This window comes from Heloderma suspectum, chromosome 4 (genome assembly GCF_057233095.1).
Source record: "Heloderma suspectum isolate Gila_16-S chromosome 4, 16-S_ref, whole genome shotgun sequence".
NCBI classification, from domain to species: domain Eukaryota; kingdom Metazoa; phylum Chordata; class Lepidosauria; order Squamata; family Helodermatidae; genus Heloderma; species Heloderma suspectum.
Window position 1 is genome coordinate 260,413,370 of NC_139461.1, and position 144,179 is coordinate 260,557,548.

The window sequence follows — 144,179 nt, forward strand, 5'->3', positions numbered from 1 at the left end:
TAGGGATAAATGCCAAGTTCTGCACCTAGGAAAAAGTAACCAAATGCACATTTACAAGATGGGGGATACGTGGCTCAACCACACTACAAGCGACAAGGATCTTGGGATTGTTGTCAATCACAAGCTGAATATGAGCCAATAATGTGATGTGGCTGCAAAAAAGGCAAATGCTATTTTGGGCTGCATTCATAGAAGCCTAGCTTCCAAATCCTGGGAAGTACTAGTTCCCCTCTACTCAGCACTGGTTAGGCCTCATCTGGAGTACTGTGTCCAGTTCTGGGCACCACACTTTAAGAAGGATGCAGACAAACTGGAGAGGGTTCAGAGGAGGGCAACAAAGATGATCAGGGGACTGGAAACAAAGCCCTATGAAGAGAGACTGAAAGAACTGGGCATGTTTAGCCTTGAGAAGAGAAGACTGAGGGGAGATAGGATAGCACTCTTCAAGTACTTGAAAGGTTGTCACAGAGAAGAAGGCCAGGATCTCTTCTTGATCATCCCAGAGTGCAGGACACAGAATAATGGGCTCAAGTGACAGGAAGCCAGATTCCGGCTGAACATCAGGAAAAACTTCCTGACTGTAAGAGCAATATGACAATGGAACCAATTACCTAGGGAGGTGGTGGGCTCTCCCACACTGGAGGCCTTCAAGACGAGGCTGGACAGCCATTTGTCAGGGATGCTCTGACTTGGATTCCTGCATTGAGCAGGGGGTTGGACTCGATGGCCTTGTAGGCCCCTTCCAACCCTACTATTCTATGATTCTATGATTCTACTTCCAGGCAACAGCCAAGCAATTGTATGAATAAATGTATGTAAATGAGCAATGGGAAGGGGCTGATTCCTTCTCCAAGGAAAGGTAACAATGCTGTGTGATGTTTAGGACAGTTCTAGTCATCAGGAAGGCTCCTTGTAAAGGCACCTAAAAAGGATATTGTAGAGTTGGGAAAAGTACACAATAGGGTAACTAAAATAGTCAAGGAATGGTTATAACATCTGGGACTGTTTAACTTAGAAAAGGGACGAGTAATGGGAGACATGATAGAAAGTGGGTAAGAAGACATTTTTTCTCCCTCTCTCATAATACTAGAACCTGGGGTCATCCTGTGAAGCTGATTGGTGGGAGATCAGGACAGACAAAAGGAAGTACTTCTTCACGCAGCACATAGTCAAACTATGGAATTCACTTCCACAAGATGTAGTGATGGCCACCAATTTGGATGACTTTAAAAAGGGACTCCTGGAGGAGAAAGCTATCAATGGCTACTAGTCCTGATGTAGGTTCTGAAGTTAAACATGACGAATTAACAGCTATATCTACATCCAGTATCAGAGACAGTGAGCTTATGTACACCAGTTGCTGGGGAACATAGCAGTAGATCAGGGCGGGTGGTGAATGCCTCCCTTGAGGAGGGGGTGATGCCATCAGCCCTCAAGGAGGCAGTGATAAGACCGCTCTTAAAGAAGCCCTCCTTGGATCCTCAAGTTCTGAACAACTTTCGCCCAGTCTCAAATCTGCCATTTTGGGGCAAGGTGATTGAGCGGGTGGTGGCAGTGCAGTTGAAGGCACACTTGGAAGAAACTGATTATCTAGACCCATTTCAGTTGGGCTTCAGGCTTGGGCATGGGACAGAAACAGCCTTGGTCGCCTTGGTAGATGATATGAGGAGGGCTCTGGATAGGGGTGAATGCTCCTTCCTTGTTCTCCTCGACCTCTCAGCAGCTTTTGATACCGTTGACCACGGTATCCTCCTGGACCGCCTGGAGGGGTTGGGCATTGGAGACACCATATTGCGGTGCTTCTGGTCCTTCCTCTCTGGCAGGTACCAGAGGGTAGCACTGGGAGAGGAGGTTTCGGACCCGTGGCCACTCACTTGTGGGGTGCCACAGGGTTCCATCCTCTCCCCGATGCTATTTAACATCTATGTGAAGCCGCTGGGGGCTATCATCAGGAGGTTTGGGGTGCAGTGTCATCAATATGCGGATGACACGCAGCTCTACCTCTCATTCAAATCTTCACCAAGGTTGGCCGTAGAATCCCTGTCCAAATGTCTGGAGACGGTGAGTGGCTGGATGGGGAGGAATAGGCTAGAGCTGAACCCTGACAAGGCCGAGGTACTTTTGGTGGGAGACAAGAGGAGGCTAGGGGATGTTGATCTGGTGTTAAATGGGGTACGGCTACCCTTGAAAGACCAGGTCCACAGCCTGGGGGTCATTTTGGACTCCCAGCTGTCCATGGAGGCTCAGGTGTCAGCTGTGAGCCGGACAGCGCTGTATCAACTCCATCTGATACGGCGGCTGCGCCCCTTCCTTCCCGACCATCTGCTCCCATCAGTAGTGCATGCCCTGGTCTCCTCTCGTTTAGACTACTGTAATGCGCTCTACGTGGGGTTACCCTTCAAGACGGTTCGGAAGCTGCAGCTGGTACAGAATGCAGCGGCTCGCCTGATTAAAGGCAGCCGCCGGCGAGATCACATCACTACAGTGCTGAAGGAGTTGCACTGGTTACCAGTTGTTTTCCAGGCCAAATTCAAGGTGTTGGTTTTGACCTTTAAAACCCTATATGGTTCCGGCCCAGCCTATCTTAAGGAGCGCCTCCAGCAGCACCAGACAGGCCGCTTAACAAGATCAGCCTCGGATGGCCTTCTCTCTGTCCCATCAGCCAGGACAGCTAGACTGGTGGGAACGAGGGAGAGGGGCTTTTCTGTAGTGGCCCCCACTCTGTGGAACTCCCTCCCTAGGGAACTCCGTCATGCCCCCTCTTTAATGAGCTTCCATCGTGCATTAAAAACGTGGCTGTTCAGGCAGGCATTTGGGGTGGGTTAGGGTATTTTAGAAAATGTTTTTATTGTAGAATGTTATTGTTTTATTGTATGTTGTACATCGCCCAGAGTGGCTGGGTGACCAGCCAGATGGGCGATTAATAAATTAAATAATAAATAATAAATAAATAACATGGGCAGGAGGGTGCTCCTACATGTGGGTTTCCCACAGGCAGCTGGTTGACCACTGTGTGACCAGAATGCTGGACTAGATGGACCTTAGTGAGAACTAGCATGGCTTTTCTCATGTAGGGCAACAGGGAAGAGTGATTCTGTTGAATGTCTATGTTACAGTTTGCAAAGGAATGTCCCTTCTGTTGTGGTTGATGACATAAATTTCTGTGTTCATGAATGTACTAGCAAAATCACATGCCTTCCAGTGGTGAGGAGAACCCAAGCATTTTCAGTCCAGTTTTTAAACTCATTTCAAGACATCTGGGGCTGGAGAAGGGAAATAGCACAGCTGGAAATGAGAAAAACTTAAATTTTCATGCAGCCACTAGCTGGCAGGGTACATACAGGTATCTGTCACTGTAAGTAATTGAATGATCCTACACACACACACGCCAAAAACTAAAGGTCAAGGAGAAGAATTTGAGCCCACCTTTCTCCCTGATATGCTAGCCTTCTCTGTGTAGGAATGTTGTTTTTTGCCCCCATAGAAAATAATTCAGCTTTACGGCCTCAGTAGAAAACTAGACCTGTAATCCTATGTGTGCTTATTAGGGAGTCCATTCCACTGAATTTGGTGGAACTTACTTTCAAGTCAGCATACATGGGATTGCCCTTCATTGTGTTCTTGTTTTTCTTGATCTGTAATCCTCTCTGGTAGCCTTTCCAGATGAAGAACGGGGTATAAATGCTTTAAATACATAAATACAATATTGGCAGCCAATCTCAACTGTGCTATGATGCAGCTTCTTTAGGATACAATCCTATACATACTTATCTGGGAGTAACTCCTATTCAACTCAACAGAGCTTACATCTGAGTAGACATGAATATCATTGTACAGTTGATGCTGCACCTAGCACGGAACTTACTTGTAATTTTGACGATGTGTACATTCTAGAATCTAGATCAGCCTTCCCCAATGCGGTGCCCTTCAAATGCTTAAAATGTAAGTTAAAAACGTAAGAGCCATGCTGAATCAGACCAAAGGCCCTTCTAGTCCATTGTTCTGTTCCACAATGATCAACCAGGTGCCCATGGGAAGTCCACACCAGGCCATGAATGCAATAACATCCTTCCACTCCAGTTCTCCAGCAACTGGTCGCAAAGGCACAGTACCTCTGGTACCTGAGGTAATATATAGCCATCATTACTAGTAGCCATTGATGGACTAATCCTTCATGAATGTGTCTAATCCCCTTTCCATGTTGTCCACATTAGTGGGCATCACTACATCTTGTGATAGTGAATACTATAGTTTAATTCCACATAGTTTAACTCAGAAGTACACCCTATGATCTGTCTGTTCCAAACCACCCACCATTCAGCTGATGGGATGACCCCAGGTTATAGTATTATGAGAAAGGGAGAAAAGTGTCTATCTGCTTTATCCATACCATGCATAATTTTGTACACCTCTATCATGTCTCTCCTTACTGCCTTTTTCTAAGTTAAACAGTCCCAGACGTTGTAACCTTTCCTTGACCTTTTTAGTTGCTCTTTTTTGCACCTTTTCCAATTCTACAATATCCTTTCTAAGGTGCTTTCACAAAGAGCCTTCCTGATGGCTGGAACTGTCCAAAACATCACACAGAGTTATTACCTTTCCTTGGAGAAAGAATACGCCCCTGGCTATTGCTCATTTATATACATTTGTTCATATATCTCCTAGGCTGTTGCCTGGAAGTAGGGTGAATCCTGCACTATGGTTTAACTATGAGTTGTTAACCACAAGCAACCTAGGAAGATAACTCATGGTTTGTTGTTGGATTATGAACAGCCCACAGTTAAACCATAGTGCAGTGTTGCATGTAACAACAACCCATACTCAACATGTAGTCTGGGTTGTCATTGTGCAAGCCAGGCCAATATCACTTTTGAATGCTTAGGATTGTGGCTGTCTCATATCTGCCCCACTCTGAAAGCATATGTAACTCCTGCCTCAGGAGTTAGTCTGCATAACTTCAGTGCAAACAGCATAAGATGCTATGCAGACAGGGCCATCTCTACCATGAGACATATGGCTCCGGTGGTGGATTGGGGGGGATCATGCCCACACCCACATGGCTGCCTGTCCCTGCTGCCACCACCGCACCACTGTGTTCCACTAGCTGTGCCACTCCCCAGTTTCTGTCTTTGCTGCCACCCACCAGAAAGTGGTGCTCCCCAGAGCACCCATGCTTTCCTCTGAGGAAGGGGTCCTTCCTCAGAGCAAGGTGCTGAGATGGGCTGGCTCCAGAGAACAACTGCGTCATGGCTTTGTTTAAAAATTTAAAGTAAAATTTTACTGTGGCAAATGCTATTAATCTTTAAGCAGCATTGCGGCAAAGTGGTAGGGGTGCAGGCACTCTCTGGGGCCACCTCACCCACCGAGGAAGGACCCCTTCCCCAGAGCACAGCCCTGAGGGGTGAGGTGGCCCTGGAAAACCTAGGATCACCACCGCTACCACCGCTAAGACAACAGCAAACAAAAAAGGTCAAAGAGGGGCAAAGGAGGATCCACCTCAGGCAGTGCAGTATCTTGCACTGAGGCTTTGTACAGAACACACAGACCATGTGTCCAGAGTCCACATCCTACACTAGATGGCAAAACAAGGACAGATGAGTTAGGGGAGAGTTGGTGGCAGCCAATGTGTGCAGAGGGTATGTCTTGTGCGACTCAGAAGAATCCTTGCTGAAGAAGCCCATTTTACAGAAGGATGTAAAAAAAGAGCAAAGTGACTTCACCAATGAAAAGGAGATGCTCCAGCAACGAAATCAGCAAGGAGTCTAGAATGAGAGGAGGTAATAGCAAAGGAGACAGACAGCAGGGAAATATATCTGACGCAGGGCTATCAAGAGAAGGAACAATAAAGAGGCAGCTTACAGGAACGTGGTTCGCACCATCACCACAACCTACTGTGGTTTATTAGCCATAGTTGACTGTGGTGCTCATGAGCACCAGGTTCTCATTACATTTAAAGCCAGCAAGCGTGGGTTATTGAAGTGATGGACCAGCCACCCAGAACTAGGGATGGCGGAGAATTTCTCCCCGAATCTTTGGGAGGCCGAGCGCCGAGGCATTCGGCCCCCCGAAAGTGTTGGGGAAATTCTCCACCAGCCCCCCGCCCCCTCCCTTGATGGGACTTACCTTCAGCGAATGTCCCTCTTGGCGGTGGGTCCCGGCAGAGTTTCGGCGGGGGCGGCGGCCAGTCTCCCGACCAGCTGCTGCCGCCACCATTACAAAATAAAAAAGTAAAAAACAAAACAAAACACACACCCGTGATAGGCTATGTGACGATTTACGTAGCCTATCACGGCTACATTTCCAAAGTCAGCCGTGATAGGCTACGTAAATCGTCATGTAGCCTATCACGGGTGACTTTGGGGGGGGGGAAGCGTGTACGCAAATGGCGGCGGCTCATGGGCGCCGCCATTTGCGTTCCTTATTTGGGCATGTCTAGTCTACGTAAAGATTTACGAAGACTACGGCGAAAATAAGGGCAACGCAAATAGCATTCCCTTATTTTCGCCGTAGTCTACGTAAATCTTTACGTAGACTAGACGTGCCAAAATAAGGAACGCAAATGGCGGCGCCCATGGGCCGCCGCCATTTGCGTACGTGTTTTTTTTTTCCCAAAGTCACCCGTGATAGGCTACGTGACGATTAACGTAGCTATCACGGCTGACTTTGGAAATCTAGCCATGATAGGCTATGTTAATCATTACGTAGCCTATCATGGGGGTTTGTGTTTTTTTTACTTTTTCTTTCGCGGTCGAGGAGACAGGACGCTTCTCCCTGGCCTGAATTTCGGCCAGCCGAGGCGGGGCGCCTCCCCCCCTCGCCTGAACTTCAGGGGGAGAAGCGAAGCGCCTCCCCCCCACCGCGAATCACCCCTGCGAAAAGGTAAGTGACTTTCGTACATCCCTACCCAGAACCCATGGGCTGTTTTATGTTTGTGGGTGGCTTGTCAACAACCCACCCTCTCCAGGTTTGCATATAATGAGGAGCTACAGCATGCCCCTGAATATTCAAAATGGCTATGCTTGGAAGCCCTGTGGGGAAATTCACATACGGTGCTTCCTGTTACATGCAAACCAGGCCACAGACACACAGGGCCTGTTTGCAGGATCATGGGGGTGGGGGGAAGCCATGGTGGCTTATTTCCCCTGCCACGCATGCTGGGGGGATCTGCATAATTACCCTGACCAGCACAGCTTGCTGTGTCATGCGAACCCAGTGAGGGTGGCTTGTTGCTGTGGTTAACAAGCCACCCAGAACCCATGGGCTATTTTGGGGTTCTGGGGTGGCTTGTCAACCATGGCAACAAGCAACCTTCATCAGATTTGCATGACACAGCAAGCCGCACTGCAAATCCCCTGGCACATGACCAGCACACGTTGTGGGGAAAATAAACCACTGGGGCTTATTTCCCCCTCCATGATTGTGTGAACCTGGTCAATGTTTCAAGCACAGGATCTAGAAGGAAGCTGATGCAGAGATAGGGAACCACTGAAAGGACCTAAGGAGAAGAGTCTCATGGATTTAGCAACAAGAGGAAAATATGTTTTTTAACGGCAGTATTGACTACAGTACAGAGAAAATCAGGTGGGGGTTTATGGGGAGAGAAAAAGGTCACCAGTGAAGGTTTTGAATGAGAGAAACAGAGGTGGCCTCATCCATGTGTAGGTCCCACATTGCTGGGACATTTAAATGATCCAACCACACGGGCAGGACCAGTTTTGTGGGAAACACATGCAGTTGGGCCCTGCCCAAGCAGGTGGAGCATTTAAATGTGCAGGTGCATGGAAGCTGAGTTGTAGGTGAACACAATATACAAGAGTAGAATGTGTATATTGTTTTGGAGTGCATGAGTAAATTTTTAAGTTATCAAAAATCAAAAGGTGTTTTTTAAACAACAACTTAGATTTAAATAATATTTCACCAATACCTTTACATACCTTGATTTGACAAAAGTATGCCTGAGTATTCACACGAAGGGTGAGAGGGCTGGCACTGCAGCAACAGCCTCCGCTGTTTGCATGTTCTGATACACAGCTGAAACATGTGTGTGCTTCTACATGCACGGTCACCTCTCCTCATGATTGGAGACACAGCCTTGTAGGATTCCCACCCTATTCAAGGGAGAGGCACCCACACATGCAGGCACATTGCAGACGTATGTCAGAATGCATGTCAGATGGGAAGGATCTGCCTTCATGGCAATCCCCCCACCCCCAACATGCACACATACTACACACCCTGCCCTGAGCAAGTTCAGTCAATGTGCAGAGCCCCAGCCACACTTCTGAAAAGGTCTCAAATGTTTCTTGCTTCCATACATCTGTATGCAGGTTAGGATGGAATAGATTAGCAAGGAAACTGGTAAGGCAGGGAGCTGTTGACTGTTGCTTTTTTAGACTGTGAGATGACCAAAAAAGTGCAATTATGGCTGCACTGGACGTAACAATAAGATAGAATTGCTGAGAATTCTGGCTTCTTGTTCATGAGCAACATGTTTTTTGCTACCCTAACAAACCCTTGGTTTCAAAGTCTGAAGCCAGGGTTTGAAGTTGTTTTCCCATTTTGGGTTTGTTAGAGATGTGATGCGCTGGGGTCTGGGTTTGGATGTAATAGCAGCTTTTGTTTCTCTGTTAGTTTAGCTAGTCCTGCTGGTGGTAGAGGCAAAAGCAGGGGCAATCAGCCTGTGTGCAGTTCAGTTTATTCTTATATCTGAACATGGCCTCTGCATTATTAATAACCCTTTTACATGTCAAAATGCCTTTAACTGGGGTGGGTTGAGGAACAGAAGTTGATCCAGTCATGAGAAATAGCTCACATATTTTAAACAGCCAGTAAACAAACGGTTAAAATAAATTTGCACCCCTCAGACCAATTCTCACTCTACAGAAGTCCTACAAGGCAATGTAGGAGCATCCCTGGGATGTGTAGCTGAAGTCCAACTTACTCAACAGTCACACTGGATACTATACAAACGCTCAATGTAACTAAAAAGTTTCAATTTAAATTACAGAATCACTAGGTACCTACAAATTGGAATTAGGAGCCATAAGCCATCCATTCTTGGGAAGAAGTACAGCAGGAGGGCATTTTCTACCCCAGTGATTTAGGAAATGCAAGGTTTAAAGAATACTGTATCAGAGCTTGTAAAAGATGCCTTCTAGGAGGTGAAGGGGGAGGACAATAATGGAAAACTGCACTTGACCCAGAAAGAAAGGGAGAAATCAGACAGCAGAAATAGATTTCTACTATACAGAAAGCTGCCAGTGGAGCCAAGCACGATCATCATAATACTCGAGGCAGGGAATCAAATGGAGGGTGTGGTCACATCCTGTGTGGGTTGCTCCCACCCCTGGCAAGGACCCGAGGGGGGGTTAGCCTTTTCCTGTGTGTTGCCAACACCTGTTTAGCTTGCCCTGCCAATAAACACTTGTAGGGAACTGAATGGAATGTTGCCGGGGTAGTTCTTGATAGGACTTGAGCAGCAGGAAATATCCTGTAATGACGAACTCTCTCATCCTTCCTGTGGGCAATAGGGAGCATTCATCAGCAAACTTTATTCATATAGGATACATAACAGCTGCAACAACAGGTTTTACTCTTCTTTCATCCCCTTTTATTACAAAGTTCAAGTGGCCACCAAGATAGCCCTTCCAGATCTTAGTATCCTCTTAAACCTTCCCTTTTGGCAGATCACCACCAGATCCAATCAGAAATCAGCATAGCTAACAGTATAGCTAGAGATCCCAGGTACAGGATTTCTTCGACAGCAAAGGGTGTGAAGTTCTTTGCCTCTGATTGAATTAAAAATAGCGCAGTGGTCCTCCTGCATTTGAAAGAATCTTCATATCCACAAGAGAAAACGTCTTATTTGTCAAACACACAAGGTTGTGCTAGAATGTTATTGTGTGGAAAAGCAAATTAAAAGATACACAATAAATTGGGGCGAGATTTGGCAAAACCTGTACACATATGATATATGGGAATATATTTGTAAATATGGTAACTACTCTTTGCTACATGCTATTCTGAAAGAATTGTTTCTGAAATAAATAAATCCATTTACAAGAAAACGAAACAAAGACTTCATAAGAATGAGTACATCCGATACCAAGTGTTTAACTTGGAACTGTCAAAAGGATGGAACATCGCTACTTCAGTGGTGAACATGCATAGCAGCTATAGAAAAACAGTAAGTAGGATAAAATGTCATTTGATCCAGCAATTTTTTTATTAACTTCTAACAAAGATTTACCAACTGTGAGTTGATATCTTACATCAGCTTTCCACAGCCTGGTGCCCTCCAAGATGTGTTGGACTATAATTTGCATCATCTCCAGCCCAGCCACCATGGCCAATGGGAATGATGGGAGTTATAGTCCAACACATCTGGAGAGTACCAGGTTGGGTTGGGTTGGTTTCTGTTACTGGAGCTGTCCCTTCATGTGAAGGAGACCTTGTCCGTTACCTTGTCCTAGATAGCTAGGAGCAGCTTCTGCTGTGCTATTCCATCTCCCCCAAAGAGAGAATGGAGTATGGGCTCCATTCATGAAATGGCTGATGCTTATTTCGGGCCATTTCCGTTTGCATCTTCACAGTGTTATCCAACAGATCTGTTCCAACGGGTGAAGCGTTTATTACAGTCTGACCCTGAAAGGAAATTGGTCACACCCTTGACAATTTGTAACACATTTGCAAGACACCTTGAAGGTAAAATCGCCCGCCTCTAGTATGGATTTGGACTGCATGGTTAATGCAGTTCCAGCCATTGCCCCACTTGCTTCATTGCCCTCAGCTTGGAAGTAAACAAAGGAACTAGTCTGACTCTGCCAAGAAAGAGAGGGCATGATTGTGTCAATTGCCTGGTCAACTCCGTATCCCAGAGTGCCACCATGGTTCTGAGACATGAATCCTTAAGGATTCCTTGAAAACTACCACCAAAACAGAGTTCGCATCTGTGTCCATGGACTGCATCATAAAAACCACAGATCTAGTGCACCCTGGAACAAGAACATGGATCTGAGACACAGATCTTCATGGATCCTCTGGATTTTACATGGTGTCCCACCAAATCTAACACACTCACAGATCATATCCATATTCACATTGCAAATATCATTAATATAGTGCTTTCTGGTACTGCTTTGATGCAAAAGCATGGATCCTTGCCACAGATCCACATGGATATGGATGGTTTTTACACAGAATCTTGCAATTCCATTGTCAAATAAAAACTTGCATCTGTTCCACAACCTGCCCTGGAGAAATCATGCCACAGTGCAAAAGCCTGGATCGTCTTATGTTGAGTTGGATGACTTGCATTCTGCCATTTTAACCAGAAATTAGGGGGGTGCTACTGCTAGCGATGGAAAGCCCTGAGTGTGTGTGCATGTGCAGGGAGGAGGATGTCTGTGTGCATGTCTTGGGAGGTTAGGGGAGCCCCTTATTGAGCACGATGTTTTCTTCATCCTTCATTGGTTGCTTCAGCAAAAAGTCACGTTGACCCACAAAGTTTCTCTGCTTTCCTCAGAAGATATGAGCCTGAACTTTTCTGCTCCTGTCATCCATTTTAGTCCATCATAACTCCTCAGGAGCTTTCTGACTTCAGTGGTTTCTTGCATCTAGGAGGGCTGGATTAAGACAGTCCATTGATATACGTATGGCCTGTGATTGATGGTAGGTTTGAAAGAGTTTTATATAAAAAGTTGTAAGGATTTCTGAGGATCTGTGTCTTGGACCTATGTTTTTGCACCACAAAATGTTGCATCTATCACTTTTCCTGTGTAACCCATGAACACATATGTGAACTTTCATGTGACAGTAAACTCGGGAGGAGGTGGCTCCATGAGGATCTGTGCAGTTCAGACTTTTATGCAAACGTATCTTCTCTGACCCCTTCATGGATCACTGCCTTGTTGTGGCGAAGGGGCTTGCGTAACTCAGTGAAGCCATAAGCTATGCCATGCAGGGCCACCCAAGATGGACAGGTCATGGCAGAGAGTTCTGGCAAAATGTGGTCCACTGGAGAAGGAAATGGCAACCCACTCCAGTATTCTTGCCAAGAAACCCCATGGAACGTATCACAAGGCTAAAAGATATGACGCCGGAAGATGAGCCCCTCAGGTCGGAAGGTGTCCAATATACTACTGGGGGAGAGCAGAGGGAATTTCCAAGTAGCGCCAGAAAGAGTGAAGCAGCTGGGCCAAAGCCGAAAGGACACTCAGCTGTGGATGTGTCTGGTGGTGAAAAGAAAGTCCGATGCTGTAAAGAACAATATTGTTTAGGAACCTGGAATGTCAGATCAATGAATCAAGGGAAGCTGGAGGTGGTCAAACATGAGATGGCAAGATTGAAAATCGATACCTTGGGAATCAGCGAACTAAAATGGACATGCATGGGTGAATTTAATTCAGGTGACCATTATATCTACTACTGTGGGCAAGAATCCCTTAGAAGAAATGGAGTAGCACTCATAGTCAACAAAAGGGTGGGAAAAGCAGTACTGGGGTACAATCTCAAAAACAATAGAATGATCTCAGTACGAATCCAAGACAAACCATTCAACATCACAGTAATTCAAGTTTATGCCCCAACCACTGATGCCGAAGAAGCTGAGGTTGATCGGTTCTATGAAGACCTACAACACCTTCTAGAACTAACACCAAAAAAGATGTCCTCTTCATCATAGGGGATTGGAATGCTAAAGTAGGAAGTCAAGAAAGCACCGGGATAACAGGCAGGCATGGCCTTGGTGTACAAAATGAAGCAGGACAAAAGCTAATAGAGTTTTGCCAAGAGAACACGCTGATCATAGCAAACATTCTTTTCCAACAGCACAAGAGGTGACTCTAGACATGGACATCACCAGATGGTCAATATCGAAACCAGACTGATTATGTCCTTTGCAGCCAAAGATGGAGAAGCTCTATACAGTCAGTCAAAACAAGACCTGGAGCTGACTGTGGCTCAGATCATGAGCTTCTTGTGCAAAATTTCGGCTTCAACTGAAGAACGCAGGGCAAACCACTAAACCATTCAGGTATGACCTAAATCATATCCCTGATGAATATACAGTGGAGGTGAGGAATAGATTTAAGGGATCAGACCTGATAGGCAGAGTGCCTGAGGAACTATGGACGGAGGTCTGTAACATTGTTCAGGAGGCAGCAACTCAATCCATCCCAAAGAAAAAGAAATGCAAGAAAGCAAAGTGGCTGTCTGAGGAGGCTTTACAAGTAGCTGAGGAAAGAAGGGAAGCGAAAAGCAAGGGAGAAAGGGGAAGATATACCCAACTGAATGCAGAGTTCCAGAGAATATCAAGGAGAGTCAAGAAGGCCTTCTTAAATGAACAATGCAAAGAAATCGAGGAAAACAATAGAATGGGAAAGACTAGAGATCTTTTCAAGAAAATCGGAGATCTCAAGGGAACGTTTTGGGCAAAGACTGGCATGATAAAGGAAAAAGAAGGCAGGGACCTAAGAGAAGTAGATGAGATTAAGAAGAGGTGGAAAGAATACACAGAAGAACTATACAGGAAAGATCTTAATGTCCCTGATAGCCATGATAGTGCGGTCACTGAACTTGAGCCGAACATCCTAGAGAGTGAAGTCAAGTGAGCCTTAGGAAGCATTACTAACAACAAAGCTAGCGGAGATGACAGTATTCCAGCTGAGCTATTTAAAATCCTAAAAGATGATGCTGTTAAAGTGCTGCATTCAATATGCCAACAAATCTGGAACACTCAACAGTGGCCACAAGACTGGAAAAGGTCAGTTTACATTCCAATTCCAAAGAAGGGCAATGCCAAAGAGTGTTCAAACTACCGTACAATTGCACTCATTTCACATGCCAGCAAGGTTATGCTCAAAATCCTACAAGCTAGGCTTCAGCAGTATGCGAACCGAGAACTACCGGAAGTACAAGCTGGGTTTCGAAGAGGCAGATGAACTAGAGATCAAATTGCCGACATTAGCTGGATCATGGAGAAAGCAAGAGAATTCCAGAAAAACATCTATTTCTGCTTCATTGACTACGCTAAAGCCTTTGTGTGGATCACAACAAACTGTAGCAAATTCTTAAAAAAGATGGGAGTACCAGACCACCTTACCTGTCTCCTGAGAAACCTGTATGAGGGTCAAGAAGCAACAGTAAGAACCGGACATGGAACAACCGACTGGTTCAAAATTGGGAAAGGAATACGACAAGGCCGTATATTGTCACCGTGCTTATTTAATTTATATGCAGAGTACATAATGAGAAACGCTGGGTTGGATGAATCACAGGTCCTTGGGAGGAAAGCTATGGCAAACCTAGACAGCATAGTAAGAAGCAGAGACATCACCTTGCCGACAAAGATTCGTATAATCAAAGCTATGGTTTTCCCAGTAGCAACGTATGGCTGTGAGAGCTGGACTATAAGGAAGGTTGAGCGCCGAAGAATTGATGCTTTCGAACTGTGGTGCTGGAGAAGACTCTTACGAGTCCCCTGGACTGCAAGGAGGTCAAATCAGTCCATCCTAGAGGAAATCAACCCTGACTGCTCATTGGAAGGACAGATACTGAAGCTGAAGCTCAAATATTTTGGCCACCTAATGCGAAGAGAAAACTCCCTGGAAAAGACCCTGATGCTGGGAAAGATTGAAGGCAAAAGGAGAAGGGGACGGCAGAGGATGAGATGGCTAGATAGCATCACCGATGCAATGAATATGAACTTGAGCACACTCCGGGAGAGAGCGCAGGACAGGAAGGCCTGGCGTGCTATGGTCCACGGGGTCACGAAGAGTCGGACACGACTTAACAACAATCTTCTCTGAAAAAAGCCCTACTGATTCTGATAGAGTTAACCTTCAAGCTAGCTTGCCTGGGATCGCCGTTTTGCTTTAAATTCCTGTTTATTAGTTACGATTTGCATGTGAAAAGTGCCTTTCCTTCAAATAACCACAGGGGTCCAGCAACTGGAACGGGGTAGGGGGCGGGGGCGCTCGCTACGGCCCCGAGGAGGGGGCAGCGCAGGATAGGAGCACAGCGTGTAGCTCCTATCCCGCAGGGTGGGAATGCAGGACGGACGGCAGAGCAAACGGGTCTCCCAGAGCAACGCACCGCCATCGTTATCATCACCGTAGATGGGTAAAGTATAAGGCTAAAATCCTATTAATGTTTGCTCCAGGGCAGTAAAGCCGATTGAAAGCGATGGGCTTTGCTTCCGAATAAACACGGCTAGAATCACGCTGCAAAGCGCTTAAGGTTCCCGATTACCGAGGGCTGGTTCCCTTTCCACGGTCGCTGAAGATGGGTCGCCGCGCTCACGTGTTCGCCTACCTCAACCGTCTCCAGCATGGCGGGGCCCTCCAGATAATGTTGGACTTCAACTCCCATCAGCCCCAGCCAGCATGGCCAATGTCCAGGAATGCTGGGCGTTGTACCCCCAAACCTCGGGAAGGCACTAGGCCGAGGAAAGCTCAGCAAGCTCCGCCCCGCTCCTCGCCCCCTCACAGCGGCCCAGTCGACGACGTGCAGGTCCCTCCGCCCGCCCCTCACTGGCCGCCAGAGGCGCCTCTGCGGCCCCGCCCTCCTCCGAAGGCCCCTCGCGACGAGCCGCTCCGCCCTGGCGCGCGTGCGCAGAAATCAGCCAGGCGCGAGCTGCCTCCTCCACCTGGGCACGGTCTGCGCGGAGGCGGGCGGGGTGCGTATGCGGCCGAGCTGGTAGCGGCGCGGCCTGTCTGGGCCTTCGGGACGGGAGCGAGCGAGGACGGAGGAAGGATGCGGCGGAGCTCGGGGCCTGGCCGGGGGGCGCCGCCAATGCCTCCGCCGCTGCTGTTGCTGCTGCTGCTACAGGGGGCGGCTGGGGAGCCGTGCGCCGCCTCCTCGCCTTGCTCTTGCCGGCGAGGAGCGTTGGACTGTAGCCGCCTCCGTCTGCCCGGCCGGAGTTTGGAACCGGGCCTGCTCTCGCCGTGGCCTCCCAGCACCACCGCGCTGTGAGTACCGCTCACGACTGTCTCCACAGCGGGGCTGTGAGGCTTCACCTGGCTGGCTGTATCAGGGGAGGTGGGGGGGGTCTCCGCCCCGTCGACACGGCAGGTGGTGCTCACACTCCCCCAGTGGCAGAGTTGTTGTTCTTTACGATCATGGAGGGGAAAGGGTCTACCTGGGGGTTTTGTAGCCTGGGCTGGGGGCGAAAAGTGAGTGGTGAGGTTCTATATGTTGACGCTGAAGGGAAGGCCGAGATAGATGATCATATGGACCCTCAGTGCTTCTGCTGACGGTGCCGGGTCACAATATCTCAAAACAATGGGAGCCGTTTGGATGCCCTCTTCTCTTCCTCTGAAGAGCTCTCCTCTGACTCTTCAGTTAGTCAGTTGATTGTTGTGTTCACCAGACGGTGGGGGTCATGTGCGACTCCCTTGTTCGAAGGGTTCCAGACGGTGCTGGATCTACTTCAAGCATGCAGCAAAATAGTTTGCCTGCCGATTTGTGTTGTGTCATCTATAACTCCTTGGAACCTTTCACACAACCTCGTTGCAGTTGGTCTATATAAACAAAGTTATATGGCTCAAGGCCTTCCACAGTCCATATAACAGTCAGCAGGTGGGCAGGGGATGGCATTGATTGTCTGAAACTGGCCTTGGTGAATCAGTGGTATGTTCTGTTTACTTTTGCTGGATTAAAAATATTCTAAAACTAAGAGCACTTTCTGTAAAGTTTTGCATATTGGCCAAGCATCCATGGTAAGGGGTATATCCATCAATGTTACTTTAAGGTGATGTATTTCAAGGCTGCCAGACAGGGAAATGCTTGCAGTGTCATCAAGGGGTGTCTATGTGTGCCCTGAGAAATTCTGTATTATGCTTATTTGATCAGTAGCTGGATAAAGAACAGGAAGCAGAGAGTAGGAATAAATGGATAGTTTTCACAATGGAGGGAAGTAAGAAGTCTGGTCCCCCAAACCAGTGATTTTTAACTTGTTTGTTGATGATCTGGAGATAGTGGTTGACAACGATGTGACCAAATTTGTAGATGTAACCAAATTATTCAGGGTAGTAAAAACAAAAATTATGATCACCTCCAAAAGGGTCTGTCCGAACTGGGGGAATGGGCAAATGTCATTCAGTGTAAGTGCTGTACACTGGAGCAAAAAACCCCCTAACTTCACATAAAAGGAAGAGCCTTGCGGCACCTGAAAGACTAACAGATTTATTATTAGCTTTCATGGACCAGGTGGTCTGCAGTCCATGAAAGTTCATGCCATAATAATTCTTTTAGTCTTTAAGTTGTGACAGACTAACATGACTACCACTCTGGAAGTAACTGTACATAAACACTGTTGGAGTTTGTACTGGTGGAGACTGACCAGGAGTTAGTCTTGGAGTCATGGTGGGTAACTCAGTGAAAACATCAGTCCACAGTATGTGACAGCTGTGAAAAAGGTGAATTCCACATTGAGGATCATTAGGAAAGGGATTGAAAATAAAGTCAGTATTATAAGGCCTCTATACAAATCTGTGGTGCAACCACATTTGGAATACTGTGTACAGTTCTGGTCAGCAAACCTTAAAAAGGATATTGTAGAGCTGGAAAAGGTACAGAAAAAAGCTGCCAAAATAATTAGGGGCTGGAGCAACTCCCCAACGAGGATAGTTACAATGTTTGTTGCTTTTTTTTCTTTTTTCTTTTTTAAGAAATGAGGGGGGAACATGATATACATGTATAAAATTATGTATGCCTTGGAGAAAGTGGGCAAAGAGTTTTCTCTGTTTCTCACAAATACTAGAACCTGGACTCATCCAATGAAGCTAAATGGTGAGAGATTTAGGACATACAAGAGGAAGTACTTCTTTGCACAGCATGTGGTTTTGCAGTTCACATCCTCAAGTTGTGATGAAGGTTACCAACTTTAGATGGCTTTAAAAGGGCTTAGATGGATTCATGGAGGATAATGCTTTCAGTGGCTACTAGCCATGATGGCTATATGCTAACTCCAGGATCAGAGGCAGCATGCCTCTGAATACAGTTTCTAGGGAGTAGTGTGAGAGAAGGCTATTGCTCTGGTGTCTCATAGGTGTCTGGTTGGCCACTGTGGGAACAGTATGCTAGACTAGGTAGCCCTTCGGTTTGATCCATTGTGGATCAAATTGTATATATTGATATATTGTGGTTTTAATGTTCTGAATATTTTAAATTGTTTTATTGTGTGTTGCTTGGATTTAATTTTTGTGAACCGCCCAGAGAGCTTCGGCTATTGGGCTGTATAGAAATGAAATGAAATAAATAAATAATCCAGCGTGGCTAGCAGCCACTGAAGCTGGAGAGGGGACTAGATAGCTACTGTGGTATTCTCCACTGAGTAGACCACTATATCATTGACCTTTTCAGATATGTTCCTTTTGCCTGTTAGTTGGCTCACTGAAAATATTTGGACAGATATTAGTTAGTGGCATTTTAGATGTGGGATGTCTTAGAGAAAGCTATCAGTCTGTATTATGATTTCTTCTTTCCTTCTAAAATTTTTGGTAAAGTGTCTTGAGCTGTATATATATATGCGTTGTTCATTGGGTCCTTCCATTTCTGTGATTCTTAGTTCAACCTTTTTAAGAGTGTGGCTTTTGGTTTCTGAAAGGCAAATCTTAGGACAGTTCCTCATAGAAATATTTGACTTCGTTCCTTTTCAGAGTGTCCGTCTATACTGCAAACTTGTATGGTTCAGTTTTATGTCAGTTTAGCTGTCATGACCTCCTCCAACGAATCCCTGAGGTTGTAGTTTGGTGCAGGTATTACACATTTGTCTGTAAGAAGACTCCTTGCCCCCTCTTCTTAGAACTACAATTCCCAGTGTTCTTTGTGGAGGGGAATGGCTGTTAAAGATGTCTAGGATTGTAGTGTTGTCTTACATGGGGAGGATTTGGTGGGCGCATTTGTGTTATAAAGAAGCCATGTGGATGGCTAAAGGAATCCTATGCTGTGCTATCCAATTGTTGAATACATGGAATAACTAGTGTTTCCAAATTACATACAAGAGATGAGTACAACAGGGTAGGGTGTGCAGATTTACATATTTGTATTATGTTTCAAATCTATCGTGAAAGTAAGCTGTCAGTATTAGAATCCTTTCTGCAGGGTAGTTGTTGATTCTGTGTCAGATGATATTCTCTAGTCATTGGTCATGAGCCTAGGGCTGATTCTGACCTTTCCTCGTTGGCTTAATGCCAAGTACTTCAATTATGAGAGTACTTAACCTGCTTCCTAATAGTGTTACTTCTACTGCCACTGAGGAAGGCAATTGCTAATTAAGTGACTTCAGGTATCCTGGACATATTACTCAAGCCAGGGCGCTGTGATTTTTGTCATGTCTCTATAAACTTGGACAAGACAGCAGAGGGTGGACTAAAGTAGCCTTTAAAAAGTCTTGTGGCACTTTAAAGAGTAACAGATTTAATCTGGCAAAAGGTTTTGTAGACTTGAGCTTGCTTTGTCAAGATGCATGAAGTGTTCTCCTCAGTTGGCAGATGATATATACACACATGAGTAAAGAGAGAGAAAATTGTAAACAATGGGGTCTGTGACATTTCTGTGCAAAGCTCAAATGTATACAAGTTCAGATGTATATTATTTGCATAGAAATGTCAAAGATCTGTTGCATTTCATGCCCTTTTGGACCCACTGTTTATAATTTTTCTCCTCTATACCTGTGTGTATGCACAAGACAATTTGTTGTGTTTCCTTGCAGCAGACGAATGTGTCCCTCTAAATAAAAGATCTGTAACATTGTCTTTTCTAACAATATTTAATTTCCTTTTGTAGAAATGTCCTAAGTGCAAAAAAAAAGAAAGAAAAAGTTTAAGCCCTAATTACACTCCAATAAAGATAATGACTATGAAATGTATGTGATCATTTAGTGCAGTCTAATCTAAATCTACCATTTATTGATACTTCTGAATAGGATATCTTGCCCCATGATCCTATGCATGTTTACTTGAAGAAAACCTTGCTGAGTTCAGTGGAAATTGCTCCTATGAAAGAGTGTGTAGGATTGGAGCCAGAAGTGCACAGTATGAGAGAGATTTTTTGCTGCTTGCTTGAGTAAATCTGTTGAACAGCTGCTAGCTGCTCTTTTAACTTTAATTGAAAAAAATGTGTTGGCTTTTAAAGCTTTAGGAAAGTGCCATCATTGCTAATGGTTCCCACTCTCAGAAAATGCCACTAAGCATGGGCTTTATTTAATCAAGATAAGGGAGGTACGTCATGTGGCATCTAGCTTTTCAAATTGTGTAATGAATTTGAGACTTTGTTCTGTTGTGTAAGACTATATACTAAACAGCCCATAGGTGGAAATAAGTGGTTTAAGACTATACCTCCAGAAAAGATGCTGTGATACATGTAATCTGATACTTGGGGAATGAGGTAGTCTCATTAAATTGATACCACTTATCATTTAAAGTGATATTCTACCAATGCATTTCACTCAAAGGGTGCCCTGTTGAACAAATCAGGATTTACCTCAGGGTAAACATGCCTAGATTAGGCTGCATGTGTTGTAATACTCACAAGGACGTAGCTATTTTTATTTGCATGGTGGTTTTACTAGGATGTGAGCTGAAAAGTCACCTATGTGAATAGGTGAAACTTTTTTCACATCTTTGAAACTTTTTAGAGAGATCACATCTTGAATACCTGTACTCTTTAGAATATACCAATTTCAATTGTTAAATAGTTTTGACTTGTTTCTGTTTCTGTATCTAATCTTTTGTTTTAGTGTACATTTGTATATATCATTGAAACCTGTTGTTCAGTTGTTATATGGATGCTCTGAGATCCTCTGATTCTTGATTCATTTTTTAAAATAAAAAAACTGTTTCATATCTGAACATGCTTGTTCAATGATACCTCATTTTCAATAGCTGGCGGATTACTGTATTTCACGGTATACCTTAGCATCTTTAAAAACAATACCGTGAATGATTTTTTTTTTTTTTAAGTCATGGTTCAGACATTCATGGGTTTCAACTTCTGAACTAGTTAACAATAGGGATGTCTGTCATGGCTAAATCCAGCCATTTTAGGGCCCAACAGAACCTCCCCTCTCCCCGGCTCGGCTTGCCTTTGTGATCCGAGCCAGGGATCTGTTCCCCAAATCCAAGAACTTTATTGGGGGGGGGGGTTCCCCCACTGTAAACCCCGCTGTAAATAACATTTCTGCAAATTACAGCTGTAATTTGTGCAAGTTACTTCCACAATTTGTGCAAAGTACAACTGTACACTGTAAATTACAAGTGTAATTTGTGGAAATGGGGTTCACGGCGGGGTGGGGGAGAACTTCTTGCCCTGCCACTATGCAGCCTTCGCTATCTTCCTGCCCTTATTAGCCACCAGCCTGGAGAGCCCCCGTGCATCAGAAAGGTAAGATGATGGGCTCCCCAGGCTAGGGGCTGATGGTAGCAGGGAGAGAGGGAACAGTGGCGTGGCGGTGGGAGGATGAGAGGGGTTTACTATGGTGAAAGCTTGCTGAGCTCCACCCCCCAAATGGATTCCTCTGACATCACTAATTAACAATGGAACAAATTTGCAGGTTAGTGTGTGTAGGTTTACAGCCTCACATAGTAGCAGTGAGATACGTAAATTCAATTTGGGATGAAAAATGAACTGTTTTTAAAGTAAAACTGTCAGTGTCATAATTCTCTTAAGTAAAACTATAGTGCAGCCATATTTCATTTTTTTCTCTTCCCTTCACATCCTTTTTTCCTTGTGTGTCATGTATCCTTAGACTGTGATCTTGCAGTCAGGGAATGTTGTTTTACTGAGTGCATGTAGGCTGCTCGGGGAGCCTTTTTTGGCTGAAGACTAGGGGGAAAGGTTTTAAATAAATAAATAAATATTGTGTATAGTTCTGGTTGCCCCATTTCAAAACAAATACCACAGCTACTAAATGGCAACCAAAATGATCCAAGGATTGGAGGACCTTTCCTACTACAAAGGACTAATGTGTTTGTGGCCAAGATGAATGCGTGGGGGGAGGGCATTATAGAAGTTTGCTAATGTATTGATGATATGGAGAAACAGGACAGAGATGTTTCACTCCAGACCATTTATACACTTATAAAATGAGCAGCAGCATTTTCAGAAGAGACAAAGAAAGTACTGTTTTGCACATCCAGGGGCTGACAAATTTGTTCATTATGGTAAATACCCTACCTCACCCCCTTGTTCTTCATCTGACCTTTAAGCTAGGGAGGTGGAAATGGGGCTGTTCCTGCAGCCACATTGTGTTTCTGGGGTGCTCAGAGCATGATGTCAGCTTAGCATAATGTCAGAGACAAGACTCTGTCCCTCCCCAATGTTACCATGGGGTGCAGATTCATCATGACAGAAACTTTTAATGGCTACCAAGGCCAGCCAAATTGTTGTGCACATCATACAGTTAACTTGTGGAAGCTATACGATGTGGAAATGTTTATTAAAAATATTTATGTTCCATTCTTCCAGTGTATTTGCAGTGCTCAGGTGGCTTACAACTGTTTAAAAAACAATAACATCTGGTAGAAACTAAACTATTAACACCAACAGAAGTAAACAATGTAAAAAGAAGTGTAGTAGATTTATTAGTTTAAAATTAATTATTTTCCATGGGGTTTTATTAGTATTTTCTGTATAATCATTATGTTTTAAATTGTATGCCTAAAGAAATTTATTTATGAGGCATTTAATAAATAATAAAATAAGCCAACCTACAAAACAGAGAGGCAGCCACAAAGGAATCCTAAACCCAGCAGGTCAAGCATCTGCCGGAATTAAAATAAATAAATAAGCGAGGTAGAGAAAAGCAAGGAAAGAGATGGCTGAAGAGACCTTGTGAGACAGAAAAGAAAGGAAAGACAGGGCAAAAGAGATCTCCAAGGTAGAGAGTCCCACAATCTAGGCACAGCCACAGAGAAGGCCCTCTCCAACGTCCAAAGTAGTTGTTCCTTGGCCACCATTCAGACATCTAAGATCAGTGGATCTTAAGGAGTGGCAGGCTGGTATGGGAGTGATGGTTCATCGAGTATCATGAGTCCAAATTATTTAGGGCTTTAAAGTTATTTGCCAATACTCTGAATTGTGTCCAGAAGTGAATTGGCAACCAGTGCAGCTAGTGTAAAATACGTATAACATGCTCACATGGGCAAGCAAGTTAAGCAACTGTGTGAGTTTAGCAACAGGGCAAGGTAGCCAGGGCAGTCAGCTCTTTCCTCCCTATTCTGTACTCACAGTAAGTAACTGTAAATAACTAAATATAAATAATTTCCCCACCTTGTCATAGTAAACAACTTAAGTTTTCTAGGGAAAACTCACCCAAATAAAAAAAACAATTATCAAGGTAGGAAGCCAGCAGGGGCTATCCAGTGTATTGCACTGAATGCCACATGTACAACTATCTGCCTGCTGGACAGAAGTTGTGGGTGTGTGCTTGGTGTAATGTGCTCCTGGCTCTCAGGGAACAAGTTTGTTCCCTTGAGGCCAAGGTTGCTGACCTAGAGAGGCAGAGAGGTTGGTGGATGAGACCTTCGGGGACTTATTAGCTGTGTCTCACTCTCAGTGTGACAGCTCCTCTGCTGTCACGGAGAATGCAGGTCTCAAGGACGGAGGGTATCATTTTGAGGAAGAGGGAAATTATGTCTTAGAAGGGACTCATTCCTCAGAAGACAAATAAACACTCTCTCGTACCAAGGATGTGCCTCTAGGAGGAGGGGGGCTTGTGGTAGTGGAGGTTTGATCGTTAGACACATAGACAGCTGGGTTTGTGCTGGGTGTGTAGACCGCATGGTGAATTGCTTGCCTGGTGCAAAGGTTGCGGATATCACGCGATGTCTAGATAGCCTAGTAGTGCTGGGATGGAGTCAGTGGACATGATCCATGTTGGTACCAGCAATGTGGGAAAATGTAGTTGTGAGATCTTGGAAGCCAAATTTAGGTTGCTAAGTAGGAGGTTGAAATCAAGGACCACCAAGGTGGCTTTTTCTGAAATGCTACCTGTTCCACATGCAGGGCCAGCTAGACAGGCGAAGCTGAGGAGTCATAGAATCATAGGGTTGGAAGGGGCCTACAAGACCATCAAGTCCAACCCCCTGCTCAATGCAGGAATCCAAGTCAAAGCATCCCTGACAGATGGCTGTCCAGATTCATCTTGAATGCCTCCAGTGTGGGAGAGCCCACTATCTTCCTAGGTAATTGGTTCCACTGCCGTATTACTCTTAACGGTCAGGAAGAATCTGGCTTCCTGTAACTTGAGCCTGTTATTCCGTGTCCTGCACTCTGGGATGATCAAGAAGAGATCCTGGCCTTCCTCTCTGTGCCAACCTTTATCTCAATGTGTGGATGAGACACTGGTTTAGGGAGGAGGGATTCAGATTTGTTAGGCACTGGGGAACATTTTGGGATAAACTGGGCCCGTACAAGAGGGACAGACTCCACTTGAACCAAAATGGAACCAGACTGCTGGTGCTAAACATAAAAAGGGCAGCAGAGTAGCTTTTAACTAAATTCTGGGGGAAAGCTGACAGGAGCTGGGAAGCATCCAGTTCGGGTAAAATCATCCCAAAGGGATGAAGATGAAAATGTTTTTGATTGCCCAAATGTAGAAGGGGAGGAAATAGGCCAGGAGTACATGGTAGAACATAATAGCCAATCAAAGGGGCCAGCGTCCCATAGCAAAAGATGAACATGCCAGAGACATCTGGGGAGGGACACTGTGTGTAGGGGTTTCTATGCAAATGCTAGATGCCTCCAAGCCAAAATGGGAGAGTTCAAGTGCTTAGTTTTAAAGGAGAACTTTGATGTAGTGGGCATTACAGAAACCTGGTGGAACGGAGAGAACCAGTGGGATATGGTCATCTCTGGATATATATTTTGTAGGAAGGACAGGGAAGGGCGTACTCGAGGAGGTGTTGCCCTGTATGTCAAAGAGGGCATAGTGTCAAGCAGACTAGAACACCTAAAAGGGATAGGCTCTTACACAGAAGTGCTGTAGGTGACAATACCCGGCTCCAAAACTAATTTAGTGCTAGGAACATGCTGTTGTTCCCCAGACCAGAACGCTGAGAGTGACCTTGAGATGGAAAACAAAATCAGGCAGTTCTCCAAACAAGGAAATGTTCTAATAATGGGTGACTTCAATTACCCCCACATTGAATGTATAAATGCATATTCCACTCACGACAAAGAGGTTAAATTTCTCAGTGCCCTAAACAATTGTGCCCTAGAACAGGTTGTCATGAAACCGACCAGAGTGAAGGTGATCTTGGATTTAATCCTAAATGGTGTCATCCAGGACCTAGTACGAGATGCAAATGTTGTTGAACCAATTGGAAACAGTGGCCACAGTGCTAATCAGATTTAAACATATTTAAGTGCAAAATTGCCCCGTAAGTCCAACACAGTCACATTTGACTTCAAAAGAGGAAACGTCTCTTAAATGAGGGAACTGGTGAAAAGGAAACTAAAAGGGGGGAGTCAAGAGGATGAAATCCCTTCAAAATGCTTGGAGATTACTCAAAACCACAGTAATAGAAGGCCAGCTGAAATGTATACCATGGGTTAGGAAAAGTAGCACCAAGTCCAAGAGGATATGGTGCTCGTTAACCATGCTGGTTAACATTAAGCATTAAGGGAGCTATTAGAGAAATGAGAGTTTCCTCTCATGGAAATGGAAGTCTTGCCCAAGTGAGGAAAACAAAAGACAGCACAAGTGTGCACAAAGGCGATGCAAGCAGACAATAAGAGATGCAAAACAAAAACAAAAAAACATTTTGAAGAGCATAACGCTACCAATATCAAGGCCAACAATAAAGAATTCTTTAAATATATCAGAAGCAGAAAAACAGCTAGGGAGGCAGTTGGACCACTGGATGACAATGGAGTTAAAGGAGCACTGAAGGAGGACAAGGAGATTGCAGAGAAGCTGAATGAATTCTTTTAATCTGTCTTCATTGCAGAAGATATAGGACACATACCTGTGCCTGAACTGATGTTTTCAGGAAGGGAGTCTGAGGCAAATAGTGGTGACAAAAGATGACATTCTCAACCTTATTGATAAACTGAAAGCAAATAAATCACTGGGCCCAAATAGTATCCATCCTAGAGTTGTCAAAGAACTCAAATATGAAATTGCTGATCTTCTAACCAAAATATGTAGCATGTCCCTAAGATCAGCCTCTATACCAGAGGACTGGAAGATGCCCAATGTAACACCAGTTTTCAAAAAGGGATCCAGGAAATTGCAGGCTGGTTAACTTAACATCTGTTCCAGGTAAATTGGTTGAAGGCATTATTAAAGATAAAACTATTAAAGATAAAATAAAGGACAAGCCCTGCTGAAAAAGAATCAACACAGCTTCCAGAAATGCAAGTCCTATCCCACTAACCTTTTAGAGTTCTTTGAGAGAGTCAGTAAACATGTACACAGGAATGATCCGGTAGACATTGTTTACTTGGACTTCCAAAAGGCTTTTGACAAAGTCCTTCACCAAAGACTCCTGAGCAAACTTAGCAGTCGTGGAATAAGAGGCCAGGTCCTCTTATGAATCAGTAACTGGTTAAAGAACAGAAAGCAGAGAGTAGGAATAAGTGGCAAATTCTCCCATTGGAGGGAAATCAATAGAGAGGTCCCACAGCAATCTGTATTAGGACCAGTGCTTTTCAGTCTGTTCATAAATGATCTGGAATTAGGAGCAAGTAGTGAAGTGGCCAAGTTTGCATATGACAACAAATTATTTAGGGTGGTTAAAACAAAAAGGGATTGTGAAGAGCTCCAAAAGGATCTCTCCAAACTGGGAGAATGGGCATCTAAATAACAAATGCAGTTCAATGTAAGCAAGTGTAAAGGGATGCATGTTGGGGCAAAAAATCTCAAATTCAAGTATAGCCTGATGGGATCTGAGCTAGCGGTGACCAACCAGGAAAGAGATCTTGGGGTTGTTATGGACAGCTCAATGAAAATGTCAACCCAGTGTGTGGCCACTGTAAAAAAGGCAAACTCCATGTTAGGCATAATTAGGAAAGGAATTGAGAATAAAACTGCCAATATCATACTGCCCTTATACAAATCTATGGTGCAACCACACTTGGAATACTGTGTACAGTTCTGGTCACCACACCTAAAAAAAAGATATAGTAGAGCTGGAAAAAGTGCAGAAAAGGGCAACTATAATGATCAAGGGGCTGGAGCATCTCCCCTATGAGAGAAGGTTACAACAGCTGGGATTGTTTAGCCTGGAAAAAAGGAGGGTAAGGGGAGACTTGATAGAGGTGTACAAAGTTATGCACAGTGGGGAGAATGTGGATAGGGAGACACATTTCTCCTTCTCTCAAAATACTAGAACCCGGGGTCATCCCATGAAGCTGATTGATGGGAGATTCAGGACAGATAAAAGAAAGTGCTTCTTCACACAGCGCACAGTTAAACTATGGAATTCGCTACTATGTAGTGATGGCCACCAATTTGGCTGGCTTTAAAAGGGGGTTGGACAAATTCCTGGAGGAAAAGGCTATTAGTGGCTACTAGTCTTGATGGCTATGCGCCACCCAGTATCAGAGGCAGTGAGCCTATGTACACCAGTTGTTGGGAAACATGGGTGGGAGGGTGCTTTTGCACTCATGTCCTGCTTGTGGGTTCCTGGTCAACAGCTGGTTGGTCATTGTGTGAACAGAATGCTGGACTAGATGGACCCTTGGTCTGATTCAGCATTGCTCTTCTTATGTTAGTATGTACTAGTATCCTTGCTGCTACATTCTGGTCCAAGAGAAGTTTCTGGAGACTCTTCAAAGGTGGTTCCAATGTGTTACCGAATGTGTTCCTCTAGACATGTGTATAAGCCTGTACATGTTCTCAAGATAAGCATTCATTAAGGGGCCTTTTAATTTTGGCAATCAGACATCTGGCAGGAGAACCCCAGTGACTCACACAGATATACTAGCTTTTTCAAGAACAGGGAAATGTATTCAACATAATCAAGAATTTAAAATGTGCATTCATTAATCAGGGGAATTAGTTTGGTAGAGTGTTCATGAATCAAAACAAGCAACACATACATCAACTTGGAAGAACCTTCAGTGGATGCAGAAAGAACCAGATTGTGGGGAAAATTAGCTTCATTTTCTTGAAGGCTGAATCAGAGGGCTCCATTGCATAAAGCTAGGTTGTGGACAACAGTGAACAGTCTGGGCTAGTGTAGGACAGGCCAGTGAGGGTGAAGAGATCAAGAGGTGGATATTATGTAAGTCGGACTCCCTCCTCTTGGGAAGGAAAAAGAAAGGTTTGGGGGTGAGCTTGTAAAAGTGTAAAGATTTTGAGGGAGGAGTGTCCTAGCAAAGGGCGGCATGACCAGGCTAGGCCTGATCTGCAGTCATAGTAACAAAAGGGGATGGGGAAGGAGATTACCTAGAGCTCAGAACACATTCACTCTTATTGATAGCACATTGTGTGCTTTTTCCAAAGGACCACAGTTTGGCCAAATCTGCAAGAGGATCTGTCCAACATAGGTGGAGCTAAAGAGAAAACATGGGGGGGGGGCAAACAAAAGGGGTCCTGGGTGCAGTCCTTCTCACTAAGTGACCAGGGAAGGTTGCACTAGTTGGGTGGGGCTTCGACCAAATACAGTCCCAAACCAGCTAGAACTAGTGCACTCACACACCCATAGAAAAGAGGGTGCAGAGTAGGAGGCTACCATTTGTACAAGAACCTCCTGAAGATAGGGTAGAATTGTGAAGATACTTCTCACTCAGTCTGCGTGACTGGTTCCTGTAGCTGAAGTTTGGGGCGTATTGAAACTCCTGGGTCTCAGTGGTTGAAGGAAAACTGTCTGTTTTTAGAAAGAAGCTAAGCAGCCAGACAAGCAGGTGGTACTCCTTCTGACAGTGGGGTGGCAAGGAAACAAGTTGCTTTACAGTAGCGTGGACCCAGATGGTACTGGTCCAACAGCTACAAAGGGAAGCAATCTAGTGAGCTGGCACTGGAGATTTCAGGGAAGAGGAGCCTGACTGTTGTGGCCAGGCTTTGAGTGATTTCAGCAGCCTGGAACCGACCAAGGAAGCTGAGTGCTTGGACCTCTTACACTGTTTTAACAAAAATTTCAAAAGAACAAAAGAATGCCCTAGAAACAGGTGACTCCCAGATGTCCTCAATAGCTGTTCCATTTGGAAACAAAGGGATTGAGACAACTCCTTTCCAGAGCTGTCCCAAATGTAAAAAATGAGGGTGATGTTGAGATGGGTGCTGAACAAAGAGGGTGCTGAGCCTACAGCTATTTAAGGAGTAGGTTTTTTGTTAACAGTGGAAGGTTTTCAGTACATACCTGGATATTGGTTTATTCATGCATCAGGAAATCACTTCAGGCTGGCAAGTATATACATTATTACATTAGCATGTTGCTTATCTTAAGTCTATTGAATATTTGTAGTCCTGCTTAAGGTGGTATTGTTAGATTTGACCTTGTGTGCATGACTAGCAGAATCATTAAGCACGATCACGTCGCTGTCACTTTTCCCACCTTGGCATCAGCAAGAATTTCTCAATGTGACACCCTTTTGGGTTGCCAACTCCCTCAGGAGCCTACAGTGCCCGCCTTACCTCTAAGCATTCTTCTAACAAATGTGTAGAGCACATTCCAGTAATTGGAATGTGTGTGTCACCAGGGCCAGGTCAGATCTGCCCAAGAACAGAGGCCGTTAGCACCTAAGCTGGGCAAATATGAGCACAGTGACACAACACTCATAACATTTAGGTTGCATTTGTGTCAACTTCCCCAAATTAATTAATGTGAAGTGTGGAGATGGGCAAGAACTCTCAAAACGTATGAGTTGTCTGGGATGAAATTACTTCACACCTTGACAGTAAATAGTTCTTACTAGTATAGCCAAATGTTCATCTTGTCCTTTAAGAGTCACCTGCATAAAACTTAATTAAGTTTTAAAACATTCGTAATGTCAGTCCTGACCATAAACGCTACAGGCAGTTTACAATTTTGCAATTGCTTAATCCTAAACTGAGGAAATTCTCCCTCCTCCTTCATTTGTTGATTTAATAACTGATCTGAAACAAAGAAAGAGGTGGCAGGGATAGTATGACAGAAAAAAAAAGTGCAAGAGAAACCCCCACACCACCGAGCCTTTTCTTTCTCTCTCCATTATAGAAAGCTTAGCAGTTACATATGAAACTGCCTTATCTTGAGTTAGGCTATTGGTCCCTCTACCTGAGTATAATCTACTCTGACAGGGCAGGGGTCTTTCCCAGCCCTACCTGGAGATCTCAGGAATTGATCCTCTGCATGCAAAATATTTCAGTTAGCTGTCTTAAAAAGGTAGCCCTGCTAATGTAAAAGTGTTTATTCTGCCCATTGTTTCCTGAGCCAGGCTTAACAGTTGATTTGGAAGATGACAAGTTAAATGCCTAGTAAATTCGCTAGAGGGATGGGGGCAGAGAGCCCTGACATCTTTACCTTTCCAAAACATCCCTGGGCCTTTCCTCTCCCCACATCCTTCCAGGGACAGGGTGTTAAGGGCTGTCAAGGGCTCCTTGGAGGTCTCTCTCTGTCTAAACCAGTAGCCAAGTCCAGACACAGACAAAGGAATTTCTTTCAAAGATTTATTCTTCTTTTACAACTTAACAACTATACTGATTGCAACTAGATCTGAGCAGCACAGTAGCTATGCCCTAAGTTGGAACAGTTGGTCCCCGTTTGAAAGGGAATTACTGGCAGACCCCTGAACTTAAGGACTAGGGAGAGTCCCTCCCCTTTTCCCTTGGAGCCTCTGGGCGCAGCCGTTGTTTGCGCGCCAACCTGGCACTTCGCCTCCTTTCCGCGCCCTCCATCTGGCGCCGCTCTCTGCGTCTGCGTTGCGCGTCCACCAAGTCTGCTATCTGTGCTTGGTCACTCCCTGGACTGCTAACTAAACTAGGAATGTTGGTGGGAGGAATCTCCGTCAGCTGTTGGTCCTGGGAAATAGGAGCGCGCTCCTCTCCCAGGAGCGACTGCTCTTCCTCAGAATCAGAACTACTCTGGGATTCTATGGGCTCAGTGTCCACCCTGAAAAGGGCATGGCCTACTGCTTATAGGTCCAACAGCCACTGGCCGTAGAAGCTACTGCTACTACAGCATCTTATTCTCTCCACCTCTGCTCAGAATGAAACTTGGGGCCTATGGCGGGAGTCTTTGCCCTTCCAGGTTGGAATAGGGCAAAGTGTTACACTCTGTTTAAAGCATGAGTGAGTTGTTGGGGGAAGTTAGTGTGGGAGATACGGGGAAGTCAGTAGGTCTGCACACATGCACAGAGCCAAATTATTTTCTTCTCCTTCAGTTCCCTTCTGCATATCTGTGTATTATGGCCCTCTTAGGGTTCCTCTGAGTGGAAACCAGGCCACCCAGAGTTGTGCAGCAGGATTTCCCACCATCACTGCTACAACAGGGTCTTCGATTGTAGCTTTTTATTATTTATTTATTACATTTCTATACTGCCCAGTAGCTGAAGCTCTCTGGGTGGGTTTTCCCCATAAGAATGAATGGCAGCTGGTCACTTATGGATAAAAGTAAATATGTGTATTCTAAACCTGTATCCTCCCCCTGGTGTTCCCAGTTTCTTGAGGGAGACAGGTTTAATGTCGCCTTCAGCAGTCTTGCAAACTTCAGCCTCCATACTTTGTAATAGGAGCTGTTGAGCCCACTCCTGTCTGTGTAATCTGGCCTTCAGTTCTGTGTCTTTGTCATACTAGAGTCATACAGATATAATTCTTGTACATACCAGACAGAAGGCTTTTTCAAATGAGCATTGCTGGCTAAATGTAAAGTAAACTTAAACTGATCTTAACAAACTTTATGTTAACAGAGTTTGGTAATCTTCCAGTCTTCCAAGATGCTGCTCTTCCAAGGCAGAAAAACTTAACTTGTGAATGAGTCCAGTAGGGGAAAATTCGTGAATCGCCATTGAAGGGAGGCTACACTGATGGCATATTAGTCTTTCTAATCATAGTTATAATCTTTGATCAGTGTGTTACACACACAGTCTAATAACACCAATGATATTCATTTAAGTTGGTTTGTTTTTTTGTCTGGCCTTATAATTTGGGTAACTAAAAATGGTATCCAGGCACAGACAGAGAGACGGCACCAGTGCATGGTATCTTGCCATCTTTCTTCTACTGTGTGTGCTGAGGGCAGAGAGGAGATAAGCAGCAGCCTCTGTGGTCTGCCATGTTTCTCCGTCTGGAAGCACTTGCTGCTGCATTTGCATACTTTCTCCTGGCAGAACAGAGCAAGCATGGCAAGTGGCAGCAACTGCAGCTTTCCTTTGACTGAGTTGGGGCCAGAGGAGCGTGTGAGAGCATGCTAAGACTGGCAGCTGCCACAGTGGTTTGCTGTGTTTCCCTGCTTGACACAGCCCAACCAGCTGTACTAGCTACTGCATGAGCTTGCCTTCCTGGCAGAAAAAAGGGGGCGTGTAAAGCAGGAGGCAGGAGAAGAGGGATTAGTGACTGAAAATGGGAGATGCTTTCAAGACTAACTTGTTCTTATACATAGGACACAAGAAAGTTACGCTGAGAAGCACATCTTAGTTGTATCCATGCTGACTTGGATGCCATAGTTTATATAGATTCCACTGGATGTAACTTTGGCCTCTGCTTGTCCAGTTATAATGGATACTTTCCAAATTGTCATGCCTGAGGATATGGACAGGATCTTTAAAGAGGTGAAGTCTTCTACATGTGTGTTTGACCATTGCCTTCTTGGCTGATAAAAGCAGCCAGGGCCGAGCGGGTTAGGGTAGTGGTGAATGCCTCTCTACAACAAGTGTGATTCCGTCATGCCTAAAGAAAGTGGCAATGAGACCTTTGTTACAAAAGTCCTGCCTGAACCTCACCGTATTGGAAAATTTCCAGCCAGTCCCCAGTATTCCATCGTTGGGCAATGTGGTGGCACATGTGGTGGCATCTCAGCTCTAGGGGTTTCTGAATGAGGCATGTTATCTGGATCCATTTCAGTCTCCCTTCAGGCCTGGTTATGGGACTGCTATGCCAGGAACTGGACAGGGCAAGTGTGTTCCTGTTGGTTCTGCTGGACTCCTCAGCGACTTTTGATACCATTGACCATGGTATCTTTCCAGAACACCTGTCCAGGTGGGTTTGGAGTCCCTGTTTTAAAGTGGTTCTAATTCTTCTTGAAGGTGTTGTTGGAGGCTTATGGTGTCACTCAGGAGCCCATCTTGTCCCCCGTGCTATTTAACATATACATGAACTACTGTGGGAGGTTGTCTAGAGTTTTGAGGTACAATGCGATCATTATGCTGATGACACCCAGCTCTTTATCTCTCCTTTCTATCCAAATCCAAGAAAGCTGTTGAAGTTCTAGATAAGTGTATGGTGTCAGTAATCCAGATCAGACAGAATTGCTCCTGGTCAGTCGAAAGGTAGGTTAGAGAATAGAGATTCAACCTGTGTTGGATGGAGTTACATTCCCCTTGAAAACTCAGGTTCACACTTTGGGTGTACTCCATGATTTAGCCCTAAATCTGATTGGCTGATTTTGGTGATGCCCTGGAGTGTGTTTGCATAACTAAGGCTAAATTTATGTATTTATTACTGCCTTTCCACCAAAAATGGCATCAACTGCACCCATTCCTGGAGATGTCAGATTGGGCCACAGTAACACAGGCCTTAGTTACATCCTGTTTGGACTACGGTAATGTCCGCTACATGAGGCTGCCTTTGAAAACTATTTTGAAACTTCAGTTGGTCCAGAATGCTGCGGCCAGATTGTTGACCATGGCCGATTCTAGGGAGCATGTGATTCCCTTGTTACAACAGCTTCACTGACTACTGGTCCATTTCTGTGCACAATTTAAAGTTCTGTTATGAGCCCTGTACAACTTGGAACCAGCCTGTTTGAAAGACCATATGCTCCCATATGAGCCTGCATGGGCTTTAAGATCCTTGGATAGAGGCCCTTCTCTCAGTTCCACCACCGTCAGAGGCAGGAGAGTTCCTGGGTCCCTTAGTGGAAACCACTTTAAACCCCTTTGAGTGGAAAGATAGAGTAAAAAGGGAAAATAAAAACCCAAAGAAGTTATGTTGCCCGAGTTATCTCTGTGGGCAGCATAATGAGCAAACATCACAGCAACAATCTGCTTCATGAACAGTTTTGTCTGTCTAGCTCATGCAGTTGTGAAATGTGATAATTGTTTATATGTTGTTTGAGTAGTGTGTACTATTGTTGCAAGTTCTATGAAATTTCTTCTTACATGTAACTCACAACTCATGGTTACTGCATTGTTATTTAAAATACAATAAAATACAACATTTTGATAGTGATGGTTTGCAAAACACTTAACAAAAAATTTAAAACATGAAAAACAACTATTTGCAACAAAAATCAACAATTACAAAATCCAAGGAAAAAAGCAGACTTAAAATGGCAGAGTGGCAAAGCTCCAGAATTGTCAGGTCAGGTAAAATCACACAGAACAGGCACAATGAAGGAAAAAGGAGCATAGCAGCCTGATCTCAGAAGGGAGAATTCCTTTTGGAATTGGAACAAGGCCTGATAATCAAATCTTAATGTTGGGGATGGGGGGAGGGGGAGCGCAGGGAGCACATACAGAAGTATGTTACAACAGTGCTGTGCATCAGTGAGCTTGAGAGGTGTCAAGTACATCATAAGGAGCTATAACAGTTATACTTCTCTAACTTTTATAATTACATTATATGTGTATTAAATGGCATATTTCAAAAACTATTCTTATAGGTATGTGTACTTTATGTTGTGGGGAATTATTGATCCCAGTGACCTCTTTGAAACAATATTGTTTTACTGAAAAAGAAAAGTTCTCAAAGTCATAAAAAAATTAAATGTTGTCACACTTACCACTCCTCTGAGTGTTTTATTTTTGTTCTTTTCTTGAGGCACATTTGACACGACACCCCCCACCCCCACCCACTGGATTGAGACAATATTTTTTTTCTCTCGACAGAGGTTTAAGCAAGATTCCCTTGCATTAGTTTTTGTGTTACTAAGCAGGTAGTCTGGGTCAGTCTTAATACTGAATTGACAAAAGGAGAATTCTTCTTAATTGCTTTATAACTGCTTATTAGCATCATCTAAGTTAAGTGTGGCATATTCAGAAACAATTCTCTAACCAGACTAGGTTTGTTGTTGTTCAGTCGTTCAGTTGTGTCCGACTCTTCGTGACCCCATGGACCATAGCACGCCAGGCCTTCCTGTCCTGCGCTCTCTCCCGGAGCGTGCTCAAGTTCATATTCATTGCATCCGTGATGCTATCTAGCCATCTCATCCTCTGCTGTCCCCTTCTCCTTTTGCCTTCAGTCTTTCCCAGCATCAGGGTCTTTTCCAGGGAGTTTTCTCTTCGCATTAGGTGGCCAAAATATTGGAGCTTCAGCTTCATTATCTGTCCTTCCAATGAGCAGTCAGGGTTGATTTCCTTTAGGATGGACTGATTTGACCTCCTTGCAGTCCAGGGGACTCGTAAGAGTCTTCTCCATCACCACAGTTCGAAAGCATCAATTCTTCGGCGCTCAGCCTTCCTTATAGTCCAGCTCTCACAGCCATACATTACTACTGGGAAAACCATAGCTTTGATTAGACGGACCTTTGTCGGCAAGGTGATGTCTCTGCTTCTTACTATGCTGTCTAGGTTTGCCATAGCTTTCCTCCCAAGGAGCAAGCGTCTTTTAATTTCATGGCTACGGTCACCATCTGCGGTGATCTTGGAGCCCAAGAAAGTAAAATCTGTCACTGCTTCCATTTCTTCCCCTTCTATATGCCAGGAAGTGATAGGGCCAGATGACATGATCTTAGTTATTTTAATGTTGAGTTTCAAACCAGCTTTTGCACTCTCCTCTTTCACCCTCAACAAGAGGCTCTTGAGATCCTCTTCGCTTTCTGCCATTAGGGTGGTATTGTCTGCATATCGGAGATTGTTGATAATTCTCCCGGCAATCTTAATTCCGACCTCTGATTCATCCAACCTGGCATTTCTCATGATGTACTCTGCATATAAGTTAAATAAGCAGGGTAACAATATGCAGCCTTGTCGTACTCCTTTCCCAATTTTGAACCACTCGGTTGTTCCATGTCTGGTTCTTACTGTTGCTTCTTGACCCTCGTACAGGTTTCTCAGGAGACAGGTAAGGTGGTCTGGTACTCCCATCACTTTAAGAATTTGCCAGAGTTTGTTGTGATCCACACAATCAAAGGCTTTAGCGTAGTCAATGAAGCAGAAATAGACGTTTTTCTGGAATTCTCTTGCTTTCTCCATGATGCAGCAAATGTTGGCGATTTGATCTCTAGTTCCTCTGCCTCTTCTAAACCCAGCTTGTACTTCCGGTAGTTCTCGGTTCGCATACTGCTGAAGCCTAGCTTGTAGGATTTTGAGCATCACCTTGCTGGCATGTGAAATGAGCGCAATTGTGGGGTAGTTTGAACACTCTTTGGCGTTGCCCTTCTTTGGAATTGGAATGTAAACTGACCTTTTCCAGTCTTGTGGCCACTGTTGAGTGTTCCAGATTTGTTGGCATATTGAATGCAGCACTTTAACAGCATCATCTTTTAGGATTTTAAATAGCTCGGCTGGAATACTGTCATCTCCGCTAGCTTTGTTGTTAGTAATGCTTCCTAAGGCCCACTTGACTTCACTCTCTAGGATGTTCGGCTCAAGTTCAGTGACCGCACTATCATGGCTATCAGGGACATTCAGATCTTTCCTGTATAGTTCTTCTGTGTATTCTTGCCACCTCTTCTTAATCTCATCTGCTTCTGTTAGGTCCCTGCCTTCTTTGTCCTTTATCATGCCCGTCTTTGCACAAAACGTTCCCTTGAGATCTCTGATTTTCTTGAAGAGATCTCTAGTCTTTCCCATTCTGTTGTTTTCCTTGATTTCTTTGCATTGTTCATTTAAGAAGGCCTTCTTGTCTCTCCTTGCTATTCTCTGGAACTCTGCATTCAGTTGGGTATATCTTCCCCTTTCTCCCTTGCTTTTCGCTTCCCTTCTTTCGTGAGCTACTTGTAAAGCCTCATCAGACAGCCACTTGGCTTTCTTGCATTTCTTTTTCTTTGGGACGGATTTCGTTGCTGCCTCCTGAACAATGTTACGGACCTGCGTCCATAGTTCCTCAGGCACTCTGTCTATCAGGTCTAATCCCTGAAATCTATTCCTCACCTCCACTGTATATTCATCAGGGATATGATTTAGGTCATACCTGAACGGTTTAGTGGTTTTCCCGATGTTCTTCAATTTAAGCCGAAATTTGCAAGAAGCAGCTCATGATCTGAGCCACAGTCAGCTCCAGGTCTTGTTTTTACTGACTGTATGGAGCTTCTCCATCTTTGGCTGCAAAGGACATAATCAATCTGATTTCGATATTGACCATCTGGTGACGTCCATGTGTAGAGTCGCCTCTTGTGCTGTTGGAAAAGAGTGTTTGCTATGATCAGCATGTTCTCTTGGCAAAACTCTATTAGCTTTTGTCCTGCTTCATTTTGTACACCAAGGCCATGCCTGCCTGTTATCCCGGTGATTTCTTGACTTCCTACTTTAGCATTCCAATCCCCTATGATGAAGAGGACATCTTTTTTTGGTGTTAGTTCTAGAAGGTGTTGTAGGTCTTCATAGAACCGATCAACCTCAGCTTCTTCGGCCTCAGTGGTTGGGGCATAGACTTGAATTACTGTGATGTTGAATGGTTTGCCTTGGATTCGTACTGAGATCATTCTATCGTTTTTAAGATTGTACCCCAGTACTGTTTTTCCCACCCTTTTGTTGACTATGAGTGCTACTCCATTTCTTCTAAGGGATTCTTGCCCACAATAGTAGATATGATGGTCACTTAAATTAAATTCGCCCATGCCTGTCCATTTTAGTTCGCTGATCCCCAAGATGTCAATGTTCAATCTTGCCATCTCATGTTTGACCACCTCCAGCTTACCTTGATTCATTGATCTCACATTCCAGGTTCCTAAACAATATTGTTCTTTACAGCATCGGATTTTCTTTTCACCACCAGACACATCCACAGCTGAGTGTCCTTTCGGCTTTGGCCCAGCCGCTTCACTCTTTCTGGCGCTACTTGGAAATACCCTCTGCTCTTCCCCAGTAGCATATTGGACACCTTCCGACCTGAGGGGCTCATCTTCCGGCGTCATATCTTTTAGCCTTGTGATACGTTCCATGGGGTTTTCTTGGCAAGAATACTGGAGTGGTTTGCCATTTCCTTCTCCAGAGGACCACATTTTGTCAGAACTCTCTGCCATGACCTGTCCGTCTTGGGTGGCCCTGCACGGCATAGCTTATGGCTTCACTGAGTTACGCAAGCCCCTTCACCACAACAAGGCAGTGATCTATCATTAATTTCTAAGTGTCCAGACACGACCAAAACTGTTTGTATCTCAGACATTTTATCATTTGGAATCATCCTTGCTGCAAAAGTATGAGAATGTAAAAGGTAGCTTCAGAAGAAATGCAGTGTTTGACTTGTACTGTAAAATTCTTGGTATCAAGTTAGACCTTCCTTCCCACTTATAATGTGCTAAGTGATGCATAGCATTTGATGCATTTGCTCCCTGTGATAAACAATAGAAAGACAGTAAAGAAAACAAAGCTGAGACGAGTTTTGTTTTCAGCACACAAATAATGCTTTACTCTTTAGACATTTCTAACACTTAACAAACCTTTCAGATCTCTTCTAGGGTATGTGTAAGTTTAGGGTGGCAGGGGTTGTTGGAGGGGAAAGCAGCCCTCAAATAACAGTTGTTTCCCCTTCCAGAAACTCCTGCTGCCTGGGTTCAGATGACAGTGGCTGCCGGCATGGAACACAGGCCACTGTGGTGGTCATTTAAATAACCCACCATGGGCTGCAGTGATTGTGCGAACCCGATTAGTGTGTGCTAGGTGTGGGCACTCTTCTTTATGTTGACCATAGTAGCAAATAGCAAGTTACGTTATGCAAAATTGTCTTACTGTTCAGCTGAACGGTATAAACTAGGTTTCCTATTTTATAATTCTTCTCTAAACTAGACAAGAATTAGATGCCAGATGTCCCACAAGGTGATCAAGAGCATAAGTGCTGTGTTTGCCCATGTCATCTCTGCCCATTAGTTCATAACTTGCAGAACAGAATCCTAGGAGCTTTTTTGGCAGATTTTTTGGCGCAGTGTTGAAAGACACCCTAGGCTGGTATTTCATCAGGGCTGAAGTATTAATCATTCATGGCAAAGGAAAGTAGCAAGTTGGAACTCCCTGTGGGGATAGTTTTGCCCTAACAGCTGACACAAGCAAAGCTTCAGGCTGTGTAGTAGGCCATGAGAGACAAGCAAGGGGACCATTTCTAACAGCCTCTTTCATTGCTGCTTAAGACCACTGCTTGAAACAAGTCCAGTATCAAAATAAAATGTGCTTAGGTAGAACAAATATCTAGTAAGTAGTATCTGCAAAGTTAGATATAGGAAACAGGTAAACTTCCTAGGAACACCAAAAAAAAGAAAGAAAAGAAATCGTTCAGATAATTCTGTGATGTTAGATACATGGCAGGTACTGATATTGAAGAATTTGCCACAGAGCATACTTGGCTGTAGTGTCAGCTGAAACTACATTTTGTTCCTGTGGTAACACACAAATCCCTAGGTGGATGAAAGTGATTCCACTCTAAGGTACAAGGCCTGCCTTTCTCATACATTTGTCAGAGCCAAGAAAGCACAGTTATCCAGATGAAGAGCTTTATGCAAGCAAATTGTAAACAATTGGACTATGTAATTAATGCTGTGTAACGGGCTTTCTCAGACTTGTTCATAGTGCAAACTGCTCCTTAATAAGATTATCTGAAAGTCCTGCCCCATTTGCGGTTAAATAATATCTCTGTGGCAACTACAGCTATCTCTGTCTTGGAACACTGGTATCAGTCTGGAAATGATGAACTAATACTATACATCAGACAGGATTCTTTGCTGACACTGACTGTTAATATTAGAAACCTATTGTGTCAGTGTGACCTTGAAAGAGTAGACTTTTGACATCAGGCAGCTGTACCCATTAATCTGGTCTAGAGGATGCTGACAGAAGGGAATTGGCAAGGCAGTTTGAATTTCCCTATAGAGACAATCCTTGATTCCTTTTTACACTAAAATAGGTTGTGGTTTTTGGAAGGGTGCTGATCAAGTACGATAGGGAGCTTAAACCTTTTTCTTTTTACTTTTAGTGGTAATGGTAGAGTAGAGATGTGTTTTGGCTTCTGTGGAAGCTTTTCAAGTCTCCAGATTTCCTATAAAGCTAATTTGAGTCTTTGCTAGGTCTTTTGAGCTGTAAAGCTGAACCTAAAGGTGTGTGTGCGCGTGCGTGTGCAGGAGAGAGAGCTCCTTTTCTGCTGCTTCCTTCTGAAACAATCTGCATTCACAGTAATATTAATCTGGCACTGCGGAGCTGATGTTTTTCCTTCATTGCTTCAGAGACACATTCTAGTGTGACGAAGTCCCTAGTCATCTGGAGTGCTCTTTGCTTAGCGTGAAGCATGACGCAGAAGGAAAGGACAGCTTCTGTGGCAACTAAAAGCCAAAGAAGGAATGTGAAAATAAAAACCTCACTTTGCTGTTTGCTAATGCAGTGTGTTGCAGCATATTCTTGTAGGTGCCTCTGCAAACATTTTTAACTCAACCATTAATGTGCAATTAGAGCTTCAAGTGCGCTAACCTAATATTTGAAGATTAATGGTGATTTTAAGTTCCATCTTGGTTTTGACTGTCGAGAAAGAAAGATAATGCACATTCCAGTACTACTTTTTTTTTAAGTTTCAGAGCAAACCTCAAGAACATGCTGTGATTCTGCATACCTACACTGAATTATTTACTGTTTCATGGTACTGAACAGCACATTAACAGGACATCTGACTTCATGATACTGGTATTTTAATAATTCATTGCTTACTACAGTTGAATCCCTGTAGACTAGAATACATACTCCATTTTTGATGGTGATAAGCCTATTTCCTTTTCCTCTGCTGCACCTAGCATTTATTTTTTCCATAAATATTCTAATGACATTATGGTATTGGAAAAGTGAAGAGAAGGATGTTATTATTAGGCATATTCATAGAAACACATTCTAATATCCTAAAAGGAGATTTGGTCACTATGGGGACAAGTTTGTGCATCCTTAAATAAGTTCAATAAGTTCATTGAAGGAAATTTTCTCATCCGCTCCTTCCTCCTTCACCTGCTGAATTGTCTCCGTACTGGAGAGCCCCCCCCCCCCCCGACCATCCAGAGAGGCTTTTTGATGGGTGTGAGGTAAAGGAGAGGATGGGCAACTTTCATTGTGTGAACTTTTTTCACTTATCTTAGGAGCCAAGCCCTATATTAGGAGTACCTTTTGGAAGAGAGAAAGAATTATGCCTGGGACAGCTAGGTTGTATCAGAGCTTATCCAGAAACTTAAACAGGATGTGTTATCCCTTCAAGTGTAAAGTACTGTTATGACTTCATGCACAATTTTACATTTCCATTAGACAGTAACAAAATTTGAACCCCTTTCCTTTTGTTCTATATGGTATATAGAAATTATATATTAAAGCCTGTTCATGGTTTGATTTCTATGTACTATACAGAAATTATATATTAAAACCTGTTTATGACAAGGAAGAGGCATTCTCTTTAAAGTAATTTCCTAATTGTAATTTGCTTGCTTGTTTATATTTATTTTGCAACTTTTCATGAAATACCCATGGTTGCCCATTTGCTGTTGAGAGATGTAAGTAGACTTTCATAAATGCAACAGTACCCTTTTCTATATAGCTTTAACTGCTATTTATCATAGCACAGACATGTAATGAACATCTGCTTGATCTGGTAATCAGCTCTTGATATCCCCCCCGACCCCTTTCCAGGATAAATAACCTTTCATGCCAAGTGCCTCAGCTGATAAATTGGCTCTTGTTTGCCAGATTCACATCATGAAACTGTAACTGGTTGTAACTAATGACAAAGTGGAAGTGCACTTCAGATGGATTGCTTGATTAAAGAAAAATTAACCTGCAAAACTCATCCAGCTTTTGTTTCCATGTGAGCTGACTGGAAGTTCTTGTGCTTGTCTTGTAATGACTTCTGGAAGCTCTGACATGTTTGAAAAGTGGAGGGAAATTCCATCTGCTTGAATATGCATATCAATTTGTTCCTGACCAGTTAGTTATAGCTTTGTCTAACAAGGTGCTGTTCTTTTTGGTTCTGAATACTAAATAATATACATCCCTTTGTAGGGTCTCTACTTCCCCAAGGATTTCAGTGTCCATCTTCTTTTGTCTTTTGGGTGAAGCAGTTTCCAATAATATATTCAAAGTTGAAAATGGAAGAGGGCCTGCAGGCAAGTACTTGATGTCTGAATTAGACTGATGTACGTTGCTGTTGCAGCACATATAGCAGAATGTTCTTTGGAATGTCTACTTGAAGTTACTTCTGCTCGTGAAAATGTTGCTGGGAAAATAGTGCTAGGGCATATGTTTGGAATACTATATAACTCAGAATATGAAGTTGGTCATCCCAGAATTTGGCAGAAAGAGTAATAGGATAAATGATTTTGAGGAAATAAATGTTTACATATATTCTTGTCAATGAAATATGGAGTGCCATTTGATTGTCCGCTCAGCCACTTTGTAGTAACAGTCTTATTATATCTGAAAATTTGTAATAGCTCCTGGAGTCTCTTCTGTTTTGATTGCTCAGATCAGAAAATACATTTTGAAAAATCTGAAATATGGAGTTATATTTGCTCTTTTGTTTGTCACCTTGAATGAAGAACTACTGTTGGTGTAGCATCTCCATTTTAGCAAAGAATAAATATTGCATCTTAAAAGAAAGGCACTATAAAATTTAAGTCACTCTTGGAGTTATCAGTGAAATTCTAGTATCAGGGGTAAAGCTGTTTTAAAAAACCAGGGGAAAGTGGCTAATACCTCATTGATAGACAGGTGTGACTGGCTAGCTGAGGCAGAACTTTCTGTTTTTAATAGAGACATTGTTCAAGCATGCAAGCATCCATCAACAGTTTGCTCACTCTGACAAGATAAACTGCTCACCATCTCTGTTATCTGGACTGTTTCATAAACCTGCTCTAGGTGCCAGCTCTGCTCTCACATACTGTGCTTGAGCTGTCAGCACAAGCAGCCTGGGTTTCATCTCCTTCCTGGAGGAGAGCCAAAATGCATTAACAACGTAAAATAGAAGTCTGCTTTGATTATTGTGTGTTTGCTGCTGTTCTAGGAGCCCCAGTTATAGGCCCAATGTCTTTTTGTGTTAGTAATGAACAGAAAGATTATTCTTGCACTAACAAACAACAGTTTACACTCCCTTCCAAAGTTCAAGTTGGAGCCATCCATAAAAACATAAAAATGCTGTTCTCAAGGAATAACAGAAGGCTTCTTCCATCTTTTGTTCAGTTTCCAGAGCGATGGGTTTCCAGTGACATTACCACATTACTCAAGTTATACTTAATGCCTGCAATTTGGTGAATGTAAAGATTAATGTGAATATTGATAATCCTGGTGAATGTTGTGAATTTGTGAAAACTAAGTTACACCAGTGAGTGCCGAGTTGCCCTAAGTGTGATTGTTAGCATTCATTAATCTATATCCAAAAGGTAGGAGAAGATATATCTATTTTTGGAGAGTCAAAACATTCATCTGGTATTGTCAGTATTCACATGTAAATGGAAACACTCACCAAATTTTAGACATTTGCTGTAACACTCAATTCTAGCAATGGAAGATCTAGTAGAAAAGTGAGCATCTTTTCTGAAAGATTCCAAATAGCTGACAGGCTTCTTCTGATTTCAGAATGAATGTGGTTCATCAGATCGTTTTGGGGTCCACCAAAAGGCACAGGAACCTGATCATTTCTGCATTTTTATAGCTTTGAGAAAGTTTTGTCGTACAAAATTTTCATTGACAAATAGCTGGATTCCCCTTCCTTTCTAGCTTCCATATTCCAAAATTTACTTTCCCTTCATGATATTCATTGCTATTCCCATCAGCAGCCTTTCCATAATATAAAGGCTACAGCTTATTGATTTCCAGGAGCTTCCCAGTCCCTTCTTTTATTTCCAGTTCTTAAGTCTACATATAAACTATGTTAGAGGTCTGAGTCAAGACAAATGCATTAACTTTAGGGCAGAAACCTTCCTTTGGTATATTACATTTATCTGAGTAACACTTTTGTATAAGTTTACACATATTGTAAAATGTGATGTATAGAGTTGCCTGGATATGGAATGTGCACTAGTTTAGAATACAAAGTTAAACAAGCACAACTTGCTATAACAGAACTCTTTGTTCTGAATGGTTTAATAAAGTAGCTATGCACAATCTTAAGTGTGTTTCTGTCAGTTATGCATGATAGCTTCCTCTTTAACTCAAGACTAGTTCAGATGTTTAGTCCCTGACATTTTGTCACAGTGTTAGATTTAAAATAAGTTCTCAGCCATGTGAATTCTAGGAATACAGGCCTGGGACAACTTAGTCATTACAGAGACTGGACATTTGAATTGTCCCTCAGATTCTGTGTTTTTGTTTTGTTTTAAATGTATCTGTTGTTATTTAAGAAATCAAACACAGTCTGCAAAAACAAGAGTCTTTCCAATAGTTCATGTCCATAAATATTCCTATAAAACTGAGCCTTAGCCAACATAGCTAGTGGTGAGGGATGTTGAGAGTTGCAGTCCAACAGCATCTAGAGGGCCACGTGTTCCCTATCCCTGCAATAAACAACAGAGACTATTGTTGAATTAAGCTAACTTGAGCATGCAGCCCATTACTTTGATGTATAGTATCAGTCTGTTTGGCAGTTTCTGCTATCAGAACTTTGATCAGCGGCTTTCTAGTGCTGACCCCATACAATTCTTGTCAATGCATTCTGGAGTAATGGAACAGCTCTTCTTGGTGGGCTATCATCACAATTCTTCATAAGAGATATTTCTGGTTTCTGTAGTAATCTTGTCCCAATTATCTACTATTGAGCTTCAGTACCATTTGAATAGTATGGCACCTCCATCAAAGTTAATGCTCCACATATGGATTTTATCAATATTTCCAACACTGGCAGAGCAATCCTATGGGTGAGAGAGAGGGAAGAGTTGAGGCAGAGGAAGTACCTTTTCCAAAGCTCTGTCAGCTCAGACCAGAAAGGGGTGTGTGGCTTTCTTTCTTCTTTTTTTTTGACCTAGCTGTTTTAGCCCTCTCTCTCTCTCTCTCTCTCTGCAACAGCTCCAGTGGTGGCATACTTCTTCCCCCATTCTGGGTGAGGTGGATGCATGTTGAGGACATGGGAAGGCTCTGGATTCTGTGGATCCACAGCCTCTCCCAGCACACCCATGGAATGCCTGTGGAACACTTCCTTTTTGTGCTCCATAATGTTGGAATGGCACCAGCTGTGGAGGTTTACAAGAGGTGGGCCTCTCTCCCCACTTTCAAGGACCAAAAAATCCTATCGCCTCTAGGTACCTGTCCTACCAGATACCATAGAATTGCTGCCTTCAGGCATTTGCATTTTTAAATTGTATTTAGTCTTTCAGGAATGACATACCATTGAAAAAGTACTTTATACTTCGCTTGTCTCACACAAGCTGATACTGAAAAATGTCTCTCCCAAAACTCACATGACATATTTTAATTTTAAAGCCTGCTTCCACTGTAGTTTGCAAGACTCTGCTGATTTAATTTTGAAAGTATATTATATATGTGAGAGTATATATTCCTATCATTCCATCTTTCCCCCCAATTTTACGTATTTACAGTATGTTAAAAGTCTTAATTGACTAAAGGTGCAGTCCTATGGGGATAGTCGGCCACCTCTGAACTCGGAGGCGGCCAACTATCCAATGCAGTCTGGGTAGAGCACAGAGGGGATCTTCTCCTCTGTGCTTCGGCCACCTTGCATTTGCGACTAAATGGCCGATTTCAGCTGTCTAGCTGGGGCACAGCTAGACAGAGCAGGGGAGGGGAGTCCGGACGGCACATAGGAAACATAATAGCACTTCCGAGATCTTCTCCCCGCCCCCAGAAACACCCCCTTTTCACCCACTCCATGCTGCTCTTTCAAGCACAGAGCCAGGGACAAGCCTTGCTGCCTCCGAAGCGGCCGGGGAGGGAGTGGGGAGCCAGGTTTCTGGGAACCAAGGTCAGTTCCCAGAAACAAAAAAATCCTATGGCTGTCTAGGCATTGTCTAGCGACCATAGGATTGCAACCTAAGGTTTGCCAGTATATGGACTACAAGAAAGCCTTAATTGAATATATATTTTACTGGGGGAGGAGGAGGATTGCCCTCATCTCCTTAATTTAAATTCTTCCTAAGTGATAATCTGTTTAACTAAATCTTGACAAATTGTGTTCTTTTCCCATGGATGAGTTTCCTCAGACATCTAAATTCAATACCTCTTTTGAATAAAGCAACAGAGAATATGTTCTAGTTTACACTGAAAATCTATGCATGCCTACTCAGAAGTAAGTCCTGATGTTTTGGATTGGGGTTCCTCTCCAGAAGTGTGTTTAGGATTGAAACCTTGATTTGCTTCTATATTTATCCCAAGACTGTTACAATTGCTTTGTAACTGGTTTTTGCCTTTTGGCTTTTTAACCCATTGTAAAACTTCCAGAGGGAGTGTAATAAATGCTCTTTCAAGCTGATAACAAGCATCAGTTTTCTCCTTAGTAACTGATAGTCTTAGCAAATTAATTTGTGCTGCTTCCTTGTACCAAATCAGATGGGGGTATTCCATATCAGCTTTGAGTTGGCTTCTTGATAACAGATAGCTCTACCCTGATATATTTTGGATTCTGTTCTTTAAAGAAATCACACTGTTCAATCAATGGCATAAAAAGAACTAAGATTACATGCTTCAAATTATGCAGTGTAGGTTAGTTTATCCCACAGAATATCTTGTGACTGTCTATCATACATTGTAATCAGGGTATTTAAAGAGTAAGATGTGTATTTTACTCACTCTTTTACTTCATGTTCATAGTGAATTGGCAGTCTGAAGTGCTAGTTGTTAGTACAGAATCATGGGTGGTAGTTACACAGGGTTAGGTCACTTGGAGTAATGTTGCATATGTTGTGCAAGTCTAGTTTAAAAATCTACAGATGTGAGACTGTCTCTCCTGTGTAATATTCAGTTATACACAGTCAACTTACAAGTAGCTGTACTTTCATCGGGTGGTTTATAAGGTGAATTTTATACTGACTGAACTATTTAGAATAACCTTGTAATTTTCTCTTTTATCTGCAGAGACTTGAGTCATAACCATTTGTTATCTTCTAACTGGACCATTGATTCATCAGGTCAAATACTAGAAGAAGTGTAAGTTATTCTAGCTGTCTATATTGTTATGCACAAATGGATTTTATGGTCGCAGAGATAGTAATATAACATCTGGCGGTGATTAGCTGCTGTAATGTTTCAGAGGGACAGAACAGGCAGAAGGTCTTAGGAAAGGAGAAGTAGAAAATGTAAAGGCTAAGTAAAATGGGCACAAGCCTTTTGACAGTAGGATTGTCAGAGGAGGGGTTCTGGGAGGGAAAATAGGAAATTGCGTGGTCAGAGAAAAGAGACTTAAGAGGACTAGGTTGCTGATTGCATATTGAAAAGAGAAATTGGGGACCATCATGTCATGGACAGATATGGAGAGATACATTTCAGTAATTACAACTGAATCTTAAACCCCCAAAAAACTTCTGTGAATAAATATAAGGTTGTTAATATATTGGAACTCCTGTGATTCCAGGATGGATTAGCATAATCTTTGGCTGCAGCCTGCAGGCCTCTAATAATTATAAATACTTTAGCTTTGAGGTGGGCAATGTGGACTTCATAAGCTACAGCAGAATTGTATATATGTTTACTCAGAAGTAAACCCCCACTGTCTTCATTAAGCTTACTTCTATGTAAATATACATAAAATTGCAGCCTTAGAGTGCCACAGTGAATCAAAGCTAGTTGAGAATTTTCACTTCTGTTGCTTAATTTCTGGTTACTAAATTAGAGATGTAGCCATGCTCAGGTGATGCATGTTAATTTAGACTTGAAGATTCAGGAATAAAGGTTAATCCCAAATGCTTGCATGCTCAAGTCTCTCCAGAGAGAAGCAGAATTCCAGCAGTGCAGACATTATATTTATTAACATTTTGTAATCACATATATGTTGTCTTAATTCAAATAAAAATATTTTAACTTAATCCTGAAGTTCTTCATATAAGCTTTATGGTCAATATTCAGTGTGACACTACCAGGGAAATCCATCACGCCCACAAGCACTATTGGTGCTGCGCTGAAGACCGTTTACACTAGCACAACTTAATTTATGTTAGCAGTAGTGTTGCATTAGATACTTCCCCATATCTCTACTGTTCTTTGATATGGTATTTCACTGTTAGGAAAAATTTTCTAGTACTTCTAGCCCCTTCTTGCTAGCTGGAAATGAGTCCAGGATGACTAAAATCCCTGGTGTTTATAAATTAAGTAAAGCAGTTCTGTTCTTTGAATTGTTTGTCTTTTAAGACTTCTCTTATGAAATGCACATTTGAGGAACGTGCTAACTTTGTGTCTTGGAGGCATCGCAGGCTAAGCTGAAATGCTTGTAACAAGAATATTAATACAAGCAAAGTGTTTATTGGTCGCTTTTCTGACTTGTCTTTGTCACTTTTCAAAGTGCCAATAAAGAAATCTCTCTTTCAGAAAGATGAATTACAATGAGTTAATTGACATCCCCTACTTTGGTGAATTGACTTCTAACATCACACTACTCTCATTGTAAGTACATATTTACAGACTTTTGAAAACTGTTGAGCTTTGGCAATGCAGGAAAGCTATCCTGGTGGAGAAGTTAAAGGAAATGGAAGCATGCACTAATGCTTGAAAATAAAAGTTTTCATATGAATTACTAAACATCTAGTTGTGTTCTAAAAGACAAGTTAATAACAGGATAGTGTTGAGAATCTGGATTGCCCATCTAATTATTCTGGCTTGCTTTCCATCATGCTGTCTGGACAGTGGGCCATTCAGTCAATAGGGAAGCACGTTCTGGAACCATACTTCCCAAAAAACAAATGATAGTTCACAATCTCAACATAGCACTGATAGAATGATACCCAGCTTTTAACTAGTTGTTTAATGCAGATATAACAGGCATCAAAATAAACAACTTCTGTGTGTTGTTGGTCTAGTGAAGGTCCTTATATTGCTTTTCCTTCTGTTTTTAGAGTGCATAATATAATTCAAGAGATTGTCCCTGAACAGCTTCAGCTTTACATTTCCTTGGAGAATCTTGACCTCACCTCTAATTTCATCTCTGAAATCAAAGCCTCTTCATTCCCACGGATGCAGCTGAAGTACTTGTAAGTAGGAAGCAGCAGTGAACCTGTAGGGTTGAAAGCACACACTTTCATGTCTGTATATCCATTTATATCTAATGGTAAAAGGTGTGAAAGCTAGCATAGAGAGCTGTGTACCAAAATGCTTCTGTATTCCCTCATCACCTATTAGCAGGGAAGGCCATTGCCTTCCTGTGCTGCTGTGGGCTTCCCCCAATGCATGTGACTTGCTGTTGTTTGTAACAGGATGCTGGACTAGATAGACCCTTGGTCTGATCCAGCAAGCCTGCACCTTGTTCTTGATATTGATGTGAAATTATCACTGTGCAAATTGGCTGTGTTCAGATGTCACACTGAGCGATGGTTTCACAAGATGTGAATGAGTTTAGCCTCCTTCCAAGTTCACACATTTTCCTCTCCCCATTCTTCCTCCCACAAGCAGGAGTTTGGAAGCTTTCACTTCCACTTTTCGTCAGTCACAGCTTGTTGTGTCCAAACCAGCAACTGTGATTAACATCAGCTACGGTTAATTTAAAACAAGCCAGCTTCAGAAACCATAGTTTGAAGTTGTGTTATTTTAAACTGACCATAGTTAATATTAATCAGGTTGTTACTCCAGACAATACAACACAACCACAGTTAACTAAAAGCAGATTCAAACGTTTCCAAACTCTCAGCATATGGGAGGTAGAGGGTAAAGTGTGCAAGCTCAGAAGGAGGTGAAGCTTGTTCATGTGTTGCTAAAGTTTAGTGTGGCATCAAAATATGGACATTGTAGTAACAAGCTGGAAAGTAACAAGCTGTCTTCTCTTACCACCCCATACCTTCCTCAGGAATTGAAGGCTGATTTGGCTTCTCTTATGTGATCGTTCAAGCTGTTTACATTACCATGATGCCCAATGACAGTGATGCATATAAGGGGGAGAATCTAGGAGGCTGGGGATATGAAGTCACATACCTTTATGCTTGTGTCTGATTAGCTCTTACCACAGTCATGGCAGATCAGCGAATTAGGGCGCAATCCTATGAGGACAGTTGGCTGCCTTCAAACTCGGAGGCAACCGACTATCCATTGTAGGGTGAGCGGAGCACGGAGGGGATCTTCTACTCCGCGCTCCAGCTGCCCTGCATTTGCATCTAGATGGCTGATTTCAGCTGTCTTGCCAGGGTGCCTTGGAGTGGGGAGGGGAGGCTGGATGGCACATACGAAGCATCACAACAGTGCTTCTGCCCTCCCCACCCCCAGGAACACCCCCTTTTTGGTCACTCTGCACTGCTGTTATGAGCATGGAGCCAGGGACAAACCATGCCACCTATGAGGGGGAGGGAAGTTGGTTTTCTGGGAACTGACCTCAGAGTGCTGGCTCCGAGCTTAGTCCCCAGAAAATGAATAACCCTATGGGCATCTTGACACTGTGTAGAGGCTGTAGGATTACGCCCTAACCTGCGATAAGGTTTCTCCTTTCTGAAAATGAACTTCCTTGAGGCAAGGAATAGAAGCGCCGAACCAAAGTTTAATTGGCTCCTTTGAAGTTCTTGTGTAATTTGTCAAGCAGGATTTAATCTCTGAAGTTTTTTTTAAAAAACTCTGATTTTACAGGAATCTGAGCAACAACAGAATAACTACTCTGGAAGCAGGCTGTTTTGATAACTTATCCAGCTCCCTAATAGTTGTGAAACTAAACAGAAACAGAATAAGCATGATTCCTCCGAAGACCTTCAGACTGCCTCATGTACAGTTCTTGTAAGTGGTCATACCCCACCATCAGTTCATAATCTTCATTCTGAATATGTCAATCGCTGTCATAAATTCAAGCTTTATTGGGGTGATTAGTATTTCAAGTGCAGGGAGCAATGTTTCAGATAGCCAGGCTTGCTGTTAAATGCAGCCTTCCCACGCCACAGAAGTGTTACGTGCATAGGCTGATGTTAATTTTTTTTAATTGAATGCGCATTAAACAAAGGACCAGAAAGAATTTTTAGTTAAGAAGGCACTATGTTAATTATCCTATAATAGCATTGATGTTGCTTAGGTTCATAGAAACAGCTTCCAGTGAAGAAGCTCTGTTGGCCTTTTGCTGCAACTCCCCACCCCACCCCCCCGAGTCTTGTAACACCTTAAAGGTTAACTAATGTATTATGGCATAAGCTTTCCTGGATTACTGTCATAATAAATGTGTTATTCTTTTAAAGTGCTACATACTACTAGGAACTGCAGCTTTCAATCACGAGTTTGTCAATTGAGCAATTAAATCCATTGATTAAATGTATATATGTGTAAAAAACAATATTTATGAAGCAAGAAACATACTTTATTTCACCATTTCTGAACAGGTAGCCAACTTAGTTGCTGCAAAAACATCACAGAGTCTTGTGCCACCTTAAAGACTAACAAATTTATTACGGCATTCATAGACTACAGCCCAGTTCATCAGATGCATGAAGTGTTACCCTGAGTCCCAAAGTGAATATATACAAACACACACACACACACTGTAAAAAAAGATAATTATTGCTGTTCGTATTTTCTGCATTTCAGTTCCCTCCGACCTCACTCTTTACAATCTCCCCACTCCCACTCCCCTTGTGTGTATATATTTACTTGGAACACTTCATGCATCTGATGAACTGGGATGTAGTCCATGAAAGCTTTTGCCGTGACAAAGCTGCCAGTCTTTAAGGTGTCACAATATTTTTTGTTGAAATTTAGATGATGGCTATGTTTAGTAGCAGGCATCCTAGGCATCCAAACTAGATGTGACATTAAACGCATATTTGCTTTCAACATGCAGATTGTAAAAATTCCAAATAGCAGCTGTGGGGGTGTGATGTCTCTAATTATTGGTATGCTGCAGTTCTGATGAAAATTGCTCCTCCAAAATGTCTGTTTGCTTTGGGAAGAAATTTTCTATTGGTCATCACAGGATTTATGTTGCATGCTCTTAGAACAAAGTTCAGTACTATGTAGAGCGTCAATGTCACTTACATCTGACCTTTCAGTAGTATTTTTTTCTTAGAACAAAAAGCATAGAACAAATAATGGTTATACTTGATTTCAACCAACTAATGTTTAAAATACTATTATTTAGGGAACTTAAAAGAAACCGAATTAAAGTAATAGACAGCCTTACATTTCAAGGCTTGGATTCCTTAAAGTCATTAAAAATGCAGCGCAATGGGATTAGCAGGCTAATGGATGGTGCCTTCTTTGGACTGGATAATATGGAAGAACTGTAAGTACATGTTATGGTCTCTTCATTAGAGGTCTTGAATGATACAGTGCTTCAGGAACTGATGAAATTGTGTTGCATGATAAATATAGATAGGGTTCCCCTATTGTCCATCGAAGCTTATGGCTTGATGTCACACTTGGAAATTAACGAACCATATCTTTTCATTTTCATTGACTTGTTCTGATTGGCTTGTTCGCTTCTTCCCAGCTGACTTCCTTCCTTGAGCAAGTCAATACTGCTATTCTAGCAGTCCATACTGGCATTTCTTTATTTTAGAAAAGTAACTACACTAGCCGTCTGGCTGTAGTGCGCTAAGGTTGTAACAAGAATAGTCCTATTTACACCTTCTCCACACGCAGGGTAAACATGTGGAGTAATGGGAAACAGGACTGCTCTGCTGGCCCCATCCCTTCTATCACACATGTTGCTGATCCATACACTTTATACTTGCCAGGCATTCAGCAGAATGTCTGCAAAGGAGCACCTATGTGCATTCACCTACTTGCCCAGAGGCCCTCTTTGCATCACTCTGAATGTATGGATGTAGAGGAGGACAGGGCTTGCAGTGGGTTCCCACTTGTCTTTTCTTTCCACGCCTGCCTTACCATACCTACCTAAGTTGCTGTATTGGCCCCAGGAGTGTAGCCAAGTCATTTGTAGTGTAAGAGGGGCCCAGAGATCCATAATGCTTGCTTAAGTTCATTATTGGTGCAGTTCCCATGCTAGTAAGCCTCTGAGCATGTGCAGATGAGTCAGAAGGCCGATAGCAGCATTCCAGGTGCATTCCTTGCTAATGAGGAAAATCTTTATCTCTGATGTGCCTGAGAAGCAGAGTTTGTTTACCTTAAAGCTGCGGGTGGCTATGTTTGAGAACCAAACACTGCTAGCCTATGCAGGCAATGAACGCTAGGGGTGAGTGCTGCTGAAACGCTGCTTATTGCTAACCTGTAGAGTATAAGACCCATTGTACCCAGTGGCTTGTGGTTCAGAGAAGCTGTCTGATCCAACCATTGGGTATGCCTGTGTGCTGTAAGTTACTCAATAAAGTCTCCTTGTAAGCAAACCTTTGAGTCTGATGTATCACTATCTTGGCACTTCTAACCTAAGAGTTCAACGCCCATGGCCAGGGCAACATAGTTGTGTCCAAAACAGTTCTGTTAAAGTAGTCGCTACTTTTCTAACTTTTACAGGAAATGAGGCAGGAACATAGTGAATGGCTCAATTTATGACTGACTAAGGGTTTGAACTCCTAGGGCTGAGTACATTAGACCATACTGGCTCACTGGTTGTGCTAGAGAGTATAATTTATCAGCACATTTAATGCTTCATTCCCCATTGTATAACTTAAAGGTTTCCATAGAATGGCGGCAGGTCACATTCTGTAAAGGGTAGAGTAACAAATTGACTTGCTGAATTCTTCAGCTGGCTCTGCTTCTGGCTCACTAGGTTAGTTTCCCCAAGTCTCTTGCTTCCTACTTAACCATTTATTTCTTCTGCCCTCTAAATGCTTATGGCTTCTGTGTGCAAGGACTTGCATGTAGCTTTGTATTTGTAAGTGACTTTGCATTCCTCATCAGTAAAAGTGCTATATAAATGTATACTTCTTGTTTGAAACACACATAACATTTCCTTTTGTTTCTACAGAGAATTGGAACACAATAACCTGACAGAAGTAAACAAGGGCTGGCTGTACGGTTTGAGGACATTACAGCAGCTCTATGTCAGTCAGAATGCCATTAACAGGATTGGACCAGATGCATGGGAGTTCTGTCAAAGGCTTTCTGAACTGTAAGTGCTGGGATTTCTTTCACTGAAGTGTTTCCCTAATGTTAACTGGAGTAAAATCAGCAGCTATAATGTCTTTTCCCCTACCAAAGAAGATGCTTAATTTCTCTAACAAAATATTCTTAGAAATAAAATGGATTTGTGGTGTCACCACATTTGTCACCACATTTCTGTGTTCTTATTATTTAGATTTTTCTCCTTGTACTGTGTTTTATTTCAGAGATCTATCATACAACCAACTGACCCGCCTAGATGAGTTTGCTTTTGTTGGACTGAGTTTATTGGAGAGATTAAATCTGAGTGACAACAGAGTCAGTCACATTGCTGATGGTGTCTTTAAGGGACTTTCAATTCTACAAACTTTGTAAGTGCATAATGCAGAGACACTTCTGGCATTTGTCAGTGAAGGAAGCTAGCAGAAATGAAAACTTGAAATGTTCCAGAATGGATTTGTTATTGCTTATGGCATTAAAACACCCATTCTATCCCACTCTATAGATTCAGCCTGGCATTTTCCCAGTACTCAAACACCAATAATATAGAGTTACTAGGAAAAATCTTTTTCCCTCCCTGTTGGCAGAACAATTGCAATTTAGGGTGCTGTATAGAATATAGCTCTTGAATATCACACGTTCCTATTGGTTAATGCTTATTGCATCACTAATGATAAATAAAATTGTTCCTATCCTATTGTCTCCACCGTTTTGTAACTGTACCATAAACAACCCGAAGAGCTCCTGTGCAAGTATCCTCTTTGTAGGCTGAGTTCTCCCTGCCCAGGGCCACTGGCTGTGTGCGTGTGTAAATAAAGTAGAGGTTGGTGTTAAGCAGCACAACTGCAAAGCAACAAGGAGGCTGTGGATCCACTGTGGATGCAGTCAGTCTTAAGGTAAAATTTATAACATAGATAGAAAGACTAACAACGGATATATATATATATATATATATATATATATATAAATGTTTTGGCTTCCGCCCCCATCAGTAGCTGTGCTGTTAAAACACTACTGATCAGGGTGGAAGCCAAAATGTTTCGCTTAAAATATATATTTTTAATACTCTGTTGTTAGTCTTTCTGTCTTTCTTTTATATAGATATAGGTATTTACATACATACACAACGTGCAATCGTACATACATACAGGGGTCCACACATTATGTCTGGGCTTATTAGCCAAAATTATTTCTCCTAGCCAGCAAGAAGAGCCTCTGAACATATGCAGAGTCTCCTTCTCTTTCCACCCAGCGGTAGTAGTTACACCCAAAGAATGAAAGAGAAGGGCTAATAGCACCAATGGTGTTGTTCCCATGAGCAGTTTTCTGGCAGCCTAATTTAGCGGCTGCAGTGTTCTTGCTTGCCAAGATCAATGATGTTCTTACCCCAGGCCTCTTGGTGAGTAGGTTTGTTGGGTCAGCCCTGGTTAGAACTTGGATGGGAGACCTCCTGGAAATCAGGCTTCCTGCATTGAGCAGGGGGTTGGACTCAATGGTCTTGTAGGCCCCTTCCAACCCTATGATTCTATGATCTTCAATGATCTATACATGCACACACACAGAAATGCACATGCATTTCAACAAAGTCCGTTAGGTGTGGTGGGCTGGATACCATTGTCTCAGAAGTAACACTTGCAGGGTTAAATTGCTAAGGCTGAAAGTTAGTAGGAAATGGTTTGAATTGATCACCTGTTCTAAATTACCTGGTAATTTGTCAGTGCTTGAAGAGGTTTACTGTAAATTAAAATTATCAGATGCAGAAATGGAACCTGTATCCACAATAATCTCCAATACTGGTCAGGCCTCAGTGGCTTGCTGTTTTTAGCAAATTGGACACTTAAGAGAGAATTATGGACATGACAGGAATTTTGAGTCCAAAGCTGTTATGAAATTATGAAAAAAAAAAAACAAGTTGTGCTTGAAGACATGGCTAAATCATGACAGATTTTTTCAGTAGTAACATATAAGGAATGGTACAGCTACTTACTGTGATTAGTGAGAACAGGATGAAAAGTAGCAGGTGTAATTTAAAAGATGAAGGTGAAAGTTAAATATGGATAATTTTAAGAATATTTTGTGCAGTGTATTCAAGTGAGATCCAGGAAGGTAATTTCTGTGTAATTTAGAGCAGATGGCAAAATAATCACCCTGGAATTCTGCTGTATTCTTCAGACCTGACTATTTTTAATGTCTTGGATGGACAGGGAGTGAATCTTTGTAACTCCAACCTAGTTTGCCCAAATAGTCGCAGCCTTCAGAAAGACTTCTATAAGCAGTCATATTCTGTTAACCTTAATGCAACCCTTTAGCAAATCAGTTAAAACTAATTTTTTAGACTTAGCATGAAAAAGAGCAGCAGATTAATTAGTGTGTTTTGTTGGGATCTTAAGAGGCATCAGGCTGCTGACAGGCAGGCTTTTTGGTCAGGGTTGCTGGGTGTTCATCGTCAATGGGGTGAAAGTGATTAACAGGGCTCCAAGCGTATGTGTCTAACCAGGCATGGAGAACAAACTACACTGGCCTACACAATAAGAACCTACTCTGGTTTTCTGGGTTATTCAGAAGAACTTGTTCTAGTTCCAGGAATGTGGCAACTTCAACAGCCAGTAAAGTTCTTTAATGGATTGTTTTCTATTTTTATGATTTTATGATGATTTTCCATTGTTATGATTTTTAGAGACATGGTTGCAGGCAGAAAATTGGGACATATCTGGAATTAATAAGAACATGTAAACAATAGATTTGAAAGATTTGTCCTGTACTACTGATCTTAACTTTTCTCTGTAGTTCAATTCAGTTGATCTTGGAAGGCATAATTCAATACCACAGGACCTCTTGAGAGCATTTTAGTCTTGGATCCAGTCACTGAACCAGCTGTTGGCTATGCATTGGGCTCCACAGGCATTTATGCAGTTAATGCAACAATTCCTGAAAAGAGTGCAAACCTTAAGTGTTCTGTCACTGCATAGCACTGATGCATGAAAGAGAAGATATTATTTAAATGCTGTGATGTACACCATTGGATTGTACCAATTTGCAGAACTCCTGTATTTTAAAATGCTGTACGGATGGTTTTTATGTGCATTCTCATTGATAAAATGCTGCCTGAGCTCTAAATTCCTGTGTTCACTGAACTGTAAAAGTAAAGTGAGAATTGTTGCTGTGATCAATTTATGACCTGCCATGTAAAGGAAATGCACTGCTGAATCTATTAGACTGTAATGAAGCATCTTCAAAGCATCTTCTCTTCTCCCCTCTCCCCCACCCCGAGGAGCTTGCTGCATTGGTTTTAACAGCTGCCTTCTCTTCTGTGCTTGGGGTAGAAGTGCAATGCAAGGGTCAGACAGAAATCCCATTAGCACATAACAGGATTTCTGAGCAGACCCACCCGCACTACTTTCTGAAAATCTACTCTTTCATGTCTAGCAGTTCTTCACCCGACCTATGTATAATCTCTTAATATGCTAATGTTATTACAAGCTTCTCACTCCAGAAGATTAAGCAATGTACTAGCAACATCAACTCAGTTCACAAGTCTCTTCAGGACACTCCCCCAGTTTGTGTAAATGGCATATTGTATTCACTAGAGATTAACAGATGTTGCTCAGCTAGAGAAACAGTGCCACATGGCTTCAGAGTCCCAAGCGTGCTACTGACTTTCCATGACTTCTGCTTTATTTCTACCTTAGGCCTGTGTTCGTATATTAAAACAGCCAAAAATTGCTTTCACATGAAGGTGTCCTCCTATATTTTTAGGCCAGCTTATGCACTAACCAGGCACATACAGTCCCAATGAGGAGTGCTGTCATTTAGGAACAGCAGGTTTCACACAGGGAGCTGTAACATGAAGCAGCTTAACTTCCCAGTCTGGTAAAACCGCAGTGCGTTCCCTATGCAAGAAGGATGAGATTTATATTTCAAAAAGCACCATAAAGATGACAGGTCCTACAAAGCGGGGAGGGGGAAGTTATCTGATGTTGGGAGTTTGGCAAAAGAAAGTTCTCAGGCATGTTCTTTGGTATGTCTTTTTTTCTTTCAGAGACCTGCGAAATAATGAGATCTCCTGGGCCATAGAAGACTCAAATGAAGCATTTATAGGACTTGACAAACTCAATACATTGTAAGCCTTAGGAATTTACATGTCTGCCAGCACAGAAGTGAAGCCCACAGTATATGTTGCAGTCGAAGCTGAAAAATGTTTTTAGTAACACTTCATATCACGAGTTCATCAAGAAATGTTTGGGATTGGACGTTACAAATCTGAACTATTTTCCCCCCAAGCAATGGGTCCCTTAATATTTTTACGGATGTTCTTGTAAATGTGATACAAATCCATACCCACTCTCATCCCATGAGGAAAAGAAGTCAGAAATTGATTAATTCTTTAAAATTTTATAGTTTCAGGAGGCAAGGAGTCTCCCAGCTAACTTTTTAACAGGAAAGCGGAGATTTTGTAGTCTTGTAGACTACACAGTTAGGTTTTTCTTTTCTTTTTTCCATAAATTACTCTAAAGGTTTCTGACTCACTCAGTGTATGGGGAGAAAGTCCCTCAGTTCCTTCACCATGTGATGAGAAGTGACTAGGTAATTCTTTACCACAGGGAAGAACATGCAAGACACATTGGAATACAATGTGTTGCAGTGTGGGCTTCTAGCCAGAATGTCCACTGAGCCAGCCAGCCAGACTGACAGACCCACCACCTAGGAGGGCTCCCTGTCAGCAAAGGACCCCTGACACAGCATCACTCATTTACCTGGTTCCCTGATTTAATCATATCAATGAATATTTGTTTGACTTGCTTCAATATTAAGGTTTTCTTTGGGCTATGTTTTAGGATTCTACAAGGAAACCAGATTAAGTCAGTTACAAAGAGAGCATTTTTTGGTCTTCAGGCACTTGAATATCTGTAAGTATATCTTGCAGCATTTTCTCTGTAAGTTTTCTTTTGAAGTGTATGTTTTATTTTCAAAGGTGAAATTTGAAGTAAACTCATGCAGGCACACTTCTTTAATTTTGCAGAGATTTGAACAACAATGCAATAATGTCTATTCAAGAAGGTGCTTTTTCCCAGCCTCTTCTTAAAGATCTGTAAGTATCTAATCTACATATTTAATTTTCATAGAAATGTTATAAAATGTTTCAACTGGCACACACGTTTTACTTGTAAAATGCTGGTGAACTATAAAAAGACCTCAGTTTCATTTTTTCACATTTTATAGTAACCTTCTCTTAGCTATTTAGGACTTTTGACTATCTTCAGTTACCTTCTCTTTTCACCAGTTGCACACATTTGGTATTAAAGGCCTGTGATCTCCTGAACCAGCTGTCTAGACCAGAAGTGGGCAGAAAATAGATCTCCAGATGTTTTGGACTTCAGCTCCCACCATTCCTGACCATTGGCTATGCTGGCAGGGGGCTTCTGGGAGATGCAGTCCAAAACATCTGGAAATCTACCTTGTGCCCACTTCTGGTCTAGACCATAAAAGAATGTCCCTCTTCCAACAGAGCTTACAGCATCATTATCCCCTCTTGTAGTTGGTGTATAGTGGGGGGGTTTCCCCTCTTGCTTGCTCTTTGAGCGATTGTACTGTTTTTCAGTACAATCGTGCAAAGATATATGCTTTTTAAAAAGGCATATAGGATGGTGATCTTTTTGAGAAATTGTAGTCCCATTAGCATAAGCTGTGAAGAAAGAGAAATGTGAATTTGTTTAGAGGAGCATGATGCTAAAGCTAGTCAGAGTATAACTAGGATACATTACCAAACAGATCACGTATATAATGTTGAGATATTGGTGAAGGGTTAGAAATACTTTAGCAGGTATACGTAGGGGGAAAACCCTGCTTGGTGACTTCAAATAAGATGTCATTTGCTTACCTGACAGCTTTTTCTTGTGTCTTACATTTTCAGAGTTTTGAACACTAGCAGCTTACTGTGTGACTGCCAGTTGAAATGGCTGCATCAGTGGCTCACCCACAACCACTTAAGGGATGCTGTCAGTTTCATTTGTGCTCATCCTGAATCACTGGCTGGACAGAACATCCTCAGTGTGAAGCCTGAAGACTTTGTCTGTGGTTTGTGCTCTTATTGGCATTCATTTGTAAAATATGGTGGACACCCTTATCACTTCTGTTCTGGAAAGTAGTCATGTGTGTGAGTAGGGAGAGAGGATATGGCTTCACTGACTTGCCCATTGGATCCATTGGCTTAATTCAATTTTAATAATTATGTTGGCCCATAATGTTGTAAGAAACATTTATCATCCATCCACATTCCAGAGATTAGCCAGAACACATCTTCTGGTCTATTCAATGATACTTCTAGATCAGCATCTTGCTAGGACAATAGGATTCTGCACTGGAGTCATGAGAACCAGTCACTCTGGATCTTATGAGAAACCTGCTCCACACTGGATCCTTCAAAGTTCTTCCTCTCCCAAGATTTAAGCAACACTGCAGCCTCTTTTCTTTTTTTGTCTAACAGCACCTGTGTTATACTGTTAGAGCAAAGGTTTTAATTTGACATTCTTACTAATTGTATGAAATAAAGCTGTAGTTCTAAAATTTTTGAGGCCAGTGAATCTCCTTTAGACAGATAGAATCAGAGAATTCCAGCATCAAGAGGCTTTATCTCCATATTCCTTCCTTCCAGCAATCTTCAAACAGTTGCCTACACCCACTATGCATGACTTGCCAAAATAATCAGAAATAAAATAAATATATGTTGACATCTAAATTGTCATTAGGCAAGAGAATCAATATTGCCCAGGGCAGGGATGGAGTGATTTTTGAATGTAGATACTATTCAGATAGTTACCAAAAACTGGGATGAGGAAAGGCTGCATATAGTTAATCTCTAAAGAAGGTGCTTTTTTCCAAATAGGGGCTAAAGCTTTTCTTAAAATTAGATCTTACAACTGTGCCCCAACAATTCTTGAGCACATTTTATCGTGGTGAGATATAAGAACCCTGCCAAAATCCTTGCATGATCTTACGGTGTATCTCTTGCTGTTGTTCTTGCTCGAGACCTCCTAGTTTACAGCTTCATACCCCCACAGACAGTTCTAAAATGAAAGCTGAGATAGAAGTTTTGAGGAATTAGCAATGAGAGCAGCTGTCACCTACAGCACAAGCTGAACTGCGTTACAGTTTGCATCAGTATTTGTTATTTCTGTTACATGCTGAAAAAGGAAATCCAGCTAATCTTGATTTGTTTTTTCACAGATGACTTTCCCAAGCCACAGATCAGAACACATCCTGAGACTACCATTGCACTAAGAGGCACCAATGTCACACTGACTTGCAAGGCAGTGAGCAGCAGTGATTTGCCCATGTCTACCACCTGGAGAAAGGACAGTGAAATATTGTACGATGCCGACATAGAGAATTTTGTAAGGTACCAGCAACAAGATGGCGAAGTTCTGGAGTACACTACTGTCCTCCATGTTTTCAATGTGAACTTCACTGATGAAGGAAAATACCAGTGTATCATCTCCAATCACTTTGGGTCCAATTATTCCAACAAGGCCAAGTTGACTGTCAATGGTATGCAGCAGTGTTGACTTTTTTTCCCGTTTTAGTAAGAAATTAACTTTAAAAGCTTTGGAATTTAGTTTGTAAAAGCCTTTGCAGTGTTTGCTTAGCTTCCAAATGGAGAGGTATACCAGAAGTGTCCCCCTTTTTTTTAATCAATTATTCTGTAGAGGAGTTGAAGAAAGTAAATCTGGGATAGCTAGTACAGAAAACCTTTGTGAAGATCTTTTGGTTCCAAGAGTCCTCAGAGATGCCTTCTGGCCAGACTTAAAGAGCTGGCTAAATGGCAGCGTTTTTCCATAGAACATTTTTCAGTCTGGAAATGAAAAATGTTTGTACCAGCTGCAATCCATTTGCTTACCAGTTCATCAAGCCAAGATTGCCTTTCACAGACATCCTCAGAACCAGACCATGTCTAAGAAGCAGCTTCAACCACTTACTATGTAAGACAAATAAGCTTATCTTATTTACCAAGGGTGCACCCCACTTCAAATTAGGGCCAAACTTTTGTCACATAGTTTGCCCTTGTATGGTGGATTTTTCTTAAATAACCAGTGCAGGGAGGCCTAAGCCATCCATTGTGAATAGTAGGTGCAGGAGGAAGATTTCTGACTGGGGCTGTGATGGGGGCAAAGGCTTATAGCATTCCTCCCTACACCACAGTCCTGATCTGGGTCTCTCCTCCCACCTTCTCAGGTGCGAGCTATTTATCAACTACACAAGGGCAAACTGTTTGACAAATGATTGGCCCTTATTCTCTTGTATACTTGCCTTAACCAAATTACATCAGCCCAATGAGGTTGTCTAGGGTTTTAACTTATATTTGCCTGAATGAGGAGAACTCAGTCTGTTCTAATCAACATTAAGGGATGTTAGAGGGATTGAAGGACAGCTCTTGCAGGATGGCATATTCCAAAGATATGAGAAATTGGTGTATCTTTCTCCTCTGAAGAATCAACCAATTTGTGAAAAAGAGTGGACAGAACATCCCTCTTTCTCTTGAGATAGGAATTGGTGTTTAGGATAATTTTTAATAACTGTGTATGCTGGAAGCCTGGTAGCTTCAAATAAAAAGCTTGAAAAATGTACTAAAAGAGAAGAATTATGCCCTTTCTTAATAGAGGGAGTGTTACGAATTCTTTGGCTAGTATTGGGAAGTCTTACTTGCTAATCCTAATGTCTGTTCATTCAGAGCTGCCTTCTTTTGTGAAAACTCCTATGGATCTAACTATCCGAACTAGAGCCATGGCTAAACTGGAGTGTGCTGCAGAAGGCCATCCCCCACCTCAGATTTCCTGGCAGAAAGATGGAGGCACAGACTTCCCTGCAGCTCGTGAAAGACGGATGCATGTAATGCCAGAAGATGATGTCTTTTTCATAGCAAATGTGAAAATAGAAGATATGGGGATCTATAGCTGTATGGCTCAAAATGTGGCAGGAGGTATATCAGCTAATGCCACATTGACAGTGTTAGGTAAGCAAAGTAGTGAAGGCTACATGGGTGATTTGATTAAATGTTTTATTTATTCATTTCATTTCTATACCGCCCAATAGCCAAAGCTCTTTGGGCAGTTCACAAAATTAAAACCACAAAGTACAACATAAAACAATATAAAATATGAAAACTTAAAACTACAATATAAAAGTACAACCAGAATAAAACCTAGCAGCAATGCAGAGATTTAAAATACAGATTTAGAACAGCAGAGCTAAAAGACTAGCATGCTAAAATGCTGGGAAAATAAAAAAGTCTTCACCTGGCACCGAAAGGAGTACAATGTAGGCACCAGATAAACTTCTCTAGGGAGCTCATTCCACAGCTGGGGTGCCACAGCAGAAAAGGCCCACTTCCTGGTAGCCACCTGCCTCACTTCCTTTGGCAGGGGCTCCTGGAGAAGGACCCCTGAAGATGATGATAGAGTCTGGGCAGGTACATATGGGAGAAGGTGATCCTTCAGATAACCAGGCCCCAAGCTGTTTAGGCCTTTGAATATTAATACCAGCATTTTGAATCAGGCCGAGACATGGACTGGCAGCCAGTCCATCTGGAAAAGTACTGTCGGAATGTGATCTTGTTACCAGTCCCCGTTAACAATCTGACTGCCCTGTTTTGGACCAGCTGAAGTTTCCAGACCGTTTTCAAAGGCAGCTTCACATATAACTTCCTTCACAAAGGCAGTAATCCAGATGAGAGGTTATCAGAGCATGAATAACTGTAGCTAGGCTATCTTTGTCCAGGTGAGGGCATAGTTGGTATATCCATGTTCACACTGGGAATTGGAAGTAACTTTGAGCCTGCTTGAATGCCTTGATTCTGCATCTGAGCAAATTAAAGAAGTTAGATTTAGGACTTGTTGAATCTTTCTGATACTTTCCTAAAGTAGTTTGAGCTGATGCCAGTGGATGTAAGTGTGGCATCAAAAAAGGAAATAAGCAGGTTTTTATCCTTTTAGTTTGATTTACAATCTAGCAAGAAGCTGGTCTGGTATTTACCCCCCCCAAATGTTAGATACTTCTAAGGCAAACACTTCTAGAACATCTGCTTTCCGTATGGTTGCCTGCTGGTGACCCACTTTATTTTGGGTAATTTGAAAGATGTCTTGTTTTATTTGCCATCACTGCTGTGTTCTCTTGTGCTCCTTGTCTGGTTTTGAAGAGCAAAGCTACAGCTCCCATCTTTCCCATGAGGCAGTTATGTAGATGCACCATTATTTAATGGCTTTGACCAGAAAAATGACACAGGAAACAATGTTTTAGAGTCTGTTTTTATAGGGGGTGTTTATGAATGGTAAAAAACAAAGAATCCCGTTCCCTAAAATTACCTTGTCTTTAGGAAATTGAGAACACTTTTGGAGTTGGCTGTTCTCATAGCCCTATACTGCTAACTATGGCTCAAACTGAACTGTGGAGAAATTAAATACAAGATCTCCTAGCACTTTTGGGAAGATCTTTCCCAGAGAATAAAACATCCTGAAACACTGACTAAACTATCATTTTATTTGTCCATGACATATATTGCTGTCAGATCAGTCTTCAAAATCACAATCTGCATATATGTAGCAGTTACCATTATTCCATACAGTTGTCATTATAACTCTGTATTTAAGTATTTTTAAACTAACCTCTTCCTGTTTCCAGAAACACCGTCATTTGTGAGGCCCTTGGAAGATAGGACTGTAGCCCAAGGTGAAACAGCAGTGTTGCAATGCATTGCTAGTGGCAGCCCTGCCCCTCGTCTAAACTGGACCAAAGATGATGGGCCTTTGACAGTAACAGAACGGCATTTCTTTGCTGCTGCCAATCAACTCCTTATCATTGTAGATGCTGGATTAGAGGATGCTGGGAAATACACTTGCATTATGTCCAATATGCTTGGTACAGTGCGTGGCCATATCTACCTATATGTCATATCCTCACCAAACTGTGACTCTTCCCAAAGTGCCATTGGGATTGAAGAAGATGGCTGGACAACAGTTGGCATTGTGATAATCGTTGTGGTCTGCTGTGTTGTGGGTACCTCTCTGGTTTGGGTTATTGTTATCTATCATATGAGAAGGAAGAGTGAAGACTACAGCATCACTAGCACAGGTGGGGAACCTGCAAATCTAGTTTTGTTCCTTACTTAGTTATCATGAGTGTGTTTGCTTTGATAAGGAAAATGAAGTCATTCAGGCCAACATGACCAGAAGGAAATCCTCCTTTCACAGAAGCCCAGGTATGTGATCTTGTTGCCAGAATGTTCTCACTTTGTTTGGTAGATTGTCTGACATCTGATGGAGAGGTAATGCCAGAGCCTCTGAATAGTATATGAACATTAGCATAGATAAACGTTCCCCAACCTGGTGCCGTCCAGACACTTTGGACTTCTCATCCCCAGCCAGCATGGCCAATGGTCAGGAATGCTGGAATTTGTAGTCCAAAACATCTGGAGGGCACCAGCTTGGGGAAGGCTGGTATAGGCAATCCTGAGGGCTTTACCATATAAGCAACCAAATGAGCATAAGGCTGGAAAAGAGTTGTGGGGAGACTATTGCAAATCAGTGAATGAACATAAGCAAGACAGTGGGCATACAATAGAGTATGAGGTATTTGAGGGCTGTTTAATCCTCAAATAATCCCTGCCGCCCGGGTTCAGGCGACACGACAGATCATGGCAACCCCTGCCAGGGATTGAATATTCAAAGTGGCCACCGGCACATGCCGCAAATAAGCCATGATGGGCTGCAGTGATCATGTGAACCCAGTCAGAGACTGCTTGTTATGATCTTTCTCGGCTTTCAACTGAGGCCATAGTGTTTGGAGAACGAATTGCCACTGTAATTGGCAGTTCTTCAGAATATTTGTTTAGTATGGTTTGAGAAAGGGTTGTATTGCAGTGGGAGACTGTATCATTTTCGCAGTTCTAAAAGATAGTGGTAAATCAGCATTAGAAAAGAAGACTCTTAAGGAATTGCATTCTTCTAGGCACATGAGGCAATCTTTCTCTGAGAGCTTACTTTCCTTGGAGATCTACTTGAATCACCATCTTGACAGACATCCGATTGCTGGATAGCTTTGTTTCCATAGCGAAATTATAGTCTTATGTTGCTATTGTTATTCTCTTTCAGAGGAGGTAAATTTGCCTGCTGATATTCCCAGTTATTTATCTTCCCAAGGGACCCTGTCAGAGCCACAGGAAGGCTACAGTAATTCTGAAGCAGGAAGCAATCAGCAACTTATGCCGCCCTCCAATGGTTACGTACACAAAAGCACAGATGGTAAGCCCTGGATCTCTTGATTAGAGGTGGAGAAAGTAGCTCATGGTCCACAGCCAATTTCTGGTGGCCCACCAAGTGCTTGCTGGTTGCTAGGATTCTTGTAAAGAATGCTGGACTTGGTGGTGACTGCTCTGATGGAGCAAGCCACTTCTTAAGCAAAAGAGCATACTCGGAGCATTGCTGATCTGTGTTAAGCTATCCCAACTGTTGACAGATCCTGAGTTTGCACTTGTGCTTTGTCAATTTAAAAGATACTGGGAAGCCCATGGGGGTTCTAGTGGGGGGAAAGGGTAGACCACCCAAGACTGAAGTCAGCCCAGCCTTCCCTAGGCAAACCTTTTAGTGGAAACTCCAGTGCTATCACTCTGTTCCATTCTAACAGTACTATTATTACTTACCAGGCAGTAGAATCGGATGGTAGTATTGCAGATGAAAATTGTTTAATGTAGAATGGGATAGATTGCTATGTGCACCACCTAGACTTCTAATGCAGGCTGAAATAAATGTTATTGTCAAAGAGCCCTGTTCTTACAGTTTTCCATGTAAGGGAAGATTTCTGTACATTAGCTACCCAGTTAGCTAATAGATGATCTTCAAATGGGAAAAGTGTTGCAATGAAGCCTCCTAACAGGAGTCTCCAGTGCAGAATTCCAGTCAGCCAGCCATACCTTCTTCTAGGATACTACATTCCATCATTTTACCCCCAGCTCCTGATTTACTTCTCCAGCTGAAATTCAACGTTCTGTGGCTTCTGAGCATGCTCAGTCCTTGTTAGACTGGGTGGTTTTTTGGAGGGGGGTTGCCCTTTCAAGTTTTTGTTAAAGACCTTTTGTACTTCTGCACACTTCAAGGCTCCCCCAAGTATGATGTTTCTTCCTCTTGTTTCTCAGTGGCCCCGTTTTGGATCTCATCCTGTCAGCACTCACCACCTGAGTTTGCTGTTAGAGGAAATGATATTACATAGTGTCAGCTCCTGCCAGCTGACTGCAGCTTGTAGCGATCAATCACTGGCTGATAACAGGGTCGTAAACCTGTCCAAGGCTATGAGAGGGAAAAAGGAGGCTGAAGCGGGAAACTTTACCAGGGCAGTCAAATCCAAGGCAATGTGGCAAAGAGAAGTCCATTTTCCAGTCCGAAGTCCAAAACACAAGGGAACACTTGTGGTTCAGGTCTGGGGTCAAGGCTGAGATCTGGCATGTGATACTGACGTTTTCCAGCAGCCTTGCTCCTGCCTGCTTCCTGCTTTTAACTGCTGCATCCTGAAGCAGCTGCATACGCTCAGTCCTTTTTGCTTCCAAGAGCCTTTCTGTCTTAAACAGAGAGAGGCTCGCCTACGTTGTTCTCTTACATGTAGCCGCCTTTGCTCTGTGGGGGTCGGTGGCATTTCGCCCTCCGAATCCTCTGAGGGGGCTGCAGCCGGGCCTGGAACATCCACAGGAGGTGAGGGGGCTCGGGCTCCTTCTGCGCTGGTCCCTTACCCTGGGTCTGGAGCCTGCTATTCCCCTTCCTCCTCGGAGGAGTCTGAGGGAGGCATGACACATAGGAGCCAGTGATTAAAAAAAGACACTGGGTCAGTCTGCTGGGTCTAAAGAAGTCACCAACATGTGAGGGAGCCAAGCCATAAACCTTTCATTCCCTTAAAAACTGGCATCTTTCTCTACCCATAAAGACAGGGAAGGAGCATTGTTTCATTGATCAGAGCTGCACTACTTGCCTCCTGCTCTTGGCTACTTTTTATTCATGATCTCCTCCTCGTACCTCTGCTAGTTGTATAAACTGCTCTCATGTATCCTCCCCACCCTTTAGGCTGCAATCCTGTGCACACTTACCTGGGTGTAAGACTCATTGAAATCAGTGAGACATCCTTCTGAGTAAACATACATAGGATTGCACTGTTATCTTCTTTCTAAACTAAAATGTTCCAAAAGCATTAACCTTTCCACATAGGGTAGTTGCTCCAACCCCTTGATCATTCTGGTTGTTCTTTTCTCTACCTTTGCCTGTTCTTTGACATCCCTTTTGAGATGGTGGTACCAGAACTGTACACTGTATTCCAAATGCTATCACACCATAGAATTATATAGGGCATTATGATACTGGCATTTTTGTTTTGTTTTTCAAAGCCTGTCCTGATAACTCTTAACGTGGACTTCACCTTTTTCACTGCTTCTCCATACCAAGTTGTTGTCTTTATTGTTGTGCTATCCTCATGACCCCAGGATCTATCTTAGGTAGTCACAACTAACTCAAATACCATCAGTGTATATGTGAAGTTAGGATTTTCCCCCCCAGTGAGCTTCACTTTACAATTCTTTAATTAAACCTTATCTGACATTTTGTTACCCATTCACTGTTATGGAGAGATCCCTTTGGAGCGTCCCATTCTCCTTTTCTTTGTTTAATAACAAAGGTTCTTTTTCACCTTTCCACCCACCTTTGGATCCTCAAAGCAGCTAACAATAATAACATTCTATTAAAAACTCTTAAAATCCAACTCCAAATACACATAACCCTTGGTCTCCAAAGAGCTAGTGAAACAAAAAAGTATTTGCTTGCTTCCTGAAGGGCAAAATGGAGCCAGTTGTGCAGGTTTCAAAGGGGAGACCATTGTACAAGCTGGGTCCCACTGCTGAAAAGTCCTGGCTCCTTCTGGATGGTAACCTTTCATCAGCCAAGAAAAGGTACTCTGAATAAGGCAGCCTTGCTAAAGTTCATATGGGAGGTGGTGTGTTTTTTTAAGGTGCTCTGTTCCCAAGTCATTTAGGGCTTTTAAAGATCAATGCAATCAGTTTGAGTTTAGTCCAGAAACAAATTGGCAGACAGTACTGCTTTTTAAGCACTTTAAATGTAATCTGGTCTATGTGGCTAATACCAGCTTCAGCCCTATGGCTGAACTATGGAATTTGCTACCACAAAATGCAGTGGTGGCCACCAGTTTGGATGGCTTCAAAAGGGGATTAGACAAATTCCTGGAGGAGAAGGCTATCAATGACTACTACTCCTGATGGCTATATGCTACCTCCAGTATCAGAGGCAGTATGCCTATGTACACCAGTTGCTGAGGAACATGGGTGGGAGGGTACTGTTGCACTCATGTCTTGCTTGTGGGTCTTGCATCGACAGCTGGTTGGCCACTGTGTGAACAGAATGCTGGACGAGATGGACCCTTGGTCTGATCCAGCACAGCTCTTCCTATGTTGTTATGATTCCGACCCCCCCTCCCCCAAAAAACTCTTGCATATCAGCCCCTTTAGGGGAAATATGACCTCATACAGAATGGGCAAAACACCTTTTTCTTGGTTAGTGAGGTCTCCCATCATCATCAACTGTCTTTTCTGGATTGAGCTGGATTGAGTTTATTTGAGCTGCATTATTACGATTTGTGCATTTTGGCTGCCACCCTGACTTTGTTGTCCATTTTGAGATTACCACCAGGTTTTGGTCAGGAGGACAATTCTTATCCCAGTATTAGATTACTTTTTAGGTCTATTTCCACCCACAGTAATTCTGTGGAGGAGTTTATTCCGCTTACATTTCCTAGCTTATTAGGCTCTCTGCCCTCTCTGATACATAGAGCAGTACCACCCCCAATATTCCCTTTCCCTGCCTTCATTATATCCAGAGATAATTACACTTGGACGCTCCTAGCATTAACAAATAAGCACCTACTTACACGTTTTGTCCATCCCCAAATGTCCTTTTTGCCTGTAATTTTCAGTGTGCTTGTTGCCTGATGCATTTACACCATCATCCCTAAGGGATGAATCATCCCAGATGAGATACTATCAGCTTCTGCCAGATTTTCTCAGACATTTTAAAGCTGTTCTGTGACATATTTTTGATGTTAAGTTGTGCTGTTCTTATTGTTCTTCAGCAAACATTTTCAGTGCAAAATCGGTGTGTATGCAGGAGGTGAAATGTTCCCTAAAAATTTCCAGTGTTTTTCTCATGCCTGCTCACTGGATTCACAGCTCCGCTCAGCTGATGCTCCAGCATAATTTGTTCTCCTTAATTGCTATGTCTTAGTCCTGAAACGATGATTCCAGTGAACTGAACATCATATTGCATATGTACAGATGACATAATACTGCTAAGTTAAACTGCAAAATTAACTTGAAGTGAGGGCAGGAATATTGCCCTCCTCTAAATGCATCTAGCGATGCTGCAAACAATTCAACCCCTGTTTCCCCCTCCCCCAGCCCCGTACAAGTGTTAAGTGGAAAGCAATGTAGCTCCATTACAGTTCAATTGGTGCCAGTCTCTTTTTTGCAAATTCAACTTCTCCCATTGCTTAACAAATCTCCCAGCACTACCAAGTCATTATGCTTTCAGACCCCACAACTTTTACTGTCTAGCTGGTCTTGTGTGGAACAGAGTGCTTACCTTGGAGGTCATGAACTTCAGCATCTAACCTAGCAAGCTGATGTGGGCTCTAGGACCTCATGACGATGAGAGTAGTATCCAGTGTTAGTCCTACATAGAGTAGACCCATTGAAATGAATGAGTCATTTCAGTGGGTCTACTTTACATAGGACTAACATTTGATACTATCTTACATTTCCTGTTGTTGTGGGTTCCAAAATGTACCATGATTACTGACTCTTCCCCTGCACTATAAACCAAACCACATAGCATGGGATGTCTGCAACTTTGCAAGTCATTGTGTGGTCAGTGCATCCTTCACAAACCTTTCTCTCCATGTTCCTAATTATTAAATCTTCCAAAGTCAGGATCCTTCTACCACCACCCTACCCCCAAAGGCATGTCTTTGGCATGAGAAGGTATCAGTTTACTACCCATCAAAATAAGTTCCTTCTAATTAAAGGATTGTTTTCATATACCTCCATATGATGCCCTCCTATCCTGAGACTGCCATTTTATGTAACAGCAGAGGGGCTACCAGCATTGGTGTGGGACCTCACTACTACATCCCTGAAAGTCTCATTTATGTATCTGTCTGCTTCTGTCAGCTTTTAAAAGTTAGCCTCAAGGGAACCAATTCCTTCCCAAAGAACCTGGAGCTCATTGTGCCAACTACATACCCACCACTTCTGCCTAGCTGGCAAACAGTCGTACACATGACTCCTCTCTGCTTCCTACCATCCACCACCCACCCACCCCAAACACTTGCTAGCTTGATAGCTTGATGACTTTTTTCATCATACTAAGCAGTGCAGTTACTTTTGCTTTTAAAATTTACTGCGTTGATGGGAAGGTTTTTACTTTCTTGGCCTCCTCTCCCTGTTCCTGAATTCATATAGGTGGCTAACTCAATGAGCCTGGTACCTTTTTCTTGATGCTTTGTCACTGGGGCTGTGGCACTTTGTTGCTAGGAGTTCCTCATGCATGAAGAATTTCAAACATACATGCACAGCTCCCAGTTTCAGCCAACTGACCCATAGAAGGACTGTCATCTGTGCAAGCTACCATTTCATCACCAGCACATCTGTGCAAGCTACCATTTCATCACCAGTGCTTGTATTTCTGCAGCCTGCAAGGGCCAATAGTGATGGGGGTCATGTCACAGCATCCTAACTTGCCACTATTCTTCTTCCACTAGGTGGCACAGCACCATTGGTGATCTGCTCAGATTGCTATGACAATGCCAACATCTATTCCAGAACCAGAGAGTATTGTCCTTACACATACATCACTGAAGATGACCCACTTGATCAAACGTTGTCCAGCCTAATGGTGCAGATGTCCAAAGAGCCCTATCCAGTGTGCCCACAGCACGAAGCCACCACTCTGGATAGTCTGTCAGGTGACAGAGACATGTCTGTCTTCCTTAACAGTCAAGATCGACTGCATGAGAGGAAATCGTGCTCTCAGCCGTGCAACAGTGGTAAGAGCTGTATTATCATCCTGCTCTTATCACATAATGTTAAAATGATTCCATTTTCATCTGAACAAAGAGTTATGCTTTATCATAGAACATCTGACAGTGGCTAACTACTAAATGGCTGCACTACAAAATGCCCTTTGAGAAACCCTGTCTTCAACATGGTACAGAGTAAAGGAAAACAGATGTTTCTATATAAAGCAATATTTTACCTGTATTGTTGAAGTCTAGTCTCCAAGGCCCAATGATCAAGGGCTTTTTAGCACAAGGCCAACTAAGAACGTCCGTTAACCTCCTAAGTAAGAAAGAGCAGTCAATTTTATTTTATCCGAAGTGTCTTTTAAACTGGATTTCAGTATCTAAATATCCAAATCCCATTTGCCAATAGGGAACGAAGCCAGAGAAATGAGTTGTTCAAAAGTGACCTTTGATATTCTTGGAAGACTATCACTTGCACCCATCTCTGTAACTTTGGAGTCAGGAGTGTTCTACAAGGAAAAGGAAAGGTTCCTCCTGTGCAAGCACCGGGTCATTACTGACCCCTAGAGGGACGCCACTTGCGCTGTCGTTTTCATGGCAGACTATAGCGGGGTGGTTGCCAGTGCCTTCCCCAGTTGTGACTACCTTTCCCCCAGCAAGCTGGGTACTCATTTTACCGACCTCGGAAGGATGGAGGGCTGAGTCTACCTGAGCCGGCTACCCGAGACCCGCCGCCTTCTGGGATCGAACTCAGGTCGTGGGGAGAGTTTCGGTTGCAGTACTGCCGCCTACCACTCTGCGCCACACGAGGCTCAGTGTTCTCCAAACATACTCTAAAAATTGCAACTAATGCTTATTTTTTAATGAGTACTCTTCATAATACTGCAAACCATTTAGAAATCCAGGGATTTTGAAGATTCAACAGAATATTTTGATTTTAGTTCTGTAGGGAGCCTGTTGTAATGCCTGTGGAATGGCTCTTAGACATATTTTTGCTAGTCATAGTAGTAGTCTGCTGTATTAGGAATGCCTCCAGAAAAACACAAAAGGCTTTGGCTTAAGAATGCGCCTCTTGTTGCCAAAATCACAGAGGAGGTAGAGAATCTTAGTGCTGAGAACTTTTGTCACAAATTCAGACTTTTTTCATTTTCCTTCCACAGATCCTTTTCAGCTATCTTTATGGGGCATCAATAAAGATCTGGGGTTGTTGCATCCCCATTTCTCACCTCAGCCAAAGGCCCACGAAGTGCCTCGAGTTCTGCGAAGCGAAGGCATTACAGAGGGTGAGCGTGAGCCAGTTATTTCCCCCAGGCCTCGCCACAGGTTACTTGAACACAACTTTGATTTTAACAGGACTCGGAACATACAGGAACATCACGAAGCTACATAAAAATCATGAAAGTAGGAAATATTAGCAGCAAGCTTGGAGCAGTCGACAATATCTTTGCTACCTCAGGTTTTGCCCCATGGCCAAAGATGTTCCATGCTTGCAACAGAAAGGCTTAGTGGGCCACACCAGTGACCACCTGCTGCAGGCAAAGAGTGGGCAAGTAATAGCAGAGGCCCTTCTGTTGAGTTCCACCGAGTGGCACGTGCTGAGGTCCAGCAGTCCCAACAAACTGAATGGTGGACAGAAAATAAACTACATGAAGTGATAATGAAAGGTGTTTCTGTTGCCTTGGACACAGTCCCACAAATGCTTCACAAACACAATCTTTCCTGCTGAAGAAACCAATCTTAAAGAGCCCCTTTGCAAGATCCCTTGGTAATTTTGAGCATGAAACTCTTGTTTGACTTATTTGGCCCTTCTGATGGCTACAAGGAATTCGCATCAGTGTGTTCAGTCACAATCTTTATTTACCCTTTCTCTGGCTAAAAGTCTTCAGTTGTAAATACATTTGCATAATATAAATATTTTGTATCCACTACTAAACATATAAATGTCAGGCTGAAATGTAAATTTTTTATTATGCCAACAATTACATACTGTCGTATACCATTTTTACATCTGTTGACCAGTCTGTAAAAGACTAGGAATGATTGTTTCCTAGGATTAAAGGCTTACAGGATGGTTCATACAGTCATTTTTTGCACATGGTGATTGTCGTTATCACACGATATCCTGTTCAGTGGAAGTTTTCATTGTGTGATGGCTCTTCCCCCATTTTAGTCTTGCATATGGGCAGCAGCTGTTAATGGAAAGAAAGATCTCTCATGATGATTCGTGTGAATTGGCCCCGAGGGTCTGGTGTACGTGCTCCACAGGATGCACATGGCTCAAGTGTTTTTCCTGTGTAACCTGTAGGTTATTGTTGGAATTCTCAGGATGTGAGCTGTTAACTTTGAGACGTCATTTTCGAAACTTCATGAATGCTGAGAAAGATTAACCATATGACAGTACTGGGTCCTTGAGGCTCAAGCTTAGAAAGATGGAACTGATGACTTCTGTGTGTGAATGAGCCATCACAGGTCAAAGATCAAAGAAACAATACTTTTCAGTGAGTTTTCCCCACACAACACACATGACTGTGAGAAATATAGTGATAAGTATGCGTGATGTGAATTGGTCTTAAGAAATAATGAGTTGAATATCTATGGCTAGCCATAGAGGACCTCTTGGCCATTCCAGGTGGCACAGCAGGAGTGCAAAGGAATTTGTTGCACTTCCTAACATGCTGCTATAACCCAAAATGAAATGTCACACATGGCACATGATCAGGACTGAAGTTGATCCTGTGGAGAAACTGCAGACTAAGGAACATTATCTCAGGGTAAAGAAGAAAAGCTATACTATTAGTTATTACGAATCTGTGACATTTCATGGTTTTGGATTGCAGCTTGAAGACATCTCATAAGCTGTAAATATTGCATCATAGGTAATTATATTAGCTGAGACCAGACATCTGCTGTATTCAAACAAAACTGTAAATATCAGTGCAGTCTTATACAATAAGACTGACTTGGATTCCTGCATTGAGCAGGGGGTTGGACTCGATGGCCTTGTAGGCCCCTTCCAACCCTACTATTCTATGATTCTATGATATACATGTCTTCTCAGAAGTAAGCTGGTATAGGATTGTAGCCTAAATGTGCAAATTAGTCACAACGTGAGTTCTGTGCAGCAAAAATACTCATTAGTCTTTCCAGTTCAGTAAAAGATATTGCCTGAACTATTTGGGTGTCATTTTATAATAAGAAAGGCCTGCCAGGGCAATTATGATCCCAGTTAATTGAATTAATTTGCATACAACTCATTATGAATCAGGCTTGGCTAGTGTAATTGCAGGCTTCCTTTTAGTAGTTGGAATTCTGGTATTTTCTTATGGCTGTGTGTGTGTCCTGTTACATAAAGCAGGAGGCTCTGGCTGGAAACGGTGCCACGTTTCCTTTTCTTCCTACTTAAGAATCCCCAGCTGACTTGTCTCAGTTATAGTGAGTGCCCAGCCAGGTACCTAAGCTGTACAAGAGTACATAGTGGCTCTTTGCCTTTTGGGGGGCAGCAGTGGAAGGTGCCAACTCTTATGCTCCTTATTCCTGCTTCATATTGGTGCTCAAAGTCTTACAGGGCACTAAAGCCCTTTAAGGAGTGCCTGAAACATCCAAAGCCATGTCAGTTTGTAGTCCACAAGAAGCCTAACCTGCTCTTCCTGGGGCCATGGAGGGTTAATCATCTTTCATCTCAGTCAGGTATTTGTTTCAAAGTACTGAATGTATATGATCAGCATTCAATTATCATTGCTCGCTGTCTCCCTTTTCTGTGCTTGTTGCCTTGTTGTCTGTGACAGCCCATATCTGAGCTATAGCAGCAAAAGTGAAAATATTGAATATACAATATTTGGGAGGGGAAGGAGAACTGTTCCATCATCCAAATAACAAAGGCACTTTACTTTAGTCTCAGATGTCAGGGCCTTGGTATTTGGCTGGTAGAGCTGTGCAAGAGAAGTGTCTAGGCCATTTAAATAGCCTTTGATGAAATACTAGGTGCTTTTAAGGGTATTAAAGTCAGGCAGGATATGGTCTGCTTTGTATCTTTGAGAAGGCAACTGCAGCATGAATCACTCTTCTGTAATCTAAGTGAAAAGTATGTCATGATGTCACTCTGTGGTTAAAATCATTCAGTAAGGGAAGGCGGATCTGCAGTGGTATCTCATGTTGCTGATTCTGCATTTTCAGCAGTCTGCACCTTCAAGATGGTTAAAGCATTCCGCTCCTACCTAATGTAAATCTGTTCCAGTAAATGAGCACTTGAGGCTTCCCTGCCCCCCCCCCCCAAGTTAGGAGAGCTTGAGTCTGCCCATGAAAAATCCATTCTACATAAAGCAAATTTTAGAACAGAAGCTGGCAAACCACGCAGAAGCAGAGCTCCATCCTGTGTCTGTATGCACTCCTGGAATTAACTGTGCCAGGATGCAAATGACCCACTGCATAAATGGTGTCTGAGTGCTCACATTGGAAACTCAAGAACATAAATGCAGAGAGAAATTTGCCAGTCCAAATCTTCTCATTGTTCACTCTGCTTCAGTGCTCTAAATGATGATGTGAAATAATTCACACAGTTTTGGAGAAGAAAATGGGGTTCAGCCATAAGGCTGGATCTTTGGGCTGGGTGAACAATTGAGGATATTTGTATGCACAAGGAGTTCCAGAAGGGGGTGAATTTCAAAGGAAAGAATCTTACGAATTATGAAGCTTCTCACTCTTAGGTATGTTTCCAGGGGGGTACCCCTTGACTTAGCTGATGAATACTATCTCCTGTTCTATAAAACCAAAAGCTCTTTAAGGGATTGTGTTTGGGATTGGGGCAAGGGCTCTTAATTTTGGAACATTCTTCACCTACCTATATGTTTTTGAAGGGATCTGTGTTTAAATTGCAGGGAGGAAAGTTATTCCACCAGTACATTTTTGCCAATGCCAAAGTAATCGTAGCTGGACATTTCTAGGGCAGTGCAAACCAGTGGCTCCTTGCTTGAGGCTGTCCTTTCCTTGTATCTATTTATATTTTCTCACTTACCAGAATGAATATTTTGTATAGCATGTGTAATATGTCTGTCTATTGTAATATACCTTCATCCAATAAAGGGACCCACAGTGAGCTTCTTTGGTTTCTTGTGATATACACATCGGGGGAAGAAAGCCTTCTAAAGAACAAAGTGTATAACCCAGAAAAGTCAATCACCGTTAGCTGGGTCCAATGTAAATATACTTAATGCTTGCACTGAAGGAAGGAGGAATCCCTTCCAGCTCCTTTGAATGCTGAGAGCTTATAAGTGGCTGCCTTGAGTTTGCTGACTAACTGGAATGAAGTTAAACTTCAGGGTTTTTTACCTGCTGACAACATGCAAAAAGAGAGATTGGGTAGTAATCACTGGCACTGCACCCTTGCAATTATATTAGGGTAATATGGGTAGCTCACTCATCCATTAAAGCACTGGCATATGCTGAGAATAATTATTTACACATTATATGGACATAATTTAATTTTCTGAGCACTATGCTGCAGGTAAGTCAATGCCCCATAATTACATTCAGGGGTTATAATCAGCATAGAGAAAGGAGCTGGGTATGATGGAACTAAACACGGCACCCAACCACTTCTGTATATGAGCGAGAGTGTGTATGTCAAAGAATTTGCTGGCTTATAGTACTCGCATATTTAGATTCTATGAATGCTGCAGCTCCTTACCCTCACTTAGTATCAAGAAAACAACTAGCACTATAGATATCATTGAGGAAGGTCATGCTGTATCCAGAATTATCTATTCAAGGCAGAATACATGTAGAGGAAAAAGGAGGCCAGCATGTAACTAATACTAACCTTTTGTATAGGCTGATAGTGCTTCATGAACAGCTCTATGATCAGTTCATCGTGCCTAATTAGCGAGATTTCAGTTCTCTAAAAATTCCCCAAATTTGCCAGAGGACAGATTGCGTGATTTTAACATCTTAGAACGGGGGGGGGGGGGGGGTCACTATTGTATTCACTGTGTTTTGCAGGATCATCACATCCATGCACCCACTATAAAAAGCCGATATATCAATTACATAGTTAATGGATGCACAAATCACATCATTATCCTTAATAGACTAACAGTGAGCTGGTCCATTGCTGATTTTTGTCTGTGTGAAAGTGCCCCAACATTAACAGCATATTAAATGATGCTGCTGTTCTTTGAAGATGCAAAACATTGCATCTGAATATCCCCTGGGAGAGGTATGTAGTGGCATGAAGAAGCAGCTGGAAGGAACAGGTAAAGGTGTCTTCTTGAAGAATGAGGGTAGGGCCTCAGTAATAACATTGCTTTGAGATCCATCCAACGTTCTCAGTATTAGAACTGTACTAGGGGGTACGTGTTCATAAAAGAAAAATCAATGCATCTAAACATTAAAAAAGATGCATTTGGATGCTTCATATTTCAAAATGAGCTATCCCATGTCTAAAAATGTACACTAACTGCTTGCATGTGCTGTAGCAGGCATTCAAGATTTTGTTATTAAGTACTATCTATCATAGTATGTTTCCAGCTGGAACAGCAAATTCTTTTCTGTTAGATTTAAGCCGTGGACCTTTTCAGTTCCTCCATTTTAAAATATGCATCTGTTGAGAGGAAATATAATGTTTTGAGCCTGTTCAGCTTGCAACACCAAGAGCACTTACCTGTTCGGAGAGTAAAGTCCCTAGGCTGACAAATGTAGGCCACATAGCCATGGCCTTCATCGTGCAATCATTCCTTAGCCCCGAGTAATAAATTTTTGAGCTGCAATCTCATGCCTGAATCTCACCCTCTAGGGTGATTATATGAATGGAATATGCAACAGAACTATCTGCATGTTCTCTGAGACCTAGGCTAAGCTTCAAGTGTCATATTGTCTTCCATTGACAATATCCACTTGTTCAAGGATCCTCTCAATCAGGTAGTAATTGACTACTACTTCCCATGATAATCCATAGCATACTGCTTGAGGGCCACAAGAGAGACAGCAGAAATGTCTACCCACTTTGGCCAAATCTATCTCTCTTGAGCACTGAAAATGGGGAGGATGGTTAAGAGAGACAGGCATACCACCATTAGTTGCAACTGGTTAATATAGCAAGGGTAAAAAACCCCACAGATACATTCAACCATATACGTGAAAACTTGGAAGTGTTCATTGTTAGAGTGGCAATCTTACCTACTTCATACATACATGTATCCAAACATGTTATGTGTTTAGGCAAGACTTTACACCCACTACAAAAATAAGTAAATAGCCAAATACAGCACAAAAGTTATGCAATGCAACGTAATTACAAGCTTTTAAAATATTGGATACTGTGCAGATTTTATTGTATTTTTAATACGATGCTATTGTCATGAGTCGTAAGGAATGGGGTTTGTTAGCAACAAGCATTGTTTTAAAATGTTAAAAACTAAACCATTGATATGAGGGATTATAAAAACTTTTAAAATATTCTAAGGGCACAATCCTATGCTTCAGATCTGCCAGATGAAGGCCTTTAGGAAGTAGAAGAAGCCCTGCTATGCCAACGGAGCCAATGCTTCAATGTCATGCCACGGGCATGATGCTGAAGTTGACAGAACTCCCCCAGTACACCGAAAGGCAACTGTGCCAGTGGAGCAGGAGAATGGGATGAAAGTGTGGGCAGGCCATGGGCGAGACGCACATATACCAACCCCTATACCCCAGCCTTCCCCAACCTGGCACCTTCCAGATGTATTGGACTCCCATTTCCAGAATCTCTCAGCCAAGGATTCTTGAAGCTGGAATCCAACTCATCTGGAGGGTACCAGGGTGGGGAAGGCTGCTATATACCTTTTCAGTTCTCGCCCATGAGTACAGCCAAACTTTACACTAGGTTTTGGGGAGATGTAAAGAAATTTGGATGGGAGGAGGGAAATTGCTGCCTCCCAGGCTGCCTGCATTGGCATGCCAGAGCCATAAGAGATTATTTCACTCAATGCCCAAACACAGCACACCATTGTCAGTATGTAAACCAACCCAACACAGGGGATTGCAACTTGGGAGCCCAACATGGGGCTATATCTGCCTGCCCTCATGTCACAAACACCTAGAGCTCAGATGGAGGGCGTTCTGGTGAAATGGGCAAGTATGGAGGAAGGCACTTGGTTCAACAGGGGAGCACTTCGCAGGAGAAGGAGGCACTCTGCAAAATGTTTGTCCCCCTGAGTACACTTGGGAGGTATGTATGTACATTGCTAATGCATCTCCTCTTAGAACCTAAACAGGTACCTTGCCTCAGGGCTCCAGGCACAAACACCCAACATCTATTGGTATGGGGATATAACCTCCAGTCCCAACATCTGGGACTGCCAGGACAGAGCACCTTATGCAGGTAAGCAAGGGAAGGGGGACACTCGTACTGTAATGGAGAACTCCTGTAACTGACTCCCTAACTCCACCTCCTTTACCACATTTCGATAGTGTTTCTTGTCTCAACTATCTTGCTTTAACTCTCTTCCCCTCCCGCCCACCCCCACAGTAAGGAGCAGTGCCTCCCACACACAGGAGCAGGCATCCATCCCCAACACACATGTAAGCTCTCCATCAAGTGCACTACTCCACTCACTGCAATGGCTAGAGAAACACTCGTGAGCACGTTGGCTTTGCAGATTCACAGCCTGGATGCATAGAGCGGAACAGGCTGTCACCACACCCACACACGGTGTATCATTGCCATCCCAACATGCACGGGTGCACAACCTTTTTGACCCAAAAGCCACATTTGAGGCAGGCTCAGGTGTTGGCCACATATATGTGCACATCTCAGCAATCCTGATGCAGACCACTATTTCCTTGCTGGTAGCACTGGTGGGAACAGTGGCACCTCCGCAACCCCCTTCCTCCATCTCTTACCTTTACCGCCACCACTGCATCAGCTCTCTAGTGAGCTGTGTGGGTGGAAGAGGCAGCTTCCAGGCTGTTGCAAGACCTCCATAGCTGTGCGCCACAAGGGAAGGAAAGGGGGGGGGGAGGGGCTGCTGCTCTAGAGAGCCCTGCCAGCCGCTGTAGCAAATGCCACAATGGGAATGCGGCTGGCAGAGCTCTCCAGAGCACTTACTGGAAGCTGAGGGGAGCGGGGGAGGGGGGAGTAGAGCAATATGCTGCTCCTCCCGCTCCGCTGCCTGATGTGGGCACCTCACATGACTTCATGGGCAGGCCAGCCCTGGAGGGAACAGAGCAATCTGTATTTGGATCTCTCGGAGAGGGAGTAGAGGATGGTGCAATCAGTGGATGGGGATAGGATTTGGTAGTTGCAAGGGGAGGTCAGATCACCTGTGGGGGGCACAGGTAGGGCCTTGGGGGGCTGCATCCAGGCCATGTGTTGTGCACCCTGCCCATTGTGGAAAGGGGAAAATATATGTAGTCTTCCCCACCCTCCAGTGGCAAGGGGGCGGCTGAGGCATGAGCACTGCCAAAGCTCTTGGCTCCCTCTTCCTTCTCATCTCACAAACACCCATGTATGCAGGTTCAGGAACTATGTGCATCAGCTGTTGGCTATTGCTTCATACTCCCTATGTCTCCCCTTGCTCTCCACAGGCTGCTTTGTCACAAGTACAGGATTTATCCTGTGACCTGTTCTGTCTCGGCTAGGAAGGAGGCCCTGATGATTTGCAGCAGTGACCAAGACGCTTGTGGCTATTCTTCCTTGAGGTTGTTGAACTACATGTTCCAAGCAGGTTTCTGTACACTTGTATGCTCTGTGGCAGGCACTCGTGCAACAGGTGAAGGTGTTCCTACCATGGAGCTGGTGCCATAAGAGGTACTATCCGTGTTACCCTGCTATCTATCAAGCCATTGTCCAGGGCGCAGGAGTCCTGCTACAGTGACTGTTTGGCAATTCCATAGTGTGTGTGTGTTTTTGTTGTTGTTTATTCGTTCAGTCGCTTCCGACTCTTCGTGACTTCATGGACCAGCCCACGCCAGAGCTTCCTGTCGGCCGTCGCTACAATGTTGCGAACTTCTGTCCATAGTTCTTCTGGGACCCTATCTACTCAATCTAGTCCCTTAAATCTATTCTTCACCTCCACTGCATATTCATGAGGAATATTCGTGAGCTCATATCTAACTGATCTGTGGGTCTTCCCTATTCTCTTTAGTCTGATTCTAAAGTGTGCAATAAGAAGTTCGTGATCTGAACTACAGTCAGCTCCAGGTCTTCTTTTTACCAACTGCATAGATGTCCGCCACCTTTGGCTACAAAGGATGTAGTCAATCTGATTTTGGTGTCGACCGTCTGGTGAAGTCCATATATAAAGTCATCTCTTAGGTTGTTGGAAGAGAGTGTTTGTTATGCACAGTGAGTTGTCTTGGCAAAATTCTATCAGCCTATGCCCTGCTTCATTTTGTTCTCCCAGACCATGCTTGCCTGTAATTCCAGGTGTCATTTGACTATCCACCTTAGCATTCCAGTCTCCTGTAATGAAAATAACATCTTTTTATGGGGTACTATCCAGTAGGCGCTGCAGATCCTCATAGAACTGATCTACTTTTGCTTCTTCAGCATCTGTGGTTGGGGCATATATTTGAATCACTGTGATGTTAAATGGCTTACCCTGAATTTGAATTGAGATCATTCTGTCATTTTTTGGATTGTATCCAAGCACTGCTCTTGTCCACAGTAGTAGATCTGGTGGTCATTTGATGTGAAGTGGCCCATTCCAGTCCATTTCAGTTCACTGACACCCAACATGTCTATATTTAATCTTGACATCTCCCCAATAACCACATCCAATTTGCCCTGGTTCATAGATCTTACATTCCAGGTTCCTATGGTGTGTTGATCTTTAGAACATCGGATTCATCGTTCACCACCAGCACCATCGGCTGCTAGCCGTCCTTTCGGCTTTGAGCTAGCTGCGTCATCACATCTGGGGCTAGTTGAACTTATCCTCTGTTCCTCCCCAGTAGCATTTTGACCATCTTCCGACCTGGGAGTCCCATCTTCCGATGGTATACCGACATATCTCTGGTTGTACTGATCCATTTAGTTTTCATGGCAAGAATACTGGGGTGGGTTGCCGTTTCCTTCCCCAGGGATCGTATTTAGTCTGACCTCTCTGCCATGACCTTCCCGTCTTGGGTGTCCCTTCACGGTTTAGCTCATGGCGTCATTGAGGTGCTCAAGGTCCAGCACCACGACAAGGTAACGATCTCCTTTGCTGGAGATCATGTGTGTGTGTGTGTGTGTGTGTGTGTGTACGTACGTGTGTGTAATATATACATTTATATTTTCGTCCTCTCCTCCTTGACTAAGTGGATATAGGATTTGATGGCTGTTTCTTCAGTATAGTGGCATATCTTCAGACCAGCATAAGGTAAGTATAGGATTGCTTGTCCCAATTACAGCAAACTATAGAATTGGTGTAGTATCATGGCTGAGAATGTCTCTCAGCCATAAAACCACTGTGGGATACTATTTATTTATAAGACTTATATATCGCTCTATATCTAATGAGAGTCTCGAGCAGTAGACAATAAAAAGAAAATAGTTTCAAAATACAGAATTAAAATATTTAATATCAAATTATTCCGTTATTAATGCCAACATTTGACAAGCTGCTGTTCTTACTTCCAGTCTGCATTGTTGGGAAAATGATTATTTTACTTGCAGAGTTGTCATGAGCCTTACTGGGATAACATTTCTGAAGTTCTCTGAACCTCCAAAATGCTTATGTAGTTAGTATTAAATGCAAACAGTATTTGGTATTTTTCTGCCACCACCTGAATAGCAGCTTGCAGGAATGTGCTCGTTTAAAATTCATCATGCTGACAGTCTTTCCTGACTGTCAACATTCTTCCCTTTCCCCCCTTGCCATTCTTCTGCCTTGATTCTCCACGATGTTGACCTCCTCTAGCCTTTTCTGCCCTACCTTGGTAGCAAAATCCCATTGTTCCTCCTTTCTTATATCAGCAGGGTGTGTCTGTACAAGCCCTGGAAGAAATCAATCTCTCTCTCTCTCTCTCTCTCTCTCTCTCACACACACACACACACACACACACACACACAGGAGCGGGGGGAACCCAGCTACAAGGAGTGATTGCTCACGTGTGTTTAGTCACTTGCTTGGCCTGGTGCCGCTTGGAAGGGAAGGAACACAGATGGAAAACTTTTACCCTGCTTTTTCTCTTTCCCACTATAGCAGAGCTGAATAGTGAAGGTCGCCCACAGGACAGATTCTCAGTGGTAGCAATGTCGAGATTGCCTGGACCAGAATTGTACTTCTCCAGAAGGGCGCAGGCTCCAACTTTGCTGCCAGCTGTCAAACAGCCTCTCTTCGCTAGGAGTTGGCTGCAGCCTTGCTTGCTTACAGCTATTGCCGGAAGAGTCGTCATTTTCCTCTTTCATGGGCATTCTTACAATCCAAATATGCCTTGTCCAGGCAGGGAGTCCAATTCCAAACTACTATTTGTAAGAGAACCAGAGCCATGCTTACCAGTGTATCTGAATTCTGCATTTGGAAACTGACCATCAATACATTTTACTTATAATTGTCATTATTACAAAAGCTTGCAACAACAGCACCTGAGATTGCTGTTAGAAAGTTTGCTATGAATGCAGAACAACATTAAAAATGGCCCTTCCTCGTAATTTCTCATATTGTACCAATTAGTGCTGTTTTCTGCATCCTCCCCCACCCCCGGCTCCAATCCAACTGGTGCCCATTTCACTGGCAAAACAGATCTCAGCTGTGCTAGTGTGAAGTTTGGGGTTCTGTTTGTGTTGTGTGATTACAACTCTGTGAGCATTGGTGCTTTATGGAAAGTGGAGGATCAGGGTCCAAAATCATGTGTAAATAAATAGCCTGTAGCCTGCCCTTCTCACTTTAAGTAGGGCAGACAGCCTGAAAATCCAAATAAAATAAACAGCTAAACTACTGGTGGTAATGAAAGGTGGGGGGGGGGGACCCAAACTCAATGAAGATAAAAGCATCAATACTTAATCGTCTCAGTTCAGCAAACATATTTAAAAATTAACTCTGCCGCCTGGTGTGGCCAAGATGAAAGATCTGGGCCTTTCAGAGAGGGACAGACGGTGCAGTGGAAAACAATTGCTTCCCCCCTGGGGATTTCCTAATAACCTGCCATTTTCTAGGGGTTTTGTATATATCTGAGTCTTGCCTTAATCCTTTAGTGGCGTAAAGATAATTGGATACTGCGTTGGAGCCATTTCTCTTTTCTTTAATTCTGGCTGTTGGAGTTTTAATGTTGTCTTTCTGAACAGTGTGTGGCCTCTTTGCAACCTTCACTGTGCACCAAGGCTTGAGTATTAATGAGTCTCTACAGGTGGATGGCTGTATCTTCCAGCAACAGGCTCCTTTTTCTCCTCTTGGGGACATAGGTTGCCAAGCACAAGAGTTTAAGGGCACCGGAGTGCATCCTTTCCTTATTGGGGGGGGGGATGTTTTCTATGCAGTATGGCCCCTAGATGGCGTACTAACACTGTGGATATAGGTGTCACAGGGCTAGATCAATTCTGACGGGCCTACTTATGTAACCGCTTGCATCCATCTTTGGCAAGTGCAGCGTGGTGGTAAAACAACGGGAGAACGAAAATACATTTAACACCCAGTAGGCCATTTCCAGAGGATAGGAATGATTGCCAGTGCTGATGAAATCTTGGTTTAGAACAGTATTATTCACTCTGAGGCTGGTAACTGCATCCATTCTGCAATATCTTTGTGTCCCTCATTTTCATCCATGCCTGTTGGCAGTTTCTGGATGTCATCAGTGCAGTAACTGTAGGGCTGGTTTTAAGCGATCTGGTTCAGCTAATGAGTGCATCCAGCCATCTGTCTGAAGAATTTCACACTTGCATCCTTCCTTAAGTCTGATGGGCTTTCTCATTCAATCTTTTTTTTCTCCAGCATACTAAGTATACAATTACTAGTCTCCTGTTGCAGGGGGATCCAGTTACCATCTGCTCAAGGCAGCACTTCTGTTGCAGAGAGATTGCATTTTTCCAACAACCACAATTGGTGTAATACATTTATCATGTGGAAATATAAGTCATGCTACTATCCTGGGCACCTATCGGGTATGGCCAGAGACAAGCAACACAGAAGCTTCTCCCACTTTTTCTCTCCAACTATTTTGTGGCCTTTAAAAATGTGTGGGGGGGGGTGGGGTAGGATTGTTGGGGTTATGGTAGCAATGTGATACCATATTGTGGTAGCAGCAAGGTTTAACGCAGGGTTGCCAAACCTCTTTCAGCCCGAGGGCTGAGAGAAGCTGGGGGGAGGGGCATTCCAATGGTGGGTCTGGCCAAAGGCAAAACAGGTATGGCCAAAAATACACATGTATTTTAATTTTTAACTTAAAGCTGTTACTGCTGGTAACAAAGTCTGAGGAGAGTATTTCATTCTTCAGAATGGAAAAGACAGCTACATTGTTGAAGCTAAGCAGGACTGAATCTGGTCAGTGCTTGGAGGGAACCACATGTAGCCACCTTGAGTTCCACAATGGAAGGAAGGTGGGATATAAATTAAATAATAAATAAATAAATAAATAAATAGGGGCATGAGGTTCAGCATCCCTGTTTTAAAGGATAAAGACTGTGTCACCTGTTCACAGAGTGCTTGGCTATACTGTTGTTCTACAAAACTGGCAAGGTAGAATTGAAATGATTTTCTAAAAAAAATCCAAAACTTGGATTTGGGGATCCAACTTTGGCCCCAGTAACAATTTTGGTTTTTTGTCATCTGTGCAAATGGGATGTTTCCTGATTAAACAAATGACCACAACTACAAAATGTATTCAATGCTATTGCAAACGAGTTGTCCAATAACGCTGTTGTTGGATTTCAAATATTTGCTGAATATCCCCCAGCTGGGGAATTTTCAGAGAATATTTGCTATCAAAACACAGAGGAGAAATTTGAAGATGATTATTTGAAGCAAATTAGTTTTTTCTCTAGAAAGGCTGCCTCCTTCTTCCTCAGCAGTGTTCAACTCTTTTACAAACCTTGATTTTGTGTTCCTTTTTTTGGGGGGGGGGGAATAAGTCAGCAGCTATTTGCTTCTATCTGTAGCACTGATCAGAAGACACAGCTCCCTTGTGAGGAAGAGAGCAGATATAAAGAAAAACATGGTGGTCTTTATATTAGCGAAGCTGGGGCTTATTTTTAGGTGGAGTTGGTGCATCTCTGCCCTTGTAGCCTTTTTAGTGCAACCTGAGATGACTTTGCACAAAGCACCAGCTAACCATTTACGTCACTTCTTCATTGCTTTCATAGATCTAGAAATTGGAAGTTACTGCTGATGAGTGATATGTGTACTTAGCACTTTAAAAACAAAACTGAAATGCTACAACAAGTAAACTTATCTGTTGTTAAATGATGCAGAACAAGGAAATATTCAAATACAAACAATTTTGTATTTGATACATCATAATCCCATCAGAGCAGGGATTATGATGTATCTTGCTCGTGCTGTTTATTTATAGGTTGCATTTAGTAAAGCACTTCTAGCGTCTCTGACATGGTTCATCTTGGTTGCCTCTATTCAGTTCTTGACAGAGTATGCGAGGTTAGGGCTTGGAACAGGTGACATCTGAACTCCAAGGTTTTTTTCTGCTGAGAAAAGGTCATGGTCCTATGAAAATCCAGGACTAATCCTTGTGTGTCTCATCCTCATTCTGCCATTGCAAAACTAGTCCCATCATGCAGCACTCTATGCTGCCAGCCAGGAAGTACTTGCATTCTGCTGTGCCTTTTGACAAGGCACCATTGCTGTGAAGTCAACCTGTGTGGTTGCAGCGGAATGCTACAAAAGTACAAAGAAGATGCAATTTGTGTCAACCTGCCCCTTCACAGCCCTCTGAGGATGGGGAACAGCCCTTGTTCCCCATCTTCAGAGTCTGGCAGCGTGCTTAGAAAGCTGTGTCCTAACCACTGGAGGCTGGTGGCTCTGATGTTGGGGGCGAGGGGTAAATCCGCTCCAGGACTCAATCAGAACCAGTCAGAACTCTAAAGAAGCTATCCACAGTGTGAACTACCTTGGATAGACCCTTTAGAGTTCTGATTGGTCCTGCCTGAAACCCAGAATTGATTCACTGCCCCACTGACATCAGAACCACCATGCTCCACTGGTCCTAACTTCACTTGGTGAATGGAGGTCACTGCTGGCTTCTGAGACTTTCCCCATAGAGGAGAAAAGCCTTTCTGCGAGGCAGAATGACTGATGCTGGGTGACTAAAGCTCTCATCCTTACACTGTGCTGCTGTTCCATTTATCACAGTGTGAATAAGCCACAGTCATCTATGCGATTGACTTAGTCTCTCCCCTAAGGCCATTTGTAAATCAGGATACATGAGGCTTGTATAAAGCTTTGAAACTGATGCTTGGAATTATGTATTGTTTGTTTCATAAATACTAAAAAAATATTAGCTTCAGAGTCTTCAACATCTGAGTTTAAGGAAAACAATTATGGTATCTTTCCCACCCTCCCTATAATCCCCTAAACAACCTAATGATTAAAAACTGATGGGTTGTTGGGGATCCAAAGGCACACTGTCTGCAGTGTGCCTTCCTTTTCTGTTTTACTCCACAACCCATGATCGGCTCCTCCTGAGTGTGACATCCAAACCCAGACCGCTGGGTTGTTTGAGAGCTAAACAACCCAGCAGTTAATTCAACAACAAACCATGGATTAACCACTGGTTTTCTAGCCCCTAAACAATCCAGCAGTCTGGCTTAGGACATCATGCTCAGCAGGAGCCAATTGTGGGTTGCTAAGCTGATCGTAGGTTGCTGAGTAAAAGCTCATACACAACAACCCATCAGTTTTTAAATCAATGGGTTGTCATTACATGCGAACCAGGTCATGGTTTGTTGTTGAGTTGTAAACTGTTTAAACCATAGGTTGTTGTTACATGTGAACCCACAACTGTGGTTTGTTAATAGGTTGTTTCACCAGGCTACAGAGGTGGCAGGCAAGAGCAGTCAAAAAACCAGTCGCCCTACATGCCAGTACTACAGTGCTGCAAAGGCATTTGGAATACAGGAAGGGAGTGGACAAAGGGGGAGGGAACGAAACAACCCAGGTATTGACCAAACAACCATCAGTTTGCTTGATCATCTGGCAGCCAAATCGTGGGTTAACTCTGAGTAAGGCATCGACCCATGTGTTAGTTTAAACCATGGATTGTCATATGTGCAATCTGAGTCTGGACTGGTACAGTCCAGCAACAAATGCATCATCTGTGATATCTGAGCATGTGTTTCAGCTAAGAAAATCGGTTCAGATAGTTGCTGCTTTTCTCTAAAGTCATTAGCTCATTGTACAAGTATGTAATTAGAGTATTCTGTGTGTTTGAACTGAACAAAGTATTGTAATAATAAGGCCTACTGGAAACAGCTAGCTACAGTCAGCGCCAGAAATATTGGAACAAGGATAACTGTTTTGGCAATTGGCCTCTGTATACCACCACATTGAAGTTGAAAGGAAACACACCCAGATGGGAGTGAAGTCAGGACTTTCAGCTGTAATTCAAGGGGATGGACAAAAGTGGGGCACTAACCATCCAGGAAGGACAGCCAGTGGCATACACACACCCATCGTTGGTGGCTCATAAGTAATCGAACAAATCAACATCATTTCAAACTTAAAGGTCGCCTTTAATACCTGGATGAAAATCCTTTGCAGTCAATGACTGCCTGAAGTCTGGAACCCATGGACATGACCAAATAAATGCTGAGTTTCCTCCCTCGAGATGCTTGGCCAGGCCTTTAATGCAGCTGCCTTCAGCTGCTGCTTGTTTGTGGGTCTTTCTGCCTTCAGTCTTGTCTTCAGTAAGTGAAAAGCATGCTCTATTGGGTGGAAATCAGGTGACTGACTTGGGCATTGAAGAACATCCCACTTCTTTGCCTGGAGAAACTCTTGGGTAGCTTTTGCTGTATGTTTTGGGTCATTATCCTTCTGCAATATGAAGCGGCGTCCTATCAGTCTGGCAGCATTCGGCTGAATCTGAGCAGAAAGTATAGCCCTATACACTTCAGAATTCATCCTGCTGCTTTTATCAGCAGTCAGGTCATCAATAAACACCAGTGACCCGGCTCCATTGGCAGCCATACATGCCCATGCCATAACACTGCCTCCACCACGTTTGACAGATGATGTGGTATGCTTTGGATCATGAGCTGTTCCTTTCCTTCTCCATACTTTTCTCTTCCCATCATTCTGGTACAATCTTGGTTTCATCAGTCCAAAGAATCTTATTCCAGAACTGGGCAGGCATTTTTAGGTGTTTGCTGTCAAAGGCTAATCTGGCCTTTCGGTTCTTGAGCGTTGCCAGTGGTTTACACCTTGTCGTGAAGCCTCTGTATTTACATTCATCAAGCTGTTTCTTGACTGTAGATGTTGACAATGACATGCCTACCTCCGCAAGGGCGTTCTTGACCTGGCTAGATGTTGTGAAAGGGTTCCTCTTCGCAATGAGCAGAATTCTGTGGTCATCCACTTTAGTTGTCTTCCGTGGTCTTCCAGGCCTGGTTAGTGCCCCACTTTTGTCACACCCCTTGAATTACAACTGAAAGTCCTGACTTCACTCCCATCATGTTCCCTTTGAACTTCAATGTGGTGGTGTACAGCCAACTGCCAAAACAGTTATCCTTGTTCCAATATCTCTGGCCCTGACTGTATATGTACCATATAATAAACTCCTCTCTTCGACTACATATGTGTAATTCAATGGAGGGTATATTTTTCCCTTTTAACATTCATCCCCCTTCTTCTTCCCCTTTCTATATTGCCTATCCTTTTGTTGAATTTTAGATCCTCAGGGCACAGACGTCTTTTGATTTGTTCTGCACAGTGCTAAGTTAAACATTCCCAAATGTTTTAACCCAGAGGTTGGGCAATGTCTAACTCACCAGATGTTTTGGCCTACAACTCCTATCTGCCCTAGCCAGTATAGGCAATGGTGAGGGATCGCAGGAGTTGTAGGCCCAAATATCCAGAGGGCCACAAGTTGCCCACCCCTGTTGTAACCTTTCATCCTAGGAGAGCTGCTGAACATTTTTGATTGCTCCTTTCTCCACCTTCTCCAGCTGTACAATATCCTTTTTGAGGTCTGGTGACCAGAACTGTGCACAGTATTCCAAGTGTGATCACACTATAGATTTCTAGTAAGGCATTATGATAGTGGCAGTTTTATTTTTTTATTACTTTCCTAATGGCCATGTTAAAAACATGGCTTTTTAACAGCTGCCACACAGTGAGTGGGTCAATGTTTTTCTTGAGCTGTCCACCACAACCCCAAGATCCCTTTCCTCATCAGTGACTGGCAGCTTGGTCATCACCAGGCTCAGTCACAGATATCAGTTTATCTCTTTTGTGACCCTAAATAACTCTACTGCCTATCTCAACTTTTATTCCTATCCCTTGCCTTATTAGAATCAATGATGTTCATAGAAGAAATGTGATTCTATGAAAAAGAGGCAAATGCAGGGACAGGCATCCTGAATTATATATAGCCTGCTTCATTTCATTTGTGCCAGAGGTCCTGTTGCTTTGCTCCAATTCTAGAATTTGTTATTGTCGGGGTGGGGAAGCAACACTATTAGAGCAGCTATTTATCCCATTTTCTTTCTCATGAGTCACTATTGATTTGCTCCCTTAAAGGGACATATGTTGATTAAACCATAAATGTATATTGATGGGTGCTGTTAAAGGGCAGAACAGGCAACTCCACTCTCCCGCTCATCTCGATTCCGCACCATCCTCTCACTATCGCAGGGATCTCGGATCACAGCTGCTGGAAGGCTGTTCCTCCTCTCTGCCAATAACATTTCACACTGTGCTTTATCTCTCTGGCTGACAGCCACTTTGTCCTGCACTGGGGAGGGGAAAAAATGCAATCCCTCTGACGATAAACACAGCCGGGTCAGAACCTCCTTGCTTACGCCATCTGGAGGAACCTTGCTAAGGTGCTTATGGGTGGATCCCTATATCCAAGTGGAGGAGAGCTTTACATAGCTCTAGTAATTTGTGTACATGAACATTTGCTTCGGTTGCAACTGTGGCTCTTCGGTTGCAGCCACACAGCAGTGTAGGAGGGCTGAAGCCTGTGTGAATTCTGCGTGAATTCTCTGTGTGAATTCTGCAGACATAGCCAGCGTGGCTGAGAGCTACGATCATGCAGCATTGTAGACGTCTCGCCTCTTCTGTCTTCCTGCCTTCTCCCCTCCCTAGAGGGTTGCCACAGCTGTTGGGCTGGAGCCATCTCCCTAGCAATGTATTTATTTCCCCCTTCCAGCCACGCACATCTTCCTGGCATCAGGCCTGGTAATGCAAGATGGCTAGAGACTGAGCAGCTGGCCTGATAATTTTTCTCTTAGCAATTACTTTTCAAGTAGGCAAAACTAAAGTGTTGCCACTTTTCAATTAAACAAGCAAAAATAAATAAAAAAATGGCCACAAGTCTGAATAGGAACAGAGCTTTTTAAAAAAACAACAACAACCAGATGCCAACTATATTCCATACGAGCCCAACATGGAAATGGGTTTGTGTGTGTTTGCCAACATAGTTTCAATGAGAACAATCCACTTAGCCCTGTGCACATACGGTGCATACCTAAATAGCATGGGGGTGGGGTGGAGGGCTGGGGTGTCTGTATATACCAGTCTTCCCCATCCTGGTGCCCTCCAGATATGTTGGATTACAACTCCCATCATTCCATATATCCACTTGCACTGGAACATAGGAAGCAACCTTATACTGAGTCAGACCATTGGTCCATCTTGCCTCATATTGTCTACTTTCCGGTAGCAGCTCCCCAGGATTTCAGGCAAGAGTCTTTCCTAACCCTACCCGGAGATGCTGGGGATTGAACCAGGGATCTTCTGCATGCAAAGCAGGTGCTCGACCACTGAGGTGCAACCCTCTGCATCTGTAGCAAGTGGATTGTACCCGGTGTTTTAATGGCAAGTGGGCAGCTAGGAGGCAACTGACTTTAATTGACTTGGGCAGCCATAATCCTCCAGGACCTTTTCAACAATTATCACAGATTGTTTTAGATTGAGGAAAGTGCAGTATTTTTCTGAATGGTGTTATATTTATAGCATGTAATTGCACAATTCTGCTATACCACAGCACCATCTAGTGGCTATATAATGAAACCTACAGAAAGGCAGAGAAAGAAAAACTCTGCAAAAAAGCATATGTAAAGGAGCTGATCTTAATCCCACAAGAAATCCAGAAGCAGAAGCCCTGATAAAGGTGCTGGATCAAAGCCTAATGTAGAAATGTCTTGGGTCCCAATAGAACTTCTGTATGTTTTCTCAAGGATGTATTTAGAGAGGGTTAGCAGGAACAGTCCCTCACTTCATATTTCAGATGACATGTGAGTTTTCCTCAGGAAGACCTACAGTCAGGGCCAGAAATATTGGAACAAGGATAACTGTTTTGGCAGTTGGCCTCTGTACACCACCACATTGAAGTTGAAAGGGAACACACCCAGATGGGAGTGAAGTCAGGACTTTCAGCTGTAATGCAAGGGGTTTGACAAAAGTGGGGCACTAACCATCCAGGAAGTACAGCCAGTGGCATACACACCCATCGTTGGTGGCTCATAAGTAATGGAACAAATGGCTGACAAGCAGCTGCATGGCCAGGTGTGGCCTGTTTCCTGGGTACCCCATGACCAATCAAGCAGAGAAAAGGCCTGGAGGTGGTTCTGAGTGTTACATTTGCATTTGGTAGCTGTTCACTGGAACTCCCAAAATGAGGTCCAAAGAGGTGTCCATGCGAGTGAAGGAAGCCATCATTAGGCTGAGGAAACAACATAAACCCATCACAGAGACAGCAAAAACAGTGGGAGTGGCCAACACAACAGTTTGGAACATCCTGAAAAAGAAGGAATTAACTGGCAAGCTCAGCAACAGCAAAAGGCCTGGAAGATCACAGAAGACAACTAAAGTGGATGACTGCAGAATTCTGCTCATGGTGAAGAGGAACACTTTCGCAACATCTAGCCAGGCCAAGAACGCTCATGCAGAGGTAGGCATGTCATTGTCAACATCTACAGTCAAGAGACAGATTGATGAATGTAAATACAGAGGCTTCACAATAAGGTGCAAACCACTGCCAACGCTCAAGAACAGAAAGGCCAGATTAGCCTTTGACAGCAAACTGCCCAGTTCTGGAATAAGATTCTTTGGACTGATGAAACCAAGATTGACTTGTACCAGAATGTTGGGAAGAGAAAAGTATGGAGAAGGAAAGGAACAGCTCATGATCCAAAGCGTACCACATCATCTGTCAAACATGGTGGAGGCAGTGTTATGGCATGGGCATGTATGGCTGCCAATGGAACCAGGTCACTGGTGTTTATTAATGACCTGACTACTGATAAAAGCAGCAGGATGAATTCTGAAGTGCATAGGGCTGTACTTTCTGCTCAGATTCAGCCGAATGCTGCCAGACTGATAGGACGCCGCTTCATATTGCAGATGGATAATGACCCAAAACATACAGCAAAAGCTACCCAAGAGTTTCTCCAGGCAAAGAAGTGGGATGTTCTTCAATGGCCAAGTCAGTCACCTAATCTCAACCCAATAGAGCATGCTTTTCACTTACTGAAGACAAGACTGAAGGCAGAAAGACTCACAAACAAGCAGCAGCTGAAGGCAGCTGCAGGAAAGGCCTGGCCAAGCATCTCAAGGGAGGAAACTCAGCATTTGGTCACGTCCATGGGTTCCAGACTTCAGGCAGTCTTTGACTGCAAAGGATTTTCATCCAGGTATTAAATGCGACCTTTAAGTTTGAAATGATGTTGGTTTGTTCCATTACTTATGAGCCACCAACGATGGGTGTGTGTGTATGCCACTGGCTGTACTTCCTGGATGGTTAGTGCCCCACTTTTGTCAAACCCCTTGAATTACAGCTGAAAGTCCTGGCTTCGCTCCCATCTGGGTGTGTTTCCTTTCAACTTCAATGTGGTGGTGTACAGAGGCCAACTGCCAAAACAGTTATCCTTGTTCCAATATTTCTGGCCCTGACTGTATATATTATTGTTTTAATATGAACCAACGTGGCTACCTATGTTTTTTTTGAATTCTCTGGCTATTGTAAAATATTAAAAACTAATAACAGCAAGTGTTCTTAAAATACCTTGCTCTCTGGCAAGTTAATCTTGGATATATCCAAAAGCCAGTCTTTGAATCTTGGTGTGAATCTTCCCTTCCCAAGAATTTCTTTGCCTCCCTTCTCTACTGAAACCTAGAACAGTAGCCCCGCTTTTAGGAAGGGGAAATCCTGGGAAGTTTAGCTTTTCCTATCACTGAAACACTCCGAGAGAAGTTTCACCTGCTGAAATTTGTTGTATCTGCATGCTGGGAAAGTGTCATTTCTTAAATAAATGTCCGTTCACGTTGCAGTTGTAGGATCATCAATCAATTCCATTTCTTAGAGTTACTTTCTCCATGAGATGCTAATTTTCATGTGCTGATAATATATTTTACACTACATATGCTGGAAAAGTGTCATTTCTTAAATAAATGTCCGTTCACTTTGCAGTTGTAGGATCATCCACAAAGGATGTAGCAAAGGAGGTTGTTTTTAGAGTATAGTCTTGTCTAAATCGGGGTGGTCCCATTCAAAGTCCAGTAATTCATCTTGGAGCAGGGGACAGTTGGCAATGCTATTCTGAGTACTGGGGTTTGCACATCCTAAGGCCTGTAATGTCTCCTATTGTTTATTCCCTCTCCATGCACTGAGCCAAGAGCAGTTTAAAGATTTAATAATGTGTGGACTTATTGCTGTTTTTAACAACAGTATCTCTTGGACCAGGGTGAGCCTTTGAGCCTTTAGGTTTCACGCTGTCAAGATTTTTTCTAAAACCCATGAGCATTAAAGATTTTGGTTTTGAAGTGACAGCTGAGATTTCTGGGTCTAGCAACAATAATCCAAACAGTAGGAGACTTGGATCTCTCTCGCTCTCTCTCAGTCTCTCTCTTCCCCCCCTCCCCTGCTCCCTGTGACGACTGTATACACTAAGAACGTGTTTGCTCTGCAAGACTCTTAAATGTCCTCTTACTTTATCACAATCACTGAGTTCTGCTCTGGTGCTCTTTTGTCTCTTTAGAGACTGTTTTGAGAGCTCGTAGATCCCTTATTTTAAAGCAGTGACTCTGAAACCATATGCCAGGGCACATGAGCGTGCCTGGAAAGAAATATGAGAAATACATCATGTAACATAAGAGCCCAAGATTTATACAAGTCCAGTCTGTTGCACAGAGTGGCTGACCAGATGTCACTGTGAAGACAAGGAAGACAGGACGGCAAGACCCCTGTCCTGCAGTTGTTCCCCAGCAACTGGTAAGTCAGAGGTGTACTACCTCTGAACCTGGAGGTAACATAAAGCTTTCAGGACATGTAGCCATTAATAAACGTATCCCCCATGAATTTGCCTAATTCCCATTGAAAGCTATGTAGTGGCCATCACCACATCTTGTGATAGCAATGTGGTTTAATGCTGGGGTGCAGAACCTCTTTCTGCCTAAGGGTCAAATTCCATTTCTTAGAGTAACTTTCTCCATGAGATGCTAATTTTCATGTGCTGATAATATATTTTACACTACATATGAGCAACTCCTGCCAGCAGGCTGCATGAGCCCTTGAGCATTCTCCGTGCAGCCTGCAGAGCCCAGAGCTGCCCCACCTACTTTCCCCCAACACCCAATTTATCCATTCGGGGGGGCAGATGACTTTCCTGCTGCAAGTAGTAGTGGGGAAAACATAATCTGGATCAGGATCGCTGTGTGGGAGGGTTTAACCCAGGGCCGGCCCTACCATTAGGCAAGGTGAGGCAGTTGCCTCAGGCAGCAGATGCTGGGAGGCAGCAGCAAGGTGTTCAAGGAGAGAACGGTGAGCCTTGCAGCCGACTCTGAGCCCCCTAAGTTAGCCTGCTGTCCTCCAGTTCAGTGGAGAACGTGGTCCCGTCATTAGTGCTGAAGACAGATTCATCTGCCAGTCCAGCCAGCTTTTGTACATGGATGGGATGGGGCACCATCTTGTCCTTTATCTCAGGCATCAAAATGTATTGGGCCAGCCCTTCTTTAACCTCACCCCCACCCACCATGATCCTGATGCAGACATTGCTGTTCCATCACTACTATTAGCAAGGAGGAAACAACAGTTTGATCAGGATTGCTGGGAGGGGTGTGAAGTTAAAGCTCTCCGCCCCTGCACACACACACACACACACACACACACACACACCAGAAATCCTGATGCAGAGATTGCTGCTAATTGCAGCAGTCTGAATCAGGATTGCTGCTGGGGGGAGGGGGAGGCTTTGGGTGGCTACTAGGTGGGTGGCTACTAGGAGGAGGGCCTTTTCTGCTGCGGCACCCCGGCTGTGGAATGAGCTCCCTAGTGAGGTTCGCCTGGCACCTACAATGTATTCCTTCCAGCGCCAGGGAAGACCTTTTTATTTTCCCAGGCATTTTAGCGTTTTAGCTTTCTAGACTTTTAGCTTTGCTGTTTTAAATCTGTATTTTACATTTCTGCACTGCTGCTAGGTTTTGTGCGAAGAGAAAACTCCCTGGAAAAGACCCTGATGCTGGGAAAGACTGAAGGCAAAAGGAGAAGGGGACGGCAGAGGATAAGATGGCTAGATAGCATCACCGATGCAATGAATATGAACTTGAGCACGCTCCGGGAGAGGTTTTGTTCTGGTTGTATTGTGATATTGTGGTTTTAATGTTCTATATATTTTAAATTGTTTTATTGTGTGCCGTTTGGTTTTAATTTTTGTGAACCGCCCAGAGAGCTTCGGCTATTGGGCGGTATAGAAATGAAATGAATAAATAAATAAAATAAAAAATCCTATCTCCTGATCTTAGTGGACAGAGAGGAAAGGGTTAAGCCTTCCCATCCCTGTGTGGTGAGATAGGGGTGTGTGTGTGTGTGTGTGTGTGCGCATGCACACATGGCCCCAACCCACCACTGGGTGTGGCATGCTGCCCTCAGGGCCGAAGACCTGAATATGGTGAGGCCAGTGGTTCATTTCAAAAGAGAGGGGGCTGAAGGATATCCGACAACTACATTCTCCAACTTAAAGCCTCATCCGTAATCCTATGTACAGGGAAGATGGCCGTGGTTAGTTGTTTGGTGAAGGGTCAGAGGGAAGGCAGTCTGCATGCGCTCAGAGTGATAGAAGAGTTTTCTGTGTGGGAATTATGTCACATTTGAAGAGGTCTGCAGCCTCTCCCTCCTCAGGAGATTCTAGTCTAACTGACCATCTGAGCAACACATGTGGATTACCTCATCTTCCACAAGAATCACGTGAAGGAATTTGAAGTGCTTATGGTTGCTCGGTTGATTCTTGTGTCTCTGTTGCCAATTCTGGGTCTCTAAGAATATATGTTTTTTAATTAACTTTGGTCCAAGGAAAGTAACAAAGGAAAATTGCAGCATTTGCTTGCATGGAGGACTTTGTAATATAAACATAAAACACTGAGTTCCTCTGTCACTTAGCCAGCTTTTCCTGGTGGAGAGTAGGAAGTATAAGGTTTGTACTAACACTTGGATCATTTGGAATAGCCGCACTGTTTCAACCTTGGGGTGTGTATTTTTTTCCTATGGGGAGGAAGTTTGTCAAAAGTTAAAGCTATTCCTAGCATGAAAATGCAGTTATAGGAAAATCTGCACTAGTTGCTTTCTCCTTTAGCTGTTTTTATTTGTTTAAAAACTTAAGAAGATCCATGCTGGAGTGGAGCAAAGGCCCATTTTGTCCAGCATTCTGTTCACATAGTAGCCAACCAGCTTCCTGCTGGAAACCCACAAGAAGGACATGAGTGCAACAGCACCCACCCGCTCATGTTCCCCAACAATGGTGTACATACGTACTGCCTTTGATACTTGAGGTAGCCATCAGGACTATCTGCCATGAATTTGTCCAACCCCCTTTTAAAGCCATCCAAATTGGTGGCCATCACTACATCTTGTGGAAGTGGATTCCACAGTTTATGCCCTGTATGAAGAAGTACTTCCTTTTATCTGTCTTGAATCTCCCACCAATCAGCTTCATGGGATGACCCCAGGTTCTGATAAGATGAGAGAGGGAGAAAAATACCTCCTTATCCACACCGTGCATAATTTTGTACATCTCTCTCATGTCTCCCCTCACTCACCTTCCCTCTAAACTAAACAGTCCCAGATGTTGTAACCTTTCTTCATAGAGGAGTTCCAGCCACTTGATCATTTTACTTCCCCTTTTCTGCGCTTTTTTCACCTCTACATTATCTTTTTTCGGTATGGTGACCAGATAAGTGTGGTTGCACCATAGGTTTGTGTAAGAGGAGTATGATATTGCCAGTTTTATTTTTGATTCCTTCCCTAATTATGCCTAACATGGAATTTTAGGCCTTGTTTAGAATATTTTTATCCTGCCTTTCTGCCTGATGATAGCCACAAAGCAGCTGACAAAGTGAGAAGGAATAGCTCTATGCAGGCATTCTATACCAGTAGAAAGTAGAGAGGGAACGGTCTAGCCCCGTCCCCTTTTCACATGTTATCCATCGCCCTCTGCTCATGGAGAGTGACTTTCTGAAGAGGAGAGCCTTCTGTTTCCATGGAGGCTCTCCACGCAATTGTGAGTGCTGATTTTCCACAGATTCAGGAGTCTTCCCTCTTCAGAATGTTGCCCTCCACAAATAAAGGCTGATGGAAACACACGGGGATAGAGTGCTTTCCTCACATGTTTACTTTCTACTCTTACAGAATGGCTGAATAGGGCTGGAATATGTAATGAAGATTCTTTAAGAAGCAATGGTGACTTATGAAGGCTCTGAAGTGACAGTCATGGAAAATGGCCGCTCCCCAGGCTTTAGATGTTGCTGCCACCAATGTGGCTGTTTCAAATCCTGCTCTTCAAAGGTTCTATGGAGACCACAAAGGAGAATAGCACCTACCCACCCCAGCTGGATGTGTGTTACTTAGCAGCCAGGGCCAAGTAGCACCAATGCTTTAGTCCCTCAAAGAACAGGCATCTCCATGCATGGGCAGCAGGACAATTTGTAGTTCCTGGCACTTCCTGGTGTTCAGAGGACTAATAAAGTCTCTGAGGCAGGGGTGGGCAACGTGTAGCTCTCCAGATGCTTTGGCCTACAGGGTCTCATCAGCTCAACCAGCACAGCCAATAGTGAGGAATCATGGGAGTTGTAGGCCAAAAAATCTGGAAGGCTGCAAGTTGACCCCCTGCTCTGAAAATGTCCACTCCTCAGACCTTAGATGTTGTTTCTCCCTGTCCTACAGCTGTTAAAAGTCCATAATATCACCATAACTCAAAGCTCATTCTGGCTTGGCATACCTTTACCTAAACGTCTTTGTGTGTCTGAATTAATTAGACACACAGTTTCAGTGTAGCCATGGTTCTCAAAGTATCTGGCAGGCCTCTTTAAGGAGGGGCAGAGTTCCAAGGGAGGTGCAAGTTCTTCACCCCTCCCAGCCTAGTTATTTGTAAATTTTGACTGAGGTGGGAGGTGGAGTTTTAATCCTTTAATGTCTCAACTTTGGGCAAAATAAGTTACATTGTGTTCCTCCCATGTGTTGACTGACAGGATTCTTCTCTAATACTTGGCAGTACATTGCTGTCCGCAGGACACTTTCTCCGGATCCTAAAACCTATTTATTGGAAATAACATCTATTTTGTAGTGCCTGTTGTGGGTAAAACATGTTGGGGATGCCCTTTTAACGTATTGTCACTCTGATCCTATGCAGATTTAGGAATGCCTAAGCTGACTTGATGTCAATGGCCATAGGATCATAGAATAGCAGGGCTGGAAGGGGCCCACAAGGCCATTGAGTCCAACCCCCTGCTCAATGCAGGAATCCAAGTCAGAGCATCCCTGACAGATGGCTGTCCAGCCTCGTCTTGAATGCCTCCAGTGTGGGAGAGCCCACCACCTCCCTAGGTAAGGCTGTTAGTATGCTCCTGCACATGCTAGAGGAGGCTTCCCAAGCCTGGTGCCTTCCAGACGTGTTGGACCAGAACTTCCACCATCCATAGACAGTGTGCCATTGGCCCATGTTGGCTGGGAATAATGGGAGCAGAACTTCAACACCAGGTTGGGACAGGCTTCAGGATGCTGCCCATTTCCTGTATCTCTAGTAGTAAAATATCTATAGGAAAGGGTGGGGGAAGATGCATCTTGACTCTGGTGCACATGTATATAAACACATATACGTGGATACAAAATGCCAGCACACTGCAAAAACGGTTCTGTTTTACTTGCTAACATGTTCAGCTTCGGGAGCCAGTGTGGGACAGAGTACTGCAGATTACATGACACACAGAAAGAGGTAAAGAAGAACGTTCAGTAGCATGCAATGGGGTGGGAAGTGCATCCTGTCAGCGATTCTTGGTGTGAAAATGAGGGTGTTAATTTATGACTAAGTAATAAATAAGTATGTCGCTGTTTCCATCTGTGACATTTTGGAAGGGATGGGCCTGGATTTTAGAATATAGGGTGGTTCCAGATGGAGGGATCCTAGCAGTAGCTATCAGAAGGCATTGTGCAGTTGTTCCATCTTTTTCTTCTGAATAGATTTTCTTCATTAAGGGAAGAGACAGAAGAAGCTGTAAGAAAACACAGGAGGGTCATGAGTAGAAGACAACAGTGTTTGGATGCCCCGTAAACTTCTGTGAATGAGACAGAGCGATGGCACCATAAAAGCCTTATCTGGCAGCATCCAAAGAATATTCCTTTCAATTTAGGGAACAGCCAGTAGCCAGGCTCTGAAAAGAGATTTAACATTTAAATGCACAGTAGTACATCCCAGCCTAATAGAGCACAAAGCCTCTAAGAAGACATGGTTGCTGTATGTCATGCAGGAACAGAGACTTAATAGGGAACTGGTTAAAAATAATAATGGAATGCGAGTACCTCCTCCCCTCTAAAGTGTATCGCTGCTGGCTCTCTTCCAGCAAAAGAGAGGTGGATATTTCAGGCTGTCCTTTTATACTTCAAGAGCATTGCAAGGCCTCATCCATCAATGTGTGTATATTACAGCTGTCTGCTTTATGAACGAGACCCAAATACATTCCTTCTAGCTCTGAGGTCACAGAAGAACTGAGAACACAGCAGTTATTTGGCTGAAGGAGCATGGTCCAAAGCAGAATCAAACCAGTGTGTTGCTTTCTACTGCCAGGTTAATTGTTCAGATGCATCGTCCCATCAGCATTGGCCCCTGACGGTAGCGGTAGCGCAGGTGAAGTGAAGTTACCATAATGTCCTTCAGAGCTCAGTTCATGTGGCAGCACTAATGCAGTCTCTAAACTCTCCAGAACAGTGCAAAGGCTGCGTGATGAGTCAGCTTTTTGCCAACTGCTCCATAAATATGCTAAGCATGAAGCGGCCTTCCTAAGGAGGCTGCAAGTGCCTCAACTCCTTCTCCCCACCCTTAGTGGATTTGTGAAATGAGAGATTCTGGGTCTCAGGCTGAGCCTGGGGGTCCTACTTCAGAAGCACTAAGATGATTAATGTTACTGTATGTGAGGAAACTTAACTATAATTGTAGGAGCTGAGGTTTGCCCTACTTGCTTTAAGCCAAAAATAGATATTTAACTTTGCTCTGCTCAGTGACAAAGCCCTTGGGCATGTGGATCCAAATTAATTACCACTCTTACTTTTGGATATCATTTGTTTGGAAACTTTGATATGTGCTTGTGAAATGTAAATTAACTTCTTATAGCAGACCATCACCCTTGAATTATCTTGATTGCTCATCCGTTTGTTTGAAGTTTTATTGATCTCACTGGGACCTACTTCCAAGTAAACCTGCTCAACACCATGAGGCCTAATAAGTCCAGGTGGTCCCCAGGTAGTGGGTAGACCAAGACTGGCTGAAAGCCAAAGTTCTGGGCAGCCCTGATTTCTGGTGGCATTCCCCAAAAATGGCACTGCAAACCAAAAAAAAACAGACATGAAATTGAAAAGCTTGGTTTAGAAAGAAAAGTCCTGGTAGAACAAAAGACACAGCGTGTGTGGAATAAATTAATACAAGAGAGAAAATGTTATTTGGAGTAAGAGAATGGAAGCATTTACAAAAAAATGAAGTTTAACATTAAGACAATAAAAGGAAGTCAGTATAGAGAAAATAATGGGGAGCACTGAGAAAAGCAGCAAGTGGAAGACACCAGATGGATAGCAGAGTTCAGAGCAGAAGAGAAATGGGCAAGTCAGTAAGAATAGCTATAAACTTATCAAGTAAAGAAGCAGGAAGTGAACCAAGAAATGAATGAATTTTTGAAATATTCGGAAGCCAAAATCAGAAAGACATCGCAGTGGACTGGAAGAAAGGGAAGAGAAAGGTCAGACACAACCCTCCCCATTATCAACATAGGAAGAAGAAGAAGAATTTTCTTGAAGGCCAGAGAAAAGGAACTAAAAGTTGACAAAGATAAGGGGGACAAACCGAACTTTAATTAATCAAAAGATAAACAGTGGGGACATTCAAGATGAAACAGCCAAAAGACAATAACAAAGTTTGGGAAGAGAAGTAGTAGACGAAAAATATCATTGCAATTAACCTGAAGAAAAGTGATGATTGATGCTAAATAATAGACCCTAGGGGAAAAAGACTGAGTAAAGAGAAATGGACCTTGGTTAGAGGCTTGAAGGACCACCCCTGAAAGTGGAAGGAAGGAAGGGCTTTGAAGAGAAGCAGAGAAGACTCGCCAGAGTTAAGAATGAAACCAAGGAAGAACATGCCCGTAAATACCTAAGCCAGCTGAACAGCCTCCAGATGTGTTCAACTAGAATTCCTGTCATCCCCAATCAGCAGGGTGGGGTGGGTGTGCTGGCTGGGGATGAAGGGAGCTATAGTATAATAGCTTGTCTGATAATATCAAATGCTGAAAACAGAGACAGAAAAGTATCCAAAAGATCACAGTTGAATACAAGTTCCACAAAGGAATTGTAGGGGGAGGTTGGTGATGTGAAAACACCCCTGCTCTGTAGCGCAGTAGCCCTAAACTGCTCAGGTTCCGGTTGGTGAAGAGCTTGCCACAAACCTGAACAGCATAGTGTAGGGACAGGGGTTATACCTCTCCATTCCCTTGCTGTGTATATGAGTTCTTAGTTGAAACTGGGGTTGGAGAATACATGCCTGATGGGTGCATATACTTATCCTAATATCCTCTCTCCAGGTTCCTTTAAGCTGTTAGGGTGTCTGCCCCCTCACAATTTTAATTGTCCTCTGGGGATTAATAATGATCAGTGGAAGCAATTTTCCTCCCATTCTAATTAATCCCCCCTCCTGAAGAACCGTTTAAGCTGCAAAAGCAAAAGACCCCCTGACAAGTTAAAAAAAAAAAAACCTGGAGGGGGTTCCCTGGGATACAGTTTCCTCTTGTTTGTGGCTGACTCCATTTTTTTGTCTTACTGATCAGCACAGGGCCACCCAGTTTGCTGTTTGAAGGAATGATTAGTGATAGAATGAATGAAATGAATCCCAACCAGACCGATAGGGACCATGGAATCAGCAGGAAAAAGTAAAGACACTTCATAACAATGAGACATAAACAAAAGGAAGGAGAGATAGAAGATGAAACTAGAAAGAGAGCAAGATCCAAACCAGGAATTTTCAGAATGGGAGAGACAAGTGTGGATTTGAAATTGGGGGTCGGGGGGGGGGGAGAGGCAGGAGAGAGAGAAAACATTGTTCCTTTCCAATATTCAATTATTTCAATAATTCTATTTTTCTTTCAATTACTTCCTCTTTCCAAAAAGTATTTCCAAAAGGAAAAAAGGAATATGGCAGGGTTTCTTACTTATTTAGTTTTACTACGTTGTAATACTTAATAAGGAACTACTCTTTAAAATAAAGAACAAGCCTACCAGCAAACAGGTTTTTAAGGGGAGGGGGACCATGCTGGAAATTCCTCTCTGGCTTAGGGAAGAAGTCAAGGTCTGAATGTTCACTTTTTCTTTAAGACAAGCATTACAAGCCCCTGAAACTCATATTCTGAGCCCAGCAATATGCATTTTGGTAGCATGTAAAAATGTTTTTGGAGGGTAAAGCAAAAAGGCAATACTCTTTGACTTAGATGTTCTTCCAGGGAGAAAACTGCAGTAGTGAAGACATAACGCAGGAAAGAGTTAAGATGTCGTTTGAGTAGTTAACAGCCCTAGCACATCTCTGAAGGGCAAACCCATTCCAACTTGTAATTCCCTGATACAAGATACTCCCCCCCACCCCGTGAGAATCTGCATGAAAGACATTTTATTAACTTGCCTATAACTTGTGTGTGGTGTAAGTCTGCTGTACTGGCTTGTTCATCACTTTTAAGGAGCAGTTTCACATTCTTGTTAATGTCTCTTTTGAAGGCATAAATGTAATTCATCCTAGTATTTAGAGAGAGAGAAATCACTTAGAATCCTGCTAAGACGTATTGTCTGTGAAGTCTCCTGAGTGCTGTCTCAGAATATTGCTGGGCCTCAAACCTATACTGAACACCTATATTGTATCGATTGTATTCTCTATCAGTGGGAGTGCTGGAAGGTATAAAGAAATATACTTTTTTGTGTGATAAAAGATCATTTTCTAGAAATACTGATGGAAGCTAGGGTAGAAGGGAGAAGAGAAGGTTGGGGAGAAGGGGTGAAGCATGCCAGGTACTTCTCTAATAACATTTTTAATTTAAAAATAATGCCTGGGAAGCAGAAGCCCCACTGTAACACTCACTCCAATTCTATGTGTTGTTGGCAAGAATGACCTTCTGATAACACCGCACACCTCTATTTGCATTTAAATTAAAAAAAGATATTTTAGAAGTAAAGGCCTGTTTGTTTGTCTTGCAAGATGCATGAACTATTTAATTCATACAATGTATTTCAAAGACTAACTTCAGACTTAGGGGTGAAGTCACTGACAATCTAGGACATCACCCATCCTTTTTTCTTTTCTTTTTTTTGCTGGAGTCCATTTGGCATGTCAGAGAGAGGTAATGTATGCTTGAATGTATGTCCCAAATAAGGTTTGAGTTCTGGCACAGTGGTATTTAGGACTGCAAACTCTCCTGGGGAGAAAGGTGCTGTCTGTAAAATGCATACTTTTAGATTTAATATACGTATACAATATCTGAAGGTGCTTATTTTCCAAAACTGAGCTGGGACTTCAAAACATAAAAAGAAACACAACTGAAGTCAGGACTAGTACCATACAAATAAGAAATCCAGGCACTGCCCTGTTAACCCTGTAAATTATGGTTCGGTTTGTAAACAACCTCTGCATCATTTATGGAGTATCCTGATGCTAAGGAGCCAACAGGAACCAGCAATCTGTGGATATAAATTATGCAGCAGATAATCCTCTTTAGCAGGAATTCCTGGCTGGATTTTTCCAGCCTATCTGATCAGAGAGGGGGAAGAGGCAAATAAAATACAGGCATAAGTTCTTTTCCATTCTTAAAACCAGAAGAGGCTGTAGAGACAGGGAGGGTGTTTCCAAGTTCATTTTTGCGGCTAAAGATGATGGTGAAATTTCATCAGATGTTCATCCAGGAAGCTCTGTATATTAACTGTGGACAACATGCCCTCCAGGCTACACTCCAGGCACATGAATGCCTTTCTGCTAATTCTGAATGATTTTATGGATTCTTGGAAATATGTTTATGTCTAAAATGATTTCTGCAATTCATATTCTGGTGGGGATGATCTCTGGTATCCCAATAAAAGGAACGTGTCCCTTGTCTGCTTTTCACTGCCATAAAACACAAGAAGGGCATGCAAAGGATATTTTTCTTTCCCAAAGCTTTGTGCTCAGGCTTCAGGAAGAAAAATGGACCTTGTTTATGATTTTGCTTTCTGGGAGACTCAAAGAATTTTGTTTTTACAAGGACGCTTTTGCATGGTTATATATGCCTCCAGGCATGCAATATTAACTCTGTTTTGGACTCCTGACTGCCATGTGTAAAAACCCTTGCTGCTGCTGTTAGTTGGCTGGAGGGTTCCATAGGGACACAAGGTTGTCAGCTACAGTAATAATGCTGCTGCAAGGCTACACAGTCTTGCATGCTAATTCAGAAACAATTGCAAAACTCCCAATCATTTCCTCTCTTGGGGCTTAGTTCTGCCAAGACCAAGGAAATGTGACTATTTGCAATGTAGACTATTAGTACATAGCTTTACAGCACCACACAGCAAATGCATGCTCCTAGATGCTGGCGTCATAAAGCTCAAAATCAATCTGAGGAGCAATCTATTTTTAAGAAATAAAATAGTTATATATAAAAAAGAGCATTTGCTCTCTGCTGGAAGGGAGTAAATTGATTCAAGCAGATAAAATGAATCATTAAATGATGTGGCTATTCCTTCCCTCCTTCCCCAGCCTCCCTATTTCTGGTCAAAGTAAGCATTTCTGCATTTTTGTGCCTTCCATTTTCTTTCTTTCTTTCTTTCTTTCTTTCTTTCTTTCTTTCTTTCTTTCTTTCTTTCTTTCTCTGTGGCATTGAATCCAGTCTCCACCCTGTTTGAATTGGCTGGCAGCTCCCCTGGAATGAGGAGTATGAGCTTTTCTACATGAGGCTGTTAATCACTGTATCTACTTTCAGTTTCATGGCAGAATTGAGCTCTGAGCTCTCCACAAAGAGCTTTCCTTTCCTGCCTTCCACTACATGACGTCTAGGTGGCACTGTGCTATAGCAGAATATCGCAATTACACAAGTAGGAAAAACCTTTTCTTTCACTTTCAGAGACAATTCTCTATTTTTGCTGCTCTAAACCAACCCCCCCTCCTCAGTGCTCTGAAAAACAGAAGTGAAACTGGAGGATTACGAAATCATCTAAAGAACCCATAAACAACTGTGAGTAAGGAATCACAAGTGCACAATAAATGCCTCATGTAGAAATGCTCTATAGCTCTGGGCCTTGTGGCAGCTTTGCTCAAGCCACTGGGGACACTACTGTTCACTAAGCAGGTCTCTCCAACTGGGATCTCTAACGCAGTCTATGGGCTCTTGAAATGCTAATCATTAAGTTGTATAACTAATGCCATGGTGCTGGAGTGACTCATGCTGTATTCAGCATGGTGCAGGGTAATCAGAGGTGACAGGCTGTATTGTAACCTTACACAGGTAGTAAATATCGAAGCCAAACATGCATCACCATTCTTTCAGGATGGCTATTCTACTGAGCCCTTGACAATATATAATCAGCAAACCCTGGAACTGATTTCTAGTTTTATCACCTGCAAGCTTGAAAGAAAAAGAAAATTGGGAATGTTGCTTGCTGGGGTATGAGACGAACCCAGGGCAGTTGTTAGAAAAATGATCCTGTCAGCAGTTCAATTTAAAGAAAATAAATGCTCTCCTGTGTAAATCACCTGGACAACTCAAAAACCATAGGAGGGAGTCAAGGCAAAGATCTGCCTTGTTTTAAAGGGAAAAAACAGTTATCTCTATGGAAGGTCATAATCAGAGTTAAAGTAGCTGATGTTAGAAGTCCCCAGCATCTATACAACCTGTTGCTTTGTAACTCTAAGGGCACAATCCTGTGCATGTTTAGGCTGAGAAAAGGTCTATGACTCCCAGGCTGGGGCATGCTGGGAGTTGTAGGCCTTTTCTCTGTCTAAACATGCATAGGATTGCGCCCTAAAGGGTTTTGGTTACTCTTACGAGAAGTGGAATTGCTTCACACATTGTCTAACTAAAGTGTTTGCTATTGCTCTGCTGGCATTACACCAGAATTCTCTGCTATGAACACAGAGTGCAGTTGCACATTCCTAAAGATAGTGGGGCACACACCAAGGAGACCTGATTGGTCACTCACATCCTGGTGCTTGGGCACTGGTGCCTGGGCTCTGAGTGACTCGTACCAGCCTACTATTGAGTGTGTTGCTCTTTCTTCTGAAGCTTACCTAGTGCTATAGTAGCAGAAAGAGGAGAGAGGAATGTGGGCTGATCCAGCCTTGCCTGTTCCTTAAGGAACCTCTTTCTTTACATGCCCCTCAAATGTCTTTCATTCAGAGGGAAACCCCTGATTTTAACCTAATCTTTTAACCTTTTCCACTGCCCACATTATCTTCACAAATCATGTCACATCCCAGCAACTTGATTTCCCAGCCACACGCATCTGTTTCTGAGGTTACAAAGAGCAGGCACCATATGCAAGCAGTGAGATGGCTGCATGGTGGTCCACCATCAATAATGACCATGAGGAAGTGATCTGGCGTTTAATTCCAGACAGGGTTCATCATGCTCATCTGTTGATGAATGGAATTTCCCTGTGTGTTGTTTCCTCTCTGACTACCTTACATCCCCCCATCTCCCATTTTTAAAGGACTCTAGCTGGCCCAGAGTTAGGTGGGGATCAGATGTGCTATGAGCATGGTTAACATTTCCACTAAAATCACATATGGACGGCAGGGAGGGGGATGTTTTCCCTTCAAATTAAGGATAATTCTATTACAGTAGACTGGATAGTCTACAAGGGCCTAAAATCCAATTTCTTTGTAGTTGGACAGGAGAAGCTGATAGAACTGCAAACCAATATATCCTTCGAAAATCTCTGTTCATTGCTGGGGCCTCAGAGGTTGCCTTTATTATTTTTTTAATTGCAAATATTGAGGTACAATAGCATCTTAATGAGATCCTATCTGCCCAGTTTCCTGTAGTGTTTTGTGCAGCTATCTAATCTGCATTCCAGCACAAGAGGGTATAGAAGATCCATTTCCTTTGGACAATGAGAGCACTCGGGCTTGATTATGCATAATGGGCTTCTCCCAAGTAGCATTATTAGTATAATATTAAAGTTTCATGAACAAAAAAATGGAACGGTTGAGTGTGAGTTCCAATGAAGTGTGGGGAATATACAAACATATATAGATCAAGTGACATTATTAAAGGGGCTAATACCCAGTCAGACCTGATTGGCTGGCAGGCAAACACACTGCCTGGCACTGCTAAAGAGACAAGCCTCTCCTGCAATTGAAAGATGGGTTCAAAGATCATTTTCAAGCTGCCATTTCCTGCTGGTATATTGGTGAGTGAATGAATGAAAGGATCTTTCTTCGTTTCCATGACTTGGTGTGTTTGTTCCAGATCTATCGAGATAATGTGCCGTTAGTTTTTCTGTCTTTCCTAGTATGAGATGGTACAAACTAACATTGCTGCTGTATTCTAGAATTCAGATCAGTCTCTCTGTAAACCAAGGGTCTTCTGTTCTTCTAGCCTGGTCTCACCATGTATGCCCACCTTCATCAACCAGATTGTAACTTAATGGAGAACAACTGCATGAGAAATAGTTTTAAAGTTGCCTTCCAACCCCTACTCCTCCACACACTCATGCATGTAAGCTTCTAAGAGCGGCTTGCTTCCGTTACCAATACTGAAGTGATTCAGAGGAGCGCTGCCATGTTTTCAAAGCATGCTCTGATTTTGGCTTTTGTACAAGTTCTATGTAAGCTGCTTCATGGCAGCAGTTCATGGCAGTATTTTCTCTTCTAACTGCTTTGAGAAATGAGTTCCAGGTGAGCCTGCCTAATTCCTTTAGCGAATGCCTTTCTGGTATTTCTCATTCTTTGCACATTTCCCGACCCTTCCTATAGCTCCTTTGACTCTCTGCGCACCGAGCAGATGTCTTTATTGAGCTGTCTGCAGTGACATCCTGGCCTTGCTTTGTGAGAAGTTGTGGTTAATTTAGAGCTCAAAGTATGTGTAATTTTCCTTACTTTATCTCCCCACCCTACAATCCTACTTCATGTTGAGCTCTTCATAAGCCTCATTAGGGATGAGTCAAAGTATTCAAGGGAAAAATTATTAATGTCTTCCCACCTCAAAACTTTGCCACACTCAAAAACTTAAGCCACGAACACTGAGATGATTTGAAAATGCTTTTTCAGGTTATAATACCGAACTTATTAATATTTTCCTTGCTGGAATTAATGCCATCTGTGTGTTTGCATTGCTGGAAATGTATTTCTTTAATAAAGCATTTCTACCCTGTTCTTCAGCTGAAAAACCTCCCAGAGCAGCTTATGTAAAGTCAACAAAACAAGATAGTTCTTGCCCGGAGGTTTACTATCCAAAAGACAAGACACAAAAGGAAAAGGGGATTGAGAGGAAAGATGAAAAAAGTGAACTCAGGCACCAATTATTAAAATGCAAATAGTCATTCTTAAAATGACCAGCTGGAATGGAAACAGAGAGGAGGAGCTCGATGAAATTGGCTTTTCAGAAGAGCTGATGGAATGTCCTGTTTCCCGTTTCCCTTTATTGCAGCCTGATGGAATGAAGCAGCACAGCTATGGTTATGGATATGCTTATATTCCTCATCTCAGTATAGGTGTGTTTGTTTATTACATTTGTATCCCACCTTTTTTCCACCTTAAGGAACCCAAGGCCGCATGCATAGTCCTCCTCCTCCTCCAGTTTATCCTCACAACAACAACCCTGTGAGGCGGGTTGGACTGAGAGTCTGTGACTGGCCCAAAGGCACCCAGTGAGCTTCCATGGCTGAGTGAGGACTAGCACCCGGATCTCCCGACTCCCAGTCCAACACTCTAGCCACTACACCACACCAGCTCTCAATAGGTTCTGCTGCAGCTGCCTCCATTCCAGCTTCCTACAGGTGGAGTGCTTTCTTTGGGAAAGTGGCAGCAGCAGCATGCTTGTAGAAAGGGTGTAGGGATGCTACCTTCTCAGCCAGACACTGAAGCTCTGCCTTTAACAACAGTCTGAAGCACAGACACCAACCTGCCGTGAAAGGCTTCAATTGCCAATCTCTGCACATTAAACTAATATTAAAGAGATAAACAGACTAGGGCAGTCTTTTTCTGGGCAATTGGCCACCCAGAAGAGATTTCAGATAAGAAAGAGCCACCTAGGAAACAGTAGTAGTGTTGCTGTACCAAAAATTCTACAGGAAGATACCATCAATAATAATGGAGCAGGGATGCAGAATGAGGTAGGCTCCAAGTGTAGTTCAGGTACTACTGTAAAAAGTCTGGCCACATGCACACCTCAAAGGAGTAGATACCCCCAGTGGGGTACAGAAGGGGAACAAAGCACTCATTATGTACATGAGGCTTAAGTATTGGAGTGACAGATAGAGAACAATTCCTAGCTGACTCTCACAAGCCTGCCAGCCATCTGTACTGTTAGAACCTGCCAACTGTCTCCAACAACAGGAGGCAGATGTCTGTAATGGCATGCCATCCATGGCTTGCTCTATTGGCCACCAGAGAGGTACCTTGCTATCTCCTCATATTAACTGATCACAGTCACCTTCTCTTGTGCCATACATTGCTTTATCACAAACTTGATAATAACTCTCCAATTTCTCTCTCTAGCAGCCCAGGTGACAAACACAAAGGAGGACAGGGTTCCTGTACCTTTTATTATATACCGCTTTTCTTACTCCTGCATGCATGCATGCGTGTGTGCATGCGTGTGTGTGTATGTGTGTGTGTTGTATGTATGTATAGGTTTTATAACCTATCCTTCATTGAGTTCTCAGGGTGTCTAGGATGACAAGTTGCCGTTGTCAGAATTGCCCCCTTCTGCACAACACTTAAGGTTTCCCACTTCAAGAGGTTCAGGAACATTGTTGGTCTTTGCATCTAATCACCCTGCACGGGCTTTTCTCTGCCCCTTCGTTTGGTCTTCAGGTGATTCCTGGCTGATGGCAGCATTTCTGGAATCCTAAATTACAAGCCCCCAGCAGCACTTGTTTTGCTGAATATAGGATTCAAAGGAGACGTGATAAATAAAGATGTATTGGCCCCAGGAGCGTAGCCAAGTCATTTGTAGTGTTAGAGGGGCCTAGAGATCCATAATGCTTGCTTAAGTTCATTGTTGGTGCAATTCTCTTGCTAGTAAGCCTCTGAGCATGTGAAGATGAGTCAAAGGGCTGATAACAGCCTTCTCAGGACATTCGTTGCTAATGAGGAGGAAGTCTTATCAGGCCGTGCCTGAGAAGCAGAGTTTGTTTACCTTAAAGCTGCGGGTGGCTATGCTTGAGAACCAAGTGCTGTTAGCCTATGCTGAGAATGAACGCTAGGGGCACGTGCTGCTGAAACGCTGCTTATTGCTAACCTGTAGATTATAAGACCCATAGCACCCAGTGGCTCGTGGTTCAGAGAAGCTGTCTGATCCAACAACTGGGTATGCCTGTGTGCTGTAAGTTACCCAATAAAGTACTCCTTGTAAGCAAACCTTTGAGTCTGATGTATCACTATCTTGGCACTTCTAACCTAAGAGTTCAACGCCCATGGCCGGGGGCAACATAAAAGTGGATTCACAACACTGTATCCGTGCTCCAAGTATGACCTTACAACAGACAAACAATACCAAGCTGTCAGTCTTGCCATGCTTTGCCCCCTCTCTCCTCCATCGCTTGCCTGCTGATGCTGCCAGCTCCTGCTCCGACTGGGGAAAATTCACAAAGCACCCTGCAGCCAGGCCAGGATGGTGATGAAGGGAAGGAGGGGGTGGGCAGAGCGGGGAAAGCCTGACAGATCGGTATGCTCATCTGTCAGTCCAGGTGTGAAGTTGCAGTCACAGTGCTGCAAGCCCACTTTATATTGTGCCTGTCTTCTTACTAAGGGGCTGTTCTCAAGCATTTAAAAGTGGAGCTACCTCCAAACTTACTCAGCCTTTTAGGACTCCATCTTCCAAGTTCTACTGTGCCCCTCTGCCACATCATTTTTAGTGTGTATGTGTATGTCTGTATATAGGCACACACACAATGATGCTATACATATGCAGCAGGTATCTGAACAGAATTTAAGCATGGCGTCTATGGTGTAATGGAGCAAGCAATCCTGTCTCTGAAAAGAGCTTCAAAACAGTAATGGCAGTGGGGGCAGGTAGCTCCGATGTCAATGGGGCTGCGAATCCACTCTGGGCTTCAATCAAAACCAGTCAGAACTCTAAAGGAGCTATCCTAGGTGCTGGAACCTAGCCCAAAATAGGTTAGGTTATTGGATAGCTCCTTTGGAGTTCTGATTGGTTCTGACTGAAACCCAGACCGAATTCACAGCCCAGCTGACATCAGAGCCACCAGCCTCCACTGAGTGATGGGTGTGCTATCAGCCCACTGAAAGGAAAAAAGGCCCCTGGAAATGGGGCTGGGGGGAGCCTCTCCATTGTTCAACCCACCCAAGAACATGTTTGGACCTACCCGTAGATCATGACCCCACACAGTTTGGGAATCAGTGCCCTAAAGGATGTAATAATAAGGTAACTGAAAGGCCTGAACCTCCCAAGGTACACACAGTCAATGGATGAAGCCATACACCATCCAGATGTGTTGGACTGGAACTCCCATCGTCTCTAGCAAGCATAGCCAGTGGTCCTGCTGGTTGGGGTGATGGGGGTTGTAATCCAACACAGCTGGAGGACACCGGGTTGAGGAAGGCTGCCATACACCATTATGAGGATTCCTAGTTTTTAAATTGTATTTATTTACATCATTTATATACCACTCCACATCTAAACAGATCCTGGAGCAGTGAACAATAGTTCTAGCTAGACTCAAATTTCTGGTGGATCAAATACAGCTTGGTAGCTTGGTCTTCCTTCCCTTTTGTTTTCAAAGTACACTGGAGTATTTGAGCTGGTCTTGGCTTTTCCCTTTTGAATGCCTTTGATAGCACTTGCTTTTATAGTACTCAAAATGCAATGACACCAGTCTGTGAGTTCTTCAAGGCGTTTCAAGTATCCTAGCATTCTACTGGCTCTCAGCTTCCCTTTCATCTGGGTTCTGTCAGGGCGTGAGAAACACCGACTTGTAAAATTGAGGTGGCAGCTGATATTTTTTTCTGCTAAAGGCCGCTTCGGTTGAATGTTTTTTTCTCCTTTCTGTTTCTCCTCCTGAATTTAAGAGGATGCACACAACTCACAGGGGCCCTTTGTCATAGTTCAGATGCACAGTTCAGATGCACGAATTCTGCACATATATCCTTACAATAAAATCACATTTGAGTATAGTGTAGAAACAGAAATCACATGGTGTCCACAGCATGCCAGGATCATTCAGGCAAGATTTGCTGCCCTTGTCCTTGCTCTTCCTTGGCATCACCCATTAGCCACCGCCTACTGGGCAACTGCTCCCACCAAGGTCCCCTCTGCTAAGGGAGTGGGGCTGAATAGCTGGAATTCTTTCAGCCCATGATGGAGGCAAATCTTCCCTTGCTGGCCATTGGTAGTTGCCCTCCTTGATCCTCACTAAGTCCACACAGCAGACTGGAGGAATGATTGGGACCATACAGGTGTTCCAGCATGTGCTAGGGGATGTTATGCAAAGCCCTATGTAGTATTTTCTGGTTACCACTGCCTGCTCATCTAGATTAACACTAATATACTGAACTGGAAGCATGTGAAACGAAGGGCTAAACTACACACTAGATTACAAGCACAGTGTGTAGCTGATCCTAACTTTTTTTTTTACTTTAGTGTAAGTGCTATGGACACTGCGTAATACCACCATCACCGCATGGGGCTGAAGAAAAGTGAGGTTCGCCTGGCGCCTACATTGTACTCCTTTCGGCGCCAGGTGAAGACCTTTTTATTTTCCCAGGCATTTTAGCTTTCTAAATTTTTATCTTTGCTGTTTTAAATCTGTATTTTAAACTCCTGTACTGCTGCTAGGTTTTATTGTGGTTGTATTGTTATATTGTGGTTTTAATGTTCTATATATTTTAAATTGTTTTATTGTGTGTTGTTTGGTTTTAGTTTTTGTGAACTGCCCAGAGAGCTTCGGCTATTGGGCGGTATAGAAATTAAATAAATAAATAAATAAGAAAAGGGAAAATACCCTCCATTGGCACCAACTGAGGTTTTAAAAGAAAAAAATAGCCCCCATGTGGGGTGGGGAAGCAGCTGGGTGGGAAGGTTTAACACCCCCCACCCATGTGTGGTGGTCTCAATCCAGATCAGGACCCCACAAGCTTACACTAAAAAAAAAAAAAAAAAGGATCAGCTACATGCTACACATTTAACATAGCATGTAGTTTAACACTAAGACACAAGGGAACCTAACATGGACACACCTTGCTTTTATGGATTTTATGATGACCCTTTCCATGCTGTTGACAACATGCCCAGCTTTTCTCAAGTCTTAGGAAGATGCCTGCCATGAGTACAAAACAAATGGCATGTTGATTTCTACTCCAAAAGGGGCTGTATTTTGGCAATGCTGTGACCACATATAGTATGAAGGATGAGAGAGGGCCATGAGAGACAGGGTCTTTTCTGTGGTGGCACCAAGAGAATGGAACACCTTGCCAAAAGTTCACCTGGCCCCATTGCTGCTTACCTTTCAGCAAGCTGTTAAAACTTTTCTTTTGCAGCAAGCTTTTTAAGGTATGTTTTATGAATCTGATTTTTGTTTTGTTTGGTATTTTTGTAATTGTAGCTTTAATGTTCTGTTTAAGTTTTAGTTATTGTTTTAAAAATGTGTGTGTTTTTTGTTTGCTTCCTTGAGTAAAGAAAGGTTCGAAAGGCAGGATAAGAATGCTGCAAACAAATAAATCAATAGTGACCTGTGGCCCTCTAGGAGTACTTGGATTCCAACTCCCATCAGCCTAGTCAGCATGACCAATGGTCAGATAATGATGGGAGTTGTAGTACAGCAACATCTAGAAGGCTGTATGTTCCCCAGCCCTGAAATAGATATGAAATTAATAATCAGGGAAGCGTTTTTTAAATCAGAAGCTGGAACTTTTAATATTTATTGTGAGGCTTCCTTCCCTCCCATTTTTCCTTCAGTGCCAGAGGCAGCAGGAACCCTAAATCTGCTCTGTCTCCATGCACAGTGGAACTCCATTCCCATAGCCTCAGCCCCCATGATACTTCCTTTCCTTCTGGTTGCCCTTCACTTCACTACTTAAGCCTGACAGATTTGATTTTTCCCCCCTCTGGTGGTTACAGAACAGGCAGGTTTTGACAGCTGCCTCTGCCATTATTATTATTATTTTCTAAATGTTGTTGCTTTGTGTTACTGTCAAATTGTATCTTGGGGAAGTGCATGCCTCACCTGTCAGCAGAGAAAGGGAACAGACAATGCAGGATTTCCCATTCCCCTACTGGCTGAACTCCTTTTAAAAAAAATTACTGATAAAGGGATGCCGTTAACAGGAGAGGAGGCTGAATGCCTCTCCAGATTATCCTGGTCAGGAGGCGGGACATCTAAATGACATCTAAAAGGACCTGTTGCTTTGGTGATTGAAAGCCACACAGTTCAGTCATTTTACCGTGTGCACATTAATACAGTGTGTGCATGTCAAAGTGGCCAGATGAATGGGTGTATGTGCACTTGTACCCATATGTGTGAGTGAATCCAAATAAATTCCTATTGTGTCAATATCTTTTCTCCTCCATGGCCAATAGCAGCTCGTGCGGTGGGGGGTACATTAGATGCTTCCACCCCACAAAAGCGCACACACGCACGCATGTGTGCACATGGCTGCTTTTCCTGGCATGTAGTTTGGCCTTTAGAAAGTTGACAAGCGCTATCTGTGGCTGCCACCTGTCCATTTTTCACCTTGACAGTAAAGGAATTTGAAAACGATGTTCAATAGCCAGAAATGGATTGGGAAGGAAGCAGCTTAGTTCAGGTAGCATTTCCTCTCTTTTCCCAGCCTTTGACTGTTGCCATTTTATCACTGATGAGTTTTTGTGCTTGCACCTTTGCTCACCCGGCATTTGGACAGAACTTTGGGGTGGAAATCCAGGGCCCCTCTCAGCAGAATGAGGAACAGGGCCCTCCACGTGGGGCAGGACTGGCTTGCCAAATTTTTGATTAAGTGAAGTAATACATATTGGCATCTGAAGAGCTCCCCCTCCCCACAAAACCATTCAGGGTGCAATCCTATCCGGATGCCCGCCAGCCTCCGAACTCAGAGTGTGTACATGAAAAAGTGGCGAGATGAGTGTGTGTGTGTGCACTTGTACCCAAAGTGCATATGTGTGAGTGAACATGGGGGCTGATGGGCATCCTATACAGAATGGGAGGAGTGCAAAGGTGGTCATCACCTCTGCACTTCTCTTGCTCTGCGTTTTTGCTAGATGGGCATTTTTCCCAACTAGCTAGTGTTCTGTGGAGGGGGAGGGAAGGAGGCTGGGGAGGGCTGGAATAGCTCATATCCCTGCTTCCCAAGTCCCCTCCCCTCCCCGCCCACTGGCATACCCCCTTTCCAACCTATCCAAGGTCACTTTTGCAACCTCGGAGAGGCAGCCAGCATGGTTCTCTCCGTGCCAGCTGCGAGAGGAAAGGAGGGGCTGTGTCAGGGTGGACACTGAGCCCATAGAATCCCAGAGTAGTTCTGATTCTGAGGAAGAGCAGTCGCTCCTGGGAGAGGAGCGTGCTCCTCTTTCCCAGGGCCAACAGTTGACGGAGATTCCTCCCACCAGCATTCCTGGCTTAGATAGCAGTCCTGGGAGTGACAGAGCGCAGGAAGCAGATTTGATGGACGCGCGACGTCGACACAGAGAGCGGTGCCAAATGGAGGGCGCAGAAAGGAGGCGTAGTGCTCGGTTGGTGCGCAAACAACAGTTGCGCCCAGAGGATCCAAGGGAAAAGGGGAGGGACTCTCCCTAGTCCTTAAGTTCAGGGGTCTGCCAGTAATTCCCTTTCAAATGGGGACCAACTGTTCCAACGTAGGGCATAGGTACTCTGCTGCTCATATCTAGTTGCTAACAGTCGAGTTGTTAAGTTGTAAAAGAGGAATAAAGCTTTGAAAAGAATCCCTTTGTCTGTGTCTGGACTTGGCTACTGGATTAGACTGAGAGAGGCCTCCAAAGGGCCCTTGACAGGTTGTATAGCTCAGACTCCTGGGTCTGAGGTCGGAGCGCTGTCTCCTACCTTAGATCCAGGAATTTGAACTATCCTATTCCCCCCCCCGCCAATGCTGTCTAGGGGCCATAAGATTGCTCTCCTCATCACCTAACCACACCATTGAGCCTGGAAGAGGAAGCAGAGAGGCTGGGGAAGAAAGCAGTCAATTAGTTAGTTAAGGCATTGTTTCTTCCTCTCTGTGCTCTTTCTTCTGCTCTGCTTTGGCTCATGTTCATGATGCTCTGCTCGGAAGCCTTAGCCTGAGCCAGAAAGAGAAAGGTGAATCATGCCAGTACAAGCCCTGAATGAGTCAAGTGACAGCAGAGTAGGGCAGAGCTGTTACTGTGTGTCGTCATCTACCCTGTGTGATGGTTCCATGTGCAGGAGGAACACATGTTTTTCCGGTCTTCATGGCTGTTAGCAGCAGGACTGAGTGCTGCCCAAGTCGGGGGGAAACAAATGTCCTAAAACTGGGCTTTCTAAAGTGGGTAATTAGAAACAATACAAGAGACAGAGATTAGAATAACTGAATATATTTTGTTACCAGCACAGAAAGAGCATACACATAGGCGGCATTCAAATAGGACTGGTGAAAGGAGGAAAGGACTAAGACAGATGGTGTGATGTGCGAGAATAAAGGCAGGAGTTTAGGGGGGGACACAGTCCTTTGATATCTGCTGTGATCTGGGAGATTGTTTTGCAGACCAGAACACTGAAGTTATAGTGCCTGTTTGTTAGGGATTATGAATCATTAAGCACCCTGGCCTACAATGTACATTCCATTAAGGGCACAAAGAGGTGATAATGGGGATGTGAAGGCTGACCAAGGCTTGTTCTGTTCTCTTGAGCCCCACCTTTCTGAGTTCAACATAATAAAAACAGAGCTGGAGGGAAAAGAAAACTAGGGAAGGTGAGTATGAGGCTAGAGGAGGTAAGCTGCCTGTAGGAGATCATCTTCTCTCTAGAGAGAAACTGAATTTTACTTGAAAGAATTCCTTTCTAAGACCTTGGCTTAGGGGAGGGGCTTTCCCCTAAGGTCCAAAGAGGGGCATGTGGGTATCTAGGTACTAGTGTGCTTGCAATGGGTGGTGAACTGCAAAAAGGGCAGAATGCCAGAGGGGAAGTCTGCGTGCGAAGTCTGGGTGTAGGTCCCTAACCTTAACCACTGCTAATGAGTGTTAATGTATTTACCAGTGGTGGCAGTGCCTTAGCGTGGAACTTTCCCACTTTATGGCCACTCAGGTGTGTGCCTTGGTTGGCTTGACTAGGTTAGGGACTCAGCAGAGGATGGCCTCTGTATATTCTCAAGGTCCCATGCATAGGAGTGAAACCCCCACCTATTGGGATACACTAAAAAAGGCAGCCCATATGCATCTGCTTTGTTATCCTGCATGCCCAAGCTTTTACTGGACATACCTTACCTGGGCCATGTGGAGGTTTCTAGAATCAAGGCTTTGGGAGTATACTTAAAAATAAAAAGGCAGCAAAGCTTAGCTCCCTGGTTACAGGAAGCAGAAGGGAAAACGGTGTTCAAATGAACTAATTTCCTTCCTCAGCCATGCCTGCCTTTCTCCAGAGCCAGCCGCCCATCTAGACGACAGAGCTCTCTTGTTGTTTTTCCTTGATATCTGGTCTACTGCCTCTAGACTGGGAGGTTACACATAGCTGTTGTGGCTAACAGCCATTTTGATAGGCCTCCCATCTATGAATTTTCCAAACTTTTTAAAAAGCCCCATAAGCTATGGTTTTTATGGACCCCTGGGAAAGAGACCATAATTATTCTCCAACCCTATCCTCACCTCAGAGAAAGAACAACAGTGCACTTCCTCCTCCCTACAGCTTATTGCACTGTAAGAATGTCACCACTTCTGAATTTGACATTGGGCAGAATCCAAGGGGACACCCCTGCCCCCGCCGATTCTCTTCCACCAATACTGTTGCACAAGTGGCCCCTGCCACTTGCACAAAGGCAATTTAGCACTTCTGGGGCAACCCAAAATGTGCAAAAAGTCTTGTTTCTGGAAGGAGACAGGTTGGTGGAGCTAAATCTCCCTTGTATAAGCACTGGGTCCCGCTTGCACAATGGAATTGGTGGGACCCACCAGTTGCGGAAGGTTGAGGCGGAAAGAAATCGGTGGAGCCTTGATCACACCACACCCATCCCTTCTTGGCAAAATGATGAAAGCGGAACATATGTCTTGCAGGACCTCTTGTATTCTGAAAATGGAGTCTGGTATATCAAGATACTTGTTTTAAAAATGTAGAGCTGATTCTGTACCAATAGCTATCTGAAGCATATGCCTTTCCTAATGGACAATATATGGACAAATGAATGAAATCATCTTTGTGTGGATGTAGTCAAGGCAGAGCATCAGTCCATATTAAATGTTGATATGTTACACATCACACAGAGTTTCATGTAACTCTCCCCAGAGTTTCAAAATAAAACAAAACCAATGCAACCTGCAACAACATGTTGCAGTATGGAGTGCTCTTATTCAGATTGCCAGCTAGTTACCCATGCCGTCTTCCTGGAGACTCCCTCCCATTTGCCTCCCCATGGTTTTTCATCCCCCCTGCAACAGTAAGTCAACATACTATGCCTCAATCATCATAGGGCTCTTTGTCAGGTTTCTCTCCTAAAACATATTTTTGTACTTCCCCAAGCCTGCTGATACCTAGCTGTTATGTGTAGATGGTGTCATTTTCGATGAGTTCACTATTAGTATGTAGAATCACGTAGAAACCAGTCATTTGAGTGGAGGAAGGGCAGGTGCTTTACCCTTTCTGTGCCAGCCATTTTAACCTCTCGAAGAGCTTTTCTACACGAGGTTGTTGATCGGCTGTCAATCCGATATATCTATTTTCAGTTTTGTCACAGAATTGAGATCCAAGCACTAAATGAAGAGTATTTCCTTTTTCAGCTACATAACCTCTAGGTGGCACTGTGGTATAGTGGAATAGTGCAAATGCACAAGAGGAACTTGCACTTCCTTTTGCTTTCACGATTAAATGTCATATTTTCCCTGCTTAACAAAACTCACCAAAAGTGCTGCTTAGGCACAGAAGAGAAACTGCAGGGTCATGCCATCATCTAAAGAACACATAAACAACTGTGATTAGGGAATGGCAAGCACATGATAGATGCCTTGTGTAGAAAAGCCCATAATCACCTCTTCAAGCTGCTTTTCTTCCCACAGAAGGAAATATGTGGGAAGCTCTATCACTTCCCCTGCTTTACCCCAAAAGCAGCTTAGGGTCAATTTTGAGAAGAAAATTGGTCAGCAAAGAAAGGATTTAAGGATCTTTCTCCACCTGTCTACCCTTCCTGACTCACCCCTCTCACCCACCCATCTTTCGTGACCTCTCTTGCCTGTTGTTCTTCTGCTCCTGATTGTAGAAGGCATTGGATCCTATTGACTGATTGTAACTGCTGAGTTATGTGAGAATCTGTGTATACAATGTGCACTTTCGCTCTTACTAGGCCAGAAACCAGAGTTACTTAAGGTGGATTTGTCAAATAAAAATGCATATTTAAATTCAAATGGAAACGTTATGGAACATCATGTGTGAAAGTATATATTCATGTAAGTATGCACAGTTTTGATTGATTGATTGATTGATCGATTGATTGCATTTCTATATCGCCCCATAGCTGAAGCTGCCTGGGTGGTTTACAGAAGTTAAAACATTAAATACAATATAATTTTTTTTAAAGCCATTTACAAAAAAGCACATAAAAGCACACAGACAATATACACAAACAACATATAACTAAGAACAACATTGAACTATCAGTCATAACTAAAGACACATCCAGGACCGATTAAAATTTATCTTGTGCTGCCAGATGCCTGGGAAAAGAGATAAGTCTTAACCTGGTGCCGAAAAGATAATAATCTTGGCACCAGGCAGACCTCATCAGGGAGCTTGTTTCACAGATGAGGGGCCACCACTGAGAAGGCCCACTCCCTCATTGCTGCCTTCTGAGCTTCCCTTGGAGGAGGCACTCAGAGGAGGACCTTAGATGCTGAACGTAGCGTATGAGTAGGTTCATCTCAGGAGAGGTGTGCCTTCAGGTACTGCGGTCCCAAGCCGAGTAGGGCTTTATAGGTTAAAACCAGCACCTTGAACTGAGCTCAAAAGCATATAGGCAGCCAGTGCAAGTGTCATGTTCCCTTGGCCCCCAACTTCCTCATGCACACACACAAGAAGAGAGGCTTCAGTCTCATGCCTTTAATTCACTATCAACAGGTTCATTACAGATGCAAATCCTCGAAGACTCTCAGACGACAAAGGAATGACAACAGGGGATCCAAATGGGAGCTGCGGTATTGCCAGCAGTTTGAACACGGACTTGCTGGCTAGAATAACTTAGGGAGGGAAATCCTTCCCTTCCAGTGATGCTTCCCTACGTTGGCCCTCACGCATCACCAACTGGGTCGACCGTCTGAGCTCCGCCTTTAAGTTTTCCCACTTTACTCTGCACTGCAGTCTAGCATCCCCCAGGTAACACCCCGTGCTCTCCTCCTCCTGGGTTCTGATGGGGGGGGGGTTCAGACCCAGCCATCTGGGTGTTTAGCATCCTGAGAAGCATGCCTATCCATATATCTGAACTCGCTCGGGAAGATGCCTCCCCTGGTTCTGGCTGTTCCCCTTCTGAATCTGAACTGCTAACTATCTCCATATGCTCAGAATCAATCCTGACAGCAAGTGGGCCAGAGTCCGTCTTTTATGTTCGGACCTTCTGGTCCCTGTTAGCAATCTGGCTGCTGCATTTTGCATGAACTGCAGCTTCCGAACTATCTTCAAAGGTAGCCCCACGTACAGTACATTTCAGTAATCTAGCTTGGAGGTTACCAGAGTATAGACAACTGAAGCCAGGTTATCCCTGACCAGATAAGGGCATAGCTGGGCCACCAACCAAAGTTGGTATAAGGCACTCTGTGCCACTGAGGCCACCCGAGCCTCAAGTGACAAAGATGGCTCTAGGAGGGCCCCCAAGCTATGGACCTGCTCCTTCAGGGGGAGTGCAACCCCATCCAGAACAGGTTGAACACCCTCCAGTCAGCAGAACCACCCTCCAACAGCATCTCAGTCTCCTCTGGATTGAGTTTCAGCTTTAGCCCTCATCCAGTTCATTGCTGCAGACAGGCACTGATTCAGCACATCCACAGCCTCACCCGAAGAAGATGAAGAGGAGAAATAGAGCTGTGCGTCATCAGCATACTGATGACAACGCACTTCGAAACTCTGGGTGACCACACTCAACCATTTCATGTAGATGTTGAACAGCACGGGGGACAAAACTGAGCCCTGTGGAACCCCATATTGGAGAGCCCACAGGGCTGAGCAGTGCTCCCCAAGCACCACCGTCTCGAGCCGACCCTCCAAGTAGGAGCGAAACCACTGCAGCGCAGTGCCTCCCGCTCCCAGCTCAGAGAGCCGTCCCAGAAGGATACCATGGTCCTGGGTATCGAAAGCTGCTGAGAGATCAAGGAGAATCAGCAGGGTCACACGTCCCCTGTCTTTCTTCTGACATAGGTCATCATACAGGGCAGCCAAGGCTGTTTCTGTGCCAAAACCTGGCCTGAACCCCAATGGTTTATCTTTTTAAATTTAAAAATACATGTAGGCATGATCCAGACCTCCCCTCTCCTCGTAGAGAGCGAGGCCATGAAGCCCACATATGTGGATGACAGGAATCTGGGAATGAAGAATGGCTAAAGATGGATATGGCTGCAGGTTTCCAGGGCAGGAGATTCCATCCTTCCTGCCTGCTTCCAGGCTACCCTACTGTCACTCACTGCCAGTGGAGGCTGGTGGCTCCAATATCAGTGGGGCAGTGAAACCTTGGATAGCTCCTTTAGAGTTCTGACTGGTTCCAACTGAAATCCAGAGTGGGTTCACCACCCCACTGACATCAGAGCCACCAGCTTCCACTGCTGCTACTGATCCACAGAACTGAGCTACATGAATATGGCAGGGAAAGGGCAGGAATCTGCATGGGCCAGTCTTCCCAACTTTTTCATTGCAGCCCTTCCCTCCCTCCCCCCGTGCCTCCACTCACCATTTCTTCACTTCTGGCTTCCCTCCACAACCTTTTCTCTCTATGCATGGAGTGGTGGTGGGGATAGGAAATGTGGATCATGTTCATAGGGTTATTTGGGGGTTGTTAAAAGCCTGGTGTCTCAAAACCTGGAGCCAAAGGTGTCAAATCTCACACTGACACCCTGATGCCAGGCATCTCTTGGACATAGCGAACTGCTGAGCCTGGCAAGGCTGAGACTACAGAAACCATAGGGGAAACTAGTCCACAAGACGGTTGTGGTGAGAGGAGTTCTGGAGACTGCACAGATCCATCTTTCCTGACTCTGCCAGAATACTTCATAGACTAGGGAATTTGATCATACAAAATTAGGTGATTATACAGGGGAGATATCTGAGCAAACGCCAATTATAAAAACAAGAATTTCCTACAGGAAACCACAGCAAGGTTCCCCCTAGGTGTCTAGCAGATGTTTGCCTGTTTGTTTATTATACTGTTGGAAGTCATTATACACAATGACTAGGACATAGCCAGAGACTCCTCTAGAAGGTGAGAGACATTTTGCCAAAAGGACATGCCTCTCTCCCATTTTGCCAAAACGACATGCCTTTCTCCTTCCACCCCCCGATCTAACTAAGGATATGGTAATCTAAGAGCTTTTCTACATGAGGCATTTATTGTGTGCTCATGATTCCTTACAGTTGTTTACGGGTTCTTTAGACAATCTCGTGATCCTCCAGTTTCAGAGAGCTTTTTAGAACATGGAAAATGGGGTATTATTTCTGAAAGCACTGTTTCTGCTTACATATTTGCACTATTCCACTATAGCACAGCTTCACCTAGAGGTTATATAGCAGAAAAGCAGGAGAGGAAAAGCCCTTTGTGTAGAGTTTGGATCTCAATTCTGCTATGAAACCAAAACTAGATAAAGCTATTAACAGCTTCGTATAGAAAGGCTGTAGCTGAATGTGGGCTAAACTAGATGCTATGTTAAATACATAGTATGCAACTGATCCTCACCATTTTGTTTGCCTTAGTGTAAGTGCATGAGTGGATCAGAACCACTGCATCTGAGTAGGGGAAGTTTAAAACTTTCCATCCAGCCAGTCCCCTCCTCCCCACAAATTCACACACACACACACACACACACAGACGACAGGCACTAAAGAAAGAAAGAAAAACTCCATTGCCACTAATTGAGCGGGGGGGGGTCTTCTTTTTTTAGTCATGGGGAGCAAATCTTGTGGGGTGGGAAGGTTTAAACCTCCTCTACCCATCTGCTGCAGTTCCAATCAAAATGGTGAGAGTTTAATGTAGTGTATAGGTTAGCCTTGTGTGTCCAGAGAGGGCCGATCTACATTGCGCCCGCCATCGCAATGAATTCGGTGTCCCATCGGGTTAAACGCTCTCGCATTAAAACGTGATTATTCACACTCATCCACTTTCCCCGTTGCAGTGCTTCATCGAATGCGCAAGATCGGTTCACACTCGAACGCTGTGCTGTTTTCCTGCTGTTTCCTGCGTGCGCTTGTCTGATCTCGGATGCTAAGCGGGGTCGGCCCCGGTCAGTAGTTGGATGGGTGACCGCCTGGGAATCAGGCTTCCTGCACTGAGCAGGGGGTTGTTCTATCCCTTCAAAGGAGACTAAGTTTTACCCCCTCCTATCCCCCACTCCGGATGTTATTTAAAAAATTAAGTCATTATCCTTGCAGAATTGGGGCTTCTCCGCAATGTTTTTTTTTTCTGATCTTCAGAAGATCAGAATTCAGGCATGATCTTCGAAGATTCGAAGTTGTGATCCCACTTAGCTTCCGAGATCAGACAAGCGCACGCACATCCAGCCCTTTGCTTGTTGCTGAGGAAACGGGGGCTGCTGAGGAAGCTATGCGATAAGTAGCCGGAAGAAGACATGGGTCCGTCGAGAGCTGTGATTGGACAGGAGGGAAATACAAACACTGCCGTATATGGACAGGCGGGGGAGGGGACTACGACCAGGTATGGTAGTGAAGGCGGAAAATCAGAGCACATTAAGGGGAAATCCTGGGATATTAGGGTATTGAAAGGGGGAGCACGGAAGCAGGGAATTCCAGTTCCAATTCAAGGCGGATACTGTGTAGTGTGAAAGGCGGGCGGTGAAACCTCATTGGAAGCAAAAAAAGGCGGTAAGTGTAGATCCAGCCAGAGACTCCAGTTTTTGAGACAGAGACTGAAAAAAGACACAGAGACAGCTGAGTGGGGGCTCTATGAGCATCTTAGGATGCTGGCTGTCTCCCTGGAGATCTGATGTGGAAGTAGTGGATTTTGGCTGTCCGCTGAAGTGTTTAAGCTGTGCTTACCTATGCTCAACCTGCTGTACTTAAATGCAAATATTACAACATGCTAATAAGCCTCCAGTGACCTTTTGCTAAAAGAAATCAAACCTGGGTATGCAATGCATCCCTGCAGTGTCTCAACGCTTAGAGTCCTGGGGTAAGCATAATATATATATATGGCTTCACAAGAAGGCAGGGCTAGAGATATGCATTTCAGGCCTGAATTCCAGCATGCAGTTCTCATTAGATCCCAGGAAGTGCTTAAAATCATACCATTTCAGATATTTGTTGCAAGAAGGCAGTTTAAAACGTGCATAGCTCATTTGCTTATGAGAAATTCATATGCCCATTTTCAACCACGAGTTATTTACAATAACTTTTTTCTGTATGGAAAGGGTCGTGGGGAAAGTCAGGGTCCCTGATCAAATATACAGTAGTGTGTGAGTTGGCTGTTTCACAAGTTATGCTGAATCTTCATAGGAGGCAGGAGTGAGGACAGCAGATGCGATCGTACCACCCTTTACCTGTATCTATTGTAACGTGTGAAGAGGGTTCATATGCTTAGGGTGCAATCCTATGCATGTTTAGACAGAAAGAAGCCTTACAATTTCCAGCATTCCCCAGCCAACATGCTGGGAGTTGTAGGACATTTTTCTGTCTAAACATGCATAGGATTGCACCCTAAGCATATGAGGATTGTATTTATTTATTTATTTATTTTGTTTGTTTGTTTGTTTGTTTCATTTCTATACCACCCAATGCCCAAAGCTCTCTGGCCGGTTCACAAAAATTAAAGCCAAAAAGCACAGGATAAAACAATATAAAAGCATTAAAACCACAATATAACAATACAACCAGAATAAAACCTAGCAGCAATGCAGAGATTTAAAATACAGATTTAAAACACCAAAGCTAAAAGACTAGGAAGCTAAAATGCTAAAATGCCTGGGAGAATAAAAAGGTCTTGACCTGGCACCAGAAGGAATACAATGTCGGTGCCAGGTGATCATGAAGCACCACTTACTTTACTTCAGAGACATACTCCGGGATTTAAGCCAGCAGCACAACAGTGAAGTACACATGAGTAGTGCTCTGTGATCCTCTTCCATGAATTATGAGCATGTTACAACGGACACACCTAGGGATAACAGATGGAAACACATTTTAGTAGATGGTCAACATTTTATTCTTGTCAGAGCTCCAGTTGAAATGAACTATGAAAAGTTTCAGTTTGTCAGTCATTTTTTAAAAGTCCGTTTCAGTAATTGTTTACTCATTCATGTATATAGATCCAAGGAAAAAAACAAACCAGAAACAAACTGTCACTGACAGTTGGGCCTGAGATAACTGAGATTCTGCTTTGATCACAACTTGATCGATGTGAATCTTTCTCTGACTGATAGCCTCATGTTATCACAGTGGGCTGGCAGCAGCAAGGAGTAGAAGGATTGAAATGTTAGGAGAAAAATTGTCAGTGCTTTTGTATCCCAGCCAGAGAGATTAGCTACTTCAGAAGGGAAAGCATACATTTCCAGTTCTGGTTTGTAAACTTGGACAGTTTCAAGAAGCAGACAAAAGAATGGCCCTGTGGCTGATTATGATATATATGTGGCCCTGAAGGGTAGTGAAACTCCAGATGCACTAGGTAAGATATAAAAATCTGATGGGCTTTAAGGGAGCTGTTACACGTTCTTTTGCTAGTACTGAGAAGTACACACAAGCAGAGGTACTAATACATGATGGAGTTCACAGGGTGATGTCTGAATTGTTTTCCTAGGAACAGGAAAAGAGAACACGTAAGAGATTAGCAGAGCCCAGTTCAATTTGCACACTGTGTCAACTTCTTAACTTTCACCCACAAAAACAGAATAAGGGAGAGCTGATTTTCAATCTGATCCTATGCGCTGAAAATTATAAGTGGTAAGTAGGTTAGTGGGGGAAGGATGCCATCTTGTCCTTCACCTCCAGAAGCAAAACATAATGGACTGCACTCTCTCTCACACACACACACATACGCACAGAGAGAAAGAGAGACTACCAACATATCTGGGATTTTTGTGACAACAAACAGGACATTTACCTCAGCCGCTTCTAATTCCTTGTAAACACTAAGTCTTGGGTCATTCGCTCCCTCTTTCCAAGCTGGACTTTTGTTTTCTTTCGCCCTTCCTGCCTTTAAGCAAAAGCTTTAATTTGCTGCAAACAAATGCCCGTCCTCCCACTCCTGACTTGCACAACCTCATCAATCTATCTCGCTGCTGTCTCTCCTTGTTTGCTTGCCACTTCTTTTCAAGACTGAAAAATTTAGCATGCTAACTAGTTTTAAAAAAATAAAAATGGGCACATTACATATTTTGCATTCCTGAGTAGCATTCTGTGAAACTCCCAGCTGGAGACGAAGAGGCTCTGGAATCCTGAGTCACATAATTCCAATTGCCTGCTATTATAAAGGGATTGACAGAAGGATGAATAAATATATATAGCCTTCCTCCTGCTTTCTCACCTATATACACACACACAAAATAAAGCAGCCTTCCCAACCTCCAGGGGTTGAATCCTGATTTATACTGGATCAACTGTGCTGATGGAAGTGGAATTCCCTGCCCCCTCCTTCCCACAGTAGCCCCTCCAGCCCCCTGAAAATGCCACACAGAGAGTCAGGAGACTTTGCTGGATAGGGTGAGCTGTGGGAAGGAGGAATTCTCAAAAACTGGACAGAGGGGTCTTTTTGTTCTCATGGAGGCAAATCCTGGATCCAGCCCCAGATGTTTTAGACTACAACTCCCAGCATTTCTAGCCATTGGCCATGCTGGCTGGGGCTGATGGGAGTCAAAATCCAAAATATCTGGAGGGTATCAGGTGGGGGGAGGCATAAAGAAATCAACAGCACAAAATGGAAAAAGGCCTCCAGCAGTTCTTCTGCATCTTCTGAATTACTTGTTCTGCAGCAAGCTACAGTACTAAAGGTTTTAAGCAACTTTATCAAGAGAAGGAGCTCTCCTTTCTCTCAAGCGTACTTTCCAATCAGTCCTGACAGCATGTTGACCATTTATTACTGCAAGTTGGTGTTTGGCTTTAAGAGACAATGGGCCAGTTAGCATGATCGCTGCAGCCCAATTTATTATTACATTCTAACATTCTAACGTTTATTTAATACATTTATTATTACATTTATTTAAGCCACAGTGGATTGCGGCACATGCTAGTGGCCATTGTGAATATTCAAGCTGAGGTGGGCAGCATGGGCTGTTTTGGGGTTGGAGGTGGTTTGTTAACCACAGCAACAACCCATCCTCATCAGGTTCGAACATCATGATAAGCTGCAGCAACCTCCCCCTGTGGCTTGAATATTCACAATGGCCACCAGCATGCGCCATGACCCACCATAAGCCACGGTGGGCTGCAGCAATCATGTGAACCAAGCCACTGGCTGGGTTCGGATGATCATTACCATCTATTTTATTTATTTAATTTCACTTCTATATCGCCCAATAGCCGAAGCTCTCTGAGCGGTTTACAAAAATTAAAACTGCAAAGCGCAGCATAAAATAATATAAAATATTAAAGCATAAAACCACAATATAACAGTACAACCAAAATAAAACCTAGCAGCAATGCAGAGATTTAAAATACAGATTAAAAACACCAAAGTTAAAAGACTAGGAAGCTAAAATGCTAACATTCTGGGAGAATAAGAGGTCTTCACCTGGCGCCAGAAGGAGTACAATCAAGGTGCCAGGCAAACCTCTCTAGGGAGCTCATTCCACAGCCAGAGTGCCACAGCAGAAAAGGCCCTCTTCCTGGTAGCCACCTGCCTCACTTTCTTTGGCAGGGGCTCATGGAGAAGGACCGCTGAGGATGATCTTAGGGTCCAGCCAGGCACATATGAGAAGAGGCGATCCTTCAGATAACCTTATTTCTGATAAATAAGCCACCATGGTTTATGGCACATGCCAAACACCCATTTTGTAAACCAACCCCTCCCTCGTAGATTGTCGTGTCATCTGAACCCGGGGGGGGGGGGGGTTATTGGCATGGTTAACAAATCATCCACAACACTAAAACAGCCCATGGATTCTGGGTGGTTTATTAACAATGCCAATTATCCACCCTTGCCAGGTTTGGACAACACAACAACCTATGGGGGAGGGGGGTTACAGAATGGGGCCTGCAGGTGCCCAGTATGTGCCACAAAGCATGGTAGCTTAGTTAAGCCACCGTGGCTGGCAATAATAGACTGAACCTGGTCAATACCTTGTTACTGAGCATAGGCTCCTTACTGGGCGAAAGATAAAGATGAATGTGGAGGTAGAGGATTTCTGTGGTGAACTGGCTTCAATTTTTGGCTTTCCTGAAATATGATATTGAGCAAATGGCTAAGGGCATTTAGCACACAACTTGTTTGGGGCTGGCTTGTTAGTGAATAATTCTGATGTACTGTACATGTCCGCATGCATCACTGCATGGTATTTTCAGACCTCAGCACACAGCAACGCATGAAAATATGCATGCTGCAATGCATGTCATATGTCATAGTTATTTGCTTTGGATAGGCCTCTTGAAAGGTAACTTATATTCCCAAACCCAAACAAAACAAATAATGTAGGTGGCAAGTGATGTCGTTGATGAAGTGCATGCCATACAAATCTATTAGTCTTTCAGGTACCACAAGATTCTTTGCTGTTTTTGCTGCAACAGGGCTTACTGCTCTGGAAGTTGGTACCCCAGACAGGTGGCTATGGTATGTATTCATGACCAAAACCACACTGGAAATTTTGCTGGGTGGAAGTGTGTTCCTCTTTCCAGCTGTCTGACCACTAGGTTGGCAAATAGTGATTTGCTGTGGATCTGCCAAGTTTCACTTCACTGCCCTGTTAAGTTAGCTACATGGGATATCAGAAATTGCAGTGCCTGTAGTCTGTACTTTTGCAAGTTCCTTGATTTTCAGATTTAATTACACACACACACGATTGATCTGTCAATCAGATCAATCAAATTAGAAGCAACTGGAGTGGGCAGGATGGAGGATGGTTGATAGAGTTGAACTTTTTCCATGGGGACCACTGAGGTAGGCTGCTTAATGTTGATCCCCCCCCATCACACACACACACACACACACACACACACACACACATTGAGAATGTGTGCCTCAGTAGTGCTGGAGTTAAGAGTGGGGTGCAAGGAGTCCAGAGACATGGCTGACACTTTGAAGTTGTTATTGAACACTGAGTTGTAGAGTAAGTTATGGTAGCATTGCATTGATATCTCTGATGCTCCTCAGTTTGCTGCTACCATGGTCCTTCTTTGCTTCATGCATGATTCTATGTGATTGGCCTTTCTTTTGCCTACGAGTGCTTGGTGTGTGGATGGATAGCTGCTTGCAGAGAGGTTGCCCAGTAAGTGATGCCCAATGGTTTGCAGGTGAAATGAGCAGTTCCTGTAATGACTGTTTATTAAGGAGTATGTGAAGCATTGCAAGAGAACACATGAAGCAATTATATTGAGCAAGAACATCGGTCCATCATTGTCTATTCTGATAGCAGCTCTCCAGCGTCTCAGTTAGGAGATCTCTCCCATCTCTGCTAGCTGAGATCTTTTAACTAAAGATGCTAGGGATTGAACCTGGGCCTCCTACCTGTAAAACTTGTGTGCTATCACTGAGCCATACCCCCCCCAAACGTAAGTGCATTTACCCATGTGCCATCCCTACTCCACTAGTCTTCTCCATAGCTTTTCCCAGTGCATCTCCAGTCATCGCATCTGATGAAGATGAATGTATCATCTTCTATTTGTTCATTTGAACATTCATCTGTTGTGGGCAGCAATGGTGTATTAAATCTTGTTCTACAAGGATGTGCCTTGGATAAAGTGGTGTGGCTTGACTCATGCTTTTTTACATCCTCTATGGTTCAAGTCAGATTTTATGCTCAACCATGGTTTATGCTAACTGTAGTTTAGAAACCGAAACCTGTGGCCTCACCTTCCAAACATATAACAAGGGAAGTGTAGAATACAGCTGCATGTCTTCTTTCACTTTCTGTCCTCTCAGTGCTCAGCTTCTGGGGCTTAATTTCATCTTGATGGCGCAGTAGCCTCCGGAAGTGAAGCAGTGGTTGTAACTATGGTTTGTCAATTCAGACATCATTCATTCATTCATTCATTCATTCATTTATACAACTCATAAAATAAATTTCTTTTGGCATTCTATGAAGTGTGGCGTGTGTTTTTTACCATTTCCAGTTGCTATTGTGACTCGTGTTTTCTTTGTACAGGGCGGTCAATCCAAAATCCTGGGATTGTGAATAGAAATTATTTCTTCACACAGCACATACATAAACTGTGGAATTCACTACCACAAGATGTAGTGATGGCCACCACTTTGGATGACTTTAAAAGGAGATTAGAAAGATTCATGGAGGATAAAGCTATTAGGGATTACTAGTTGTGGTGGCTATATGCTACCTCCAGTATCAGAGGCAACATGCCTGTGTACACCAGTTGCTGGGGAACACAAGTGTGATGGTGCTGTTGTACCCATGTCCTATTTGTGGTTCCCCACAGGCAGCTGGTTGGCCACTGTATAAATAGAATGCAAGACAAGCTGGACTCTTGGTCTGATCTAGCCTGGCTCTTATGTTGTTAGGATGCAACTAACCTAGTCACATCCATTCTTTCCCTTTGTACAGCCACATAGCATAACAGTGATTAGTACATCGCACCAACATCAGGAGATATACATGTATTTTATGATTTTAATTTTTCTGAACCACCCAGAGAGCTTGAGCTATTGAAAGGTATAGAAATGTAATAAATAAATCCTTTTGGCTGAGGATAGGATCACACTCTTAGTAGATCAAATAATGTATGTATAATTGGTTTTTTTAATCAACTTGATAAACATGGCTTTCCGGGATACATAATTATCTTCTCCTCTCCCCCACCTCCTTTGCAGTACATTAGATTGTATTTCTGATGGATAAGCTGTACTTAACTGAGGCCTCTTGAAGCGTGCTTTGTCTTCATCAGTCCATTTAGCGCTGAAGATAAACACTGCAAAGTACTACTAAATAGGGGTCATGTAAATATCATTGGCGGGCAAACTAATGATGTGCATGTTCTCTTTTATAAAGGCATGAGAATCTATAAGAGATGCATTTGGCAACTATACTTACTAGTAATCATTGACCCATGAGCTGCTGCTTTTGCCATGGCTGCATTTGCAGAGAGTGGCCCCTTATGTCTAGAGGAGAGTAATGATGCTGAGTTGTCTTTTTGGATGCCAGGATAGATGGACAGGCCAAGAAAATCTCGGGCTAATCATTTAAATTGTACTTGGCAACTGAAGCTGCAGTTTGATTCAACAAAATTAGTGGCATCTGAGTGACCTTGAGGGTTTGAGTTATGCAGCTTCCCAGAGTTATATGGTGTTGGATATGATGACACAGGCTTCCTTCAGCCAGGAAAGTAATGGTAATTAATTGTCTGGCTCAGACTATCAGAGAGCCAAAGCACCCCAGGTTTTGCTCTCTGATAGGAGTCTGCTGGCCTGCAGCCCAGAAGCTAGAGGGAAATGTACAGCTGACAAAGACAACTCATCTCAGCAGCAACAGCAGACACATCTGTATAGTCCAAAAATCACCTGTTGTTCTACAAGTTGATCGTGGCTCCATTCTCCGCTCGGGGCAGCTGATATATTAATGGCAGGCTGCGTGGCATGGCTCAGATACTGGGTGTCTTTACATACCATCTTTGTGGCTAGAATGACAAAAGGTGGGACTGGAGGACAAACAATCCCCTTCGGAATGAGAATGGGTGGTGGCCACCTGCCCAGGGATGGCAACATATGGCCCTTCTCCAGCTGATGTTGGACTGCAACTCCCATGATTCCTCACTGATGGCTATGCTGGCTATGCTGATGGGAGTTGCAGTCCAACAACATCCAGAGGGCCACACGTTCCCCACCACTACAGGAGCCTGTGATTCACATGGTCAACCACTATAAGATAATTTAAAACTAAACAAGGATATGACAAAAGACAAAGATAAAAGGAGGAAGTGGGGACGTGTCTTCTCGTGAAATTGTTTCCTCTTGACCCCATAGTTTTTGTACTCGAACCAATTTTTTAAAAATAAAGAAAACTTATTTCCCCTACTCTGATCACCCTTTTCGTCGGAGATAACTGAACAGTCATTGTGCTTCAGTTCAGTTTCATTGTCCATTTTCCCCCCAGCTGTGTGCACATGTGAGTGGGGTGGGGGTGTCTGTTATATGTCCAGAACTGCTGTCAGTAACTAAACATGCTGTCATTCTTGGTCCTTCTCCAGTGTAACTTCTAACACTCTCCCATATCCAAAATTAGGCCAATCAGATTTCATCCTGCAACACAGCCTTCTGCAATGTAGTGCTCTCCAGATGCTTAGAACTTCGACTCCCATCTACCCAAGCCAGCATGGCCAGTGTTCAGGAATGCAGGAATTGTAGTCCAAAATATCTGGAGGGCCCCAGGTTGAGGAAGGATGCTGTAGTCTAACCTAGACAGATGGCCACCACCCCATCCCTTTCTTTACGTCCAGGAAGGTGTACTGTTCTGCAACATAATCATAGTTGTTGTGGTCTCTATCCCAGGCAAAGTCAAGTCTGGCACTTCAGAGGATGCAGCCCTAGTCTGGCAAAAGACCCTGCCTCCCCTGAGTCCCTCCTTGTGTGACAGCATAGCTTGGAGGGGACTCACCTCCTCATCCATATACATGGCTGCTTCTGGATTGAGGAGGTACCTGGGGAATACTTCTCCTATCCTTCCTTCTCCTGGAATGAACCACCAGTTACACACAAGTGCATTCAGGTATAGGGAGAGTCACCCCATTCTGTTCTCAGCATTCACTCCAGGAGGTGCCATTGGTGGCTCTGAAGCTGCTGGTGTGGTTGCTGCTGTGATAGCCATGTTAATGACTCCCATGCACCTCTTCCTACTGGGTTTCCCATTCCCCCTCTGTTTGCTCTCCTCCACAGGATGTGTATCTCTTTTCACATCATGGCTGGGAAACGATGTGAAATTGTCTTTCTCAACACACACACACACACACACCTAGCTAAAGTGACTAATCTAAGTTTCATTTCTGTCTTTAACTGAATTGGGGCCCTTTTCTTTGCCACTTTCCCATCTGAGACACATCATCAGTATCTTATTTTTTTTTAATAAAGGCTTAGAGATTATCAGCAGCCAGCTGTTCATGGGGGCTTTTTCTTTTTCTTTGCCTGCTTCATTTTTTACATCTTCAGTGTTAAGTGCATCTTCCTGGTCTATACCAGATGGCATCATAAAATGAAACATGTTCAACAAATCTTTAGGGGAAGGAAGGACAGAGAAATGACATTACATTAGCAGCGGCTGCTACTGCTCCAGTCTGATGAGAGTCCTTATTCCTGAGCAAGAACAATGGGAACTATGATGGGAATTCATGAGATAGGAGTTATGGGAAGAGAAGCAGGCACAGGACCACTCACTGAGTGGATTTTGCTACCTTTTAATCAGTGGAGGCTGGTGGCTCCTATGTCAGTGGGGCGGTGAATCCGCTCTGGGTTTCAGTCAAAGCCAGACAGAACTCTTTGCACCTTGGATAGCATTTTTAGAGTTCTGACTGGTTCTGACTGAAACTCGGAGCAGATTTACTGCCCCACTGACATAGGAGCCACCAGCCTCCATTGAGCTTAATGAGCTCTGTTTGTTTTCCTGGCTTCATTCAGAGTAACCACACACACACAGAGTATTTCAGGAAAACCTGGGGGGAACCTACATGGTGGTGGTTTCTGAAGCATTTTGTGGATATATCCGGATTTTCATGAAATCCCTTTGGTCCATCAGCAGCACAAGAAACAAGAAAAGTGGAGTATACACTACCCAAAACCCAACTCTCACGGGTCACACAGCACTTGAGACTGCCATTCTTCAGGGTTGGGGGGGTGGTCAACGTCATCAACCATGTAGGTGCCAATGAGAGAGGTTTGTTCCCCACCCGTGTCCATGCTCCCTGCTCAGGGAAGTTTAATGGAAGTGCTGAATTAAGCACTTGCAATTACCCCACACCTCCCTCTCATCCACCATTGGGATATTGGGATAGGTTAAAAGAGCGCTACTGCAATATTGTGAATGGTTAAAACAGCACAGCTACAGATTATGAATGGGTAAAGCAGGCTAGCGGCCACGGTGGCTTAGTGGTTAAGACGCTGAATTGCAGACTGGAAGGTCGGCAGGACAGCAGTTCAAGACCTGAGTGCTGCGTGACGGAGTGAGCTCCCGTCTTCATTCTCAGCTTCTGCCAACTTAGCAGTTCGAAAGCAAGAAATTGCAAGTAGATAAATAGGTACCGCTTCGGTGGGAAAGGTAACAGCGTTCCGTGCACCTCGGTGTTCAGTCATGCCGGCCACATGACCACGGAAGTGTATTCGGACAGCACTGGCTCTTCAGCTTAGAAATGGAGATGAGCACCACACCCTAGAGTCGGACACAACTGGTTGGGGACACCTTTACCTTTTTAAAGCAGGCTACTGTGCTATTGCAAATGAGAAAACAGCACAACTGAGATATTGTGAATGGTTAAAACAGAGCTAGTGCGATATTGTGAGTGGTTAAAACAGGCTATAGAATGTGAATGGGAAAACAGTGCTACTGCAATATTTTGAATGGAAAAACAGCACTACTGAGATATTGTGAATGGTTAAAACAGTGCTACTGCAAAGTAGTAGGGAAGGAAGCTTGTGTCCAAAACCACCCTACTACAAATGGGGAAAAAGAGAGAAAGGGGCGGGGGGACTGCCAGGACACAGCCAGGTCACAAAAACACCCGTAGGCATGCCCAGAATTTAATGCAGAGGGATGAGGCACACTGCAGTGGAACTGCACAGGAGCTGTGTTCAAGGAAAATAATGCACTAAGACGACTTTGCGAAAATGCACCATTTCCAGATGGAAGCTGTGGGGTTGCTGTGTACTGGCAACAGCATCATCTGTCATGAACAATCCTGATGTGCTCTCACTCTGCACTAAATCGGCTGTGTAGATTTAGTCCCTGGGCTGCTTCCAGATGAGGCTTTTATTGTGCAATCACCCTGCCTCATTCACAGAATTTTAGTCCTCCCATGTTTTTCTACCACCTCTTCCATCACTTTTCTTACCACCCAAAAATTTGCTAAGGAGGTAAAGATGGAATAGCTAGGAACCATCAAACTGGAAGCTCCCTTGGATTGCTGCCTGCTATGTGATTTTAAAAACCACTTGGTGAAAGTACAAGACGGGAGATTTGGCTTAAGGATGATATATCTATCAATACTGCATTATGTACAGGAAATGCGTTAGCAGTTTCTGGAATAAATATATTTACATGGGGATGTGGAATCAGATTTCCTTTGTTCAAAGTCAAGATGTAATGAAGATGTAACTTAATAAACAGTTCTCTAAAGAACATTCCACAAATCTAATTTCCTTTTTTTAATTCAGAGTTTGTTATGTTATTATTACACTAGGAGTTAAACATCTCAGCTATCTGCACTGCTCCAGTTTTCTTTGGTGAAGTATGTTTTACCCCAGAATAAGAGCTACCATATAGTGAAGTGGCAACATGCATCTCATCCCAATTCTTAGGATTCTAATGTTACTGGTATATCCAGCCAGCACCCACCATGGCCCATAATACTGATGGCATATTTGACTCCAAAATGTCCACTTTTCTTGAGTCAGTTGCAGGACTGTGCACCTGTACCACATGGTGTCAGCTGCAAAAACAGCCAGGGATGTGTATTGATCTGCAGCCAGTGAAATCAGTGGGATCCATACCAAGTCTGCTTAGACTTAGGTAAGTTCCATTTGCTGCAGGCAAGAAAGCTGGAGTGAAAGTCCAAAGAGCCAACTAAACAAATAGACAAATAGTGAAAGGGTGCACAGAAGACAACTCTGGGGGATTCTAGCAGCTGAAGTCCTAGACTGATGATCATAGTGACCATGAACGATCCAGGACTGAGGCTGCCATGACCTGGAAGGGACTTATTTAGAGTGCTCAATGAGCCAGAAGGCTAGGGTGTGCAAGATGGACTTGGAGGAACTTGTGAATAGGAGAGACAGCTTGGCAAAGTTCAGTACTGACAGCTCTTTCAGGATAACCAAATGGTTGCAGCTGTGCCATAAAAACCTAAAATAACTTGGTCTACAGTCTTTCCCAGGCTGGTGCCCTCCAGATGGCTAAGCTGGACTACAATTCATCTGGGGAACACCAGGCTGAGAAGGCTGAGCAAGTTACTGGCACCTCTCATTTTGGCTTCGCCTCATTAAAAATAATCTTCATGGCTTACTATTTATTTATTTATTTATTTATTTATTTATTACATTTATATCCTGCCTTTTTTCCTCTTTAAGGAACCCAAGGCGGCGTACATAATCCTCTCCTCTCCATTTTATCCTCACAACAACAACCCTGTGAGGTAGGTTGGGCTGAGGCAGTGATTGGCCCAAAGTCACCCAGTGAGCTTCCATGGCCAAGTGGGGACTAGAACCCAGACCTCCCGACTCCCAGTCCAACACTCTAGCCACAACACCACACTGTCTCTCAGTGGTTATGGTTGTATCCCACTCTTCTTCCAAGGATTACAACCAGTTTTTTAGGCTTGAATGCAATAAATATCTACTCGAAACCAAATCCCATTGAGTTCAATGGAGCATACTCCATTGGGTAAAGGATTCCGGCCTTAGCTTCACAACAACCTTGTGAGGCAGGAGATCGGTCCATAGCCATCCAGGAAGCCTCGTGGTGGAGTAGCCATTACTGCATCCAAGCCCAACAATATAGACCATCCAGGTGCCTTCCAGAGGTTTTGGACTTCAACTTCCATCAGTCCCACCAGCATGGCCAATGATCAGGAATGCTGTGAGTTGTAGTCCAAAACATCTGGAGGGCATCAGGTTGGGGAAGGGTGATACAGCCCTAGTACCAAACAATTTCCTTAAAAAAAACAACAACAACCCAACAACCTCTCTGCACACAAAGTGAGGGCCAGATGGGAGAAGCCACATGGCTTCCCTATGCATGTCTCTGAACAGTCACACTTACTGTAGCTTGGATCTGCATTTAACTTGGCAGCAAACCTTGAAGACAAGGTTGTGGTTTTCAGTGTGCTCAGTCAGCACTGATATGGCAGGAGTGCTCCACCGAGTGTGTCACTTTCCAGTGTGGCAGCAGAGTAGTGTTCTTTGCTGATAAATCTTATTTTTAAATTAGCTGCATGTCAAAGTGTTAAATAATGTATCTCATAAATAAAGATGCACATGTATACCAGAGCTCTTTCTTCACTCAACTCGTAACTGCATGGTTTCCTCTGCAGGCAGATAAGCAATGGAGAATAGAGGATTACCCTCAAGATTGCCTTAGGAGGGAAATTGCCTTTTTTTTCTATTTTCTGTTTGCAGTTTGTTTTCTATTTAGGTCTATTTTCTGTTTAGGTCCTACAACAACAGATTTTTGTGTTTTAAAAAAATCTTCCCCCCATGAAACCAATGGGGGTTGGAAGTTAAATAGACTGCAGGCTCTTATTGTTCTATACAATGCATTCTTTTAGGAAGTAGGACTCTTTTAGCATTTGGGGCATAAAAAAGAAATTGAAAATCAGTAAGCCAAATTTTAAAATCCATATTTGGAGTTACTGCAGGGGGGAATTGTGGAGGTGGAAGAGGGAGACATTTTCTCCTGCCCAGTCATTGTGAGGGTAGCAGTGCACTCCTGTGCATGTTTACTCAGAAGTTCCATTGTGCTTACCCTCCAAGTAAGCATGCGTAGGTTTGCTCTGTGAACATTCTATTATGCCTTCTTAAGTTTTAAAGAAAGGAAACTGTTGTGATCAGATTACTAATAGAGACAACTTCAGAAACCAGTCCAGGATAGACTATTGCATGAATACAATGTCTGGAAAATGTGAGGGGGAGCCTGCAGCAATGAATGTATGGGGATTCTAACAGATAATGATCCTGGAAACAGATAGCTCCTTAAAATAGAAGATGCTAGAAGTACACAAGCATGTCCTAGTTTTCAGCCATGAAATGTTGGAGGGTATGAAAGAAAGATGACACTTACAAGTGTTTGCCCACTCTCTTAACAGGGACATCCCTCCCATGAAGCAGGGTGAGGCACCCGTATAAGGTGGTGGAGTGGGAGGAGCCACAAATTGCGCTGCTTCTGCCTGGAGGACCCACTGCTGCCACTGTCATGCCTCCTCCAGCGGGTGCTCTGGAGAGCACTGCCAGCCACTATCCCACCATGCATTTGATGCAGGCAGGGAGCAGCCAGCATAGCACTCTGAAGCAGCCACCCACTCTCTGTTTCCCTCATTACACCCTCCCTTTCCTTGGCATCACATCAGCAGCAAGGGGAAGGGGAAGGGGAAGGGGATGATGCACAATGTGGCAGCAAGGGGTGTGATGCCTTGCTGCCATACCAGTGCTGACTGACGGGCGCGTGTTCTCTCCCTTAACAATTCAGACTAGGAAGCACTCATCACAACATAGGCTCTCTCGGAATGTATTTTCCCATGCTTAAACAAGGGCACAGGCTCCAGGTCCACTTTCAAGGTGCTGGTGATTACCTTTTAATCCTTTCACAACTTGAGACTGGGTATGGCCACCTGGCTCCACATGAACCTCCTTGTTCATTGAAGGCATCATCCGAAACCGTTCTTTGTCTCCTCCACCATCACAGTTACAATGAGTGACAACCAAAGACCAGGCCTTCTCAGTGGTAGCATCTTGATTATGAAACAACTATCCCCAAAAAAACACATCTGACACCTACTTTGGTGGTATTTTGGCACCAGGCAAAGACACACCCCCCCTTCATGGATCACTGCCTTGTTGTGGCGAAGGGGCTTGCATAATTCAGTGAAGCCATAAGCTATGCCGTGAAGCTAAGACGGACAGGTCATGGTGGAGAGTTCTGACAAAATGTGGTCCACTGGAGAAGGAAATGGCAACCCACTCCAGTATTCTTGCCAAGAAAACCCCATGGAACGTAGCACAAGGCTAAAAGATATGATGCCGGAAGATGAGCCCCTCAGGGCAGAAGGTGTCCAATATACTACTGGGGAAGAGCAGAGGGAATTTCCAAGTAGCGCCAGAAAGAGTGAAGCGGCTAGGCCAAAGCTGAAAGGACATTCAGCTGTGGATGTGTCTGGTGGTGAAAGGAAAGTCCGATGCTGTAAAGAACAATATTGTTTAGGAACCTGGAATGTGAGATCAATGAATCACGGTAAGCTGGAGGTGGTCAAACATGAGATGGCAAGATTGAACATTGACATCTTGGGAATCAGCAAATTAAAATGGACAAGCATGGGCGAATTTAATTCAGGTGACCATTATATCTACTGCTGTGGGCAAGAATCCCTTAGAAGAAATGGAGTAGCACTCATAGTCAACAAAAGGGTGGGAAAAGCAGTACTGGGGTACAATCTCAAAAACGATAGAATGATCTCAGTATGAATCCAAGGCAAACCATTCAACATCACAGTAATTCAAGTCTATGCCCCAACCACTGATGCCAAAGAAGCTGAGGCTGATCGGTTCTATGAAGACCTACAACACCTTCTAGAACTAACACCAAAAAAAGTTGTCCTCTTCATCCTAGGGGATTGGAATGCTGAAGTAGGAAGTCAAGAAATCACCGGGATAACAGGCAAGCATAGCCTTGGTGTACAAAATGAAGCAGGACAAAGGCTAATAGAGTTTTGCCAAGAGAACACGCTGATCATAGCAAACACTCTTTTCCAACAGCACAAGAGGTGACTCTACACATGGACATCACCAGATGGTCAATATCGAAATCAGATTGATTAAGTCCTTTGCAGCCAAAGATGGAGAAGCTCCATACAGTCAGTCAAAACAAGACCTGGAGCTGACTGTGGCTCAGATCATGAGCTGCTTTTTGCAAAATTTCGGCTTAAATTGAAGAACGTAGGGAAAACCACTAAACCATTCAGGTATGTCCTAAATCATATCCCTTATGAATATACAGTGGAGGTGATGAATAGATTTAAGGGATTAGACCTGGTAGACAGAGCGCCTGAGGAACTATGGACGAAGGTTCGTAACGTTGTTCAGGAGGCAGCAACTCAATCCATCCCAAAGAAAAAGAAATGCAAGAAAGCCAAGTGGCTGTCTGATGAGGCTTTACAAGTAGCTGAGGAAAGAAGGGAAGCGAAAAGCAAGGGAGAAAGGGGAAGATATATCCAACTGAATGCAGACTTCCAGAGAATAGCAAGGAGAGACAAGAAGGCCTTCTTAAATGAACAATGCAAAGAAATCAAGGAAAACAATAGAATGGGAAAGACTAGAGATCTTTTCAAGAAAATCGGAGATCTCAAGGGAACGTTTTGTGCAAAGACGGGCATGATAAAGGACAAAGAAGGCAGGGACCTAAGAGAAGCAGATGAGATTAAGAAGAGGTGGAAAGAATACACAGAAGAACTATACAGGAAAGATCTTAACATCCCTGATAGCCATGATA

At 43.5% G+C, this 144,179-nt stretch overlaps 1 protein-coding gene and 1 long non-coding RNA gene across 3 annotated transcripts; one reads left to right on the top strand and one right to left on the bottom strand.

Moving 5' to 3' along the window:
- The first annotated feature begins 15,608 nt into the window (after positions 1–15,608).
- Positions 15,609–77,577, top strand: LRIG2 (leucine rich repeats and immunoglobulin like domains 2). 2 transcript variants are annotated; one of them, XM_084853475.1, is made up of 18 exons: positions 15,609–15,968; positions 47,278–47,349; positions 48,724–48,798; positions 49,248–49,382; positions 50,959–51,102; positions 52,448–52,591; positions 54,236–54,379; positions 54,597–54,740; positions 58,409–58,489; positions 59,205–59,276; positions 59,390–59,458; positions 60,281–60,444; positions 61,594–61,914; positions 63,095–63,376; positions 65,041–65,490; positions 66,510–66,659; positions 72,220–72,504; positions 73,641–77,577. In XM_084853475.1, the coding sequence occupies exons 1-18, from the start codon at positions 15,754–15,756 to the stop codon at positions 73,868–73,870; spliced, it is 3,177 nt and encodes a 1,058-aa protein (XP_084709601.1). In that variant the 5' UTR covers positions 15,609–15,753; the 3' UTR covers positions 73,871–77,577. The 2 variants fall into 2 exon arrangements, with proteins under 2 accessions (XP_084709601.1, XP_084709600.1); XM_084853474.1 differs by having other exon boundaries at positions 15,612–15,968; positions 65,224–65,490.
- A 23,410-nt stretch (positions 77,578–100,987) lies between these two features.
- LOC146348580 (uncharacterized) lies at positions 100,988–130,083 on the bottom strand. Its single transcript, XR_014789932.1, has 3 exons — positions 129,725–130,083; positions 128,669–128,782; positions 100,988–102,083 (listed from the first exon to the last, which is right to left on the bottom strand). It is a non-coding gene; the product is annotated as an uncharacterized LOC146348580 (long non-coding RNA).
- Between the last annotated feature and the right edge of the window lie 14,096 nt (positions 130,084–144,179).

What these genes read in the sequence shown, in the direction of transcription:
- LRIG2 (XM_084853475.1), top strand. Translation starts at nt 15,754, where the DNA reads ATGCGGCGGAGCTCGGGGCCTGGCCGGGGGGCGCCGCCAATGCCTCCG. An exon ending in CTTTCAATTCTACAAACTTT is followed by an intron (nt 54,741 to 58,408) that starts GTAAGTGCATAA and finishes TTTTTCTTTCAG; the next exon opens with AGACCTGCGAAATAATGAGA. An exon ending in GGCCAAGTTGACTGTCAATG is followed by an intron (nt 61,915 to 63,094) that starts GTATGCAGCAGT and finishes CTGTTCATTCAG; the next exon opens with AGCTGCCTTCTTTTGTGAAA.